Genomic DNA, 144,179 nt, shown 5'->3' with positions numbered 1-144,179 from the left:
AAGAAGCACTTCTGTAAAACTGTAAAACAGTGGTTGCAAGGTGAATTCATGAGATAGAACTTGTATAGACATGTCCCTAGATTCTTCCAACTTTTCTTAGCAATCCTTAAACCCATCCCAACATTTATTTAATGTAATCTGTGCATATTTTTTTATGTTTACCTTAAGGAATATAATGATGCTGGCCTGTGATACAAATCATAGTGTCTTTCCATGTGGACCTTATTGTCGCCTCAACCCAAAACTTTTGAAACATGTGAAATTCTTCCTGAACTGGGTTGTTGTATGTATTCTGGGCTGTATGGCCATGTTCTAGAAGTATTCTCTCTTTTGCGTCTATGGCAGGCATCCTCAGAGGTTGTGAACTTTTTATTGAGACAGATCCCCCGTCACAACAAAAGTCAATAAAAGTTACAATTACACCATGAAAGGACTGGAAATTACACCTTCCTACCTTGTTGATGGGATGCAATTTAGATATACCTTCATCATTAGGAAAATAACACATTTTAAGTATCTAGACATTTTTAGTTTCTCATGTCTAAGTTCTAGAAGTGTTTGCAATGTTAAGGAAGGCATTGCTCACTTACACATTTTGAAGCAATAACTTTGCAGCTGGATATGTCCCTAAATGTACTGCCAGTTGGCATAAGACAAGAGCTTGTGTCTTCTCTTAGTACTGAGCTGTGTAATCTAGCAGGAGCCGGAATTCAACATCTGGAACCTCTTAGCTCATGAAAACACGCCACCTGGCCCTGCCAATATATTAACAATGTAGGCAAGTGAACAGGGATGGGTTCTTTATTTATTATTCTGTTTTTAGACTCTCAAATCACTAGTTTCACCCGTATGGTTTAGAAAGTAAAACTCAGATAAATCTATATATATAAATGAGTGATGGCATTACGGCGACCCACAAAACAACAAAACTACAGGCCCCCCAACCTCAAAATTTGACAACACAACCCATCATCCACGCCACTAGGTTGATACAACAAAAAGAAAAGAAAAATAAAGTCCTAATTAGAGGGAGAGGAATAATTGATTGTTTCCAATTGCTGCCAGTTAGAAGGCTAAGCTCCGTCCACGTTTTATTTAGTGTCAAAAGCATTGCATAAATAAATACATTTTAAAATGATGAAAAAAAAGGAAATTACAAGCACCTAAATAGTTTTAGCCCACTTGCTCTCCAAGCAACCCACTCAGCCCAGGGGACAGGCAGAGTTAGGCCTCACTTAGGCCTCTTCCACACTGCCTATAAAATACAGATTATCTGATTTTAACTGGATTATATGGCAGTGTAGACTCAAGGCCCTTCCACACAGCTATATTACCCATTTATAATCTTATATTATCTGCTTTGAACTGCATTATCTTGAGTCCACACTGCCAGATAATTCACTTCAGTGTGCATTTTATACAGCTGTGTAGATGGGGCCTCATATAATCCATATAAGTTCTAAGCAGATAATATAAGATTATAAATATACAGTAGAGTCTATACCCCGGCAGAATGTTGGATAAGTGAATATGTTGGATAATAAGAAGGGATTCAGGAAAAGCCTATTAAACATCAAATTAGGTGACAATTTTACAAATTAAGCACTAAAACATCATGTGATACAACAAATTTGACAGAAAAGGTAGTTAAATGTGCAGTAATGCTATGTAGTAATATACCACCATACTTCGCCACAGCAACGTGTGGCCGGGCACAGCTAGTAACAATATAAGTTGATATGTCTAGCTATTCAAAGCAGTTGAGACCCCCACTCCACAAACACATCTGTGTCCATCTCTTTATGCTAGGATCCTGCTGGTAGAATGCAGATTTGAACACAAGTCATCTCCTTCTACATCAGAGAGTTTAGAAACATACTATTTGATAGACTTGTGCAAGGATCTGTTTTAGTCATTTTCTTTGGCTTTTCCGGACAGCTGTAACAGTGTGAGAGCTCAGCCACCACATTTTTTTGCCCAAAACGGCCCATGTGGCCGTTGGGCACAGCACTTCCCTTCTATTCGGGATCATGCAGCGCATGCTTCCTTAACCCCATTCCTCAAACCCAGGCTTCCTTGAAAGGTAAAAAGAAAAGGAGCCCAGAAAGGATGCTTCCTAGACTTGTGCATAGATCCATTTTAGCCGTTTTTCTTTGGCTTTTTTTACTTCTCTGCCTGGCCGTAATGGCAAGGGCCCAGCCACCATGTATTTTTCATCTGAAATGGCCCATGTGGCTGCTGGGCACAGCTTCTTCCCTTCTATTTGGGAGTACGCGGTGCATGGAGAGGCTGCTGCATGCTCGCATGGGGTTTCTCTGAGAGCCCTGCTTGTTGGACCAATCGGAGTAGAAGAATGCCATGACACAAGCTGTGTCTATTTAATAGGGCAAGCGCCTCCATTACACTCTGCTGCGTCCTGGCTCTGAGAGGTGGTGCCTTGCCTTGCAACTTGCTCACAGCTCTGCTACTTTAGCTTTGGGATTGGCTTGGCTTCTAAAAATTGAATCTTTTTGATTTTCCTTTATTTCCTTGATTCTTTTTATTTAGCAGGACTGGGAGTTGGAAAGTGCGGGTGGATGGGTGTGCATGTTTGGGGACTTGGGAGAGAAAAGAAAGTATCTCTTTGGTGGGTGGGTGTGCTTTTCTTTAGGGTGGCTCTGAGCCTTGATTCACCTTTTAGCTCCTTCCCTTCTCTCCTCTCCTTATATTTTTTATCCTCCCTCACCTCCTTTTTAAAATATAATTATTATTGATGATAATAATTTTAATTCCAACAAACAGAAAAGCCTCATTCTCAGAAAACTACTACCTACCTACCTGCCTCCCTAAACTTACCACCATTGCATTCAGGCCCGGTCCAATGCAGTACGTAGATTACGCCTTGGCGTCGGGCGCAGGCGAGGGGGGGCGCTGTGTGGAGTCCTTGGCAGCACCCCCTTTTTGCTCCGGTCACAGTGTTTGTCCAAATTGTCCTGGCGCCGGCAATGGAGGCCCTGAGTGCAGCGCATGCACACAACGGCACAGGACTGGCATGCCATCGCCTAAAATGGCCGATGGGGCTTCTTTGTCCTGGCGCCGGCAATGGAGGCCCTGAGTGCAGCGCATGCACAAGACTGGCATGCCATCACCCAAAATGGCCGATGGGACTTCTATGCGCACGCGCACAGGACTCCCATCAGCCATTTTGGCTGTTTTTGTGCGGGCATAGCCTCCAGCCACCCACCACGTGGAACAGCCAGCCAGGAGGTGATAGGGCCCGGCTGACTGATCGTAGCAGAGCAGCTTCTATCTTGCTGTTAAAACCATCTCACTTGTGCCTGCATGCCCAGTCAGTGCCCACCTTCAGGTCAGTCAGCAGCAGCAGCAATGCAATGCATACAGTCATGATAAAAAAATTGTTTTTGAATATTTTTAATTGATGTTTTTTAATTTACAATTAAAAATAAAAGAAAAAACATGGAATTCGTGGTGGGGGAGGGGGGAATTGGGTGAGGGGGAGAGGATCGGTATATTCCATTGGATCTTCGGTTCAATGAGTCTAGTCTCTTTGTGGAGCAAGTTGCTGGATGTAGAGGAGTAGTTGTTTTATTTTATTAGGGGGCAGATTGTGCCCCCCTTTTATGTTGCCTGGGTTGGCTATTTCTTATTTCAGTTATGGAGTTCCTTCAATCTGTGTCTGTCCTTTTCTTATATATTCCTGTTTCTTTGATTGGTTTTCCATTATGCTTCTTCATCAGGAAAGTCAGTCTGTCCATGTTCTTTATTTCCCATATCTTTGATTACCATTTTTTAAATGTTCCCTAACTGGCTGCTCTCCTCATCGCCACCATCCTGATTTACCTTGATTCAGACCGCTCCACATGGAGCTGGAGCTGATAGAGGGAGCTCATCCGTGCTCTCCCCAGGTTGGATTCGAACGGGCAAGTCATCAGTCCTGCTGGCACACTGTGCTATTGGGGGCTCCCACCTTCCCTATGATTAGTAGGTTAAAGAGCTGGGTCTGTTTAGCCTGCAGAAGAGAAGGTTGAGAGGAGACATGATCACCATGTTTAAATATCTAAAACAGGGGTCCCCAAACTAAGGCCCGGGGGCCAGATGCGGCCCTCCAAGGTCATTTACCTGGCCCCCACCCTCATTTATAATATAATATTTTTATATCAGTTTTAATAATATAATATATTGTATATACATATGATATTGATAATAATATTATCATTTTATACAATATAATACTAATAATAATACCATATAATAATATTAATTATATGTTATATATTACATATAATGTTACATATAGTGGTATAGTTCAATATAGTAATATATAATGCTAATATTGTGCTATGCTAATAATATAATATATTGTATGTACATAGAGCTGCTCTGAGTTCCCTTCAGGGTGAGAAGGGTGGGATATAAATGTAGTAAATAAATGTAGTAAATGAATAAATAAATAATTTTGGACTTCGGCTTGCCCAAAGTCTGAAATGACTTGAAGACACACAACAACAATAATCCTAATTAACCTGACTATCTCATTGGCCAGAAGCAGGCCCACACTTTCTATTGAAATCCTGACAGGTTTATGTTGGTTAAATTTATTTTCATTTTTAAATATTGTATTGGTCTTTCATTGTTATTGTTATTGTTTTGCACTACAAATAAGATATGTGCAGTGTGCATAGGAATTTGTTCGTTTTTTTTTTTTCAAATGATAATTCGGCCGCTCAACAGTCTGAAGGATCGTGGACCGGCCCTCTGCTTTAAAAGTTTGGGGACCCCTGATCTAAAAGGAGCAGGCTTGTTTTCTGCTGCCTTGGAGACTAGGACTCAATGGAGCAGTGGGTTCAAATTACAGAAAAGGAGATTCCAACTGAACATTAGGAAGAACTTACTGACTGTAAGAGCTGTTCAGCAGTGGAACTCACTGCCTCATAGTTCAGTAGAAGCTTCTCCTTTTAAGGTTTTTAAATAGAGGCTGGATGGCCATCTTTTGGGGGTGCTTTGATTGTGCTTTTCCTGTATGGCAGGGTTTGGGACTGGATGTCCCATATGATTCTATGATTAGCTGACTGGTTATTTCTGACCTCATCCTGAGTAATCCAGTTTATGTGGGTTGGGTGTCTCCATTAAACTGTTTTGGTCTATGAAAGGATGAACTAACTGGATTTCCTTTGTAATGATTTCATTTGGATGATTTCATTTGAGCAGAGCTACCTAAAGTGGGAGCCCTGATGGCGCAGTGTGTTAATGTGCTGAGCTGCTGAACTTGCGGGCCATAAGGTCCCAGATTCAAATCCCGGGAGCGGAATGAGCGCCCACTGTTAGCTCCAGCTTCTGCCAACCTAGCAGTTTGAAAACACGCAAGTGTGAGTAGATCAATAGGTACCGCTCCAGCGGGAAGGTAACGGCGCTCCATGCAGTCATGCCGGCCACATGACCTTGGAGGTGTTTATGGACAACACCGGCTCTTCGGCTTAGAAATGGAGATGAGCACCAACCCCAAGAGTCGGTTACGTCAAGGGAAAACCTTTACCTTTACCTACCAAAAGTTCTGTGTTCATGCTAGGTGAAAGATTCTATAAATTGTACGGAAGGTAACCTTGCCCAACTTTCATGATGGGCCTGAGGTTATTATGGAACTTTTCTCTATTGGATAGAAGGAATAATAAGCAGATATTGGCAAAATATTTAAGAGACATTTATTTATGGTAATTTCTTTATGACTGATCTACAAACCATCAGCTTTTTTTCCTTGTCAGAAGCGACTTGAGAACATACTGCAAGTTGCTTCTGGTGTCAGAGAATTGGCCATCTACAGAGATGTTGCCCAGGCGATGCCCAGATGTGTTACCATCCTACTGGGAGACTTCTCTCATGTCCCTACAAGCTAGAGCTGACGGACAGGAGCTCACCCTGTCTTGCAGATTCGAACTGGCAACCTTTAGGTCGGCAACCCAACCTTCAGTTCAACAGTTCAGCTGGCACAAGAGTTTAACCCGTTGTGCCACCATACCTCCTATCTTCAGGCCTTGGAAAGTTTCCAGGAAAAATAATGAGTACAGTAGAGTCTCACTTATCCAAGCTAATCCTTGGATAAGCGAATATCTTGGATAATAAGGAGGGATTAAGGAAAAGCCTATTAAACATCGAATTAGGTTATGATTTTACAAATTAAGCACCAAAACATCATGTTATACAACAAATTTGACAGAAAAAGTAGTTCAAAACGTAGTAATGTTATGTTGTAATTACTGTACTTACAAATTTAGCACCAAAATATCATGATATATTGAAAACATTGACTACAAAAATGGCTTGGATAATCCAGAGGCTTGGATAAGCGAGGCTTGGATAAGTGAGACTCTACTGTAATACTAAATGATAACATGAATCTGTCTAGAGGAGAGTGACTGAAATGATCAAGGCTTTGGAGAATAATCCCTATGAGGAGCGGTTTAAAGATCTGGGCATGTTTTGCATGTAGATGAGAAGGTTGAGAGGAGACTTGATGGCCATGTATAATAATGTGAGAGGAAGTCATAGGGAGGATGGACCAAGCTTGTTGCCTTCTGCCTTGGAGACTAGAACTTGGAAGAATGGCTTCAAACAAATAACCCACATTACGTGCTTTGAACTGGGATATATGGCAGTAAGGACTCAGACAATCCAGTTCAAAGCAGGTAATGTGGGTTATCCTGCCTTGATATCCTGAGTTATAGAGCTGTGTGGAAGGGCCCAAATTCTTTCTCCTTCTCTGCCAAATAATGCTGGAAAGTGTCCAGAGGAGGGCCACATCTAAGGCAGGCATCCTCAGAGGTTGTGAGGTGTGTTGGAAACTAGGCAAGTGGGGTTTGTATATCTTTGTTGAGAGGTGTTAGCTGGCCCTGTTTTTGAGTGTTCTTTTTTACTGTCCTTTTTTTACTGTCCTTTTTTTTACTATTTATTTATTTATTTATTTATTTCCCATACTTCTGTCCCGCCCTTCTCACCCGAAGAGGATTCAGGGTGGCCTCACAACTGGCAACAATTCAATGGCCGACATACAAATTCCAATAATATAATGACAATTAAACTCAAACATTAAAACAAAAACTACTAAAAACAACAATTACAACCACATAAGTTCAAAATCATAGTCCAGAATCAGTCCAATGGTCAGTACTTAAAAAGTCCTCAATTATTGCACTGCTAGGAATAATGCTCAATAACCATAACCATGTCTAGCAAGGCTATTCTATGCTAATCAAAGTGATCAACTGCAGTTATTCACACTTGGCCTTCATATTATCCAACATTTTTGCTTATCCAATGCTCTGCTGGCCCGTTCATGTTGTTTGGTGTGTGTGTGTGTGGGGGGGGGGGGGGGCACCAAAATTTCTATTCGCTTACACTTGAAAATTATCTTGGGCCGGCTCTGATTGCATTTTTATTCATTTGAAAACACGTTCTATTTGTATTTCTTTCTGTACTCTTAGCCCTTTTTTTAAATTCCAATTAATAATGATCAAAATCACAAAAGGTTACTGTTATTAATATAATACTCTTCCAAAGGATTGTTTCAGCAAAGAAACAAAGACAAAATTCGACCTGGCTGAGACCAAACCTATCATTTGCAATTTCTCTGCCTTCTAAATCTCAAGTAATAAATAATGTAATCATCATAATCATCTGGCTGCTTCCACCTACTACTAATAATAACAAGAATAACAAAAGTGTTGGGTTTCTGTGGAACCTTTGCGAAGCCAACAGAACCCATCGTCCCTGATTCAGGACATTAATGGTTATTGATGTTAGTAAAGACAGTGTAATAGTGGGTGGGCTGTGTAATGTGGAGGTGTATCTTTGACATTTGGCAGGAAAGAATGGTTGCCCTCCTGCTACTCCTGGAGAAGTTACAGGGTGGGCCAGCAGGGGATACCTTTTAGGGAATATTTTAAGGAGATTTTATTTCTAAAAGCAAAAAAATCCTAAAAATCAGAAATTGGCCCAAACATTCTGAAACTTGGTGGGCCAGCAGTGGTAGATGTGTCCTCCAAGTGTGGCCATTTTCATCCCAATAGCCCTGAAAATGATGGGAGGGGGAGCCTGTGAAGCCCCCCATAATCAGCAGTGGGCCAGATCAAGGCACATTTTTTGTCTGCAGACCAAAAATAGCTCTTCGGGAGGCATGCAAAAAAGGAATCATACCCACCACCACCACCCCCACCACCCCCACCCCCCCAGAATTTGGGTAGCAGAAATGGATCAAGTTCCAGCTGAAATGCACAAGCCTAGTGCTTCCTTAACCCTGTTGCTCAAATCCAGACTTCCTTGAAAGGAAGAAAGGAAAGAGTCCCAGGAAGGGTGCTTTCTTAAACCCATTCCTCAAACCCAGGCCCTATTGAAAGGAAGAAAGGAAAGGATCTTAGGAAGGGAAAGGGGAGCTCGTACGTTCCCCATCACCAATGGGCCAGATCTTCCCGGATCTTTTGGGCACTTAGCCAAAAACAGATTTTCCCATTAGCTGATTTTCAGGAGGCTCCTGAAAACGGATCTGGGTACCCAATGAAATTTGGATACCAAAAATGAATCACCCTACAGCTGAATTGCACAAGCCTACTATTTGATTATACAACTTAAGCAGGGATATCTGCTTCTATTGCTTTACTTTTGTTCAATGCCATGAATGGCAATAGTGCTATGTAAGACAACAGCAGCCATAGCTGTAACTCTGATGAGTCCATCTATGAAATTTCATTCACGTGTTTTATTATTTATTTATTTTACATGCCAATTGTCTCCGAGAGTAGGGTGAAAGTCAACTTTCAATCACAGAGCACTTGCTTCTAGAGAACTTATCACCATTAGAATCACAATAGTTGTTTTGTAGAACTCAGTTTTCCGCCCTCTCTTTAGCTTTGATTCTGCTATCTGTAGGGACTGCCAGAGCTATAATCCAAATTTTATTTATCCCAACCACAATACCATAACACCACAATTAGACAAAATGACAAAAGTTGGAGATTTCTAGGTTTCTGGACAGAATCAGAAATGATCCAAAAATGGCCCAGCCTGTAGCAACAGATAGCTAGTGAAACTGTGGCACACTAATAATGATGCTTTCAAGAGGAATGGGTTTAATGATATACTGAAGCATTACCTTATCGCTTCTCAATTAGGTGTGGCTTCAGCAAATAAATTGATTGTTAAAATTCACTTATCAAACTTGACTATATTTTGTCTACTGCAAGGGTGAACAGATTTGGGAGTTGCAGTTATGGATCTATTTTGTTTTTGTTTTATTTAGTAGAAACTGAGAACGGCCAAGTAAAGCCTAATTCAAAAGATATAAGAGGAGAATTAAAGAATCCTGGGCCCACAAATTTCATTTTCAGTACCAGAACAGAATGGAGTTAATGGTCCTTCCCACTCAAAATCCACTCCAAGCTGTATACACTTCAACAGTACAATTTTGGGTGGGAGGAAAGTAATTTTGTTGCTGCTGTTGCTAAACAATTAGGCCTAAATCCAATTGTTAGTTCCAACTATTTGAAATCCCATGAATCAATGGGAATATGATAAGTGTAATCTCCACTGATTTAGTGGGTGAACTCTAGTTGTGAAAAACAATTGCATTTAGGCCTTAGACATTAAAGATTGTTGCCAATCTATTACAAATAACCTAGCAAACTGTCTGTGGGTCTTGATCCATTTTCTATCAGCTTTTTTATTGTAAAACATTGCCTCAAAGGTGTTTTAGATTTTTTTGTGAGAAAAGAGTGGCAGAACAAAAAGGAATAATGGGTAGTAAAATCTTTACCACTGCTTGGTAGTTATAAACATATACCATACCATGGTACAGGGCCTGAAGAAACGAATTGGGCTGTGTGGACTGACCCCTCAATAGTCCCAGGACTACCAAGGAGTAAGTTCCCACAGGGCCCTTACTTCATTAGATCCAGGTCCTTCAGGAAGACACAGGTCCAATGGAGTATCTAAATAATTTGTGTCAAAGCAGGGTTTTTCTGCTTTGTCACATATTATTCTTCTTTTACCAGAGGCATCTTAAAGGCGCGAGAGCTTGCACATTTTGGGCTCTGTCTGGATGAACCCTTAGTAGACCACAAGCGAAACATGAGTCAACAGGCAGCTTTAAAAAGCCAATACTAGGCTGCACCAAAGGAGCATAGTGTCTAGATCGAGAGAACTTGTAGTTCCCCTCTATTCTGCTTTGATCAGGTCTCACCTGAAGTGCTGTGTCCAGTTCTGGGCACCACAATTCAGGAAGGATATTGACAGGCTGGAGCGTTTCCAGAGAAGGAAGGCCAAAATGATCAAAGGTCTGAAAGCCAAGTCCTTTGAGGAACATCTGAGGGATCTGAGAACGTTTAGCTTGAAAAAAAAAAGGCTGAGATATATTAAAATATTTAAAAGAATGTCACATTGAGAAGGGGACATGCTTGTTTTCTGCTGCTTTGGAGATTAGGACATGAAGCAATGAATTCAAATTGTAGGGAAAAAATCCACTTAAACATTAGGAAGAACATCCTTGAGCTGTTACCAGAATATACTGCCTCAGAGCATGGTGGTGTCTCCTTCTCTGAAGGTTGTTAAGCAGAGGCTGGATGGCCATCTGTCGAGGATACTTTGTGGTGTTCATGCATGTCAGGGGGTTGGACTGGATGGCCTTTGTGGTCTATTCCAACTTTATGATTCTATGAAATATTTACATATATTTATAACTAATATTAGCTATCTTGTCCAGCTATCTCCCTGTGTAGGAATCATAGCTAAAATACCCCAGTTATTTTATACCATCCAACCTATGTTTAAAAATCTTCAACAAAACAGAGTCTATTACACTGTCAGACAGTTTCAGTTCTGAAGACATACTTTCTAATGTTTAGTCTGAATCTCTTTCTTATCATTTAAATCCATTGTTTCAATTATTTGCTCCATCCTAAAAGCAATTGTTATCATGACAGTTCTTCAGATATTGAAAGATGGCTATCATATCACCTCTTAGCCTGCTTTTCTCCCTCTTAGCCTGCTGAGCATACCCAACTCCCTCCATGTAAGACCAGTCCTGAACAGAAGTGAAGGTAATGCTGAAAGAAGAAAGAAAGAAAGAAAGAAAGAAAGAAAGAAAGAAAGAAAGAAAGAAAGAAAGAAAGAAAGAAGGAAATCTAAATAGAGCTCCATGTACTAAAGTTGTCTCTGTGCTTACATGGGTTTGGGGAGCTATACCCCTACTCAACAATGGAATAATAAGGGTACGCTGAAAAATGAAGCAAATGAGGAAAAACAAAGGGTTTTCACTGAATGAAGTTTAACAGGCGACTGTCACAACAGAGTGAATGGAAATCATGAACACATTATGTAACTGTCATCCGCTGAACAGCTCACAAATATCCAGCCCCAGCAGCTCAATTCACAGGAAAAACTATGGATTGTAGACTCAACAGTCCTAGGAAATGGGAGGAGTGAAACAACAGAAGTCTTGTGATATATTTCAAAACTATTGTTCAGTCTATTTCTAGTTACCTGTACGGAAGTGTGTGTCTGCAGATGAATGACATCCAGTGACTTGAAAGAAGAAAGTTTATTAAATCATGCTTCCCCAGAGTAAGACACAGCAAAAACAACAGATCTTACTTTTGAGCAGACAGACTCAAAGGGCTGGCTCTTGAACCAAAGTATCTGTAGATTGACTGTATGACGTAGATGTAACTGTTTCAGTAAAACCTAAACTGTACTGGCAGATTGATTTGAATAAAGAGAGCATGTTGTAAGCTATAGTTCAGAAAAATAAACTAACAAAATTACTTTTGAATATTTCTTGCCTGAAAGAAACATGAGATTCATGTGGTCCCCATAAGTTGACTGGTGACTTGAAGGCACACACAGAACCTTAATCTTAAGTCCTCAGAAAATCACGTGATCTTGGATCTATATGTGTAGGTAACCCGTGGAACTTTTTACTTATCTTGTTCCTGTATATTTTTCAACATTAGTCTGATGATCAGAAGTTTGGACAGCAGATTTCCTGCACTATGCCAGTATCAGTTTTCCTTGATGCATTTCTCTATGTTGGACTACATCTAAAAAGCTGCCTGAATGATAGTGGAACTCAGTGGAACTCGACAGTGGAACTCTCTCCCCCGGGCTGTGGTGGAGGCTCCTTCTTTGGAGGCTTTTAAACAGAGGCTGGATGGCCATCTGTCGGGGGTGCTTTGAATGCGATTTCCTGCTTCTTAGCAGGGGGTTGGACTGGATGGCCCATGAGGTCTCTTCCAACTCTACTATTCTATGATTCTATGATTCTAGTGGTAATAATCATTGCACAAAAAAAAAGTTGGCAGGTATGCTTTGGCGCATGAAACAACAACTTTGAGTGGAAAGGAACAGTTACGTATGTCAACCGGCTATCACACAAAGTGCAACAGAATGGACTGAAGACTCATAAAGATCACAGAAATTCAGAATGTCCATGACTTTCAACGATCAGATGGAGGCCATACAATAAAGGTCTCTAGCTAGAATCTTAGATAATAGAAAGCTGAACATGGATGATTATTCTGTCATCCTCCATGTTTTAGAGTTTTCTAAAGAAAAGGCATGCACAAAGACAGCTAGAAGACACACACACACAGGGGTAGTTATAGCATGGAGTGGACTACATGTGTCTCAAGAATCAAATGCAAGTGCCAAGGTCATTTTGCAAAGCATTCTCAAGACATTACTCAAAGTTTACCTCTGAATTTCAGTATAAATTAAGGGAAAGCCCTTGAATAAAGAAGAAAAGTATTTCTTTAAATTCATGGTTTGCCACCAAAAATGAACAGCAACCTAGGCAATCACGTTGTGTTGGTGGAATTGGTTACACTGCTACTGACAGTTATCCAGCGGAACTTACTCTTCCCTACGAGCAGGCCTCTGTTTGTCGCATATCAGGGGAAATATGGGATTAAGATAAAATAAATAATAACAATACTTCGCCAATGTAATTTTATGCAAAATTTCAGCAGTATGACTCCATTGAGGAAGTGCAGCATGTGACGTTGTGGTTAGGCAAAATAGTTTTCTAGACAAGCTCTAGCAAGACAAAAGTGTTCTCCTAACACTTTCTTGAATTATAGGTTATCATGTGGACTTTGGTGTGGATTCAGATGACTCAATCAGGCAGCTCTGAACCAAGGCAGAAGCTGCAAAAGTGTGGTCTTGTCTCTACCTTTGGATCCCAAAGTGCTTTTTGTGATGCTTGTCCTCTTCAGATTTCCTGGCCAGCCCTTTTCTTGTCTCCACAAAGATTGAATTCTATCCCCAGGACCAAATAATTCATTTCTAACTGGATTACAGTGGGCCCTTGGTATCACTAGGGTTGTTGTCATTATTGTTATTAATATTAATATTATATTTTAACACTATTTTTTCTTCCAAGACTAGTACCCAAAGTTCACAAGTTTAAAAGACTATACAAATTAAAAACCTACAGAATATAAATATTAAAACTGAATTAAATAATTACAATTATTTAAACAAATACAAACTTTGTAAAAACAATTTCTGACCCCAGTCCACCCAGTTTGGTTCCAGGACCCACCTTATATACAATGGCATCGTAAAATTGTATCCCTTTGCTTTCTGGATTTTTTTTTTTTTGGGGGGGGGGGGAGGGGGCTATTTTCAAGATGCGGATAGCTGTATTTGTATATGTAGAATATGGAGAGCTGGTTGTACATGGGACACTTCACATCCAGAACATATGATTCATCACTCAACTATGGCCTTCTTCCAATCTTGGAAAAGGAACTGTGACTAAAGAACCTGAAAAAAATCTCTTTCAACTTTTAGAGAGTTTGAGTATTAACTCTCTAACTCTGGCTCCTTCTACACTGCCATATAATTCAGATTATCAAATCAGATAATCCACATTATCTGTCTTGAACTGGATTATATGAGTCTACACTGCCATATAATCCAGTTCAAAGCTGATAATCTGGATTTTATATGGTAGTGTAGAAGGAGCCTCAGCGATCAGTCCCCCTGTATTTCTTTCCTAGATTATTGTGATCTACAAGTAACTTTACAAAGTCATTAAGTTTCAGAATGTTTGTTGAATTTAAACAGTGTGTTTCTATAGAATCAGCATCCTGAAAAAAAAGGAAACTTGGTTTGATCCGATCCCTAGTGATGTGTATTCTGTCTGACCTCCTATTTTGCTCTGCCTCTTGTACATGCCATCATTCTGGCTTCAGATAATTTTGGGCTATTGGCAAAGGCACCAAGAAAGATGTCCTGACGGGAAATCTCTTAAGATGTACCACACATCAACAGAACAGGAATAAAATAGCCTTCACTAATCTAGACTTAATTCGTTTTCCTTATCAGAAGTCAGTGTAGTGTGGTGATTTGAGCGTTGGACTATGACTCTGGAGAAAGATTTCAAATTCAAGCTTGTTGATGAACCCCCCCTTTCCCGAGACACATTGGACAAGTCACAAACACTTAAGACCTCATCACACGAGGAAATTTCAGCATCCTAGGACGCTTCTGCTCCAGTTGAACCACGAGTTTACATCACCCATCACACAACATAGCCTTACTTCTGATGGGGCTTTGTGGCTCAACAGCGGTGGCAGCGTCCTGTGACGCAGCGCTGCCAACACTAGAACCGCTCCATCTTCCATTCGGAACAACAGGGCTACTGCATGGGGAAGCTGCCGGTGAGGCTGGCACCTATGATGAGAAAGCGTCAGCTGCCGGTGAGGCTGGCACTGGGTGCTGAGATTCCCCGCTGCATCCAATTCACCATGGAGGCAGGCAAATTGATCTGGGGGACCTCATCACTGTGATAAGTTTCTTAGCCTCAGAAAACCCTACATCTTAGAGTCACGATAAGTAAAGCTACATGGGTTTCTTAGATTTTATGGACTACACTTCCCACTATTTCTAGCCCTTGGCTACACTGGCTAGGGCTGATGGCAGTGCCCTGCTAAAGCAACTGAACAGACTTCGGTTGGAGAAGTCTGATCTACCTAATGTCTACTTTTAGGAATTTGGATTAATTCCCAATTTAAATTTTAATCTCATATCTTTATGTTTTGGAAACCTTAAAAACCCAGCACATGCTTGTGCTATTTATTGACACTTCAGGAGGATTTAATTGCATTCTTCTGGATGGACAGAAGGGTAATTCGGAGTGCTGGTTGGTGCTGGTCACTCAGCTGGGTTTGGCCCAATGAACCAGGGATGAACCAGCAGATACACCACAACTCAGCCATTCCCATGATATTTTAGAACACTCCAAGCAACCTAAGCATGTCCAAATGTCTCAGCATATGTGCAATTATTCAGTTCCCTTTTGCAAGTATGATTCAGAGAGTGAGGGAGCTGCAGGACTAGGAAAGAGACAGGAAAATGGGTGCGGATACATGCGTACATCTGCCAAAAAGCAAGGCGAAAACTGGCAGGCAAGCAGGGGAGTGCATGGCATGAGAAAGAATAAAGACAAAGGAAAGAGGCTCAGCAGAAGGCAGACAATTTACATGGCAGGAAGCAGGATTTTGGTGATTGTATTCTGTAATCCTCTGGGTTAGATATTTGGAAACAGTTATAGGATCAAAATGCAGACACAAAAATCTTTTAGTCTCCAGCATTTACAATGCAATTTTTCTGAACAGTGGGGACAGGGTGTAGATTTTTATTTGCTTGTATAATTCGCCTGAAATATTTCAAACACCTGTTTTCTTCTTACCAGGCTCTACTGCCCTCTTCTGGGAAGAAGGAGAATATCTAAAAGAAAGGATTACCTACCTGCTTTCCGTGTGAAGGGTCTTCCATCCAATTAAAAGGCAAATACTTTCTAGGAGGTGAGGTCAGTGCAAGTGTTAACCATGATGGCAATCTCCATAAGTTAAGATACAGAAAGAAAACTGTCTTCTCAATGGCATTAATGTGCAAAAGTCAACTCACCTCTGATACAGACGTCTGACAAACCATTAAGGGGGAGAAGAGTGGTATAGAAATAAAATAAATAAATAAACTAATGCATCTAATTATATGAAATAGAGACTGGTTCACCTCTTAGGCAAGACTGTTATAAGGTCTGGAACACATGAAGAAAAAGATAAAGAGTCTATGATTAAAGAAGAGAATTGTTTCCTATCTTCCTTAATGATTCCTCCATGGACAGCCATGGCATAGTGTTTATGTTAGACAGATCTTTGCGACCAGTACCCATATATTTTAAGGATATCTATACAGCTCAGAGCCTCCCTTCCTATAAGGTAAAGTGCCTTGGACCGCAAGAAGATCCAACCAGTCCATCCTCCAGGAAATAATGCCCGGCTGCTCACTGAAGGGAAGGATATTAGAGGCAAAGTTGAAGTATTTTGGCCACATCATGAGAAGACAGGAAAGCTTGGAAAAGATCATGATGCTGGGGAAAATGGAAGGAAAAAGGAAGAGAGGCCGACCAAGGGCAAGATGGGTGGATGGTATCCTTGAAGTGACTGGCTTGACCTTGAAGGAACTGGGGGCAGTGACGGCTCTGGCATGGACTGGTCCATGAGGTCACGAAGAGTTGGAGACGACTCAACGACTGAGCAGCAGCAAAGGTTTTCTCCTGACATTAAGTCTAGTTGTATCCGACTCAGGTTGGCATTCATCTCCATTGATAAACCAAAGAGCCGGTGTTGTCCGTAGACACCTCCAAGGTCATGTGGCCAACATGACTGCATGGAGCACTGTTACCTTCCTGCTGGAGTGGTACCTATTGATCTACTCACATTTGCATGTTTTCGAACTGCTAGGTCGGCAGAAGCTGGGGCTAACAGCAGGAGCTCATCCTGCTCCCCGGATTTGAACCGCAGATCTTTCGGTCAGCAAGTTCATCAGCTCAGTGGTTTAACCCACTGCGCCACTGGGTGCCCTTCCTATATCAAATTATTATTATTATTAATAATAATAATAATAATAATAATAATAATTTATACCCGCTTTATCTCCCCCAGAGGGCACTCAAAGCAAACCATGCTCTACTCCAATGCATTATGGAAACAAGGGCAAGCTTGTCTGCAGTCACAGCATCTGCTTTCCTTTCGTGATGCTCTGCTAAATCCTAATACCTTCTTCAGTCCCTCCCTCTTTCCTTCTTTGCGTCTGAGAGTGACTAATGAACGAGGTGCATATTGGGTTTTAGTGGATCAAGAAAGAAGAGCAGATGCTGTGGTGGCAGGAACTGCCAATGAGGAGCCCTCCATCGCTGTAATGAGTTTGGTTTAACTTACGCAAGGAAGCTTTTATGGGGTGTAGCTATATAGGATGATGATAAGAAGAATAAAAATACAGGGCATTTCCTGCCAAAATACATATTCTATTCCCCTGAAATGACTTTTTTTTTCTTCTGTGGCCAAATTTCTAGCATTGGAGTAACGTAACACTTTAGTTGGGCATTTGAAAAATTCAGTTTGAGCATTCAAAGAAAAGAGAGAGGTAATGTTATCAAGGGAATTAGAATAAAACAAATAATATAAGACTTGTAGGGATGTTTGGTTTTTCAGTCTTCTTACTGCTGGAAATCGGGACCGAAGGTGAAACAGAATTTTTATGGGAGTGCAATGCCCTGATTCCTACCCCACTTCTGACATAACTACAAGCTTAGCTTTTAGTTGTTTGGATATCTTTTAGACATAGACTCCCTGAGGAATGGCAGTTTTCCAGAGTTAGCAGTGGCACACACATAGGGGATCTATGTGAAGGCAAGAACACACATAATATTGAGACATGCTTGCAAAATAAGTCCATCTCAGGACTTACAGTCTGTGTCATATTATTCAGTGTCCAGGGACAAATGGCCTGATTTGAAATGGGACTGGTACTGTGATGTAATGGTCTTAGTGTTGGACTGTAACTCTGGAGACCAGGGTTTGAATACCTGCTCAGCCAGGAAGTCCCACGGGGTGACTTTGGGTGAGTTGCATGCTCTCAGCCTTAGGAAACACTATGATAGAGTCTGGTCTGTCACATTGATGAGAAAGAAGCTGAATTATTTGCATGAGAACACTTTTAGAACAGTCTATATTTTGTATGGTTTTCATATTTTAATTAGTTATATGTGCCCGTAATACTATTTTGGGGAAGAATTTTAATTGATGGGAAATTATAAATTATTTTTTCAAATTTTATGCCAATCAATTATTTATCAATTTTTTCAGAGTAACAAAAAATCCATGAAAACATAATCAGTAACACATGTCATTTAAAAGCTTCAGTACTGACAATAATGATTTTGTTGAGGTGTGTGCATAATAAACCCCATAATAAATCACATATTTTAAAAAACCTTTCCAAAGATGATATTTAATCCAGGCTTAGATTCTGAGAATAGGTAGGTTATAAGAGAAAGATATACAGAAGAGAGAATTTGAGTGCTTGAAATTATATAGAAAATAGTGACTCCCATAATAAAATTACCATACCGTAAAACACAATGGTTCTTTCATTGAGGTCTAGTACTCCTCTTTGAGTTTATATGACAGGAAAGATCAGATGATGGCTTTTCATAGGGACGTTACTGAGATGGTAGGAAAATTCACTTAATTTCCCCTCACATTATAGACAATATTTTATTGATAAAGTCGCCATCAGTACTGCAAGTAAAATATCCCCTGTCTGAAGGGCTTAGAACCAGAAATGTTTTGGATTTTGTATTTTTTGAATATTTGTATTTGGATATAGTTATGTAATGAGATATCTTGGAGATGGGACAGTTACCAAATGAATACTGTACTCCAAGAGCTTTTAAAAGTGGCTTACTTTTGTATTGATGTCAAGGCTCTTTAATGTTACTCTACTGGAATAATGCCATAATAGACAAGACAATCTGGGCCTTTGCTCACAGGTGATGCCTTTGAGGCTTTTGCAGGGGAAGTGTGCAATTGACCCTCCTAGGTGGCACTCAAGCACTGCACTTATAATTGAACCACTGGTATTTAGGAATCGGCTCACAGTGGTGTTCCTCTTCCTCTCTATACTTGACACAGGCGGCGTCCAGACTACCACACTCAATCCATCCTTTTTATTTGCAGAGATTCACCTCCCCAAAGATCTAAGGAACTCCGGGGAAATAATTCTATTTCCTTTTAATACCCAGCTTAGGAGAAAGTCTAAGGGGAAACAGACACCATAGCTACACCACCCCAAGATCTCTGGATGGAGGGTTGAATATGAGTATTTTAGGCCCTTTCCACACAGCAGAATAAAATCCCACATTATCTGCCTTGAACTGGAACATATGGTAGTGTGGACTCAGATAACCCAGTTCAAAACATATATTGTGGGATTTTCTGCCTTGATATTCTGGGTTATGTGGCTGTGTGGAAGGGCTTCCACTTAGCATAGCAACAAACAAATGTGCAAGTTCTTTGAGAAACAAAGTGCTAGTTTAGGTGCTACAAAAGATCATATAATGAATTTATATCTCTTAGAGGTTTTTTTTTAGTTATGGTAATGCTAAGGTGAGTCTCAGGCCTCTTGCACACAGCTGTATAAAATCCCACATTTTCTGCTTTGAACTGGGCTATATGGCAGTGGGGACTCAGATAATCCATTTCAAAGCAGATACTGAAGACTATCTGCCTTGATATTCTGGGTTATATGGCTGTATGGAAGGACCCCCAGTCTATCACAAAGTTTTCTTGGCAAAGTTTATTCAAAGGGGATTTGCTATTTCCTTTCTCTGAGTTCAGAGTATATGACCTGCCAAAGATCACCCAGTGGCTGAGCAGGAATTCAAGCATTGGTCTCCCAAAGGTCTTTACTGAATGCTCAGACCTCTCCACTCCACTGGTTGTCTGTTTAGAAGAAATGCTAGTACAGTACTTTCTTTTGACAAGGATGTTATTCAATGTGGTTATGAAGATATGCCTTTGGGATTCTTCATAGGTACTAACTGAGCTGTGAGAGATTAAGTGGAAGATGATGATGAAGAGGAAGAGAATGAAATTGTATCAAGCTGCTACCTGGGAGACTGTCAGAGGGCCCTTCCACGCAGCCATATGATCCAGAAAATCATGGCAGAATAACCCACAATATTTGCTTTGAACTGGAATATCTGAGTCCACACTGCCATATATCTCAATTCAAAGCAGACAATGTGGGATTTTATTCAGCTGTGTGGGAGGAGCAAGAATCTAGGACACATGTGTAAAACTCAAGGCCAAATCCCACCAACCATGTTATTTTATGTGGCCTTCCAGATGCTGTACTACAGCTCCTGTATTCCTCCTCATCTTTAGACATCATGACTAGAGACGATGGGAGTTGTGATACAGTAATATCTGGAACAGGGCCGGTCCAACATGGCACGCCAATTACGCCTCCGAGTTGGGCGCACGTCGACGGGGGGCGCTCTCGGGCAAAACATGTGCCTTGGCAGCTCTCTGTGCGCCCCGTACCCTCCATGCCTTTTTCCAGCTGATTTTGACATTTTTGTCCCTGAGTGGGATTCGAACTCGCAGCCTCCTGGTTCTAAGTCTGGTGCTCTTTCTGGGAGCCACCGACTGCCCTGTAACAATAGCAATCCGGAACTTATAGTTATTCGCTCTTTGTAATCATTCATCTTTTCCCTTTATCTTCTAAGAATAAGAATAAAACTTTATTTATTTATTTATTATTACGATATAATACTGATAATAATGCAATTTAATAATTTTAATTATATGTTATATATTAAATGTAATATTACTAATAATATTACAATGTAATGATTTTGTACAATATAGTAATTTAATACTCACCGACTGCCCTGTAACAATAGCAATCCGGAACTTATAGTTATTCGCTCTTTGTAATCATTTATCTTTTCCCTTTATCTTCTAAGAATAAGAATAATAAAACTTTATTTATTTATTTATTATTATGATATAATACTGATAATAATGCAATTTAATAATTGTAATTATATGTTATATATTAAATGTTATATATTAAATTGCTCTTTTGCAATCAGTTCATCTTTTCCCTCTATCGGGGCCATCCTGGCCCCGCGCCTTCCCAAACTTGGGGACATTCCTTCCTTCATCCCTCTCTTTAGAGTCCCCCAGGATTTATGTGCCAAGGAGTCTGGCTTGCTAGGGTACTTTGGGAAACTACATCTCTCATGTCTATAAAATTGCCCTAAAAGCTCAGTGTTTCTGTTTATATGTTCCTACTTGCCCATGTGTTATGTTGCCTCATTATGTTTCTGAGACCCCATCCCCTTCCCTTTGGCGGGAAACGGTGTTTCTGACCCCAAAGAAGTCCTGCATCCCACATAATCATATAGCCTGTGGGGACGAAATCAAGCTGGGAATTTCCTCATCATGTATAATTATGTGAGAGGCAGTCATAGGGAGGAGGGAGCAAGCTTGTTATCTTCTGCCTTGGAGACTAGAATGTGGAAGAATGGCTTCAAACAAATAACCCACATTACCTGCTTTGAACTGGGATGAACTTTGAACTGCTCTGATTTGTGTTGTAATGTATATGATTATTTTTGTACTATTATATTGTGTTATGATATATTGTTTTATTTTGTTATATTGTATGGTGTCTGGGCATGGCCCCATGTAAGCCGCCCCGAGTCCCCATCGGGGAGATGGTGGCGGGTTATAAATAAAGTTTTATTATTATATTATTATTATTATTATTATTATTATTATTATATGGCAGTAAGGACTCAGACAATCCAGTTCAAAGCAGGTAATGTGGGTTATCCTACCTTGATATCCTGGGTTATAGAGCTGTGTGGAAGGGCCCAAATTCTTTCTCCTTCTCTGCCAAATAATGCTGGAAAGTGTCCAGAGGAGGGCCACATCTATGGCAGGCATCCTCAGAGGTTGTGAGGTCTGTTGGAAACTAAGCAAGTGGGGTTTGTATAGCTTTGTTGAGAGGTGTTAGCTGGCCCTGATTGTTTCATGTTTGGAATTCCCCTGTTTTTGAGTGTTCTTTTTTATTGTCCTGATTTTATTTATTTATTTATTTATTTATTTCCCATACTTCTGTCCTGCCCTTCTCACTCGAAGAGGACTCAGGGTGGCCTCACAATTGGCAACAATTCGATGGCCGACATACAAATTCCAATAATATAATGACAATTAAACTCAAACATTAAAACAAAAACTACTAAAAACAACAATTACAACCACATACGTTCAAAATCATAGTCCAGAATCAGTCCAGTGGTCAATACTTAAAAAGTCCTCAATTATTGCACTGCTAGGAATAATGCTCAATAACCATAACCATGTCTAGCAAGGCTATTCTATGCTAATCAATGTTATCAACTGCAGTTATTCACACTTGCCCTTCATATTATCCAACATTTTTGCTTATCCAATGCTCTGCTGGCCCGTTCATGTGGTTTGGTGTGTGTGTGTGTGGGGGGGGGGGGCACCAAAATTTCTATTCGCTTACACTTGAAAATTATCTTGGGCCGGCTCTGATCTGGAAAGTTGCAGTTTGTTCTATTTAGTTAGGATAGTAGATTTATATATAAGGATTGTGGGTATGATGGCTGACTTTAAAATGCCCTTCAATCTTTCCCCAACCTCAGAGCCACAAGTGCTGTTGGGTTGCAATTTCCATTATTCCCAGTGTTCACATGACGGATAATCAAAAGTGATGGGCACTGTCATTCAATAAGATCTGGGGACCCGAATTGGGGCCCCTTCTACACTGCCCCAATATTCCAGGATATGATCCCAGATTATTTTCTTATCCCAGATTATCTGGCAATGGAAACTCATATAATCCAGTTTAAATCAGATAGCCTGGGATCAGATTCTGGAATATAGGGCAGTGTAGAAGGGGTCTCAGTAAAAACTAAAGAGCACCAACCACTATGTGAAAAAAACTATAATTGGCACTCTGTATCTACGAATTCTCCATCCATGAATTCAATAGCCCTTTGAAGGCAATCATAAAGTTGACACGGCCCTTGATAAAAATGAATTTGGCATGCCTGATCTAGGAGATCAAATCGGCAATGCATCTCTCCTTGAGGTTTTTAAAACATTTTTTTAAATGGTATTTACTACATTTTGGGATCTTTGGGCTATTTTAGGTCCATGAGAGTTAAAAAAAATCAAAACAGAAAATTATTTTCCAGTGTTCTTCCTGTTCTTAAAAAAGAATTCTCCTGGGCCCAAAATATCCCTAAACTCTCCAAACATGGTAAAGGTATGCTCCAAAATCTGGAGGCTGAGTTGCATTTCTCAATGCTCAAAACACTTAATATGAATCTTCTTGCTAAAATTGTTGTAACAACCTTATATAACAAGCCCAGTGTTACTTTCCTCATACTGCATTTTGGAATAAAAACTGAGGACAGAAAAAAATAGCTTGTGTGAATTTTATCAAGAAATGAGACCTCCCAATAATATGAATTATATAAAATATATAAATTTTGAGACATGGCTCCAGTGAAAACTATAGTTATTTCTAATTGCCCTAAAAATTAAGATTTCTATAAATTTCCTTGGAAATTCCCCTGACCATGAGCTCACCTCACCCTTTCATTACCTTGACTCAGAGAAAATCACCAATTTCCTTTATCTACGATCTAGCATGCTATGATCTAGGCTAGCCCTGGGAACATTGCCACATCTATAGCACCTATCCGGAGCCACTCTGTGAAACCTTCATTGTATTGCTTTAAACATTGCTTTTTTCCATTGGACAGCACCTCCTTTGTCTAACTGGCATTGGACCACCAGGACCTATCAACCACCCATCAAACTGCACTCCACCCAGACACACCCAGTTTCTGGGAAGGACCCACACTGAAAATAAGACTTCAAATCAATGAATGACAGTTTATTAAATATTTTGCCTTGCTTCTGATTGGCTCAGAGGCAGAAGCAGACACACGTCTTCTAATGAGGCTGCAGATCCTAGCTGGCACCCTCCAAACCCCATGGGAAACCAGTGTGGCATTTTTAATTGTTCTGTACTGCTTCTTCTCTATGTTAAATGTACAATAAATACATCCATGTGTTTACAGTTGGTGTATGTCAGTACTTTGCAGTGCTTTCTCTGCTGACATCATCTTTGTCCATAGCAAATAAACCTCTGGTTTTGCCTTCTACCCCATTTGTGTCTGACTTGGCCTTCTGGATTAGCTAGATATTTTGGGCTTCCCAAAACCTTGATTTTAGCAGAGCTGAAATCACACAACATGAAGTCACTTACTGAGATCATAGCACATGAGATCTGAATGAGGAATTTCCTGATTTGTGACTTCATTGCTTAGACACTGCATCACCTGTTGCAGAATGACATACCCTCCAGCTTTTCACAGATGAAAACTGGATTACATATGGCTTAATAGCAGAGTATGGTCTAGGTAACAAAATATTATTAATGAAGAATATGCAAACTAGAAGAGGATGCAGCAGTCTGCTTTTGCCTGAATTTAGCAGGAAGAGCAAGATTCTGCCCCTCTTCTCCTCTTCCTTCTATCAAGTATAAACTACTTTTGCACTTTGAACTCAGTTTGAAGCAACTGAAGTAAGCTAAGGGGAAATGGGGGGGGGGGAGAGAGAGAAGAAACTCAGAAATTCTAATCTCAGCATAAGACACTAATTCTTAATCCTATACAGCCAAGTATAATTTCAGGATAGCATTGCACATTAAATCCACCCCACCCCACCCCATTTTGTCCTCTTCATGTCTTAGGATGAAAGAAACATTTCTTCCCCATTCTCACCAGGCCATCCTTCACCTCTTTATTCCTCAGACTGTAGATAATTGGGTTTAACATGGGCGTGACAATGCAATACAGTGAGGAAACCAAAGTATCAATTTCCAGGGAGTACCCTGAACTGGGTCTGTTGTAATTGAAGTTGGCAGTTCCATAGAATATGACAACAACAATCAAATGAGAAGTACAGGTGGAGAATGCTTTGGCTCTGCCCCTGGCAGAACTGATCTGAAGGATTGTGCTGATGATGCGGACATAGGAGATCAGAGTGAAGAGGCAGGGGCTGAGTCCTATCAAGGCACTGGCGAGATGGAGCACAGCTTTATTGACCCATGTGTCTGAGCAGGAGAGCTTCAACAGCAAAGGGACATCACAGAAGAAGTGGTTGAGCTCATTGGACTTGCAGATGTTCAAGGACCATGTGAGAAAGGTGTGCACCAGTGAATTTGTCAAGCCACATAACCAGGAGAACACTGCCATTTTCATGCAAACACTTTTGCTCATGATGCTAAAATAATGCAAGGGGCTACAGATGGCCACGTATCGATCATACGCCATGACAGCCAGCAGCACACATTCTGTTCCTGCACAAGTAATGAGGAAGAACAGCTGGACAATGCATCCAACATATGAGATTGTTTTTTTCAATTGGAAGAAATTAACCAGCATAACAGGGACTGTGGTAGAGGTGAAACAAATGTCTACAAATGAGAGATTGCTTAGGAAATAGTACATAGGTGTGTGAAGGGTCAAATCAGTTCTGATCAGAATTAGTATAAAAGTATTTCCCACCAGGGTAATAGTGTAGATAGCTAAAAATATTAAAAAGAATAGAACCTGGAGATCAGGATGGTTTGAAAAGCCCAGGAAAATGAATTCCTGTATGAAAGTTTGGTTTCCCATTTGCCAAAAACAAGGAAATAATGTCTGAAAGAAAGACAGATCATCAATGTGCACAGGATACTCAGGATACACAGTCAAACTGTTAGCAAAAAGTGGTGGTACAATGTGTTCAGGGTGAGTGAATCTTGAATAGCATATTGCTACAGATTTAACTCCACAATTCTTAATTAATTGAGGGTACACTAAAAAGAAGGTTGGGTCCTTAGCAGCCAATCATCCCTGTGACAATAGAGAGAAAGAGAAACTATCATGAATGTGGGTATGACAAAGAACAAAGAACAGGTTAATACAGTAAAGCCATGTTGATAAGTTATCAGTTATAATTTCTAATTGTCAAAAATACTCTTGATCTCTTCTGTAACCCCAGCATTCATATAACTTCTGAAAAGGTTCCAGTTTTGCTATCTTCTCTGATTATTTGTAATTACTTATTGGATTTATATCCTACTTTTCTCTACATAATGGACTTACAATAGGATGGAACCAAAAATACAATTACAGTACAAACAAATTCAAATAATGCAGCACAATTAAATTTAGATTATTGCTTGAATTTAAATAGTTACTGTTATTGAAACACAAAAGAAAAACAGTGATATACATTATAAACAAAGCACGGAACATACAAAACAGCAACATACGTAGTAGACAACACATTCCCTCCATCTCCCCCACCTGTGCACCCACCACTGTGGACTTCCATTCCTGCTCACTATGATATCTATACCTTATAATACCTATCTCTATAGGTTCCCTAAATAGTTCTCCTTGCGGCATCGTTAAAATCTGCTTTTCCTTTCTTTCCAAGATATGCGAAAGCCAGCCGCCATTTGGTTGCAAATTCTTTATTACTTTTACCTCCATTAGAAAATTTAAAGCATCGCTTAACAATTTAAACATAATGGGTTGAAAGCACAACACACATGTGCATAGATACGCACTGCTTGCAGACACATCAGAACCAGAAGTTAATTTTAGAACTATGCTGATCAAATTTTGCCAAAGTTTCAAAATTAATTCCAGTCGGTTCATATATCATGCCTGCAAATACTTTTTTGATCCTCAATGTACAAATGCAGAACCACCAAAAAAACCTGCTTAAATGTAGAAGATTAACGAAATTTAATATCCATGTCTTGTTTATTCTTGTGGTTTCAGCATAATTGTTCTTTCTCCTTGTCTAGCAAAGTTTATTTATTTATTAATTATTTACTACATTTTATCCTGCCCTTCTCACCCCAAAGGAGACTCAGCGGCTTAGAAATAATATTTACATACAATGTATTATATCACTAGCACAGCACAACACTAGCACTACATACCAACATATTGCACCACACCACTATACTGTAATATTACCAGTAATATTACTTGTAATAAATAATATATAATTAATATTATTATATTGTATTATTAGTATTATATTGCATTACATTATATTATTATCAATATTACATGTATATACAATATATTAATTATCATTTATTATTGTAAATTATATTGTATATTACATACAATATTATATACACACACATACACAAACACATTTTTGCTATCTTAATATAACTCATAGTTCAATGCAGTGCTATGATTGCTTTCTTTAGAAAAACCAAAGTTACAGACATCTGTTCTTATTACAAAGGTAGATGATGATTCTGAGTATGTAACCTAGTGATTCAGTCAGTACAGAATTCTGTCTAATATATTGCAACAAGTTGTTAATTATGGTTATGAGAAAAATCTATAAAATTGCCAAAAATCTAAAACATTGCCAAGATTTTCCTTTCCTTTCCTTCTCTTCTTTTTTTCTATGCTGCAGAAATATAGAAAGTAAGCTCTTTGACACAGAGGCATGTTTTTTTTTTACATTATTATTACCACCTGCCTGAGATTTAAAGAAAGGGTATCTCACCCACCCACCTACCCAAATCTTGCCATTTTATTTTATGCTTTGGAGCCATCTTATTAACCCTGTTTATTCTAGAAAGCCACATTGGCACAAAGAGCATTATAATCATCATGTGATTTTGAAATTGTGATGACATTCATCAAATGTATAATGACAATGTTTTGCCATTTTGCAAAGCCTGAATTAGATCCTACCTTATCTTGGAAGCTAAGCAGGGCCAGTCCTTGGAAGATAGACTTCCAGGAGCTGTAGGGTATATTTCTGAGGAAGCTAATGCCAAACTGGCTTGCCTAGGAATACCGAATGAATTACCATAAATTGTAATCAGCTTGAAAACACATAACAACAGCAATGATTACCTTGAAAACACAAAATCCAAAAAAAATTCTGAAATGCACTCGCAGTTTAGAGAATTCCACAGAAAATGCAGCCCTGGTCTGACCAAAAAACATTCACCCACTTATAACCTACTACAGCAGTTTTCTTTTTGCAGCAAAGAACAAGCTGGTTCTGACATTAGGCAAGTTGAGGAAGCTCTTTTGGAGGCACTTTCCATACAAACAAAATACATACGTTACTTACCTCATACTGGCCATTATCCTGACGCAATGGTGACTTGCATCCCAAACAGTTCTTTGGTCCTTAAACCTTTAAAAAAAATTCCTTTCACTCCATATTCTGGACAAAGATCCAAATGAGTACAGAAGCTTTGTGTATGTGTGTGTGTGTGTGTGTGTGTGTGTGTGTGTGTGTGTGTAGCTACCTTAAGCAGGTGGCTTTGTACTAGATCTAGTGGAGGGGTTAGGGGTGGCCCAAACTGGTTGGGGGAGATGGCATAGGTCAGCTAGACAATTATGGAGCCCCGGTGGCATGATGGGTTAAACGCTTCTACTGGCAGGACTGCTGACTTGAAGGTTGGGGTTGCTGACCTAAAGGTTGCCGATTTGAATCTGGGGAGAGCATGGATGAGCTCCCTCTATTAGCTCCAGCGCCATGCAAGGACATGAGAGAAGCCTCCCATAAGGATGGTAAAAACATCAAAACATCCGGACATCCCCTGGGCAACGTCCTTGCAGACGGTCAGTTCTCTCACACCAGAAGCAACTTGTAGTTTCTTCTTGGTTACTGTTACTGTTGGGCTTGGTTACTGTTAAATTTCAAATGTTCAATTTGTAGCCAATATTTGTTGAAGGAGTGGATAAGTAGATAATCACAAGTCAGTACACTTATATAGCACTATTAGTGTACCTCTGTATAATAGGATGACTAAAGACACCATAGGAGGAAATACATGTATTCAGACACCTTGGAGGGAAAAACATGCAAGACTGGAAGGAGAAAAAAAAGTGAAGTGGCTAGGAATAGACATATTCTGAGTACCCTGAATAGATGGGAAATGGCTGTATTACTAATGCATATTAACTGCTAGGTCATGAGAAAAGTGTTTGAGTTTCTTCCAGGCATCACAATATCTTGGTATTCCTGTTGTGGGTAGTAAAATATCTTGCACTGGCTCTAACTTTCATTGGGTACATAAAGAGACCGAATAAAATTTCGGTAAGAAATGTGTCCAGAGGCATGAATTCCAGAGCCAGCAAGGCATTAGCTTTGAATGAGAAAACAGAAAGAAACAGGTTGTTGTCCTATTTCTTCTAGATACCACAGGTGCTTTTGCTTCCTTATAGACAGCAGTTAAAGTAATGAATTTTCAGAGGTGTGGGTGATCCATCATTATACAGCAACTCACAAACATTCATTTTAAAAACCAGACACCTTATGAAAACGACATTACAGCAGTCCTGGAGCATTACTATCTGTCACCCTATTTTTTCTGCTACTTTCAAATGCCCCTGTTTCTCTCTTCTCTTCCCTTGTCTTTGTTTACTTAATTTGGTATACACCGAGATAAAGGTGCAAAGGTGTTTTACACTCAGTTAACTCTGTCCCATTCTTCAGAGGACAGGATGGGTCTCAGTCTAGCTCAGTGGTTCTCAACTTGGGGTCCCCAGAAGTTTTCGGCCTTCAGCTCCCAGAAATCCTAAACAGCTGGTAAACTAGCTGGGACCCCAGGTTGAGAAACACTGTCTAGCTCTTCCCAGCTGATGCAGGCAAAAGCAAGATGATGCCTCCCCCAGTTTGTATGTTCTACTTCTTTTATAATTTCTGCAATCTTGACCAGATTTGGAAGTTATCTGAATATGGGTCCTGGTTTTTACTTGTTAAATATGGGAAGATAGGCATTTAATTCCATGCAATAAGCCATTTATGGACTTTATTTTGTTTTGTTGCAAGACCAAAAATAAATAAATAAATAAACTACCACTATCATCTCTTATTTTTGTCAGCTTATTTTTCTGCCACCCATAAGGCAAAAGAAACTAGTTTTCTTAGCCTTGAAGCAAGATTAATTTTTAACATATATCTTATTTCATAAATAATTTCCATGCACTGCAGTATGCTAAATCTTCGTTGTTCCTCTTTGCCCTTACATTGCACAAAAGTTGATCTTAGCTTTCAGGATTCCTCCTCCCCATTCTACTCTACTGGGTGTCTTTTTCTCATAAAAATGTAATGCCTACTAAATCAAAGATAAGGTATTGCAGCTGAAATCTGAATTTATTACCATTCTTAAAACATAACATCCATTTAGATATCTTCATGAGAAATTACTTTGTTTCTCCCAAATAAAACATGTATACTGCTTTTTCCTGCTTGTGTGTGAGTTAGCCCACATTTTTACACAGAGGCTGCCTCCACACAGCCATTTAATCCAAAGTAGAATGTAGATCTGTAGATTTGAGAGATCTGATTCACTCTGGAGCGCACTGCCTACATAGGCACCTCAGAAATCAGGTGAAAAATTAAAGAGTCCACAAAGCTCCACCAGATCTCTTAATCCATGTTTGATTCAGATTAAGTGCCTCCATCAAATTCCATATTTTTTTGTTTGTTTTTTTCTTACCTCCTAGCAAACAACTTTCCAGTGCTTGCTTCACAACTCTGCAAAACAAGGCAATAAATTTGAGCCTTCCCATAGAAATGCTGGGCTTTCAGGGATAGGTTTCGTTTGCCTTCCTACTGGGCTACGCAGCTGCTTTCTTATGCTGACTACTTTCCCACTGCTGTTTACATGTTCACTCCTTCCTGTGCCTTGTTCATGCATGGGAGGAATTGTGTGGATTTTCTGACTGAACTTGGGATTTCTAGTGAGACTTTTTATCATGCTGTTTCTGGATGGATGAGAGTTGGAGCCTGTATTGGGAGTGGGATGTTTTCTGAACACTCCACTCCAATGTCTTCAAACTGGATTTTACTGCCTGAGAGGCAAAACAGATCCACATGTTCTATGATATCTGAAATAAAAAGCTCTGTAATATTTGTTTTGTATGCTCAAGGATTCTTGTGACTTATCTTTTACAGACACGTGAATGTATGTCCAAAGATCTTTGTGGTGTACTGCATTAAAATTTTTGGATTCGATGATGAAAACTAGTTCATGATATGATGTGGCAGTGAATTGCATGCACAGATGAAAAACATACCACATGTAGCCGAGAAGTAGCAGACTCTGATTGCGATGGCAAAAGTTATTAATGAAGAACAACAAACAAGGTAAAACAATCTTATTTGCTAAGAAGGCTAAGATTTTGTATCACATCTGTTCTGTCCTCTGCTGAGTTGAGTGTAAAGTACTTTTGCACTTTACACCCAGCTGAAGCAATTGAAGTTTAACAAGCATTGGGATTGTTATAATCTCTTTCTATCTCTTTGTCATGCATAAAAGGGTAGTGGCATGTCTTCAGCAGTCTCAGTGTCTATCATCTCCTCTTGGAGCCTCCGGTGGCATAGTGGACTAAAGCCTTGTGACTTGAAGGTTGGGTTGCTGACCTGAAGGCTGCCAGGTTCGAATCCCACCCGGGGAGAGCGCGGATGAGCTCCCTCTATCAGCTCCAGCTCCATGCGGGGACATGAGAGAAGCCTCCCACAAGGATGGTAAAAACATCAAAACATCAGGGCGTCCCCTGGGCAATGTCCTTGCAGACGGCCAATTCTCTCACTCCAGAAGTGACTCAAGTTGCTCCTGACACACACAAAAAAATCTCCTCCTGAGGAGCACCCCCACTTTTGGTTCAATGTTTATATTAAATTTTTACCATTAGCCCTATAGTTATTTTCTTAAGCTCAGAACTTAATTTAGGTGGGAAATGTTTGGCTGTTTTGTACCTTTATTAAACAATTGGTAACTAAAATGCCTTGCCCCTCTGCAGTAAATCACCCAGACTGTTTAAAAGGAAATCTAATTGTACCTTCTACGAGTATTTACCCCATGTCAGACCTTATGCTGTTACGGATTGGAGCCTTATCTTAAGTAACCTTTTATAGGTATTATTCAGTCCATTGCCTATAATTGCAAAGAGATTCAGAATCCCATCCCATTCTGTAACTTCTGATTTTAGGATTTCAGTGGGTAGAGTTGTAAGGGAAGATGCCTTGAGAAAACTTTGGATAGGTAGCTAAAGGCCAGTCAAATTCAGATCTGCTTCAATGGAAGGTGGGCTGGGCAAAGGAAGTACAGGTAGAAGCAAAGAAGACCCAGTTTCTCTCTTTCCATCACAAGGAACATAGAATCATAGAATCATAGGATCATAGAATCATAGAATAGTAGAGTTGGAAGAGACCACATGGGCCATCCAGTCCAACCCCCTGCTAAGAAGCAGGAAATCGCATTCAAAGCACCCCCGACAGATGGCCATCCAGCCTCTGCTTAAAAGCCTCCAAAGAAGGAGCCTCCACCACGGCCCCGGGGAGAGAGTTCCACTGTCGAACAGCTCTCACAGTGAGGAAGTTCTTCCTGATGTTCAAGTGGAATCTTGAACATCATGGCAACTGAGACTGGGGTGAACAAAAATCAAAGCAATTTCTGTGTATGACAATGCTAAAATTAGATATGAAAGGGAGGCAAAGAACTAATCTTTCACTCTGTAGGAAATCCTAGGTAGATGTGGATTCTATAAAATATTTGATGAAGAGGAGCAACATGCTATTATGCAGCACAATCCCTGTGTTTGCTTGCAACAAAGTTCCACACTGTCTTACTCCTGTATAAATGTGCATAAACTAACCTCAGATTAGATGCAATGGCCTATGGAGCTCTTCCAACTCTACAAAGTATTCTTTAAAATCAAATTGGACAAAAGCTGGTACAAATAGTTAAATACATATATAAAACTTCCACTTTGTGGCCCCTGTGCCAATTTTATTCCTGATCACATCCTACTCAAGAGGAGACAGATATGACTGAATACGTGATCTGCAAACTTCTATTTGGTTCTTAGGATTAATCATCTTCATACTTCCTGTTCTGCCTTTCTTTGAGACATATTTGAATGCGTTTCATCATTTTCCAATTTCATTCATTGATATTAATCATTTAATATTACACTTGGGATTGATCTTCTAATAATTTTGTCTTTTGTCTTCTCTAACCTATTGTCCTCTAAATGTGCTGAATGGTCAACAGCGCCCATAATCTCAAGGTCAATGATGGTCATACCACCTTGGGATTATCATAGCATCTGGAAAATGCTATGATAAAGTTGATTGACGTTTCTTTCTTTTCTGGATTCTACAACCCAAGCAGCGGATACATTGCTTTGGTTTCTGGACAGTGACCACCAACAAATGAACTTAATAAAACTGATGTGTTGTGAATTGAGTGAAGGATCTTCTCACCTTCTTTTACAGTATATCTCTTCTAGTCATAAAAAATAAAATTGAGCCAAAATGTCTGCAGAATATCCTGCAGAACTCTAGGCAGAATATCATTCATCTCCTATTGATAGGTTAGAAAACCTTTCACCTCCTTCGGGATAAATAAAGTGGGGTATAAATAAATATGATAGATAAAGGTAAAGATTTTCTCCTGACATGAAGTCTAGTCATGTCCAACTCTGGGGGTTGGTGCTCATCTCAATTTCTAAGTTGAAGAGCTGGTGTTGTCTGTAGACATCTCCAAGGTCATGTAGCTGGCATGACTGCATGGAGCACCGTTACCTTCCCACTGGAGTGGTACCTATTGATCTACTTATATTTGCATGTTTTTGAACTGCTAGGTTGGCAGAAGCTGGGGCTAACAGAAGGAGCTCACCCCACTCCTTGGATTCGAACTGCTGACCTTTTGGTCGGCAAGTTCAGCAGCTCAGGAGTTTAACCTGCTGTCTAACTAAAGAAGTACATTATGCTTCAAGCCAAGTGACAGAGGCCAGCAGAAGAATATTGCCTCTCAAATAAGAATTTTGCCCCTGCCCCATGACATTTTTCTCCAGTCCTCATTAAAATATAGTTTAGATATGCAAAAAGATTGCAAAACCCCAACATCAATATTTCGTTAGTTTGTTAAAAGACTGTATACATACCAACTTAATTCTTTCCAAGCATGTCCAATTTGTATGTCATAGGACTCACCTTCAGTGAATTGACAGTTGTATGTGAAAATTCATTCCCAATACCATACAGGCACTCAGTGCTTAATCAGAGAAACATAAATTTAATAATCTTGGGGTTTTGAAAATAACATATTTGTAGGAATTTCAAGAGGACTATTTTTCTACTAGTTTGCAGACCAATCGCAGCACGTTAGATTTAAAACCATTACAACAGCAAGCACAATGTGCATGTAATTGCTACTTAATTTTACACAAATCTTTTTCATGTGGAAAATTTTCTATCTTAGAACTGATTTTCTTTTTGGAAGCTTCATAATGTATTTTCTAATTGAAATTCACCCATTGGGAGGGATTTTTCATTACTGATGAAAAACCTGTTTTAGTGAACAGTGACCAAACCTTTCTGTCCACCCCAAAATTACTGTCTCCTCTACCTCCCAGTGAAAAGTGTCTTGCTGCACTGCTGATCTATATTCATAGGTGTTCTTCATATGAGTGGTAAGAAGATCCTGCAGGATTTGTGGCAACGTTGTACTATTCTATAAGTGGAGTTTAAGTGGAGGCAAGCCAGCGCATTTTCATCAAACTAGAAATCAAACATAAATCTGTACTCCACCCCTCAAAACTTTGTCCTCAAAGTTTTGAAGAGAGTATTGTGGACTAGGGTCTGGGAGGCAAGAATATGCCTTAGAAACTCACATCAAGCTTTTGTTTTTCCCTCATAGACCCTACAGAGCACTAAAACGGGAGGCTATATCCACTACTGGAGCTGAACAGCTCATTCTGGAAACACCAATAGCCGTTCAAGAAGCCACCAACTTTTGTTTGGCCAGAGCTTGGCAAAACCAAAATGGCAGATTCATTCATCAATAATTAGACGGACAAATGCAATATTTCACATCTGCTCTGATTGACAGTTGATCCACACAGATTCATATACAATTTGTTCTAGCAATAACCATTGAATATACAACCAGTGTCTGCTGACGTTTCAAAGATGGTTTCAGAAAATGTGAAAAATCTCTATTTTACTGGTGATGGATGTTTACACATTATGATATTGCATTTATCAAACATGTGAACTCACAGTAGCATGGAAATACTTAGCAGACTTTGCATAATTTCAGATTTATATTTCATACCTGACAGTCTGTCTCTCCTCAGAATAAGTCCAAACTCTGGAGTTTTATAGACAGGACAATGTAACTTACCAATATTAATATCTAAAAATGCTGTTTGTTGGTTGGTTGGTTTTAAAGGAAAAGATAGGAGCACCTACCTCTCAATGAACATCAACATTTCCCCTTTCACTCTCCTACAGATCAATTTAGGGCACAATATTTAAGTACCTGCCCAAGACCTGGGGGACATGTTGTGTTCAGAAAAGCATCTTAGAGACATCTGCAAAGAATAGCCAATTAAGGTTGCAATCCCATGCTAACTTATTTGGGAGTATGTCTCAAGGAACATGACTTACTTCCAAGAAGACAGAAATAGCTCATGCTTTTTAGAAAAACATCAAAGATTTTTCGAAGATAAAAATGTATTAATCTGAAAAATATATATGATGAAATCATATACTGTATATGTATTCGAAATCAGCTGGATTTTTGCCACTGCTTCACTCAAATGAAACGTACAGCAAATTGCATTTCATTGCCAGTAAATAACAATAAAGCTGTTTCAGGATACAAACTAGATTTTATGTGAAGATTTGTTTTGTGGTACAAGAAATAAATCCTTCAGTAAACTGAAACCAGACTGCTTTCTAGCTAGGTTTCTTCTGAAACTTGTATCTTATTGTCCAACAACATTTCGTAAAAGCTACAGTCGGTGGAAAACAGCAAAGGAAGTGTGTTAATTCTAATTCTCACTAGTAGTAAATCATGACTTGAGACCTGAAAATTCTAGTGTCACAATTTAAACAGTTTGTTTTGAGAATTATCGTTATTATGTGTTGTTGAAGGCTTTCATGGCTTGAATCGCTAGGTTGCTGTGAGTTTCCGGGCTGTATGGCCATGTTCCAGAACCATTATCTCCTGACATTTCGTCCACATCTACGGCAAGCATCCTCAGAGGTTGTGAGGTCTGTTGGAAACTAGGCAGGTGGGGTTTATATATCTGTGGAAAATCCTGGTTAGCACGGTAGACTAATTCAACCAGAGAGGTTGGCCGTAGCAGAGCACTTAATGAACCAGCCTGGACACAGCATATTATTTGAGAACAAAGAAATGCTGGACCACGCTAACAACCACCATGACAGACTATGCAGAGAAGCATGTGGACAATTTCAACAGAAAGGGGGAAACCATGAAAATGAACAAAATCTGGCTACCAGTATTTAAAAAAACTCAAAAATCAGGACAGCAAATAAAGAATGACATTCAGAAAATGGGAATTCCAGACAAGAAACAATCAATGCCAGCTAACCTCTCCCAACAAAGGATCCCCCCAGTCAGGAATCAGCCATGCCTTGAATTTGCAAGGCCATTAAATGCTAATCAAGCTGGCCAACTGCAACATTCATACTCGCCTCAAACAGACAAGAGTTCTTTCTCCCACCCTGGACATTTCATAGATATATAAACCCCACTTCCCTAGTTTCCAACAGACCTCACAACCTCTGAGGATATCTGCCATAGATGTGGGCGAAATGTCAAGAGAGAATGCTTCTGGAATGTGGTCATACAGCCCGGAAAATTCACCGCAATCCTATTATTATTATTATTATTATTATTATTATTATTATTATTATTACTAATACACCACTTTTTCTGATTAATTATCTAGATCCAGCACAGTCTGCCTTCAGACCTGGCCATGGCATGGAGAAGGCTTTGTTCGCCTTGGTGGATGACCTCCGCAGAGAGCTGGATAGGAGGAGTGTGTTCCTGTTGGTTCTCTTGGACATCTCAACAGCTTTTGATACCATTGACCATGGTATCCTTCTGAGGCGGCTCTCTGGGATGGGTATTGGGGACGCTGTGCTGCAGTGGCTCTGCTCCTTCCTGGAGGGCCGCTCTCAGTTGGTGAAGCTGGGAGACATCTGCTCAGACCCCTGGCCTTTGACCTGTGTGGTCCCGCAAGGTTCTATTCTTTCTCCTATGCTGTTCAACATCTAAATGAAACCGCTGGGTGAGGTCATCCGGAGTTTTGGAATTGGATGCCACCTCTACACAGATGACACTCAACTCTACTACTATTTTCCACCTGATTCCAAGGAAGCCCCCCGTGTCCTGAACCGGTGCCTGGCTGTTGTGCAGAACTGGATGAGGGCTAACAGGCTGAACCTTAATCCAGACAAGACAGAGGTCCTCCTGGTCAGTCATGCGGCCAATTGGGGTATTGGTTGGCAACCTGTGCTTGACGGGGTTACACTCCCCCTAAAGGCGCAGGTCTGCGGTTTGGGTGTCCTCTTGGACTCGTTGCTGACACTTGAAACTCAGGTGTTGGTGGTGGCCGGGAGGATATTTGCACAATTAAAGCTTGTGCGCCAACTGTGACCGTACCTCGAGAAGCCTGACTTGGCCACAGTGGTCCATGCCTTAGTCACCTCTAGGTTGGAATTACTGCAACGCACTCTATGTGGGACTGCCCTTGAAGACGGCCTGGAAACTTCAAATGGTTCAACGGGGGGCAGCCAGATTGTTAATGGGAGCATACTATAGGGAACGGACAACCCTCCTATTGAAGCAGCTCCACTGGCTGCCGATAACCTTCCAAGCCCAATTCAAGGTGCTAGTCATCACCTATAAAGCCCTAAATGGTTCGGGTCCGGCTTATCTTTGTGGTCACATCCCTTACTATGAACCTCCAAGAACCTCTCGCTCCCACTGCTGTCTCAAACACACCTTCTTTTTGGCAGCCTCCCGGCTCTGGAATTACCTTCCGAGGGAAATTAGATCAGCCCCAACACTGGCAACATTCCGAAAAGGATTGAAAACATGGATATTTCAGTGTGCGCTCGATTGAACAGGCAAACTGGACGCTAGTCCTCTCCAATGTCCCCACTCATCCTATCTACTGCACACATATATATTTCACCGCCTGACCCCATTGAATACTCCAACAGTGCTTTAATTGTTCGTTATGTTTTAATGGTTTATATGCTTGTTTTACATGCTTGTTTTATGCGTTCTTGTTTTAAATGTATTTATACTGTATTTTATGATGTTTATGTGTTTTTGTTTTGTTATTTATAGTAGATATTTGTAGTAGTATTGGTTAAAAATAGATGAGTAGTATTTCCTTAATATTTATACATATAATTTATTTGTTCATGTTATTATTGTCATGTTATGATTTCTTCCTTTCAATAAAAATTATTAACTACAACTTCAAAAACCATTAAATCTGGTCCTAATTTTTTGGGTACCGTAGAACATGTCTCCTCCTTTCTGTGACAGCTCTCATCCCCCAGAGCCCACCAGAAGCATCTTGCAGTTTCTCAAGTTGCTCCAGACAGGAAAAAAAAATGTCATCCCCTAGTCTGTTGTTCACCAAGCTGAACATGTCCAGCCCCTTCAGCCTTTCCTCATATGTATTGTTGTTCATTATTATCCTTGTTGACCCTTCTCCCGTCTCACTCTAACTTGTCTATATCCTTAAAATGTGATGACGAGAACTGAATGTGATACTCCAGATAAGATTTGACCAATGCAGATTATACAAGGGCTATCTACAAAGTAGGTTACGTTTTGGATTTTAAAAAGGACAAAGTATAGGAGAAATCATTTACCATATGCAGCTGAAAGACACATTCCAATACTACAATCTCACGTAATCCCCAATGAAATCTAGGCATGTCTCATATAGATAAATGAGTTTGAAAAGGTCTGCTCCAGTAAATTTGCCGCCTCTCTCCTCCGTTTCCAACAATGGGGGTGTGGCTGGCAGCACAGTGTTTGGGCTACGCTGCAGGAAGGGAGAAGGGGGAAGAGTTGAGGACACAAGCGGGGAATTTACTGGGGCAGACATTTCAAACTCATTTATCTATATGAGATGTGCCTAGATTTCAGTGGGGATTACATGAGATCGTAGTATTGGAATGTATCTTTCAGCTGCATATGGTAAATGATTTCTCCTATACTTTGTCCTTTTTAAAATCCAAAACGTAACCTACTTTGTGGATAGCCCTTGTATAATCTGCATTGGTCAAATCTTATCTGGAGTATCACATTCAGTTCTCGTCATCACATTTTAAGGATATAGACAAGTTAGAGTGAGACGGGAGAAGGGTCAACAAGGATAATAATGAACAACAAAACATATGAGGAAAGGCTGAAGGGGCTGGACATGTTCAGCTTGGTGAACAACAGACTAGGGGATGACATTTTTTTTTCCTGTCTGGAGCAACTTGAGAAACTGCAAGATGCTTCTGGTGGGCTCTGGGGGATGAGAGCTGTCACAGAAAGGAGGAGACATGTTCTATGGTACCCAAAAAATTAGGACCAGATTTAATGGTTTTTGAAGTTGTAGTTAATAATTTTTATTGAAAGGAAGAAATCATAACATGACAATAATAACATGAACAAATAAATTATATGTATAAATATTAAGGAAATACTACTCATCTATTTTTAACCAATACTACTACAAATATCTACTATAAATAACAAAACAAAAATACATAAACACAAAAATAAAACAAATACAGACAAACACAACTAATAAAAATAAAATTAATCTACAAACCTCTCACTCGCTGATGTTTTTTTAAATTCTAACTAGTTTACTCCCCTTAAATACTAAGTATAATCACACTTGTAACATACTGCTAGTTCATAAATCCCACAATTAATGAATACCCCCATCATTGTTATAACATGTTATTTAATAATCTCAGTCTTGAATTTGGACAAATATTTCCACTCTATTAGCCTAATAATTTATTCATCTTAATTAGTTCACAATTTTTTACCAGCCATTATGACAATCTTTAGACTTCTGTTTTCTATCCTCTTGTGGTCCATATGGTTGATCCTCCTGTCCTTCACTTCCACTTTGATATATATCGTTCTTGTTACAGCGTCTCTTCCTCTCAGTAACGTGGCATCTCACTAAGATGACCACTGCTTCTCTATGCAGATTTTTCTGACTGGGTTCATACCAAACCTGTTGACAGATCTTAACCTCCTGACTGAAGTCTTCATGTAAATCTTCGAGTTTTCATAGGAGAGTAGATTTTGATTGAGCCTTAGAAGCAACTTCTTGACAGTAAGAGCAGTTTGGCAATGGAAATAATTAAAAAGAGAGGTGGTGGGGTCTCTTTCTCAGGATGTCTGAAAAAAGAGACTGGACAAATATCTGCTGGAATGCTTTAGCTGAAGATTCTGCATTGCATGCAGTGGCTCATGAAAACCCTTCCAACTCTATGATTCTATGCTATTATATTATATTATATTATATTATATTATATTATATTATATTATATTATATTATAATCAGAGGAAGGCAAGGGCAAACAAACTTTGAACAAAAGATATCAGAAACAACTTGAAGGCACACAATATATTTTACTATTATATTATCTGTATATATAAAAGGGTAGTGACATTTCAGCCTAGGACAAAACAACAAAACTACACGTCCCAGAAACACTAAACTTGGCAGCACAACCCCTCATCCATGCCTCTACGTTCATACCACAAACAGCTCCAGCTACTCCAGAAAACGGCCAGGCTTTGAGGCTGCAAGGCTATTCACTGCTATCTATATACAGTAGAGTCTCACTTATCCAACATAAACGGGCCGGCAGAATGTTGGATAAGCAAATATGTTGGATAATAAGGAGAGATTAAGGAAAAGCCTATTAAACATCAAATTAGGTTATGATTTTACAAATTAAGCACCAAAACATCATGTTATACAACAAATTTTACAGAAAAAGTAGTTCAATAAACAGTAATGCTATGTAGTAATCACTGTATTTATGAATTTAGCACCAAAATATGATGATATATTGAAAACATTGACTACAAAAATGTGTTGGATAATCCAGAACGTTGGATAAGCGAGTGTTGGATAAGTGAGACTCTACTGTATATAAAAGGGTAGTGACATTTCAGCCTAGGACAAAACAACAAAACTACATGTCCCAGAAACACTAAACTTGGCAGCACAACCCCTCACCCATGCCTCTATGATCATACAACAAACAGCTCCAGCTACTCCAGAAAACGGCCAGGCTTTGAGGCTGCAAGGCTATTCACTGCTATCTATATATATAAAAGGGTAGTGACATTTCAGCCTAGGACAAAACAACAAAACTACACGTCCCAGAAACACTAAACTTGGCAGCACAACCCCTCATCCATGCCTCTACATTCATACAACAAACAGCTCCAGCTACTCCAGAAAATGGCCAGGCTTTGAGGCTGCAAGGCTATTCACTGCTATCTATATATATAAAAGGGTAGTGACATTTCAGCCTAGGACAAAACAACAAAACTACATGTCCCAGAAACACTAAACTTGGCAGCACAACCCCTCACCCATGCCTCTACGTTCATACAACAAACAGCTCCAGCTACTCCAGAAAACGGCCAGGCTTTGAGACTGCAAGGCTATTCACTGCTATTCCACCTGGCCAACAAAGGATTCCCATAAGCCACAGCAACACGTGGCCGGGCACAGCTAGTACTATTATATTGAAGAGGGGAAGCTGGGAAGACATTTCCATATTGTCTTCTGTGCCATCAGCTGGAGGCCCCTCCCCCCAATAACGTGCTATGCTAAATATATAATATGTGTGTATGTGTGTGTGTGTGTGTGTGTGTATATATAGTATATAATATATAATATAATTTACAATAATAAATAAGAATATATTGTACATACATGAAATATTGATAATATTATAATGTAATGCAATATAATACTAATAATAATATAATATAATAATATTAATTATATATTATTTATTACATATAATATTACTGTAATATTACAGTATAGTGGTGTGATGCAACATGCTGGTATATAGTGCTAGTGTTGTGCTGTGCTAGTGATATAATACACTGTTTGTAAATAATATTATTTGTAAGATGCTCTGAGTCCCCTTCGGGGTGAGAAGGGCGGAATATAAATATAATAAATATATAAATATATAAATAACAACAATTGGAATCTTCAATGCACAAAATTTGTACTACAATATTGCAACACTGTCCCAACCTAAACAATCTTTACAAGTTTGGTATTTGGATTAATCAAATAAAGTTTTATCTTCACTGCTACCAATTCGATTTTCAACTTCCCACTCTCATCAAGGAAATATAATCCATTGTCTTCAAATGTCTCTGCAAGTGAAAAAATGTGTAAGCACTTGTGGTTTTTCATAGCTGTTTCCGCTTGCTCTTTAGCATTCTTCATAAATATCCTTTATCTTTCTATATCGTCTCACTGAAGAGTTTCGTATTTTATACCCCTAAAATCCCTATCAGTTACAGAAACAGATCCAATTGACAAGTCCTTTCTGTTAATATTGATCTTTGTTATACTTCTGAGTAATTTCATTCACCCTCAAAAAACACAAATTCAAGATTCCTCAGGCTGTCTGTTATCGGGAAGTTTTTCATATTTGATTTTTAAGGTATTATTTATTTAAATAGACCACCCAATAAGAAGAAAAAAATGTGGAAGTCTTAAAAATTAAAAGAATAAATCAGGTGAAAAAAGTGACACAATGCAATCAAAACACTGCTGTATTGTTTTAAACTAAATTGTTTTTATATCTTTGTAAATTGCATTTTTTAAAACTGAAGGTTTGACTTGTTTAATACTGAGAATAGTTTTAACTCCATTCTAATATTTACTGATGGTATGTTTTGATTGCATTGTTCTTTTAAATTGTAAGCGACTTCAGAATTCAAATTTCGGGAGAAAGGAATGACACAAAGAAACATAATAACAACAACATACATTAACATAATAACAATATTAATGAGATTTTCAAAAAACTAAATTCAAGAAAAGAATAAAGTGATTTGTGTTGTGTTTTCAGTTTCCACAAGAACTACGGGTTCGGAACCAGGCATGTCAAGCTTCCCAGAAAGCCAGATGAGACACAGACAGGTTGAAGGTCAAATCAGAAGTTTCTTCTCAATGGCCAGTGGAGAGAATGTCAGCAGAGAAAGCTCTCCGAAGAACTGACATACTGCAATTGTAAATACAGAGCCAATTTATTACATTTGACCGCTATGAAAGATTCTTGCACTGACTTCTGATTAGCCTAGAATGTGTTCAGCTAGGATCTGGTTTGTGGTTAGTTTTAGATTTTCTTCGACATCATTGCTGATTGATCTTTGTTGTGGCAGGAAACTTAAATAAATGCAATTGGATTATTTGAAGAGTATATTCATTTAATGATCCACCCCCAAGTGGGGTGAGATTGGAAACGAATGCAGAATGGCAATCAATGATGGGCTTAATGTTCTGGCTCTGATGAATACAATGGTGTTAGTCCAAATAAACAATGGGTGTGTTGTCAAAAGCTTTCATGGCTGGAATCACAGGGTTGTTGTGTGTTTTCCAGGCTGTATTTATTTATTTATTTGTTACATCCTTTCTACCCTGCCCTTTTCACCCATCAGGGGACTCAGGGCAGCTTACAATATGAGCATATACATCAAAACAGTTTACATCATGTTTAAAAATCCGTTTAAATTAAAAATTACATTAAAATTAAGAGCTCACGTTAAAAACCTACATAATTATACATATAAATATACATTCAGGCGCGTTTCAAGTCCAAATGTATGGCCATGTTCCAGAAGCCTTCTCTCCTGATGTTTCACCCACATCTATGGCAGGCATCCTCAGAGGTTGTGAGGTATATTTCTCACAACCTCTGAGGATGCCTGCCATAGATGTGGGTGAAACATCAGGAGAGAAGGCTTCTAGAACATGGCCATACAGCCTGGAAAACACACAACGCAAACAATGGGTGCCTTAGAGTGATTGTCACCTCAATGGGAGCCACAAGTAAGGGTTTGGTTTGGAGCATAGGTGAGGAAATATTTCCAGATCATATTAGGAGAAATGAAGGCTTGTTTCCTGGGGTCCAGGGTATGTTGGGCAACATTTCAAGGTAATTCATGAAGGGATATCACAGGGCAAATCCAATACAATGCCACCAAGGACTCAGTGCCACAGTGGATGATGAAGCGGCAGCATATCCTCGTGAAGCTGGAAATGTTAAATATCCTCTGTGTTTCTGTCTGTATGTTGTATGTCTAATGGCATTGAATGTTTGCTATGTATATGTACATTGTGAACCACCCTGAGTCCCCTTCAGGGGAAGAAGGTGTGATGACTCATGGGCCTTGTAGTCCTGTTCCTAGTACTATTGTGGCAGACGAAGAGGAAAACATGGGATTTCCACCGGTTCAGCCAGAATCGGAGCCCCTGCACCTGGAGGATGTTTGCCCTCAAGAAGTCAGCCAAACAAGCCTTGGGCAGAATTCTCCCCCGTTTTCCCGAAAAGACAATTATAATAGAGTAGAGGAGCTAGGGAGGCTAATCGCCGGAGTCTCAGAATCGCAGCCAAACAATTAGCAGATTAGGTCTGCTTCCCTTGGGAAATTCTAAGGAGTCATGCATCTGGACGGAGTTGAGTTTCACTTCTCGTTCTCCAGGGAAAGGGTTCTTCTGGTGGGAAACGAGACCCTATTTAGGTGTTTTGCCGCAAAGGAAACCTTGCGGAGTCAACTCGTCAGCTTGAGGAGTGAGATCGTGTGTGGATTTAGTAATCCCAGTTCCTTGTTTCCCGGACCAAGTTCCAAGTCTGCCTTGTTTCACGTTTGACCGCGGACCTCGCCACGGACCTTGTTCTTGCTTCTTGTTGCCTCGTATCAAGTCTTGTTTTGCCAAGAATCTAGTTTGTTCTCCAGCCTTGTTGTCAAGCTTCAATGGACTAAAAGACCTTGTCATCTCCCCACACTATTGCTTGGCAAAGTGTGTGTTTCGGTTAATGGATTATAACTTTGGACTCTAATATCACATATTGGACATTATTTTCCTGGACTGTATTTGACCTTTCCTGAAAGGTCTACTTCTGAACTATATTCTTCACTTGTTTTTATTGACTTTATATATTCCTTTAATAAAGATATTAGATAGAATCTGGCCTCTGCGCATGGTTATTGGTGTTCTGTAGCCTGGGTCTTGACAGAAGGGTGGAATATAAATACTGTAAATAATAAATCTTATCCACATCAAGTAGTAACAACAATGCTAATTAAATCCCCTTCAGTTCCAGGATGGAACACAATAAAATTGTGAAAAATACAAAGGAAAGTAAATATTTCTGCAAGGAAATAGTTTCAAAATGTCAGATTGGATTTCTTTTCTTGGATTTTAAAAGGTTGTTCTTCGAAGATGAAATAATTCAGCCCTGTGGAATAATGCTGCACATAACTATATATACCGGAGAATAAAATTAAGTTGTTTTATAACTTCATTAGCAAATATTACAAGGTCTATATCAATACTAGTACTCTCTGTGTGTATGTGTGTGTGTAAATATAAATCATCTTCAGAGAAGGCTATCTGTCCTTCAAAAACAACAGCTTGCAATGTTTATATCTTAATGGAAGATGTTGATTAATGAGGCCATAAAATCAGGTATTTGGATATTTACAAGGTTTGACAAGCATCCTACTTGAAAATTAGTCACGGTAATGGGGTATATATCAATTTTTCAGGGGTCTGATTTTTCTCCCCCAGCCCCATAGAAAAACTTTTCTAAAAAGTGAATATTTTTATATGTCAGAGTAAAAAACTAAATCTCCGGAGTTTTGTCTTGATATGTCTGTCTGCCGTGCAATTGCGTTCCTTAATGAATGCTCAGGGCTCCCTTTCTAATTTTGGAATTGAGTAAAATGAATTTGCAATTGTTAGTCATTGGAGATTACAGTTAACACGAAGCCCTCCTACTGTTTATGTCTTATGCAAACAGTGTCTACTTAACAATGCCCATTGCAGCTAATTTGCAACTACAGAACTCAAAAATATTGCCTTGTAAAGTTTTAATAGAGCCCCATGCAACTCAATTATCCATTATTGGCATTTTTTCTCCCGGGACGATTAGTTGGAGGAAACTGGTGAACTCTGAAGTAAGAAAATCTCAGATGGAAAGCAGATTAATTATCTATCAAGAGATTGGGATCGGAGGAATGGACAACTCCCCTGACTCACCTTTGAGCAACCTGTTTTTCTTTGTAAAAAGATATTCCTTTGCCTGGAATTATCTCATTTAAAGTTTTGTTGGAGACTTCTCTCTAACGAGACTAGTTCCTATTCAAAGTTCATTCAGGAAGGAGTGAAGAATGAGTTTTTCCACTCAAGAAAGCACTCTTCAAATTCAGACGGTGCTTTTGGCGCACCTTAATAGGTCTCATGGTATTACTAGGTATTTTTTGGGCAGGCTGTTAATTTATTTTCTTTATCTATTCATACAAATTCTTAAGTTTCCATAAAGTCATCCACTTTCATCTCCAAAAGGAAAATATAGATAATTGAAAATCAGCACGGAATCTCAATACCGTGTATTGTAATAGGCAAAGGTAAAGGTTTTCCCCTGATATCAAGTCTAGTTGTATCCGACTCTGGGGGTTGGTGCTCATCTCCATTTCTAAGCTGAAGAGCCAGCGTTGTCCGTAGACACCTCCAAGGCCTTGTGGCTGGCATGACTGCATGGAGCATCGTTACCTTCCCACCGGAACAGTACCTATTGATCTCCTCACATTTGCATGTTTTTGAACTGCTAGGTTGGCAGAAGCTGGAGCTAACAGTGGGAGCTCACCCCGCTCCCCAGATTCGAACCGCTGACCTTTCAGTCACTAAGTTCAGCAGCTCAGTGGTTTAACCTGCTGCACCACCGGGGTACCACCCAATAAATTTTGCTCAGGTAAAAATACAAAACTGTAGATGTGAGACACCTCTGGAAATTTAAGACTCTGGAAGATTAGAAGACAGCTGAGAAAAGAAGACATTATCTTCATCAGTTAAGGGAATATTTATCATATAATAACATGAAGGATGCAGGTAGGCATGGGCAAACTTTGCCATCCAGGTGTTTTGTACTGGAGGAATTGTGGGAGATTAAGTCCAAACTACCTGGACGGCCGAAGTTTGCCCATGTCTGAGTGCAGATAACCTCTGCTGGGAAAATCCTCGCAAGAATCCTTGCAAACGGCCTTCTACCTGTCTCAGAAGACACCCTCCCAGAATCCCATAACGGCTTCCTCCCCTCCAGAGGAAGAGTGGACATGATCTTCACTGCAGGACAACTCCAAGAAAAATGCAGGGAACAAAATCAACCTTTGTACGTGGCATTCATTGATCTTGCAAAGGCATTTGATACAGTGAATCGCAGTGCTCTCTGGACCATCTTCCAAAAAATCAGATGCCCTGACAAATTTGTGAACATCCTGTGGCTCCTCCGTGATGACATGACGGCAACAAACTTGGACAGCAATGGCTCCCAAAGTGACCCATTTAAAGTGGAATCAGGTGTCAAACAGGGATGTGTCATTGCCTCAACCTTATTTTCCATCTTCATTGCTATGATACTTCATCTTGTTGATGGGAAGCTTCCCATTGGAGTGGAAATAATGTATCAGACAGATTTTATTTATTTATTTACAGCATTTTTATCCCGCCCTTCTCACCCGAGGGGACTCAGGGCGGCTTACAAAGATCGGCAAAATTCAATGCCCAAAATACAGTCATTAAAAGCAAAAACAATACATACAAATTAATCAATAAAACACTATTAAAACACATTATAAAATTTAAAACATCTGTGTGATTGAAACCATTCATCCAGGACCTCGTGCTTAAACCTTGATTCAGACCATGTCGATTTAGGTGATTTTTCATTGAATGCTTGGGCACACAGCCATGTCTTTAAAGCCTTACTAAAGCCCAGAAGAGTTGGGGCTTGTCGGATGTTGCTAGGGAGGGTGTTCCACAGCCAAGGAGCCACTACCAAGAAGGTCCTGTCCCCCTGCTGTGCTTGCGAGGCCAGTAGGACCGAGAGTAGGGCTTCTCCGGATGATCTTAGAGTTCTAGGTGGCTCATAAAAGGAGATACGTTTGGACAAGTAATTTGGGCCAGAACCGTTTAGGGCTTTATAGATCAAAACCAGCACTTTGAATTGGGCTCGGTAGCATATAGGCAGCCAGTGGAGCTGGCTTAGCAGGGGGGTGGTACGCTCCCTGTATGCCACCCCAGTTATTAATCTGGCTGCCTCCCGTTGTACTAGTTGGAGGTTCTGGGCCGTCTTCAAAGGCAACCCCACGTAGAGAGCATTGCAGTAATCCAAATGGGATGTAACCACACCGTGGACCACCATGGCCAAGTCAGACTTCCCAAGGTACGGGCGCAGCAAGCGCACAAGTCTCAATTGTGCAAATGCTCCCCAGGCCACCGCTGAAACCTAGGGTTCCAGGCTCAGTGATGAGTCCAGAAGAACACACAGATTGCGAACCTGCGTCTTCGGGGGGAGTGCGACCCTATCCAACTGTTTGGCCCTACGACTGACCAGGAGGACCTCTGTCTTGTCTGGATTCAATTTCAATTTGATGGCAAGCTATTTAACCTCAGCAGACTGAAAGCTAAAACCAAGGTCACAACATATGTTATAGAACTCCAATATGCTGATGACAACGTAGTCTGTGTGCATTCAGGAGAAGATCCACAAGCCACTCTAAACACCTTTGCAGAAGTATACAAGAAGCTTGGCCTCTTATTGAACATCGAGAAAACCAAAGTGCTCTTCCAGCAATCATCAACCAATCCCTCTGCAATGCCAGAAATATAGCTTAATGGTGTAAGATTAGAAAATGTTGACCATTTCCGCTACCTTGGCAGCCACCTCTCCACAAAAGTCAACATTGACACGGAAATACACTGTCTGAGCTCTGCGAGTGCAGCGTTTTTCCGAATGAAGCAGAGAGTGTTTGAGGATTGGTACATTTGTAGGGAGACCATGGTGCTTGTTTATAAAGCTATTGTAATCCCAACCCTGTTATATTCCTGTGAAACGTGGACAGTCTACAGACGTCACACTCAGCTCCTGGAATGATTCCATCAGGGTTGCCTCTGAAAAATCCTGCAAAGCTCTTGGGAAGACAGGCGGACAAATGTCAGCATGCTGGAAGAAGCAAACACCACCAGCATTGAAGCAATGTTCCTATGCCATCAAATTCGCTGGACTGGCCACGTTGTCCGAATGCCCGATCACCATCTCTCAAAGCAATTATTTATTTATTTCCAGTATTTATATTCTGCCCTTGTCACCCCGAAGAAGACTCAGGGAGGATCACATTGCACATATAAGGCAAACATTCAATGCCATAACATAGAACAGAGACAGACGCAGTCACGGGCTGGCCTCGAACTCATGACCTCTTGGTCAGAGTGATTTGTTGCAGCTGGCTGCTAACCAGCCTGCGCCACTACCCAGGCTGTACTCCCAACTCAAGAACGGAAAACGGAATGTTGGTGGACAGGAAAAGTGATTTAACGATGGGCTTAAAGCTAACCTTAAAAACTGTGGCATAGATACCGAGAACTGGGAAGCCCTGGCCCTTGAATGCTGAAACTGGAGGTCAGCTGTGACCAGCAGTGCTGTGGAATTTGAAGAGGCACAAATGGAGGGAGAAAGGGAGAAATGTGCCAAGAGGAAGGCATGTCAAGTCAACCCTGACCAGAATAACCTTTCACCCTGAAACCGATGCCCTCACTGTGGAAGAACATGCAGATCACGAATAGGGCTCCACAGTCACCTATGTATCCACCACCAAGACTTGGAAGGCTATCATATTCGGACAACAAGGAATCGCATAAAAAAATAGGTTGCAACTTTAATATCTTAAATCTTGTCAAGACGTACAGCAGAATTCAATGCAAGCCTATTCAAAAATAAGTAGTACTAATGGATTCAGTGATTCATTCAATCCAATAAATATTATGCCTAGGATATCAGCCTCAATGTGTACGAGAATGATTACTAACAAAGTATTGCTTTGGCTTGTTTATGTATAGAAGGAATATTTAAGTATGTTTGTTCCGAAGGAAGTGTTGCTTAAGTCTGCAGTCCTAAAGGGGCAATCATGAGTTTTTACACTCATAACACAAATATTTAATTGTATTTTTTAACCATTTTTATGTTTATATGTATATGTATTCACCTTTTAAATTCTATTGTAGCATGCCACTGTTAGACGCCATGAGTCCCTATGGGGAGAAATGTGGGATTAAAATAAATACATAAAACAACGGTAGGCTTTCATGGCCGTAATCACTGGGTTGCTGTGAGTTTTCTGGGCTGCATGGCCATGTTCCAGAAGCATTCTCTCCTGACGTTTTGCCCACATTGATGGCAGACATCCTCAGAGGTGTGAGATCTGTTGGAAACTAGGCAAGTGGGGTTAACATATCTGTGGAAAGTCCAGATTGGGAGAAAGAGGTCTTGTCTCTTTGAAGCAAGTGTGAATGTTTCAATTGATTACCTTGATTAGCATTGAAAAGCCTTGCAGCTTCAAAGCCTGGCTGCTTCCTGTCCAGGGGAATCTTTTGTTGTAAGGTGTTAGCTGGCCCTGATTGTTTCTTGTCTGGAATTCCCCTTTCTTCTGAGTGTTGTTATTTATTTACTGTCCTGATTTTAGAGTTTTTAAATACTGGTAGCCAGATTTTGTTCATTTTCATGGATCCTCCAGTCTGCTGAAATTGTCCACATGCTTGTGGATTTCAATGGCTTTGCTGTGTAGTCTGACAAGGTGACTGTTAGCGTGGTCCAGCATTTCTGTGTTCTCCAATAATATGTTGTGTCCAGGCTGGGTCATCAAGTGCTGACTTCTCAGGTTGAGTTACTCTGAAGTGCCTTTCATGTTCCTTGAATCGTGTTTGGGCATTGCTGCTGCATTTGCTGGTCCCTATGTAGACTTGTCCACAGCTGCATGATATACGGTAGACTCCTGCAGAGGTGAGAGCATCCCTTAGCATTTGTTGGATTTTCTTCATGGGCCTGTACATAGCCTGTAGCGTAGGTTGTTTCTTCATTGGCTTCCCTATGTGGTCAGTGGTTCCCTAGATGATGTATGGTAAGAACACTTTTCCTCTGGGTGGATCTTTGTCCTTACTCTCGTGGCTTGTTCTTGGCCTTGCAGCTCTTCTGATGTCTGTGGTGGAGTCTCCATTGGCCTGTAGAGTCGAGTTTAGGTGGTTCAGTTCACTCCCTCCCGAGGGAGATCAGGCTAGCTCCTACCTTCCAAATCTTCCTCACACAATTAAAGACCTGGTTTTCCGACAAGCCTTCAGTCATGTTTAGACTCTTTTATAATACAGATGAGTACTGTTAAGACTCTTTTTTAACACTTTACAATTATGAGATCAAAACCGCTGTTTTATCTACAGCAATTGCTATGTTTTTACTGGGGGTACTGTGAATTTATGATGTTATATTGACTGTTTATTGCCTATGTTTTGTTTTGCACTTGTATTTTGTGTCACACCTTGAGTGTTTTGTGAAGGTGGTGAGATACAAATAAAGTATTATTATTATTATTATTATTATTATTATTATTATTAAAGGGGGTGGGGGTTGCAGTTTCTTTTTGCACCATTTGCCAGGGCTTTGACTGATTTGATTTTTTTGACTTGCCTCCAACAGACAAAAGACTTCTTTCTTCCACCCTGGACCTTCCACAGATATATAAACCCCACTTGCCTAGTCTCCAACAAACCTCACAACTCCTGAGGATGCCTAAAATAGATGTGGGTGAAACGTCAGGAGAAAATGTTTCTGGAACATGGCCACCCAGCCTGGAAAACTCACAGCAACCCAATAAAACAACTACAGTAGAGTCTTGCTTATCCAATGTAAACGGGCCGGCAGAACGTTGGTTAGCAAATATGTTGGATAATAAAGAGAGATTAAGGAAAAGCCTATTAAACATCAAAATAGGTTATGATTTTACAAATTAAGCACCAAAACATCATGTTATACAACAAATTTGACAGAAAAAGTAGTTCAATATGCAGTAATGCTATGTAGTAATTACTGTATTTACGAATTTAGCACCAAAATATCATGATGTATTGAAAACATTGACTACAAAAATGTGTTGGATAATCCAGAACGTTGGATAAGTGAGACTCTACTGTATAAGGAATGGATGAAAAATCCTGGTAATTCATTTCTTATCGCTTACTTTATATCTGTGCTTATTCTCAATTGATATCAAAAGTTCCCTCATTTGTTTTTCTCCTTCTTGATGGATCTTGTAGTATTTTTCTGCATTACTGCTGTCAAAATATAACAATGAACACATAATGATAACAACAATCCATATTCTCAGGACCAATATCTTTGGTTGTTTTTCCTTTTTTCCCCCCTGGAATTTTCTTTTATAGTACTGTATTCTAGTTTCGTTTCTTTTTGTTTCTAAGCTTTCTCCTTTTAAAACTGTCAATCAAAAGCAAATCAGAATATGGGCTTGTCCAGAAGTGAGCAGAGCACACCTGGAAGGGCTTGATTGCTGGGAATCCCTTCCAATGCTGTGATTCCCTGCGTGGGAGGGGCTGTTGCGGTGCTCGGTACAAACTACAATCCCCATAGAGCAATCCGAAGTTTGCCGAGAGCCATGCGCATGCGTAGTCCTACAGAGGGTGGCGCTTGCTGAATTCGAAAGCTTTTCTTTTATCAATGAACGCTAGTCCGAACCCCGGAGAGTCGACTTAAGAGTTCCCGCGCATGCGCTGTGGCTACATTCGACGCAATGGGGCAGTTCAGTGCCGGTCTGCTGCTACAGGTGGCTGCTTTGTCTTTGTTGCTCTTTTGTTGGGAGGCGAAATCAACAGGTGAGTGAGTGCAGGATAATGTAATGCCGACCTAATACTAGTTTCCAGCGGGAGGTTGCACTTAATTGTTCCAAAAAGGGAGGAACAATGGGCAAAAGGGAGAATTGTTCTAAAAAGGGAGAGACAAGAGGCATACTTGGGCCCTCCAGATGTTTTGGACTCCAACTCCCACCATTCCTAACAGCCTACCGGCTGTTAGGAATGGTGAGAGTTGGAGTCCAAAACACCTGGAGGGCCCAAGTTTGCCCATGCCTGATCTATACTGTAGATTCAATGCAGTTTGGCACCACTTTTAACTGCTATGGAATCCTGAGAGCTGTAGTTTTACAAGGTTTACTTTTCAGGCTGTGGCTAAGTACTGTGGAATCCTGGGAATTGTAGTTTAGTGAAGTAGGAGCACTATTTGGCAGAGAAGGCTGGAGATCCTGTAAAACTACAAGTCTTTGGATCCCATAGTCCTGACTGAGCCATAATAATAATGGAAAATGAACACGCAAAGGTACTATGGGACTTCCGAATCTAGACTGACAAAGTTCTGGAACACAACACACCAGACATCACAGTTGTGGAAAAGAAAAAGGTTTGGATCATTGATGTCGCCATCCCAGGTGTCAGTCGCATTGACGAAAAACAACAGGAAAAACTCAGCCGCTATCAGGACCTCAAGATTGAACTTCAAAGACTCTGGCAGAAACCAGTGCAGGTGGTCCCGGTGGTGATGGGCACATTGGGTGCCGTGCCAAAAGACCTCAGACAGCATTTGGAAACGATAGGCATTGACAAAATTACGATCTGCCAACTGCAAAAGGCCACTCTACTGGGATCTGCGCGCATCATCCGAAAATACATCACACAGTCCTAGACACTTGGGAAGTGTTCGACTTGTGATTTTGTGATACGAAATCCAGCATATCTAGTTTGCTGTGTCATAAAAATAATATAATAAACAACTTTATTTGTATTGCGCCCTATCTCCCCAAGGGGTCTCAGGGTGGATTCCAACATACAATGGCAAACATTCAAAGCCATGGCATTTGATGTCGTGTCAAACTACAATACCGATATATCCTAAGTCTTGGAAAATTTCCGTTTCTCCTAACGGCTGTGTTCAATTCCCCAACTGCTTCCTGATAGCATCTGCTTCAAGGAATAATATATTTGTTCCTCAAACAAGTTGGAGTTCAGTGTGTTGTCAAAGGCTTTCCTGACCAGAATCACTGCGTTGTTGTGAGTTTTCCAGATTCTATGGCCATGTTCCAGAAGCATTCTCTCCTGACGTTTCACCCACATCTATGGCAGGCATCCTCAGGGATAATGTTTGCCGTATATATGTTGTGGTCCACCCTGAGTCCCCTTCTGGGTGAGAAGGGCAGAATATAAATGATTTCAATAAATAAATAAATAATGAGGTCTGTTGGAAGCTAGTCAAGTGGGGTTTATATATCTGTGGACGGTCCAAGGTGGGAGACAGAACTCTTGTCTGTTGGAGGCAAGTGTGAATGTTGCAATTAATCATCTTGATTAGCATTGAAAAGCCTTCCCATTTCAAAGCCTGGCTGATTCCTGCCTGGGGAGAATCCTTTGTTGGGAGGCCATTAAATAAAGAACAGCACTCTGAAAACAGGGGAATTCCAGACATGAAACAATCAGGGCCAGCTAACACCTCCTAACAAAGGATTCCCCATGGGTCTTCCTCGGACCCATTGCATTAGTAAGGGGATCACCGTATATTACTCCAATCAGCTGCAGTTTTGTATCTAAACAGGAGATTGGATCTAGGCCAAACTGTATCACATAATATGCATCTCTTAACTGGCACAGCCTTCTATGGTCTGCATTTGTCAGTGCAGTTGGAAGTAGTACATCTCAATAATTGTTGCAAGATTCCTCAAAATGTCGTTTTGTTTGTATTTCAGATACCAGGTGGAAAAAATACATGGGCCAGATTGAAAGAGCTGTGGAGAACTACAGGCCATGTGTGACGGAAAATTGTCGCTGCTATCAAAAGTAAGGGGGTGGGGCGTTATCTCTGAAATTTCAGTTAATACAGTATTCCCTCACTTATCGCGGGGGTTATGTTCCAGGAAATCCACGAAGTAGGGACGCTATTTTAATTTTAATAGTTGTACATTATTTTATTTACCCCATTGCTGCTCCTTCTCCTCCTCAGGGAAGAAGGAACGCCGCTCTGCTCGGTGAGTGAGTGATGGAAGGTGGGCGGCAGAAGAGCCTGGAAGAGGTGGCCAGACTCCTGCCGCTGCTCCAGAGACCTCCACGTGTCCCGCCCCCTCTTCCAAATCCTCCATGTTTCCTGGCATGGCTGACTGGAGCAGCGGCAGAAGAGGAGTCTGCCCTCCTCTTCCAGGCTCTTCAGCTGCCGCTGCCGCCCGCCCTCCATCGCTCACTCATGGAACAGAGCGGCGTTCCTTCTTCCCTGGCAGAGGCAGACAGAGCCACATGGCAGGGCCAAAGCAAGGGGGCAGCCCTGAGGAGGAGAAGCAGCAGCAATGGAGCAAATAAATAAATAATTTTCCCGCAAAACAGTGGGTCCACGATAAGCGAACCGCGAAGTAGCAGGGGAACACTGTATTTACAGAATGGAAATGGGGTGGAAAACATACTTTGTGTTTGAAAGGTCTCAGATTCAGTGCACAATTGATATAGTTGAATAGACAACATGTAGCAAACATTCTTTGTCTGCTCCCATAGAGATGAGTTAGTAGTCGGGTTAGCTAATATCTGTGATGGGATGTCATGTTAAAACTATGTATCGGGATGAAATATAGGATTCCCAAGCTCTCCTTTCCTCTTCAACTTGCATCTGAGCTGGTATCTCTTTGATACCCATTTTAAGCTGCAGTGTTAAGAGCAGTCACACCAGATGCATTGCATAAAGTAGAACAATACATGCACATGTGTTGTGCCAGTTGGAGTACATGACCTGGGACTAGAATTTAGAAAGGCTTTTTAAAAGGGTATTGTCTCCAAAATCCTCCAACTGGGCTGGCCATTGGCCATCTATGTGGGGAGTATTGGTGTTTTATTCCCCCAAAGTAACTTTTCCATGCTCTCCTCTTGGCCAGGTATACAGATACTACTCAGGTCATGCAATTCATGGCAACCTTGCTGCTGCCATTATGCAGCCATCAGCATGGTAGCTCTGTCCAGAGCTCCCTGTTTCCTCAGTCAGGGATCATTTTCAGGTTGTTGTCGTCGATGTGTGCTTGCAAGTCATTTTCTAACCTATGGCAACTCTATCATGGGGTCTTCTAGGCCACATTTGCTTTGCCATTGTCTCCCTCTAAGGCTGAGAGTGCGTGACTTGCCAAGTGACCCAGTAGATTTCCATGGCTGAGCAGGGATTTGAACCAGAGTCATAATCCAGGGCTCAAACCACTAGATGGTGCTGGCTGATACTATTTACAATAAATTGGGCAAGGGCTACTGGGTTGCCTAGGCTATAAAAAGGAAGGGGTTACCCTGAGTGTCATTTAATACAATAAAATACTTTTGCTGTCTTGGGAACATTCTGTGGGATGCTGGGATTTACAGTTTGGGGAAGGTCATTTAGAATTCCCAGCTTGAAAGATATAGCACCTCATCAAAAATCAGTCCCAGGGTTCCACAATGTTGCCACAACACTTGGAGTGGAATCATTGTATATTGTGAAAGGACTCGGGAGAATGGGAATGATTGGAGAATGAAAGATGTATATCCATAGCTGTTGCCGTTGACACCCTTCAGTAGCCACCTAGTATCTCCTGCCTCGGGGCACATCTACACTGACCATTTAATGCAGTTTGAAGATAACTTGACAGCGTGGTGTTCAGATGACACACTCCATGAATGCACACCAATGCACATTAAAAGCTTTAAACCAGGGTAGGCAAAGATGGGAGATACTCTGAAATAGCACCCTTAATTTGCATCAGTAAATCTATGCATAAACCACAATGTATGGTGAAACCAATTAAGGGACAGGCACTCCAGCAATCTGTACATGCACATTGCAGCAGGTGGAAATGGGGAAAAAACCCTATTTCTCCACAGTCAATTAGTCATGGATACTGCAGATATGAACCAGTTCAAGGCCAGCTTCTGTGGTGCTTATAAACATTATGCAAGTCTCGCACCATTTCCAGGACCTCACCTGTAATCATTCGTACAATGAAATTGCTTCTTCCTCTTCTGGTTTCACACCAACCTAAATAGTAAATGTAGATGTGTCCGCAGTCTGTCTAATACTACACTTGATCTTAGCCAAAATGCCAAGAAGTTATGGTAGGGCTGTCCCTGAATCTATAATGGTATTTCACAATTAGAACTTGGAAAATCCCCTCTTTTGAAATAACAACTATCAGAATTTCCATGCAGACTGGGAGATTCTGTGGGATGTAATCTAAAGCCAAAATTACTTCCTGAATATCTCATTAGACTTTTGTTCTACTATTTTTCCCTAAAGTGTTTAATGGCATCTCTTATTCTTAGAGTGAGGGAACAGGATTTGGATCCCTTTCAAGAGGGAATCTCTGAGGAGTTACTGTCAGAAGCAATCAGCCGACGACTCGGGACTCACTACCAGATCATTGCGAAGAAGTTGTACCGCGAGCATGACTGCATGTTCCCTGCCAGGTGAGAGCAATACAAAATCCACCCCGTTAAGAGGAAAGCCTCCCTGGCCTCCTTAACCTCTGGGTCATTGAGCAGAAAATGTTTGAAAGGGCTCCATTCCACGCCAAGAGGAGGGAAGTGATGAAGCCTTACTGTGCCTGCCGTGTAGCAATTGCACCGACTTTTCTAAGAAATCAATACTGACACTGCACTTTTGGTGTGTGAGCAGGTGTTATGGGTTACAAGCTGAAGGAAACTGGGAATAAATGCCTCGGGAGAACAAGGATAATTGAAAGGGATAACTGGTGGAGTTGGTTAAAACAGGAGTTGTTCGGGTGTCAGAAGGGGCTTGTGGCTGCACTCAGTCTGATTTGTAGTTCTTGTTGAAAAGCAGTGTTCACAAGATCCCTTACCTGTTATTTTCTTGTCTTCTCCCATTCCTGTCTTGTTCACCTATTGCTGCATTTTTCCTGGCACAGATACTGAAACACCTATAACATCAGTGTAGTGCACTGTTAGGAATAAATTATATCAAGGATCAAATACTCAGCTGCACAATTTACTAGCTGACCCAGCCTGCCTCACAGGGCTGTTAGGGGAATGCAGTGAAGGAGAATGCATAGCTCTAAGGGCCCATCCTTAGCCATAAAACCCAGAATATCTAGGCAGAAAATCCCACAATACCTGATTTGAACTGGGATATCTGAGTCCACACTACCATATATTCCAGTTCAATGCAGATAATCTTTTTATTCATATGCCTGGAAGGGGCCCCAGTTGCCCTTGGGTCCTTAGAAGAAGATGGAATTTGTTGATAACATGTTGCAAGCAATGATATTACTGTATTTACTCGAGTCTAATGCACCATCGAATCTAATGCTCACCTCAGTTTTCAAACCCCTGAAACAAAAAAAAAAGAAAAAAAAAGAATTTGCTGCCTAATGTAATGTGCAGCAGTAATAAGTTCACTCTTTGTCATTTGGCCAAAAAAAGTGTGCATTACAGTTGCTGCCTGCTTAGAACTCCTTCTTTAAAAACCAAAGTGTCAGAACACCAAAGCTTCCAGTGAAAGGAAAACTTTGGGGTGCATCTATGTTGTAGAATGAATGCACCTTAATTGCTTTGGTTCAGTGCTATGGAATCATGGGGGCTGTAGTTTACAAGGCCTTCTCTGCTGATGCCTCACCAAAGTACAAATCCCAGGATCCCATAACATTGAGCTTTGACCATTAAATTAGAGGTGACGCCCCTCAAAGAGGAGCTCCAGGTGCAGCTCCTAAAGCAGCTTCCTCTTTGGCTTTGGCTCAGCACTAAGATGACTGTATGACACCAACCTTAATGTGCACCCTAATTTTGGCGAGGTAATTTAGCCAGAAATGGTGAGCATTAGATTTGCATAAATAGGGTATTTAATGATAAAATATTACATACTTTTTGTAGTGAATAACAATATCACAAGTAATGTTACTCCAAATGTCTTACTTTTAGAGGTCATTTGGGGGATTTGTTCTATTTTTGGACTCTATATTTTTATTTTATTTATATCTCACCTTTCTCTCAAGGTGAAATCTAAGGTGGCTTATGTCCTTGGGCAGCAGATCAGTATTATTATTCCCATGTTAGATGACAGAATTGGAGTCCTATGGTATTGGAGATCGATTTGTACCCCAATAAAAGGTGGTGCACATTGGAATCACATTGGAGGACCTAGATGTGCCTAGAGAGAACACTTCTCTGGCTTTTCTAGGTCTTCCAGAACAATGTTCAACTTCGTCCAGAAAAGTTTTTTTAAAAATAATACTTACAGATTTTTGACTTGGATGGGGATCCTGCACCCTTATCCATCTCTTCCACCAGGCCTACCCAGTCAACTTTCAATCATGAGTTTTGATTTACATTCTAATGCTACTACATGTCAATTCTGTATCTGTGTTTGGTGCAAGTTTTTATATTTTTGTGTTTTTATCTATGTAATTTCTTGTATATATTTTATGTTCATATGTTTTTGACTTTGTTGTGCCCCATTGTGAGCCATCAGGAGAGGCGGATAATGATGATAATAATAATAATAATAATAATAATAATAATAATAATAATAATAACTATTATTATTACTATTATTTCCCACAAAGGTTGAGGACTGATTGTACCTTGTGTGTTCCCATCTCCAGGTGCAGTGGGGTTGAACACTTCATCCTGGAGATCATTGATGAACTTCCCGATATGGAGATGGTAATCAATGTGCGAGACTACCCCCAGGTGCCTAAGTTTATGAAGCCGAAGGTGCCCATCTTCTCCTTCAGTAAGGTGAGAGAACAAAGAGTTGTTATCCCCTTAGTCATACTAGATTCTAAACAATGAGGCAGGTTTATCTTGCTTCAGTTAATCTTTTGCAGCATTGAGTAGTTTCATTGCAATTATCTTGCCTCTCTCTTTTCATTTTCTGTAAGACATCAGAATACTACGACATTATGTATCCTGCCTGGACATTTTGGGAAGGGGGCCCAGCTGTTTGGCCCATTTACCCAACTGGCCTGGGACGTTGGGACCTAATGAGACAAGATCTCAAAAGGTATGTTTGATTCAAAATGAAGGTCCTTAAACGTACTGAGCTTTGGGTTGCTGCGAGTTTCCTGTACTGAGCTTTGCTTGCATATAAAATCCATAGAGTCTAAAATGTTCAGTGTTAAGCACATTTTAAATGACGTAATTGTACTTTGTGAAATTGAAGGTGAATATAGACTTCATAGCAACTTCAGAAACATATGCTATGTCTGCATGCATCTGAATTGGCTCAGTCTTTGGGCCAAAGTGGTTGAAATTCATACATAAGTTAGTTCTGGGAAATGGGGAGAAATTTCCTGAGACTGAAATATAGGGTGGTGCAAGGAAGAACTGGGAATCTATTGCTCTTTAATGGACAATGTACCTATAAGATTTGCATATTGGGGATATATTGGGAATATAGGGAATATACTCACATATTAGAAAAGTTCCTTTTTGGATTTTTGTTATAGTGTCACTGTGCACAATTCACATACAAGGTATGAATACCTTTTGGAAATAGCTCTAAGTATTGCAAAGAAAAATATTTGACTTTTCCAAATGTGTTTGGTTTTTCAGCACATGGTGATTAGCTTGATTTTTTGCCTTTAACAAGCTGCTTGTTGAAATGTTTATCCTGCTGCAATGAAAATAAATATGCTGATTCTCAACTGTGAAAGAAACTGACGATTTCCTCTTGATTGTCTCAAGCTGCAGAGATGAAGGAAGCAAATGCACAGCTGTAGTGCATGCATTTCTCTGAATACACAAAAATAGAATTGTAAAACAGCTTGTTAACAGTCTGTGGCACTATTACCATTGGGATGAAGAGCTTGTTTAGCTGGGATGACTTCACCTGCAATGAAAGAATAGTTTCTGAGTAATAGAGTGGGAATAGATTTATTGAAGTAGATAGATTGTTACCTATCTCCTGCCTTTTAGTTATTTATGCCATAGTGTTAGCAAAGCCAATAATGGAATGGGGTTATGTTAAAATGCATTGTGAGTGAAAACACAGAAAAATAACAGATAATACATTGAAAAAATGGAATGCAAAGATACAGAATGGGGATGCCTGGCTCGACAGCAGTACTTATGAAAAAGACCTTGGAGTCTTCGTGGACAACAAGTTAAACATGAGCCAACAAGGTGATGCGGCAGCTAAAAAAGCCAATGGGATTTTGGCCTGCATCAATAGGAGTATAGTGTCTAGATCCAGGGAAGTCATGCTACCCCTCTATTCTGCCTTGGTCAGACCACACCTGGAATACTGTGTCCAATTCTGGGCACCACAGTTGAAGGGAGATGTTGACAAGCTGAAAGGTGTCCAGAGGAGGGCAACTAAAATGATCAAGGGTCTGGAGAACAAACCCTATGAGGAGCGGCTTGAAGAACTGGGCATGTTTAGCCTGCTGAAGAGAAGGCTGAGAAGAGACATGATAGCCATGTATAAATATGTGAGGGGAAGTCATAGGGAGGAGGGAGCAAGCTTGTTTTCTGCTGCCCTGCAGACTAGGACGCAGAACAATGGCTTTAAACTACAGGAAAAGAGATTCCACCTGAACATCAGGAAGAACTTCCTCACTGTGAGAGCTGTTCAGCAGTGGAACTTTCTGCCCCATAGTGTGGTGGAAGCTCCTTCTTTGGAGGCTTTTAAGCAGAGGCTGGATGGCCATCTGTTGGGGATGCTTTGAATACTATTTCCTGCTTCTTGGCAGGGGGTTGGACTAGATGGCCCATGAAGTGTCTTCCAACTCTATGATTCTATGATTCCATGAAAATAATGAAAAAAACTAATGCAGTGATGTGAATCTTGTGGTCCTTCAGTTGTTCAAGTTGCAGCACGCCATTTCCAGTGGTGACAAATGCTGGGAATTGTAGTCCAATAACTTTTGGAGGGCCACAGGTTGCCCATCTGAGCCTAATGTTTTCTTTTGGTATTATGAGATATGCTATGTCAGTGTTTTAATATGTCTTGATGTGCATTTCCTTAGCTCTTCAGAAAAATGGCCCTGGAGGGCAAAGATTTCCAAAGCCTTCTTCCGAGGGTCCAGGTGAGCTGTTCCCACTTCAGAATATTTTGATGCTTTTGTCAGTTAGAACTACAGTACTTGAGGCCTTAACAGGATGAGAGCTCTGTCTTGTGCTTATCCAGAAAGACCAGCTTGTTCTTGAATAATGTTTAGATTTAGTTCAGTATGTGAGAGTTGTCACTTTGCTTAAGCCAGAGGTTCTCAACCTGTAGGTCCCCAGGTATTTTGGCTTACAACTCCCAGAAATCTCAGCTAGTTTATCAGCTGTTAGGATTTCCAGGAGTTGAAGGCCCAAATATCTGGGGACACACAGGTTGAAAACCACTGGCTTAAGGCAACATTTAATATGCCAGAAAGATTACTCCTCAATCAAAGGCCTTCTCGACATACCTATGTCATTGTAGTGGCCAAAGATGGAGTGTAGTCTAGGCTAATACTTTCTATCCCTCATCATCTATATACTGTCTTTTTTAGTTTGGGATTAAGAGAGCCTACACAAATTAAAATAAATGCAGCTAAAATCTTCATAACATATAAAAAGTTTAAAATATAGTTATTTTGTCAGTAAGATGGAAATCAGAACATAGCCTTTAAAATGAAAATGACCAGTAGGCAAACAAGCACATAGTTCAGATTTCAAAGAGTTGCCGATACAATAACACTATGTACCACTATTTTTGTTCCTGGATTCGAATGTCATTTCCGGTACTGTTCCTTATCCGGAACAGAGACCACCAGGGGCGCAAGAGAGAGAAGGATTGTCCCATTTATGGGGGTGGGGGTGGGTTGAAGGAGGAAAACCGTTTCCTTGTGTTTTTCTGTTATTCCCCCCACCCCTGTCCCTGTCGTGGAAACAACCCTCCTTTATGATATGGGAAAGGGAGGGGGCATAGCCAGGGGAAAGGGGGAACATGTTTTTCCACCTTCAGCACCACCCCGATGAATGGGACAGTCCTTCTCTCTCTAGTGCCCTTGGTAGCCTCTGCCCAGATAATGGAACAATACCTCATTTCCTAATTGGTTCTATCATAAAAACATGGGAAAAGTTTATTTAGTTGTGAAAACCTTGCTTTTGTGGGACACCCTGCAGGACATTTTGCTATACTTTTTCAATGGATATCTCATAGAGTCTCAAACAATTTAACGTAGTTTGTGGCAGCCACAAAAACAAATTTTCTGGAGTATAACAACTACTTTCAAAGTAAGTTCCACACAATTAAACAGGGAATAACTGGGAACAGGTATTGTTTTTCAAAATGTTTCTAATTGTTACATAGTTTAATTTATTTGCCTACAGAAGGACAATAGGGAGGACACTCTTTGGGAATTGAATCCCAGAGGTTTGGAGTAACCATTCTCCTGTGTCTGCACTGCATGTGCCTTTACAGAGAAAATAGCCTCTCCAGAAGTTCTCAAAATGCAGGCGGGGGGTTATCAGGGAGAGCGGCATCAAACAGTTTCTTTATATTTCTTCACATCAGGAAAATCTATGGAAAAACTCTGGTGTGTGTGATGAAGAAAGGCAGTGATGCCTCCTTGTCCTAAAAGAATCCCGCCACGTTCACCTTTCTACCATTTTCCTTCCTTATACGTTTGGTCTTTCATTGTTATTCTCGGTATCTTACTAGCTTAGTTGCTTGTTTGGGTATGTAAGTCAATCAACAATAGGAAATTTTCTTAGCAGATATTTCTGTACTTTCTCTCCTAGGACAAGTGCCGAGCGGGATCCCCTTATCCTTCTTTCGAGAGAAAACCCAGAACTAGTTGATGCAGAATACACTAAAAACCAAGCCTGGAAGTCTGAAAAAGTAATTACTGTTAAGCCAACTCCTTCCTTTTTTCTTTTTCTTTTTAAAAAGAGGATATTGCTATCTATATATATGAATGGGTAATGAAATTTCGGCCTAGGACAAAACAACAAAACAACACATCCCAGAAACACTAAACTTGGCAACACAACCCCTCATCCATGCCTCTACGTTCATACAACAAAAAGAAAAGAAAAATTAAGTCCTAATTAGAGGGAGAGGAATAATTATTTTTATCCAATTGCTGCCAGTTAGAAGACTAAGCTCCGCCCACTTGGTCTCCTAGCAACCCACTCAGCCCAGGGGACAGGCAGAGTTAGGCCTCACTTAGGCCTCTTCCACACTGCCTATAAGATACAGATTATCTGATTTTAACTGGATTATATGGCAATGTAGACTCAAGGCCCTTCCACACAGCTATATAACCCATTTATAACCTTATTTTATCTGTTTTGAACTGGATTATCTTGACTATTTCCCATACCACCATACTTCACCACAGCAACGCGTGACCGGGCACAGCTAGTATTTTATATTGCTATTCATTAAAAGTCTGGTATCAGCAATATGAAAGTTCTTACTTGAGAAACAGAAAAGTAATGTTAAGCTAGAGTAGAACTTGGAAAAAGTGCCTTTTTATACTTCATCTACCAGAAGCCCCCTACCTTAATGGCTGGTGTATATGTGTGTGTGTATATGATGTGCATCTGGCACAAAATTTAGATTTTCAAGCTCTCACCTGGAGTAACTCCTCCACATGCTCTGATTCTAAAGTTGTAATCACTAGTAGATAATAGTATTCGCATATAATATTTTGAAAAAGGTTGGGTAGCTCTGTCTTGTTTAGTATCTCCTAGCCTTCCTGTGAAACTGATGTCATGGAACACTATTACCAAAAGAAATTCAGCTATGTAGCATAGCATGTATGCTCTCCTATATGTCCATGTATAAGTCAAGAGAAGGTTTGGGGGGCAAAATTAGGGATTTTGATGTGGCCTGTGGGTAAGTTGAATGTTATTCTGTGGAAAGTAGAAGGCATTAATGGCATCTCGGGGGCTAGCTTTGTGGCCCCATTTCTTAAGGTTAGCTCTGCATCTTGTGGTGCCAGAGCACAGTCTGTTCAGCACCTTCCAAGTTACCCAGTCTTCTGCGTGCCCAGGAGAGAGCCTCTCATTCAGTATCAACTGTGGCTTGAGGTTCTGGTTTTAGCCTGCCACTTTTGGACTCTCACTTGCTGAGGTGTTCCTGCAAGTGTTTCTGTAGATCTCAGGAAACAGTTTCTTGATTTAAGGCATTGGCATGCTGGCTGATATCTGAACATGGGATGGGCCGGAGATGTCACTGCCTTGGTCCTTTCATTGTTGGCTGCTACTTTCCAATGGATGTCAGGTAGTGCAATACTGGCTAAACAACAGTATATTTTCTCCAGTGGTGTGGGGCCCAGACTTCCTGTGATAATGTGGCATGTCTCATTAAGAGCCACATCCACTGTTTTAACATGGTGAGATGTGTTCCATACTGGGCATGCGTATTCAGCAGCAGAGTAGCAAAGCGCAAGGGCAGATGTCTTCACTATGTCTGATTGTGATCCCCAGGTTGTGCTAGTCAGATTTTATATGATATTATTTCTAGCGCCCACTTTTTGCTTGATAGTCAAGCAGTGCTTCTTGTAAGTCTGCATCTGCGTCTGTCTGTCTGTCTCTGTCCGATTTGTTTATGGGCATTGAATGTTTGCCCTGTATGTGTATAATGTGATCCGCCCTGAGTCCCCTTTGGGGTGAGAAGGGCGGAATATAAATACTGTAAATAAATAAATAAGTCTTATAAGCCTGGTCCAGGGTAACGCCCAAGTATTTTGGTGTGCTGCAATGCTCCAGTGGGATTCTTTCCCAGGTAATCCTCAGAGCTCGAGATGCTTGTCTGTTCTTAAGGTGAACTAAGGTCTTGCCTTTCACCGTTTTACACAGAAAAGGGGATGATCCCTTTTTGTATAAGAGTTAAAATATAGTACTCATATTGATCCATGCATGAGTCAAACTGGGTTCCCTTAAGTTGAACACTGAAATACCAATGCATCATGTCATTGCCAACTTATCCTAAAGCGAACCTATCACAGAGCTTTCTTGGCAAAGATTGTTCAGAAGGGGTTTGCCTTTGCCTTCCTTTGAACATGTGATTTTTCCAAGGTCACCCAGTGAATTTATTTGGCTGAGCAGAGAATCAAACCTTCAACTGTAGAAATATCAAATTGCTTGATTCTTTTTGTTGGTTTCATTTCTTACAGGTTGATTGTTTACCTAGTTTATTCTTCATCGAGAGTATGCTCCCCTTTGAATAATCTGCCATTCTGATAATTGGGATGTCCCAAACAATTATAGGAGTGTCCTGCCATTTCAGTTGTCGTGATTCTGTCCTATGGAATTGTGGGGTGCGTAATTCTCTAACCCACTTCTGCCAAATACAACACAAAGACAATCTGGCATAAAATTCTAAATGCCTCTTAATACGTCATGAAACTACAAAATCCAGGATTCTCTAGAAGGAAGCCTTCGTAATGTCTTATGTTCTAACGTGGCAGTTCTTTTCTCTGTGGTTAAGAGTTGGGCGGCCAGTCTGTTATGTCTGCCACATACGTGGGGAAATGTAGCATGTTGAGGAAGTGAAAATGATCTGGGTCGTCTGTCTTTGGATTGTCACACGGGATGCCATGGTGTAGGAGGCATAATTACCAATTGTCAAATTCACATTTTAGTTGCTGTAAAGCGTGAGAAGATGAAAAGTTTCTAAATGACCACTCTTATTCTAAGAAATGTTCTGCATTCTAAGAAAATGGTGGGCAGCTGTAGCTTGTTTGTGAAGAAAGGGCATTGGATGTGTCCTCTGTACATTGAATGAAGTATGAAGCTTCATGTAGACGTCATCACTGTAAAGTGGGTTCCTTTTTGCATTCATATACTAAACCACTTATATGTAGATCTTGTTTACTGTGAAATTAGTCCAAGTGAGATCAGTGGGACTTGATGCCAAGGTCTGGAAGTACCATGTTAGAAAGTAAAGGACCAATATATATGTTTTGTTACAGAGCAGATCCCACCTTTGGGCCCTTCCACACAGCCATATAACCCATAAAATCACAATATCTGCTTTGAACTGGGATATCTGAGTCCACACTGCCATATATCCCAGTTCAAAGCAGAAAATGTGGAATTTTATTCAGCTGTAGGGAAGGGGCCTTTGTGTCCTACAGAAAGCAAGTGAAGATTGTGGTCTGTCGGAAGATGATTTCAAACTACAATATGATGTCTCTCTTTTTTTAGGACACCCTTGGGGAACCTCCTGCTAAGGAAATTTCACTAACAGACCATTGTAAATACAAGTAAGTAGTCAATTTTGCTTAGAAATGATTGGAAATTGAATTTCATAACACTTCAGTTCTCATGTGAGCTAGCTAACTTTCTTTTGGTTAGTAATACATCGGTTTGAACACTCCACATAGAATCTACTGTGACTCTTTCATGTCTCTATTGCACTGAAATGGATATTGAAAAGTTTATAGCACACCGCTAAACTATTGTAATTCCTTGTTTGCCAGTACTGCTTGCTTAATCCCTCTTATCCTCAAGCTCTTGCTATTAACTCAGAGGAGAAGGAACTTGAATCATCCATGAACCTGATGTGAAAGAGAGCTTGAGTCCAACTTACTGTGTAATAACCTTTTTTCCCTTATATATCCTGAGATCCAATCTCTGTTCAATGTTATTAATCACCTTGTGACTTTTGCTTGGTCTTTGTAGTAGAAATCTAAAATAGTGTGTGTGTGTGGGGGGGGGGGGTTGCTCATAGGACTGGGTCATAGAATCATCAAGTTGGAAGAGATCCATGGATCATTTCTTCCATAGTTAGGTTCTTGTATTATTTGCCCAGTTCTCTATAACATTTGGACTAGTATCTCCAGCATTTGATGAAATTCTGCCCTCCAGAATACTTTCTCCCGCTGATAGCTTTGTTTAAAGCCTTCCTGATCAGAAAAAATATAAAAAATCTTCCTGGCCACTGCTGTGAGGTGCAGCACATCAGGTTCCAGAAGTCCATCTTCATGTGATGACTCATGGGCCATGTAGTCCCGTTCCTAGCGCTGTTGTGACAGATGAAGAGGAAAACTTGGGTTTTCCACCGTTTCAGCCAGAATTGGAACTTTCCCAGCCTGAATTGGAGCCTTTGCACCTGCAGGAGGTTTGTCTTCCAGAAATCTGCCAAACAAGCCCTGAGTCAAAATCTCCCCCATTTTCTCGCCGTAATTATTATCAACAACAAAAAGGAGTTCAACAGGCTAATCGCAGAAGCCTGAGAATCGCAGCCAGGCATTCAGCTGATTAAGACTGCTTTCATGAGAAACTTTAGGGAGTCATGCATCTGGACACAGAGATTGACTTTCGGTTCTGGTTCCCCAGAGAAGTGTTCTTTGGTGGGAAAACGAGACCCTATTTAGGTTCTTTGCCCTGTAGGAATCTTGCGGAGTCAATTCGTCAGCTACTGGAGTAGGTTGTGTGTGGACAGCGCTACTCCCGTTTCCAAGCCTTCGTTCCCGTTTCCAGCCTTGTTTTGCTTCACGGACCTTGCCTTGCTTCCTAGGACTCAGCCTTGCTTTCCAGGACCTTGCCTTGCTTCCCGGACCTTGCCAAGTGTTTACCACGGATCTTGTCCCTGTTCCTCGTTCCTTGTTGCCTTGTATCAAGCCTTGTGTTCCAAGAATCAAGTTTACTTCCTAGCCTTACATCAAGTTCCTTGGACTAAGAACCTTGTCATCTCCCCTCACTTTGCTTGGCAAAGTGAGTGTTTCGGTTACTGGATTACAACTTTGGACCTTAATATTTTATATTGGACATTGTTTTCCTGGACTATAATTGACCTTTCCTGAAAGGTCTTCTTCTGAACTATATTCTACACTTATTTTTATTGCCTTTACTTATTTCCTTAATAAAGATATTAGATAGATTCTGGCCTCTGTGTATGGTTATTGGTGCTCTGCAGCCTGGGTCGTGACACTTCATGACATTGCAGACCATGATCCAAGAAGCTAAATTCTTCTCTCCCTTCTTAGCTATTTCCCTCAATTGGGAGGAATGTTGAAATGATAACTTGTACATCAAATTCCTTCATGCTTCCTATCCAGAGCCTCATAATCCTTTGTGATATCATGCCATTGATTCCCAGACACACAAACAAACAAAGGTCCTCACATTTAGGTTCCCCTGACATTAAGTCTAGTCGTGTCTGACTCTGGGAGCTGGTGCTCATCTCCATTTCTAAGCCGAAGAGCCAGAGTTGTCCATAGACACCTCCAAGGTCATGTGGCTGGCATGACTACATGGAGTGCCATTACCTTCCCGCTGGAGCGGTACCTATTGATCTATTCATATTTGCATGTTTTCAAACTGCTAGGTTGGCAGGAGCTGGAGCCAACAGCAGGAGCTCACCCCATTCCCCGAAATCGAACAGCTGACCTTTTGATCATCAAGTTCAGCAGCTCAGCGGTTTAACCTGCTGTGCCATCAGGGGCTCCCGGTCCTCACATAAGCCTTAAAAAAGTCAAGAAGTCTAGAGTGACCCCCAAAACACAGCTCACCATCTGCTCTCTCCTCAGAGACGCTCTCTGTCTCAGGTGTCTATAGCTGTGTTGGTGGTGTGTAACTTCCATTTTCACACCTCCCTTTATCTACTACAGTATGTGGCACCCTGAACTATTTCCCCGCTCCACCTCTTAGAAAAGCCTGTCTGGCTTATTTCTCTGTGTGTTACTATAATTCATCTGAGGAATCCCAAAGAATCCCTATATCCCCTGTGCGTCACTCAGTGATAATAAGTAGCTGATATGATTATGCTCCCTCGGATACCTAAGGCACTCTGTCGTCTCATGTTCCCTAGAGTCTCTCTGAGCAAGATTTTGTTGCTATATATAGACGATGCTGGTATATTTAATGACTTCCCCAGGGTCTCTTGAGAAGAGGAAAAAGACACCTGGAATAGAAATTAGCCATTTTTTAAAAAACTAGGCAGGTCTTTCTCAGCTCCTGCCTCATTTGTGTTTTTCCTGTGCACCTTGCAATTTTGCCTCCACCAACAGGAGAAACCTACGCTATAGATGCAAGCTCCTAGGTGCCAGTGGGGTTTTATCTGTAATAATCTTAGGTTGATATACATGTATTTTTACACTGTGTTCACTTATTTATATTGATTCCCTAGGTGTGGGAATTCTTATTTCTTTGCTTAAAACCAAAAAGAAATACAAACACTGCCATAGATGCAACAAATTTAATTTTATTTAATTGAGGTGGGTTTTTTCTTATTTCTTGTAAGTGTTGTCTTATGTTAATTGATACTGCTTTTGTTACAATTCTTGATGTATTTTTTGTGTTTTTGTGGCACTATTATGTGCTGTTCTGTAAGCTGCCCAAGTTCCTTTCGGGAGATGGAGGTGGGATATAAATCAAGTTTTTATGTATTTATTTACCATATTTCTGTCCCGCCTCTCTCACCCCAAGGGGGTTTCAGAGCAGCCTATTATTATTATTATTATTATTATTATTATTATTATTATTATTATTAAATGATGATGCTAAATTTTTAATTTTTGATGCTGGGTGATTTTTTTCATAGGGTCCACTACCACAAAGGAGACATAAGATCCTTCTTCAATCTTTTATAGTTAAAGTATCCTGCATAGCTTTTAAAAGCATACAAATACCGTATATACTCAAGTATAAGCTGAGTTTTTCCAGACCTTTTTTAGGGTTGAAAAAGCCCCCCTTGGCTTATACTCAAGTGGGGGTCCTGGCTGGCTTATATTCAGGTCGGCTTATACCCAAATATATAGGTAATCAGAGTTGGACAGTCTTATCTATATCTGAAATTACAGTTTTAACCTACTGATACCTCAATTAATGTAATTTTATTAATATCTTTTTATTTTTGAAATTTACCAGTAGCAGATAAAACATGCATAATAAATGTTAAAACATTTTAAAACCAAATATTAGTAGTTGCTGTCACAGGTCCTAAAACAGACATTAAACTATAATAAAAGATTTAAAACTTTATAATGACTCTGTCTCCCTTTGGGGAGATAGGGCAGTCCACAAATAAAGAAGAAGAAGATGATGATGATAAATACATCATACATCATGCTGCTGTTGCATATTTTTGAAGGTTTTTGTTGTTAAATTGGTAGTTCCAATATTTCCAAGAGGACAATATTTAAAAGACACAAATATTGTAAAGATTCTATAAATATACATATTTATACTGTGTTTTAGGAAATTTTAAATTTTTTACAATTCTTACAATTTTATTAGCTGGATTTCATGTGTGTTGTTGTTTTTGTACTTCTGTCACTGTGGATATACTTATGTATTGTTGTTTATATGCGGCACTTTGAGTGCTTCTGTGAGCTGCCCCGAATCCCTTCGAGGAGATGGTGGCAGGATATAAATAAAGATTTATTATTATAATATATTAAAATGTATTTCTATAAAATATACATATTAAAACTTATTTCTATAAAATGCTTATTACAATACACAGAACAGAGCTTAAAACATAGGATACGAGTTTAAAATTCATGATTAAAACATGCTGGACATCCCTTCCTGCACTGGACAGGATGATGGTGTTCTTAGTATGGCCCAGCTTTTCATAGTTCAGTTGTCATAGACCTTTGGTTCTCCAGGTATTTTGAGCTTAGGTTCCCAATATTCCTGACTGTTGGCCAAGCTAGCTGGGGTTTCTGGAAGCTGAAATATCAAGGATAAAAGGTTGGGAACCATTGTCACATACCAATCACTAAATTCAGAACCTCTGAAAGAGTGGGCCTGGGGCCCATTAATATAATCCCCAGAATACTGGTGTATCTAAATGGCTTTTTGATCCTTTTTGGAGTGTTTCCGATTGCTTTGGCAGCAGATCCTGTTGAAACCCTGGTTGATTTCTGGAATGAAGAATTTGACAGGGCATTGGACAAGGTCACTCTTGATTGCCTGTGCTGTGGAGTTCACAGAAACATTTTTGGGTATAGATCTAAAATGTAGACAACTTTATGACTCCTGTTGCTAAATGGATTGTACTCTTTTAATTTGACAGGCCAGTTCCCTAATGTTTCAGAGAACTAAGTGTTCATTTTGAGAAGCTACTTCTCAAGAGTCCTTACACCAAAAAAGAAGAACTAAAGTACATTAAAGTCTTGCTTATTCAACCTTTGCTCATCCAACATTCTGTACTATCCAATGCAGTCTGCCTTTTAGTAGTCAATGTTTTTCTGGTCAATGTTTTCAATACATTGCGATGTTTTGGTGCTAAATTTGTAAATGCAGTAATTACTACATAACGTTGCCGTGTATTGGACTGCTTTTTCTGTCGATTTGTTGTAAAACATGATGTTTTGGTGCTTAATTTGTAAAATCATAACGTAATTTGATGTTTAATAAGCTTTTCCTTAATCCCTCCCTATTATCCAACATTTTTGCTTATCCAAGGTTCTGCTGGCCCATTTATGTTGGATAAGCGAGAGACTACTGTACAATGAAACATTGTGAAGAAGAAAAGCAATAGCTTGGTCTTTTTCCATTTTAACAGTTGGGAACTTTCATGGATTTAAAACTGTACTGAAGAAACACTCTAATAAATAGCAGAAATAGTTTGAAATATTTCCAACATATGGTAAAGATAGAATTCTTTAAAAGCTTTGTGTTGGGTAATCCTTTAGTGAATATTTGTGAAATGTTTATTCTTGACAGCTTTGCAACACTAGTGGAGAAACTCAGGGGAGGTTGAGGGCCATGAAATCGGAGCTAGTGAGGTCCTGGGACCACACTCTGCACAGTCTGGCATAAAAGAAGAAAAAAATAGACATCCAGTTTTATTGATCCATTTTGTTGGGTGCTAAATGAGATGTGCTGATTATCAAATGCAACACAATATTCTAAAATAGCATCTTGATTATTGTTATTCAGATACCTTTTCAACTTCCGAGGTGTAGCAGCCAGTTTCCGCTTCAAGCATCTCTTCCTGTGTGGCTCACTGGTCTTTCATGTTGGGGAAGACTGGCAGGAATTCTTCTACTCCCAACTAAAACCTTGGGTTCACTACATCCCGGTCAAATCAGATCTCTCTGATGTGAGGTGAGAGATGGAAGCCATAGTCTCTTACTAACCACTGTGTGCACATCTGTGTTAATTTATATGCTGCTATGTAACTCAAATTTTCTGGTGTTAAGGTAAATATGCAGTATTCTTATATAGCAATAGGTCTTGGGTATAATGTGGGTGGGAACCATTTTTTTAAGTATTCGGCATCGCAGGCCATGGGTTGTACACTGGTGCCCTAAACATTGGCTTTCCAAATACAGTAAGAAACCTGTGTACGCAGGACCTTTACCTGCAGTTTCACGTACCTGCACCTGAAGGAAAAATTATTCCTCTAGGAATTTCCTAGATCCTCCAGATAAATTACAAATTATCTCAGAAGTTACCATAGTGTCATGCTGGAGGACCTATCAGATTAATAGAGGATACCTATGTAGGGATCTCTAGGTCCTCCACAGCAAACCTATGGTGCTGGAACCAGAAGTCAGATAATTTAAGTGCATTTTGTAATATTCATGGTTTCAGGTACTTTCTAGGTCAAATTCAACAATGGATACTGAAAATATTCCTTTCCATTATTGTACTGATAGTTTATTTGTCCAATTCATCTCCTAATGGACCACCTTATAGTGAGAGTATCTCTGTCCATTAGGAGATGAATCGGGCAAATCAACTATCAGTACAATAATGGAAAGGAGTATTTTCAGTTTCCATTGTTGGGCTGCTGATACTATTGAAATCATGGATCTTCAGAATGTGATCCAATAAAAAGAATGGGGTATTACTAAATCCTTCAAATAGTTTTAGAGCTACGGAGTAAGAAACTTGTGCCATTTTGTTTTGATCCTAATTGTCCACCTGTCCTGCAGCACCAAGAACCTGACTAGCCATCCTCTGATCCACATGTTGATGCAGCATGTGGTAACTTGCTAATGTCATTTCAGGGAGTTATTGGAGTTTGTGAAAGAAAATGATGATGTGGCTGAAGAAATTTCAGAACGGTAAGTTTTGTGTTTTTCATCATTGGTAGGAACATAGCTTAGTAGTTAAAAGATTTAGGACATAGACCCTTAATAATTCCATGAGAATAATCTAGGTTGCTACTGTTCAGATTCTTTAAAGATGGAAAAATGCTAATTCATAAATTGTTGTTGTGGACCGTCAAGTTATTTCCAACTTATGGCAATCTCGCACAGTTTTCCAGGGCAAAGAGTGTGTGACTTTATCCAAGGAAATCCAAGGCTTTCCATGGCCAAGCAGAGTATCAAATCTTGGTCTCCAGAGTCTTGGTCCAGTGCTCAAACTATTACATCACACTGACTCTCTGATATGTATCAACAAAGCAACATTTTGTATATAAACTATAATATTTCTGGCTTTCTATTTCATACATGCCAGTGTGCATTTGCAGGCAGGGAATATTACATGGCACAAGAGGCAAAACAGTTAATTTCCTATTACTCCAGACTCTTCAGTACTATGCACAGTCTTCCAGATTTTTCCACAGTTTAGTTTCCAGTAAAAATTCTCCTCCAAATCAAATTAGTTGCTTATTAATAGCCCCATGTTTATCATAAAGGTAAAGGTTGCCCCTGACATTAAGTCTAGTCGTGTCCGACTCTGGGAGTTGATGCTCATCTCCATTTCTAAGTCGAAGAGCCGGCGTTGTCCGTAGACACCTCCAAGGTCATGTGGCCAGCATGACTGCATGGAGCGCCATTACCTTCCTGCAGAAGCGGTACCTATTGATCTACTCACATTTGCATGTTTTCGAACTGCTAGTTTGGCAGAAGCTGAGGCTAATAGTGGGAGCTCACTTCGCTTCCCAGATTCGATCCGCCGATCTTTCGATCAGCAAGTTCAGTAGCTCAGCAGTTTAATCCGCTGTGCCACTGAGGGCTCCATAACCCAACATATATTGCCAGTTCTGAGTTCTCAGTAAAATTATTAACTTTCAAGTTCCCACATAGCTTGGGGCCTTGATACTTTAGGGAGCACCTCATCTTACATGAAAGCAGCAAGCTTTTAAGATCTGAAGGGGGATATTTTCTGCATCACTGTTGAGACCAGTGCTCCACAAAGAGAAGTGGGAGAGGGCCTCCTGAACCATCCTTGGAGGCCTGGTTGGCAGTGAAGCTTTAAAGAGAGAGTAACTTCTGAATTTGACAAAAATGTTTGTGCTCTGTCACTGGTTGTTTTGATAAAATAGAACAGACTGCCATCTTAGGCAAGTGTTGCAAAGTTTGCTTTGCATACTAGGAAAGTGAGGGTTATGAAAATATTTCTGCGTATAATAAAAGTCTTCTACATCACAATAAATTGAACTCGAAGGTCTTGATTGTTAGAACTGCTGTTGTGAGACTTAAAGTCATTTTGTACATACGGTAACCTTATCATGGAACCTATCATGGTTTTTTTATTGGAAAAGTTTTTTTCAGAGGATGTTTGGCATTGCCTTCCAATGAGGTTAAGAAAAAGTGGTTTGCTCAAGGTGGCCCAGTACGTTTCCATATATGGACAGGGATTTAAATCCAGTCTCCTGTAGCCATAGTGCAACTGTCAAACCATGCAGAGACATGAGAGAAGTCTCCCACATGATGGTAAAACATCCAGGCGTCCCTTGGGCAACATCCTTGCAGATGGCCAATTATCTCACACCAGAAACAACTTGCAGTTTCTTGAGTCGCTCCTGACACACAAAAAAATGTAAATATCAGCAAACTCTTTATAAGTCATTTGATGTTAAGCATCACCATTGCGGGGACATTTGCTCTGCTCTTTTTGTGGTAACCATTTATGAAATGAGTTGCGGACCTGGCCTTAACTTTATGTCTGTTTAAACTGGGATAAAAAAGGTTTGCATTTTGGTGTCAAAGACAGACAAATTCATTGTGGCTGGATTTGGGGGTTGAAGCTTGTGATATGAAGTGATCTGGACAAATGTATAAAAGCTGTTGGTAGCTCCTGTGAGCTCATGCCACCATATTTTTATTAGTCTTTAACACTGACTTGTTTCTTTTGTTGTAACCGAGTTCTGCTGATATTTATGACTATGAACATACATTTGCTGTATTTCAGTTTACTTTCAGTGTTTTTCCGCAAATAATCCTAAGACATTGTGGGGCTGAGTTCTCTGGATTGATGAAGCTGCTTTTCACTTGTACTGCACTATTTGAGTTAGGAAAACTAGTTTTGACATTTTGCATTTCTTTGTCTTGCCTCTAGGGGTCGCCAGTTTATCATGGACCACTTGCGAATGGAGGACATCTCTTGCTACTGGAAGAAACTTTTGACTGATTACTCCAAAGCTCTGACTTACAAAGTTAAACGGAAGAAGCACTACAATGAGATTTCTCCTAAACGCTTGAAAACAGAATTGTAAAGAACAAATTTCCATTTTCCAGTTCAAGTCTAGAACTAGAGGACATGGTGAAATACAAAGAACACTGATATTTTTCATGGTAGAATCAGCATTTCATGTTGCCAAACTACAACATAGAAGTGGGGGGAATTTTATAATTATTTGTATTGTCTTAATCTGTTTTCTCGGCTCCAAAATCTCTTTTTAAAGAATCATGACAGGGTTTTTTTTAATAAGGTTCAAAAGAATTCAAGTCAGTGGGGATTTAAGTTCCACTTAATTCTAATTTTACTTTGCTTCTGATGTCCTTTTGAAAGGGGAACTTGTATGCTTGTTTTCAGCTGACTCATCATTTACTACCAAATTAATTCCATTGAGTGGGCTATATTACTGAAAGGGTGAGTGAATCATTTCCATCATTGTTTGGATGTGACATTTAATCCCGTTTTTCTTAGGACGCAAGTTCATTACAAATACTCAGTGTACCACATCAGAAAGACTTGAGAAGTAATTTGACATTTATCCTTTGCAATAGTTTTTTGGACTATGGAGAGATTGTGAAACAAACAGATTGTACAAAACATTGCATAAAATAAGAAAAGTACAGAGTTTGGGAAGTAACGTTTCAAACTACAGTAGCCAGCCCCCACCCAGTGTGGCCAAGAAAATAACTTTAGACTGCTCCGGAAATAGGTCTTTCTAAGAGAAAGAGAAGTTTTGGCTAGGTTGAATCAAGAGCCCTATTTGGTCTAGGTAAAAAGTTTTAAAAACTTTTTGGGTAATTCTGGAAAACTTTCCGGAATACCATGAAGGTAACTGTCAAGGACAGAACGCCACAAGATTCAAAGTAACAGAGTTTATTAGTTTACAGAACTCAAAAATGCCCGTAAAACACAAGGGCCAGGCAGTTTTTGCCTTTAGGAGCAAAAAGGGGCAAAAGTAAATGTTCAAAAGATAAACCGGATTAAACCGGAGTTTAATCCGGGTAAAAACAAACTGCTTGCTTCAGCCTGGGTATAAACGAAACGAAAGCCAAGGAACAAAAGATACAAAGAATGCAACTAATTGGCAGCAGATTCCTCTCTGCTGCCAACACTGTGCTTAGAGTAACTTGCGTCGCTCCCCCACACACACAGCAGACAGGATCTCCAACACGAGTAAATCAGCCAAGGATTGTAGCAGTTGAGTAGACCAGTTCCGTTCCGTAGATCAAAGCCAGAAGCAGACGTTTGTAGTTTTTCCAAGTCCAAGAAGGGGGGAAGACAAGCCGTGGTCAGTTCAGTCCGAGTTCTCAAAGCAGGAGATGGCGTCCGTCAAGAAGACGACGGAAGGTCAAGCTAATAAGAGTAAGCACAGGTTTGCACAAACAAATGCCCACACAATCCCTCCCGCCGTCTGACCCTGGATTCCAATCAACTTACGTCACAGCACAGGAAAGCACACAAGTCTTCAGGGAAGCGTCCCACACACACACGGATCCCAAGCGTTTGCCCAGATTACCTTGCCCAACGCAATTTGCAATTGCTCTCAAGCCCCATTTTATGCCAGTTACAAATCTTCATCACTGTCAGCTGTCCTCCTTAACCCGGGCGTTTCCTCATCACTTTCCTCGTCAGAGCTGGAACACCTCTGACTACGCCCAACAGCATCTCCAGCTGTGGATCCCGTCCCATCCCTCCAGCTAAACCATGGGTCTAATCCTGAAGGTCCCCATTCATCTTCTGTCCCATCATGGCCAGTGGCACCCACTTCCTCCCTTACCCGAGTCCAATCCATCTCATCCTCCTCTGAGCTAACCAGCCCCTCCTCCATTCTCTCCGTAAACCCTTCGAAAGACTCCTCGTCAGATGGTGCTGCAAATATGTCTCGCAGTCTTTTTCTCTCTCGCTCCTCGAGAGTATCTGACTCTCGAGGAGTCTTACGCCCACGTCTGTCAGTAACAGAGCCATGAGGCTCAATCATAACAGTAACTGTGCTTCTGCATGGTATTCAAACTTGAGTTCAGACCATAGGGAATAGAATAGAATAATTTTATTGTCATTATTTATTGTACAACAAAATGAAACGTTTTCCCTAGCACATATCACAAAAACAACACCCCCATCCCTCCACATTCCAAGCATCACCACACAGCCTCCCAGTCCACACTGATGCGAAATTACTGAGTTCAGTATAGCCACAGCTTTATGATAAAAGCTATCCTTCAATCTGCTTGTCCTTGTGTTTGTCACCTGTACCCTCTGCCAGATGGTAATACTTTAAAGAATATATTGGGTGAGATGGATCCCCAAGAATGCTCTGAGCTTTCTTAAGTCTGCAGGACTTAAAAGGTTTTTCCAGAGAGGGGAGAGGGCAAACAATGATTCTCTGTGCAGTAGTGGTGACTCATTGGAGTGCCTTCCTATCTGCCACTGTACAGTTACCAAACCATGAGCAGATACAGTAGGTTAGGACACTCTACAGCACAGCGGTGGAAAGTCACCAGCATGGATCTCAGTGCCCTTTTTCCCCCTCACATGCACTGCTTTATCAATTTATAATTTATTCAAATCATTCCTTTGGGAGGGATTATAGGGCAGTAGTAGGACACTTTATTTACATACATAGAGTGACAGCTTCAATACGAGATATTGCCAGTTGAATTTGGCAAAGGCACTTCTGTGCCAGAGACCCTGCCAGTCATCTAAAATAGATGAACAGATTGACGTGGTTTAATACAGATTCCAGTGGCATAGTTTGCTGATTAAGATATAACATATACCTCTTGTGGTATGCTTTAATTTGGTCCCCCAAAGTGTTATACAAGACAGTGTTATGGATAGATTTTTTTTTTGCCTGCTTTTTTTCTTAGCAGTTGATGTGGTGTTTTAATCTTTCATGACCAAAATAAATATTTTGTTTCAGTATTCTTAGAAAAGGGTCTGCTTTGGAATGTGGGGTATAGATTGAAGATTGTGACCAGCAATGTGAGGAGATTATATGGCCAGAGTTGTTTCCTTGTTTATTCCCACACCGACTCAAAGAGACAGGTGAAACTGAAAGACCAACACCAAATTACTTGCAGTGCAGACCTATTTGGGGATAAGCTACTTTGTGCTACCTACCTACACACACAGATAGATACCTACATAAAAACTCCCAATGATCGCCCAAGTCAAAGAAGAAGCACAATTAAAGCCCTGGCAGACTGTGCAAAAAGAATCTGCGAACCCTACCTCCTCCAAAGTGAACTAAACCACCTAAATTGGGCTCTACAGGCCAATGGATACTTCACCACAGAAGAGCTGCAAGGCCAAGAACAAGAAACAAGATTCAAGACAAAGATCCACCCAGAGGAAAAGTGTTCTTACCATACATCAAGAAAACCAATGACTGCATGGGAAAGCTAATAAAGAAACACAACCCACAAACTATCTACAGACCCACTAAGTAAATCCAACAAATGCTATGTTCAGGACAAGAGAGATCCTCTTGCCTCTGCAGGAGTCTACCGGATACCATGCTGCTGTGGACAAGTCTACATAGGGACCACCAAATGCAGCAATGCCCGAACATGAATCAAGGAACATGAAAGGCACTGCAGACTAACTCAACCAGAGAAGTCAGCCATAGCAGAGCACCTGATGAACCAACTTGGACTCAGCATATTATTTGAGAACACAGAAATGCTGGACTACTCGACAGCCACCATGTCAGAATACACAGAGAAGCCATTGAAATCCACAAGCATGTGGACAGTTTCAAAAGAAAGGAGGAAACCATGAAAATGAACAAAATCTGGCTACCAGTATTAAAGCACTCTAAAATCAGGACAGTAAATAAAGAACAACACTCAGAAGACAGGGGAATTCCAGATATGAAACAATCGGGGCAAGCTAACACCTCCCAACAAAGGATTCCCCCACGCAGGGAGCAGCTAGGTCTTGAAGCTGAAAGACCATTCAGTGCTAATCAAGGTGATTAATTGCAACATTCACACCTGCCTCCAACAGAGAAGAGTTCTTTCTCCCACCCTGGACCTTCCACAAATACATAACACCCCCCCCCCCCCATCTAATTTCCAGGATACCTCACAACCTCTGAGAATGCCTGCCATAGATGTGGGCAAAAAGTCAGGAGAGAATGCTTCTGGAACATGGCCATACAGCCTGGAAAACTCGCAATTCCAGCCATGAAAACCATCAACAACACAAGCTACGTTGAGTTCAGTGGGACTTTTTGCCAAGGAAATGTGTTCAGGATTCCAGTTTCAATAAGCCTGAGGTCAAGTGAAAAAATGGATGGATGGATGGAAGGAAGGAAGGAGTTTCCTGCCATATGTCTTCAGGTGTTTTTTTGTTTGTTTGTTTGTTTTTTGTTTTGGCTATTTTTACAACAGGAAATGACCCAGATATCAGTTATAGTTTTACATTCTGTTTTAAGAAAGGCTTTTCTGAACTTAAAATGACCCAGCCCCAAAACTAGTGGAATTTCTCTCAAACATTTGTTTTTTGAGCCAAAAGGGCCAAGAAAGACACAGCCTACACTTTGCCCACCCCTGCTTTAAGCTCTGAAGAAGTAATGCTCTGGAAGATGAAGAGTATCTGCTTTCTAAATCTAAAGTGTTCCTCTTAACTTGCTATTAGTAGCAAAGAGATAAGAAAGGCAATGGTAGCTGCTACTTTTCACACACACACACACACACACACTTCTTCTCCCAGTCCCCTGTTTGTAAAGGATGACCATGGTCTTGTAACATTGCTTCATATGCAAATGGGTGAGGTAGGGTAGGAGTCAGATTTTTTGAGTGTGGAAAGCAAGTAGCATTTCCACAATAAATACCATTAAGTCGTTCCATGTCAATAGGTTTCTGACTAGAAATTGAATCATTTAAGTGGCTTCAAGAAGGTCTCAGCATCTAGAACATTATCTTCTGTTTCATTTGTCTTTCCTTCAGCTCTGAATGCATTGGGAGCAGTGACACTGTGTAACTTATGCTGCACTACCTGATTAATACTTTTGAACAGAGTCAGATTATTTCAGAGGGACGGCAGATTGATGCATCTCTACTAAAGAATGGCTTTATATATCTAGAGCAGAAGTAAAAACTTCAGCATGGTCTAGTGGTGTGAGTATTGGGCTGAGATTCTGGAGATCCTAATCACTAGAGTTGTCGTTCTAATACTCAAACCACTACATATCTGCTTTTTTACAATGGAATATATTCAATTAACAATACTCTTTAAACTAGTTTCTTTCCTGATAGCATAGATGAACTTCCTCAAACTCTTTTAACTATGAAGAAACAAAGAGATCTTTCTTTCCGGTCAGGCTATTCTTATGCTGTGTTGAAACTGAACTTTTCTGGGGCTAAAAACAATGTGAGCGCAAATAATTTTTTGATTGTGAGGAATTAGTCTTCTGACACCCTGTTGGCGTATTTCAAAAAGAAAACAGACCAGTACATGTCTACGGAAGAACAGGTTTATTTAAGATACTGCTTGCGGCTGGACAGAGCACCATACTATTAATACTGCAGTGGACTTTTGCATCATATAGAGTATTAGTGATTGATTATGATAAAAGGAAGCTCTTGCATGTGCCTGTGATCCATAGTCACCCATAGAACAGTAACATGCCACTCAGGTTTGCAGAACAAAAATACAGGTACTTTATTGATTCCAAGAGATCAAAAAACAGCATTTACAATGGTCCCTCTGATCACTTACAGAAGGCCACTGTAATAAACAGTCCTTTCTCAGCCCACAAATCTGCTTCAGAGAAGAATACTGTCCTCGTTCTTCACCCTCTTTTCTCAGCAGCAAACAGGCCTCAAAATAACAAGGCCTCTTTGAGTACACTGCTCATTTCACCAGCAGTACTCAGTCAGCACTGAAAACAGCAGCAGAACAGAAACAGTATCAAATCAATCCCCAGATCTTTGCATGCTCAGCCAATCAGCTACATGTACAGTAGAGTCACTTATCCAACATAAACGGGCCGGCAGAACGTTGGATAAGCAAATATGTTGGATAATAAGGAAGGATTAAGGAAAAGCCTATTAAACATCAAGTTAGGTTATGATTTTACAAATTAAGCACCAAAACATCATGTTACACAACAAATTTGACAGAAAAAGTAGTTCAATATAAAATAATGCTATGTAGTAATTACTGTATTTATGAATTTAGCACCAAAAGATCACAATTTATTAAAAACATTGACTACAAAAATGCGTTGGGTAATCCAGAATGTTGGATAAGAGAGTGTTGGATAAGTGAGACTCTACTGTACTTCATTTTCCAGTTAACACACACATCACAGTGCCTTTGCAAACCATGACATAGAGGAGGTATCAGGAATGGAGTGGGACTGCATTTCCCATAATTCTCCCTCCACTGTACTGGCCTGAGCTGATGGGAGTTATAGCACAACAGGAACTAGAGATTTCCTCACCCTTGGTATAAATAACACTATGTAACAAAAACTGGAACTAGAGATTTCATCATCCTTGGTATAGATAACACTGTAACAAAAACTGGGAAAAATTATGTTCCTAGTTTTAAAGTGTTATTTCCTATTTAATTGTGTACTTTGAAAATACAGTAAAGTCTCACTTATCCAGCCTTCACTCATCTAACTTTCTGTATTATCCAGCGCAGTCTGCCTCGTGTCCGGATCCACAGCTGTTTCTCTAGGCAGGCAAGGATCACAGATTTTTAAAAACCTTCACAGGACTGAACTTTTTACGGATTTAAATTCTGAATGTTTTTACTGTAAGTTCATTTTATGCAATTCTATCTTTATTTCTAGTCAATTCTTTAGTAGTCAATGTTTTCAATACATTGTGATGTTTTAATGCTAAATTCTTAAATACAGTAGTTACTACATAATGTTACCATGTATTGAACTTTTTTTCTGTTGATTTGTTGTAAAACATGATGTTTTGGTGCTTAATTGGTAAAATCATTACGTAATTTTACGTTTAATACGCTTTTCCTTCATCCCTCCTTATTATACAACATTTTCACTTATCCAAGGTTCTGCCAGCCCGTTTATGTTGGATAAGCGAGACTCTACTGTAGTTATACTCCAAAAACTTCATTTTTGTGGCTGCCACAAACTAAGTTGAATTGCTTGAGACTCTGAGATATCCATTGAAAAGCTAGCAAAATGTGTTGCAGGATGTTCTGCCAAAACAAAATTTTTGCAGTTTAATAAATTTTTCTTTTTTTTATGATTGAACCAATTAGGAAATAACATAACAAAAGTCGTGTTACATAGTGCAATAGAATGGGTTCTACAAAATATTTATGCAATCTTTCCTAAACAATAATTACTTCCTTCAATTGGCTCCTTGAGTAGTGAGTCAAAAGAGAACAGAGGTCTCAAAATCTGACACATTTCCGGACATTGAGTAAGTGACTCGATCTGCGTTACAGAATCCAACAAGGAAATGAAACAGTGTGGCTTTTAAGGAGGGGAGTAGGAAAAAGGATTATTGTTACAAGAACAAAACAAGATTTTTAAAGCAGAAGACTAAATTTATCTTTGGTGAAGGGGATTAATCTGGTGCATTCCAAAATGCTGTTGTCTTGAAGTTAGGATCTTTGGGATTAAAAGAGAATGAAAACATGCTTTGTTAGCTGAATTAATTCTTACAGTCAAAAGTTTGTTCCACTACAATAAAAAAAAAGAACCTGAAAAGTAGGCAGATGTTCTTCTTATGGTGTAATAAACTGGGTGCCTTTTGTTTTCTTGATGTTTCTCTCCCTAGCTTGGCAATTGATGAGAATGAGAATTTAAACAACAGATAGAAACTATTTTCTAGATTGAAACTACTAGTTATGAGGAAAAGGTGTCTCCATTGGGGTGTTAGTGCCCATCCTTGTTTCCACAAATAGCCACATTTTTCAAAATCCAATGATCACAGGGATAGAAAGCGAGGTCAAACCTTCTGAACAGGAGCACAGACAGCAAAACAAACAACACAATGTTAACTCTTCCCTATGCTATCCAAAGTTTAAAAATATATGTATTTGGCTGTAGTTACACTTTAATTAAAAATGCACCTTTTCCAACTTACAAACAAATTCAACTTAAGAACAAACCTACAGAACCTATCTTGTTCGTAACTTGGGGAGTGCTTGTAGTTATGTATTGGGAATGTAAATCCACAAAAACTTATCATTTATATAGTAAAATTCATTCCCTGTCCTCCAAAGTTGGGCACAGGAGTTTGTCTAACAATATGTACAAAATTAAATATACTTGGAATCATAGAGTTGGAAGAGACCTCGTGAGCCATCCAGTCCAACCACCTGCCAAAATGCAGGGAAATTACATTCAAAGCATCCTCGACATATGACCATCCAGCTTCTGTTTAAAAGCCTACAAAGAAGGAGCCTCCACCACACTCCGGAGCAGAGAGTTCCACTGCTGAAGAGCTCTCACAGTTAGAAAATTCTTCCTAATGTTCAGGTGGAATCTCCTTCCCTGTAGTGTGAAGCCATTGTACTTGAAGTACTAAAAATAATCTTCATATAATTCAGAACAGTTTTGTTTCAATTAAAAAACCCCAGATGGTTCTCTGTGTTCCTGGATGTTATTTCTTTATCAGAAAATTTGGTACCAGATGTAGAAACAAGATGGAAAAAGTAAGGATGTTGCTACACCACACCAAAGGAAGAGCTGCTAAACACGATTCAGAAAACTTTTTATTCAAAACTAAACAATGTTGACATGTGAAATGAATCTTTGCATAATTAAACAAAAACATTCGGAATCCCCCAGAGACCACTTCAGAGCTGCTTCCAAAAATGCATTCAAGGATGACGTTTTCTTTCATCACTTTTCACTTTTCATGTGATTTCCATTTTGATAGCCATATACATAGATCTATGCACTTTTTTCCAGATCTATTGGTGTACTGCGTGAAACGGCTTATCTGAACCTATCATGAGGTTTTTTTGGCCAGATTTGTTCAGAAGGAGTTTGACCTTGTTCTATTTATTTTATTTGATTTACAGCATTTATATTCTGCCCTTCTCACCCTGAAAGGGACTCAGGGTGGATCACAGAACATATATATGCAGCAAACATTCAATGCTGTTTATATACAGCCAAGCCAGACAATTGTACATAGATAGAGGTATATAGGCTTTCCCCATCTTTGGCATCTTGGAGGCTTGTGCTCGGTTCCAGCTCTCCATCACCTTGCAGAAGAGCTTTGTTAGAAAACTTTCTCCTTTGCTCAAATCGCCGGCATTTTTCTGGCATTCCCTTATGGGGGCTGTAACGGATCTGGCCTACCTTATAAGGTTGGCAAGCGGCCCACTTCGCAGGATTGGTGTGCTGCCATTTTAGTAGGCAGGGCTGACGAGTGGCCATTTTGTAGGCCTGGCTTGCAACAGCTCAGCAGAGCAAGTGGGAGGAGGAGTCAAGCACCCATTACCATAGGTGTGAACTGATTGGTTGAATGCAAAAGAGAAGTTGCTTACCGTGTTTCCCCGAAAATAAGACAGTGTCTTATAATAATTTTTGCTCCCAAAGATGCTCTAGGTCTTATTTTCAGGGGATGTCTTATTTTTCCATGAAGAAGAATTCACATTTATTGCTGAACAAAAAAAATGAACATTTATTATATACAGTACAGGAGTTGTAATCATAAACCAGCATAACCAGACAAACTGTGAATCCTATCAAGAATTTCTTGTTACTACCAATATTCCATGTACAACACTTTATGGTACGTACATTTACCGATCCTGCATGCTCAGGTGTTCTGTTTGGCGGGCATGCTTCCAAACAAAAACTTTGCTAGGTCTTACTTTCGGGGGAGGCCTTATATTTAGTAATTCAGCAAAGCCTCTACTAGGTCTTATTTTCTGGGGATGTCTTATTTTAGGGGAAACGGGGTAGCAACTAGAGATGGGCGGAGCCAAAGTGACAGTTGAGTGAGGGAACATTCTTTTTCAGTTAAGGCTTGGTATCCAGTCTCTGAGCAGTTAGAGTTTGAAAGTCAGTGAGCCTATAGGAGTTAGTTTTTGGAGTTCAGTCAGTTGGGAACTATGTCTTGAGAGGAAAGCCTCTTTGAGGAAATATAGATAAAGCCTTTAAGAAAGAAAGGGCTAAGACCTATATTTGGGAGCTCTAGGGTCTAAAGCATTACTGTTTAAATCCCAGGAGGTGGATTTAAAAGTAAATTGTCCTGTTTGTGTTTCCTTGGTGAAGGAACATATGTACACAGAAACCAAGATATAAGAACATCCTTTGAAGTGAAAGCATAAGCCTTTAATGAAACCACTAAGCATCTGTACTGTTCAATGTTAATAAAACCATCACACATATCTACTGATCAAACTACCAATAAAAAACCATTTCTTATTTCTTCTTACACAAAGTGTCAAGTTGTTCTCTCTCTCTCAACATCCCAATATAGAAAAAGCTCCTGAATAAAGCATTGGTGGCAGCATTTGATTGAAGTAGCGGGTTCGAATCCTATACATAGTTGGTGGCAGCAGAAATAGAAACCCCTGCAACTCTGACAGTTTGAGAAAGTCCTTCCTATAGTATATTGTTGAACCCCGCCCCCCTCCTCCATAGGGGCCTTTAAAATATCTTCCCGCATTTTAAGCAATACCTATTTATCTACTTACATTTGGCTTTCGAACCACTTTTGAAGCTGGGCTAAGGCCTCGAGCTCACCCTGACCCGGGCTTTGAACTGTCAACCTCTTGATAGACAAGATTTACTGCAGGAGCTGATTTAACCTGCTGTGCTAAAGCCCGGCCCTAGTAATAACATATTAATCACACTGATGAAATTTAAACCTGCAGATATGGAGGGCCAACTATAATCTTTGATATTACTGTTTATCTTCAGAACTCAGATTTGGACAACTTGTTTTGATACATGAATGAGTCAAACCTTGCATGAATACAGAGCTCCCATTTTATACTGTTCCCTTGTAGGATACCTCTTTTGTGCATGGGGTTTTTTTGAAAGCTAATAGGGTAGAGCATGGAGAAATTAATTTTTCAAAATGGTTACTCCCTGAATCCTACTTGCCATGTGGTTAAAGGACTCTGGAAACCCTGGAATTATGTCCAGTATATGAGCAGATGACAAACCAATAGAGCAGTTTCATGCCCCTACAGACAAAATTGGCATGCAAATATTGAAAACGATCTGGGCACACTGAATTTGCATTTTTCTCCCAAAGACATGGGAGAATTAACCATTGGATCATTATGCAAATCTTCCTTTTAAGGAAATTATTCCCAAGATTTTGTATCAAAGATGTTTACCAATAACAATGCCAGATATCTATGCTGGGTTCAGAAAAGAAAAAAAGCATTAGAGTTGCAGGCATACATTGGCTAATACAGAATACTAAAGAAATTTAGAAGAAAATAATCCAGTGCTTTATAGTTTATAGCAAAGCCTTTGATTATTTAGAATTGCTCAAAAAGAAACTGGTGTACCACAACATTTAATTGTCCTGACAAGAGGCTGCTGTCAAATTTCAAGATGAAGAAAAAGAGTTATTTCCAATTGTCAAGACTTCATTTTATCACTATTTGTTTTATGTTTTATGCATACACAAATCATATGTAAAGCAGGATATGCATACAAAATCATATTAGTAGCAAAAAATATGAAAGTCTTGGAACAACGCTTCATGATAGTGAGGGAAGACAATAGAAAATCCACTGTTCTTGTTGAATATTATGAAAAGAAAAATGATCACAAATGATTTACACATCTGAAAAGGTGATGAATTATAGAATAATTACAAATTTTCCACATCTTGGCTGAATCTGAAATTGGAGACTGTATTATAGAAATTAGAAGCAGCAGCAACTATAGAGGAGCTAGACAAGATCGCAAAGTGTAAAGACGTTTAAATATGAACCCAGAATCACCCATAATGTAATATTTTCTGTTTCAATGTATGGTTGTGAAGCTAACCGTGAAGAAAGTGATCAAGAATAAAACAAGCTAGTTTGCAATGTACTGGAGTGGGGTTAAAGATACCATAATAAAGGTAAAGGTTTTCCCCTAACATTAAGTTCAGTCGTGTCCGACTCTGGGGTGCTCACATCTCCATTTCTAAACCAAAGAGCCGACATTGTAGACACCTCCAAGGTCATGTGGCTGGCATGACTGAATGGAATGCCATTACCTTCCAATTGGAGCGGTATCTATTGATCAATCACATTTGCATGTTTTTGAACTGCTAGGTTGGCAAAAGTTGGGGCTAACAGTGGGAGCTCACCTCACTCCTCAGATTCAAACTGCCGACCTTTCGGTTAGCAAATTCAGCAGCTCAGCGGCTTAACCCACTGAGCCAACAAGGATAGAATGCCCAAAAGACCCATGAATGGGTCCTGGAGCATATCAAGCTTGAGCACTCACTAAAATTCAAAACAATGCCATATTTTGAACACATCATACCAGTCAGAAAAGATAATGCTCAGGAAAGTGGAAGAGAAGAAGACCAAATTGTAGGGTTGATACAATCTAAGAATCCATAGCTCTGAGTTTGCAAAATCTGAGCAGGACTGTGGATATCAAGGGCTCTTGGAGACCTCTCACATATAGGGTGGCATAAACTGCAGCTGACATTGTTATACAAAACCCAAACCCATGAAATGCCGGAGCTGTGGGATTGTGGCTCAGATAGATGACCTCTCAATATCTCGCTCAGTCCCAGAGGTAGGAAACGCCTCCCACTGGGAAGCCCTGCTTAACTTCCCTTCTTCCCACCACACAAGTTACCAGGAATGTTCTTCTCGGCCAAGCCATGGGTTCAATAATAAGGTCAAAATGTAGATAATCAAACACAGGGCATATTGATCATACAGCCCTATTGTTCTAGCATTATCCCCGGACTCCTCCCCCTCCCAAGAAGCAGCAATCATTTTCCCTCCTGTAAAGGGTTGGGGGTGGACTCCAATTCATAGACAAAATCAAGATTTCTTCCAATGAAAACTATTTAGTCTCCAGCTTTACATCAATCGTAGACTATGAAACATGATAACAATGAATGTACAGTAGAGTCTCATTTATCCAACCTTCGCTTATCCAACATTCTGTATTATCCAACGCAATTTGCCTCCCACCTGAATTCACAGCTGTTTCTCTAGGCAGCAACGTACAGTGGGCCAATACGTCCAACAACAACACAAGTACAGCCACATTCCCAAACAAGTGGCAGACTTGTTGTAAAACATGTTTTGGTGCTTAATTTGTAAAATCATAACATAATTTGACATTTAATAGGCTTTTTTGTTAATCCCTCCTTATTATCCAACATTTTCGCTTATCCAACGTTCTGCCAGCCCGTTTATGTTGGATAAGTGAGACTCTACTGTACTTTGAACCAATAAGACAGTGGGTTGTAATTTGAACTAATCAGAGCTATGTCTATTATGGTCAATAAAATGCCAATATCTGTAAGCAGAGGACATGCCAGATCTGGGAATTTCCCTAGGAAACCTTTGATCAACAAAGCAATAAACACTTGATTCTGCACTCTGCTCTGCGTGTCCTGGTTGGAAACCATTGGAGCTGGCATGTCAGGAATGAACTTGGGATTCCAGACAACAACGTGATAACAAATAACAACATATCAGTTGAACCAACAGTGGTGTTGTTTGGTTTCAGATTGCTTTTGACTCATGGCATCTCTAACATGACCCTATCATGGGATTTTCTGTGCCTGGGCATCTTTGACTTGCCCAAGATCATCATGATTGAGTGAGAGATTGAACTCTGATGTCCAGAGACATATTTCAACACTCAAACCACTCTGCCATCTCTAACTAGGAGTTAAGGGTCTTGCTCCAAAGATACACCACCTTTATTCTATGCCTTTTTCAGTGGTACCAGCTTAAACATGTTCACAAGTATATTGCACACTTTCATCCAAACAAAATGTTTTGCAGAATGTCTGTCTTTCCAAAACATAATAAGTATCCCTAACTATGGTATATTCAAAGAATCTTTATTTAATCTCTGTATTTGTGCAGAATGCATTATTCAATGACGGTTATTTTTGAATTTCGATGAGTAACACCACACTGAGGCGGCCAAGGCACCCTTCCAAGAACAGCTGTGCGCTTAAAACACAGGTGCTTAAAGCGGAGCTCCGGCTGACATGAGTGCTTCTAAAATTAATTGGGGCTTTATTCATGTTATGTTCTGGCAAAGGAGATGTGTGATAGACAGCCGCAGTGACATCCACAGCTCTAATCATCTCCAAAAGTAACTTTGCTCCTCATCTACTGTGCTAAATTTGCAGCTGCTTCTACACTGGCATCTTATAGCTCTAATTCTGATTTGATGCTTAGTGATTTTGAAATTCGAGGAAAGGGAGTCGGCACCATGTTCTTTGAATGTTCTGCCTTATTAAGGAGAAGGCAGGCGGAATGAGATAGCGAGCCATGAGCCTTTTATCTGACTTGATACACTTGAAACATTTGTAGATAAGGCAATTCTCACTGCATAGAGAATTGCCGCTTTTTTTTTTAAAGGCCTACTTACAGGTCATGTGTTCTTTTTTTCAATGAGAAAAAGACAGCATTATACCAATTTTTACAGACTACTGTTGATGAAGAAATATTGTGAAGTATAGCTTCTTAGAGTTGCAAGGACATTTTTAAAAAGTCACCCATATTATATACTTAACAAGGGACTTTTTGAGATCCTGCTTTGTCACATAACAAGTTATTATGTAATTTGTTGGTCTGTTTCTAGGCTAAGGTACAAATGGCAGTTACCCATGTTCCTTTGAAGCAGCCTCAGAAACATCTTGAAGGGACAATGTGCAAATTCTCTTGTCAGATTTTCCCTATATACTGGAATAAGCAGTGCTGTAGAGTTGTGGCCCATTTATGCTTCTACTATATTAATACTGCAAGCCCGTATTCACTTACTCAGAACTATGACCCATGGAAAATTGCGGGCTTATTTCTGAGTAGACTCATACAGCTATCCTCTCTGTTACTGCCAATGGCACTTTTGGCTACAGATGAAAATTTGCACTTTTGTTTTTCCTCTGTTTCCTCTGTTTTCCACAGCTGGAAGTTGGAAGAATACCCCTTCATATAGGAGAACCACAAGACTTAGATTCTTTCCAATTGGTAAGGGCTAAAGCAAATCAAGTCTGAGCTGTCCCTAAAAGCCAAGATCACTAAAGTACATCAGGTAAATTACACTAGGTAACAACATTTGAAACATTTTCTGTTCATGGTTTGAAAGTGTTATTTCCTGTTTAATTGTGTGGTAAGTAGTTGTTATACTCCAGACACTTTGTTTTTGTGGCTGCCACAAACTATGTTGAATTGGTTGAGACTCTATGAGATATTCATGGAAAAACTATAGCAAAATGTGCTGCAGGATGTCCCACTAAAACAAGGTTTTTGCAGTTAAATAAACTTTTCCCCTGTTTTTATGATAGAACCAATTAGGAAATGACATTTATAATTCAGGAACAAAAGTCGTGTTCCCTAGCATTATGAGATGTGTCACTAGGAGACAATATTCAGGATGAGTATAGGGAAGCAACAGCCCCGAGTCTGCAAGGCCTCAATGAGGTCTTGCGGTACATCCACACTGTCGAATTAATGCCGTTTGACATCACTTTGACTGCTACAGATCAATGCTATGGAATCTTTGGATTTATAGTTTGGTAAAACACCAGACTCTTTGTCAGATAAGGCTAAAGATCTTAGATGATTCTATAGCATTGAGCTAAAGAGTTAAAGTGGTGTCAAACTGCATTAATTATATAATGTAGATCAGGCCTGGGCAAACTTCGGTCCTCCACGTGTTTTGGACTTCAGCTCCCACAATTCCTAACAGCCTACTAGCTGTTGAAAGGTTTCATGGCCAGAAAGACTGAGTTGCTGTGAGTTTTCCAGGCTGTATGGCCATGTTCCACAAGCATTCTCTCCTGACATTTTGCCCATATCTATGGCAGGTGTCCTCAGAGGTTGTGAGGTATATTGAAAACTGAGCAAGGGAGGTTTATATATCTGTGGAAGGTCCAGAGTGGGAGAAAGAACTCTTGTCTTTTGGAGGCAAGTGTGAATGTTGCAAATGGCCACCTTGATTAGGATTGAATAGGCTTGCAGCTCCAAAGCCCGGCTGTTTCCTGCCTGGGAGAATCCTTTGTTGGGAGGTGTTAGCTTGTCCTGATTGTTTCATTACTGGAATTCCTGTTTTCAGAGTGTTGTTCTTTATTTATTGTCCTGATTTTAGAGATTTTTTAAATACTGGTAGCCAGATTTTGTTCATTTTCATGGTGTCCTCCTTTCTGTTGAAATTGTCCACATGCTTGTGGATTTCAATGGCTTCTCTATATAGTCTGACATGGTGGTTGACAGATTAGTCCAGCATTTTTCTGTTCTCAAATATTATGCTGTGTCCAGGTTGGTTCATCAGGTGCTCTGCTAAGGCTGACTTCTCTGGTTGAATCAGTCTGCAGTGCCTTTCATGTTCTTTGGTTTGTGTTTGTGCAATGCTGCTGTGTTTGGTAGTCCCTATGTAGATTTGTCCACAGCTGCATGGTATACGGTAGACTCCTGCAGAGGTGAGAGGATCCCTCTTGTCCTTTGCGGAACGTAGCATTTGTTGGATCTTCTTAGTGGGTTTGAAGATAGTTTGTGGGTTGTGTTTCTTCATCAGCTTGCCTATGCGACCAATGGTTCCCTTGATGTATGGCAAGAATACTTTTCCTCTGGGTGAATCTTTGTCTTGACTCTCATGGCTTTTTTTGGCCTTGTAGCTTTTCTGATGTCTGTGGTGGAGTCTCTATTTGCCAGTAGAACCCAGTTTAGGTGGTTCAGTTCACCTTGGAGGAGGTGGGATTTGCAAATGCTATGTGGGGCTCAGAAGATGACTCGGAAACTACAGTTAGTGCAAAGATCGGCAGCTAGATTACTAACTGGGGCAAGCTTTGGAGAGCATATCATGCCGCTCCTAAAGCAGCTCCATTGGCTCCCAACAAGTTTCTGGATCCAATTCAAAGTGCAAGTGATTACCTATAAAGCCCTATACACTTTGGGTCCAACCTATCTTAGATACCGCATCACCTTTTATGAACTGGCGTGGGCATTGAGATCTGCTGGAGAGGCCTGTCTCAAATACGGTTAGTGGGGATGAGAGAGAGGGCCTTCTCGGTGGTGGCGACCCGGCTCTGGAATGCCCTCCGTAGAGAGATCTGGCTAGCCCCTACACTTCAAGCCTTCCATTCCAGATTAAAAACATGGCTCTTTAAGCCAGCCTTTGATGTTACATAGGTTTTTAAGGATTAGTTTGAGGACATACTTTATACTGGAATGTATTTTAATTATGTTTTATGTCTGTTTCAATTCAAATAACTTTATTTCATGTTGTATTTTATGTCCAAGGCACTGCACAAGAACCGTTAGTAAGCTGCCTTGAGTCCCCTTGGGGGTAGAGAAAGTCGGGATATAAATATGGTAAATAAAATAAACAAATTACCGTGGGCATCATGTCGGAACTGGGCTATGTCAGTTGAAGCAACTTGTTTTTATCCACAGCAATGACTGCATTTAATAAATTTTAATGTTTCATATTGTAATTAGGTATGTGTGTGGTTGTAATTCTGTGGTTTTTATCATTTCAGGCTTATGGTATTATCTATATGCAGCACTTCACTCACTGTATTTTGTTGGCCGCCCCGAGTCCCTTCTGTTACATTGTAGATGATAAATGGAAGCTCTTACGTGTGCCCGCGAGCCCAGAGTAAACCTGCAGAATGATGCACGACTCAGCATTGCAGAACAAATAACACTGGAACTTTTACTAAATCCATGAGATCAAAAGAACAATGGTATTTACAGTAGTCCCTCTGCTTACAGAAACCAGCAGTCATATGAAGCAAACCACAGAAAAGGGGGAGGGACTCTGAGAGAGAAGAAGCTCTTCTGCAGGAAGGCGCAAGGCAGGCAGACGCTGCGAGGCGTCCTCTTAGCCGCCAGGGCGGCGCTCCCCACTTTGGGCCACTTCCGGCGCCGGGGAGGAGCGCACCGGCCCTTTTTCCTCTGTTCCGGCGGCTGGTCGGCCATGGCGGAAGCAGGGCTGAGGGCTCTCGCCGGGGGGAAGGCCGCTGCCTCCTCCTCTGCTCCCTCGCCGGCCTCGGAGCCCAGGGCTGAAGACTCGGGCTGGGGACGCCTCCGGGAGCTCTTCCGCCGCGAGTGGGTGAAGAAGGGGAAGGGGATATTTGCACTCTGCAATTAATACAGTTTGACACTTCCGTGGCTTAATGCAGTTATGGAATCCTGGAAGTTAAGGATGGAAGGAAGGAAGGCCAGATCTGAATCAGTTGAATGAAGGATTAGGCATCATCCAGATTTAACATTTATCAGGCAGTGGCCAACTTGGGCCCTCCAGGTATATTGGACTTCAACTCCCACAATTCCTAACAGCCTGCCGACTGCTAGGAATTGTGGGAGTTAAAGTTCAAAACAACTGGAGGGCCCAAGTTGGCTCATGCCTGGGAGGGAAGGATGTGGCTAGAGTTGGAAGAGACCTCGTGGGCCATCCAGTCCAACCCCCTGCCAAGAAGCAGGAAGACCACATTCAAAGCACTCCCAACAGATGGCCATCAAGCCTCCAAAGAAGGAGCCTCCACCACACTCCGCGGAAGAGAGTTCCATTGCTGAACAGCTCTCACAGTTAGAAAGTTCTTCCTAATGTTCAGGTGGAATCTTGTTTCCACAGCCGGGCTGTGGCGCAGGCTGGAGAGCAAGCCAGCTGCAACCAACTGCAATGAATCACTCTGACCAGGAGGTCATGAGTTCGAGGCCCGCTCGGAGCCTATGTTTGTCTTGTCTTTGTTCTATGTTAAAAGGCATTGAATGTTTGCCTATATGTGTAATGTGATCCGCCCTGAGTCCCCTTCGGGGTGAGAAGGGCGGAATATAAATGCTGTAAATAAATAAATAAATAAATTGTAGTTTGAAGCCATTACTCCGCGTCCTAGTCTCCAAGGCAGTAGAAAACAAGTCCTCCCTATGACTTCCCCTCACATATTTACACAAGACCCTCATCATGTCTCCCCTGAGCCTTCTCTTCTGCAGCCTAAACATGCCCAGCGCTTGAAGTCACTCCTCATAGGGCTTGTTCTCCAGACCCTTGATCATTTGAGTTGCCCTCCTCTGGACACATTCCAGCTTGTCAACATCTCCCTTAAATTGCAGTGCCCAGAATTGGACACAGTATTCCAGGTGTGGTCCGACCAAGACAGAATAGAGGGGTAGCATGATTTCCCTGGAGCTAGACCAGTGGTTCTCAACCTGGGATCCCCAGATGTTTTTGGCCTTCAACTCCCAGAAATCTTAACAACTGGTAAACTGGCTGGGTTTCTGGGAGTTGTAGGCCAAAACATTAGAGGATCCCAAGTTGAGAACCACTTATCTAGACACTATACTACTATTTATGCAGGCCAGAATCCCATTGGCTTTTTAAGCTACTGCATGACGTTGTTGTCCACAAGGACTGCAAGATCTTTTTCACACATACTGCTGATGAGCCAGGCGTCCCCCCATTCTTGTTGTAAGTGGCACCATGTGAAAGCACAGTTTAAAACTTATTTTATATTTTTTGTATTTTTTATTGTTATGTTTTTAAACGGCATTGGATTTTGCTGGAGCTGTAAGCCACCTTGAGTCCCCTACAGGGTGAGAAAGGCAAGGTATAAATGAAGTAAATAAATAAATAAATAAACCCACCACTTCCAGTTGCTTTTTCACAGACCTCAGGAAAGCTGGACAAGAAAACACCGTCAATTTGTTAGTATAAAGTTGGCCCATTATCTAGTATTGTATATGAATGCAGCCGCTGAATGCTGAATGAATTTTAATAATTGATTGCATTATGTAACATGTTTTGTGTTCCTGGGTTGTTAATGTCATTTCTTAATTTAATTGGTTCTGTCATGAAAGCATGGAAAATGTTTATTAAACTGCGGAAGCTTTGTTTTTGCGGGACATCCTGCAGCACATTTTGTTATAGTTTTTCCACGAATATCTCATAAATTCTCAACCCATTCAACATAGTTTGTGGCAGCCACAAAAACGAAGTTTCTGGAGTATAACAACTACTTTAAAAGTAAGTACCACACAATTAAACAGGAAATAACACTTTCAAATCAGGAACAGATTTTTTTTCCAATTTTTGTTACATAGTGTTATTGATCAATTTATTATTATTTTCAGCAATGTAAGTATCCTTATACAATCTTGAAAGTCAGTAATTTTCTGATACATGACTTATATCACCAATATATGTATTATAACTAATGGTAACTTGCTCTTCTCTCAAAAACAATAATCATAAAATAAAAATAAAAAGTTGCAATTAACTTCCCATCTTGAGTGGATTTTCCACCTATGGTGAAATTATTATTGTCTTCTCACTTATCTTGAATGATATACTCTCCTTAAGCAACATTGACCAGAATGGTCATCTGGTCACTAAAAACACTTTTTTACTGGGTTTTGCAGGTTTAACAGTTGAGAACTTAACTTTCATAATCATCCGCTGAAGAAAATGTCACATCATTTAATGGTAGGAACTCCTGTATGCTGGACAGTTTGGATTTTCATGAGATATTTTCTTTTGCAGTGAATATAATCGATACCCAGAAGAAACTCTAAATATAATTAAAGCAACAATTTCAGGTGGCATTGTTGGCTTGATTTATGGAGGGATACCTGGTTTTATTTATGCCAAGAAGCGGTATATTGAGCAGAGTGAAGGAGAAGTTTACCATAATCGTCTGGATGCTGTGGTATGTATCAATATCTCACGGTAGAGCACGCGTTCACAATGTTCTCTAGAAATCCCCTCCCCCCCCCCCATTCTTTTTTTAAAGTGTCAGTTTTCAGTTTGGATTTTATGAAGCATTTTCTTTTGCAGTGAACTAAATCAATACATCCCCAAAACAACTATTCTTTTTTGGGGGGTGTGGGGGTCTTAATTCAGTTTATTGCAAAAGAATTATTAATAGGTCAATCATCACAGATCTCACGTTGTTTGAGCTCATTTTTTTTTTACTGGAAGTTGTTTGCATACTTGATGTTTGTGTTTTGACTGTGTTGTGACCTGCCTTGAGCCATGAGGAGAGGCAGGTAAGAAATAAAATTATTATTGATACTATTACTCAGCTCTGAGTCAAGAACTGAACAATCAGTTAACAATAAAAACAAATTGTGTGTGTGTATGTAGGAACTGTTTTTTCTGTCATGGTAACACTTAAGCTGACAGAATTGTTCTAATCCATTTAGTAAAGGCTCAGGTAGAGTATGAATATTGTTACTGCTTTTGAAATATGCACATTTTATGAAAGCTTAGGTTAAGGACATGTTCAAGACAGCTATTTTCTGTTTCTAGGTGAAATATTTAGTGGGAAGGTGAGGATAATATTTTGTTTTATGTGTAATTTTAATTGAATGAGCATTTTTATTGTATCTTGATTGTATTTTAAAATATATCCATAACACAAATATTCAATTGTATTTAGATTGTTTTTAAATTTATTGGGTTGTGTCATGTTATTGTAAGCTGCCTTGAATTCCCATTGAGGAGTGAGGCGGGGTAGAAATAAAGTTAATAAATAAATTAAAATATGTAGGATAGCAGTGGTAATTGCAGACTACCTGGAGATCTGAACCCCAGCGCCCATTGTTCCCATTATTAGCTATGTTGCCTAGGACTTCTGGGAGCACACTTGGAGGCCTGCATGATTCCCACCCCCAATACAAGACATCTTACTAATATACCTGATTTTTTAATTAATGTTTGGTATGGGGCATATAGAATAGCACTGTGAACTTCATAAAAATTGTGTTGTAGCCCAACAAATTTTACTCCCTATTTTTCTCCACAGCAATCTGCACATCGTGCAGGAACCAGGGGCTTCATCCGTTATGGCTGGCGTTGGAGCTGGAGAGTTGCGGCCTTTGTTGCAATATTCAAGTACGTGTGGCTGTTATTAACTATGAAACAGAAACACGGTGTGAATTCTACAGATGTATTAAGGATTGAAAATAATTTTAGAATAATTACTCATATAAGCAGCTACTTGCCAGATGATTAGAAGGGGACTGTCTTTGAGTTCTTTTCTTCTGCCGTCTGTCACATCTCTAGTGGAAGAAAGGCATGGCTTCTGTCCTCCAAAACAGCATGTTCCCTAACATTTTTAATCCTTTAAAAAAGGGAACTGAATTTTGAGAACTGGCTTTTTTGTCTTAGAAATTTTGTAGTCCTTCTGTAACATAGTAGACCAGAAAACGGGGATATTCAAAGGATACGAAGCATAATAATTTATGAACACAAAGTCCAAAATGTCAAACAAATATAGCTTGCTATTTACTTAAAATCTTCAGGTTTAATAAGGAATCATTAATAGTTATCACTGCAGTATATTTTCTTCAATGGGTTGCATTCAATGCCTATAGGTAAACTAATAGGATGCAATCCTTTCCATCTTGATATAGGAATAAGCACCACTGAACACAGCAGGAATTGACTACTGGAGAAATATGTTTAGGATTGTGATATTATTTTGCATCTTTGGACTAAAAAGATCCAGAAGAAGGCTTTTCTGTGTTTCAGTCTCACTGTCAATATTTATAAATACTGCCCTTGCGAGTGAGTATTTTCTTTTCATATCAGGAGCAACTTGAAAAACTGCAAGTTGCTTCTGGTGTGAGAGAATTGGCTGTCTGCAAGGACGTTGCCCAGGGGACACCTGGATGTTTGGTGTTTTACCATCCTGTGGGAGGCTTCTCTCATCCTATGGGAGCTTCCTGGATTCGAATTGGCAACCTTCAGGTCAGCAACCCAACCTTCAGGTCAGCAGTCCTGCTGGCACAGAGACTGCTCTCCTCAGTCTCTGGCAGACACATTTAGAAATTCCAGAGAGTTGAAAGCAGTATGAGAGGCAGACAGAATTCCTCTATTTCAAAGTCAAATTGGGACTTCATGTGAAATAAGGAACTTCTCAGAACAACATCAGCAGTTATTAAAGTATATTTTTTAGTTCTGATACATGAAAACAATCAGGACTTAACACGACATCCTTTGGTTTCTCAGAAATAAAACGAATCCCCAAATTTAGTAGTGTCCTTGCTGATACTTGTCTTTCTCCCTCTCCCACAGCACAGTGAGCACTGGACTCACCGCGTACCGTGATAAAATTAGCCTCAGCCACTTTGCCATTGCAGGAGGTAAGGCTCTACTTCTTTTGAGTTTCCTCTCATTCTCTTTTTTAGTGCTGAAGAGATTTTGATTGAGGAGAATTCGATTCAGAAAGCCAGAGGCTTGCTTCATTGTCATTAGTTAATCAGAATGATGTTTTATTGTGATCAGATGATGTTTTATTGTGCGATATTTGTTCATTGTTTTATTGCTGTTTGTGTCAGGCAAGGCCCCATGTAAGCCGCTCCGAGTCCCTCCGGGGAGATGGGGCAGGGTATAAAAATAAAGTTGTTTATTATTATTATTATTATTATTATTATTATTATTATTATTATTATTATTATTATTATTATCAGAAGATATAAGGCAGTAAATCATTTAGTAACATATATCATTGTTTAAAAGAAATGTTTGGAATACTTGTTACTGCCCTGTTCATTTCAGAAAATTGCCAATCTGTGTGCTTATGATCACAGTATTAACACTGAGCAGTTTTTACTGGTTCTTGGGTGAAATATTGTTAAAGGATTTTGAAATTAGATGATTAGTAAATTATTAAAGCTGTAATATTTCAATTTAATTGACCATGAAGCTCCACTTAGTCATGAATTTACCTCTAAAGAGAAATACATAGATTGACCAGCCTTTTATAGAGTCACAGAGCACTGGAAACTTAGCTAAAGAGATATGCTTTCTGCTGTGACTTAACTGGCAGATTTTGCTTGTTAATGACTTCTATCTTGAGGACAACCAATTATATGCTTGGTGTGAAACATAAGTGGATTTTGATTTGTATTTTTGTGGCTGAAGGAATGAAAAGCTATATTTAAAAATACTTCAAAATTGTTAATATTCCCAATTTTCCGTCTAGACTGGCTGGGGTAAAGTTGCTTCAGTTTTTTGGCACAGAATTGGCCAAGTTCACAAAAGGTCCTCTAGAAAATGCTTAATAGTGGATAATGCAAATGAAACTGTCTATCATATTATTTTAATTCATTTGGGCTTCTAGTTTCAGATGTATCAAAATTAACAGATGTGCTTTGTACTTTGTTCATGGTTGGAAGTGGGGCTTTTGGTTGGTTATTCTTTTGACTTGTTTTTCAAAAGTTACCATTGCAATTTTCAAAAGGATAATCCAAATATCTGATATCTCGGGTAAGAATTTTGGAAAGTAATCTTTCTTTGGTAAGAGACTGGGAAGAACAGGATATTTTTCCTTTGTCAGAATCTCTAAACCAGATCCATTCCTGTACCCTATTAAAGCCTCTTACAGTTTATGATTAGCCAGCATCCATAGCTTGCTTTTGCCTCAAAATCACGAATGAAAGAACAGCTATTTGTCTGTATTGTACTTGATCTTATTTGTAAGCGGCCTTTTATGTTCTGATATTGGTTTTGTTTGATTTCTAGCTTGTACAGGAGGCTTGTTCAGACTGAACTTGGGTTTGAGGGGTTTGCTTGGCGGAAGCATTTTGGGCGCATTGTTGGGGTGAGTTACCCATATGTCCACACGTGCAAAGATGTTCCAGGAAGCAGAATAATCATCTTTTACTAGATGTGATTGTTTTAAGAGCTTAGCCTATGCTAATGTTTGAAACTCAGCAGGATTTTACAGAATACTGTATATTCTTCTCAACTTTAGCCACAATCCTCTTTGTTTGTTTTTGATTGATGATAATTATTTCTCCCTTTCACCTTCTTAGTTTTTCTTCTTTTCACCTTGGTATTTACTTCTTGAATAGATTTACCTTTCTTTGAATAGGGAGACTTGACAGTTTTCTTAAGAAAGAAATACAGTGCTAATTGTTAAGATGCACCAATTACAAAACTTGGAGAAATTATTTTTAAACTCAGAAACCTTTATGACATAGACTAAGCACTATGGAAAATTTGAATAACTTATGATCAGGTCCAATCTGAAATTATAGCATGTTAATTCAGGAGGATAAAATAGGAGAAATTAAAATAAATGAATGACTTATATGGAATGGATAAAAAGCTGTGAAGCCAATATAACTATTGTAGAAAAAATAAGAAAATGTATGCATGGCTAAAGATAAAGATACAGAGAAAATATGAAAGTAAACCAGGATGGTCCCTGCAGTTTCCGGCAGAACCTTGGATAAGCAAATATCTTGGATAATAAGAAGGGATTAAGGAAAAGCCTATTAAACATCAAATTAGGTTATGATTTTACAAATTAAGCACCAAAACATCCTGTTATACAACAAATTTGACAGAAAAAGTAGTTCAATACGCAGTAAAGTTATGTTGTAATTACTGTATTTACAAATTTAGCACCAAAATATCATGATATATTGAAAACATTGACTACAAAAATGCATTTGATAATCTAGAACCTTGGATAAGCGAGTCTTGGATAAGTGAGACTCTACTGTAATATTGAATGTGTCAGCATGGAGTTCAGGGTGCGTGCCGGGTGGGTTTCTTCAAACTCAATCAATCATCTTCTCCAGCACCCTGATGAATTGATTGCAATCGTCTGCCTCACCAATTCCTGTTCAATGTCAGACTCAAACACATCAGTAGTCTGAAGTCCAAAAATTTATTTCAATATCTATAATACATATTTACAAAGCACAGCAAAAGCCATCGATCTGAGCTGGCATTCTCTTCAGCCTCTTCGCTCCGGCAAGCACAGCTCAACACACACAGCGATAAGAAAGCACATTCCTCAGTCTGCAGGAAGTTCTGACCTCCAAAGCCAGAAATCATGCCTGATAGGTCATAGCAGTCACAACAGGCTGTCAGTCAAAACTAGCCTGCTGTTAACTGTTTTATTGCTGAAACACACACTCTTGCAAAACAGCAGAAACACTTGATTTACATTTCATACACATACAACCATAATCCAACAGAATTATGGTACTGGAAGAGTGAATATTTGGTTTAGAGCGGTGGTTCCCAAACTTTGGTTTTCCAGGTGTTTTGGATTTCAATTCTCAGATGACCTTGCAGCTTGTCTAAAGGCCAAGAATTAAGGGAGCTGAGATCCAAAACATCTGGAGGACCAGAATTTGGAAACCACTGGTTTGGAGTATGGAAGTGAGCTCTATTTTGCAACTGTTTTTTTTTTTAAAGAAAAATGGATTGGGAGAGAGGAAGACGATGCAAGGAATAGTGAGGTGTTATGTGACTATCATAATGGTTGACACTTTTAACTGTTCCTGTGACATCTTCCAACAGTGTCCCTGCAGGAGGATTACTGATGGCAGCACAAAATCTTGCTGGCGAATCCTTACATGAGAAAAGAAAACGGAAACAAAGGGAGCTATATGAACAGAAACTAGCAGAATGGTAAGGAACTGGTACAGTTACATTTTGTTGCCTCTGGCATTTAATTATTACTAGCTTGGGAACCCAGCAATGCCTGGGTTATTTGATGAAGGCATTATTTGTCTTTGTTTGTTAGGTATTCTCAGTTTGGAGTGGGTGAACTACAATTCCCAGAATCATGGGTCAATCCTCCCCAAACCCTGCCAGTATTCAAAGTTGGCTGCAGTTCTTTCTGCATGGGGGTGAACTACTACAACTCCCAGATTCCAGGGGCAATTGTCAGTATCCACAGCAGGCTATGTTGAGTCTGTTTGCCAAGTTTGGTCCAGATCCGTCGTTGGCTGGGTTCAGTGCTCTTTGGATGCAGGTGAACTACAGCTCCCAAAATCAAGGCCCATTCTCACAAACCCCTGCAGTATGTTCAATTGGTCATGAGGCTTCTCTGTGCAAAGTTTGGTCCCGGTCCATTGTCGGTGGGGGTCACTGTTTCTCTGGATGCAGGTGAACTATAACTCCCTTTCCCCCAAACGTGTCCAATATGCTCTTTTGGTTATGAGGGCTCTGTGTGCCAAGTTTGGTCCTGGTCCATCATCGGAGGGGTTTGAAGTGCTCATTCATGGCTATAAATCTCAGTACCTACTACTCCCAAATGTCCAGGCCAATTCCACTCCAAACCCACCAGTATTCAAATCTGGGCATATCAGGTATGCATGGCAAGTTTGACCCAGAGCCATCATTGTTTGGGTTCATAGCATTCTAGGTGTAGGTGAACTACAACTCCTCTACATTCCCCAGTAGGAGTCACAGTGCTCTGACTTGATGCAGGGTGAACTACAACTTCCACCATGTGGAGTCAATCCCCCACACTCCTCCAGGAAGTGTAGTTGTGCTGTGTTTGTTCTGCAGACAGATTTGAAAGGAAAGGGCAGTAGGCGGCGTCATGCAAATTTCACACCAATGGGATGCCTGCCTGTAGTGGAGAACAATGCAAAATCTAGGATGAAATGGTCCCCAAATGAATGCATTCCTTGGGTGGTGGGCCGTAGTGTTTGGCAAGTACATTGGCAGGGTTTGGGCTACATGTTCATGGAGCTCGCTGTAACCGCAATGTCAGTGGAAAAGAGTGACTTGCTGGCACCTCAGCACTGGGAACTGTAGCCTGTTTGTGGAGGCCGGAGGCTTTCTGTGTGAACAGACATCCGTGCCACATACACACATGCGGGTTTTCACTTTTATTATGGATATAGTTTTCACTTTTATTATGGATATAGATATAGATATAGATGGATTTATTTAACACAAAAGAAAAGTATATCTTGGTCTCTCCCTAGTTGTTACTCAATTATCTAATGAAACTGTGCTATGCTCTGAATTATTTTGTTTTGAACTAGCATATCTTTGTAATGGCCCATGATATTTGCAAAACTTTTATCCAGCACTACTTTTTGAATGTGTTTACTAGTAGTTCCTTGACCTAAACATTTCAAATACATCAGTCTTTGAATGTCTGGGAGACTGAAATGTTTATCTGCTTGTTTTTAAAATACAGTAGAGTCTGACTTATCCAACACTCGCTTATCCAACGTTCTGGATTATCCAACACATTTTTGTAGTCAATGTTGTCAATATATCATGATCTTTTGGTGCTAAATTCGTAAATACAGTAATTACTACATAGCATTACTGCGTATTGAACTACTTTTTCTGTCAAATTTGTTGTTAAACATGATGTTTTGGTGCTTAATTTGTAAAATCCTAACCTAATTTGATGTGTAATAGGCTTTTCCTTAATGCCTCCTTATTATCCAACATATTTGCTTATCCAACGTTCTGCCGGCCCGTTTATGTTGGATACGTGAGAGTCTACTGTACTGTTATTTTCAGTGTCCAGTTTGTCCATTCAGATTGCAGATTAGTATTATGGGCAGTAGAGTATATGCAGGTGAGTATGTTATTGCCAAAATACATTGTGGGCATAACCTACTTATTGCAAGCCTTGATTTCTACATGGCTACAGTTCTCAAGGGCTACATGCTGATAAGAAAAATAGACTGTTTGAACAAAGAGTGAGCTTCATTTTGAGTATTCTATGAAGGAATGGATTCATAGAATCATAGAATCATAGAATCATAGAATAGTAGAGTTGGAAGAGACCTCAAGGGCCATCTAGTCCAACCCCCCGCTAAGAAGCAGGAAATCGCATTCAAAGCGATTCTTTCTGAGACTGATTGTAAATCACCAGTTATATGTTACAGGGTTGTTTTCACCCTCTGCTAAGCCATATAATGAGCTTGAAATATAGAGTTTACATTATTCTTGTGTTCTAAAAAATTTCAATCCTTTTTATTTCCTTAGGGAGACCAGCCTTAAAATCACTGAGAATATTTCAGGAGATACGAATATTGCCTTTCAAGAAGGAAGTGGGGAGTTGAATGCTGGAAAGATGCAAGAATTACAAATTTTCCATCCCAAATCCTGAATCATGAATAGACCACAAATTGACTTAATTTTGAACATTGAATTCCATCAAATTATATCAAAGAAATATGCGCACTAAGATATTTATTAGAACAGGAAAACGCAGCAGAAAGAGCGGGTGTGTTTGGCCAGCTAAACTAGCAAACTTGGACACTCGTCTTCTGAGATAAATGCCTGAATTTTTGCTGGACAGGAGAGAAGCTTTTGTGGACATGCAAAATGAAGTAAAGGACACAGAAAAGTACAAGATGTTCTTCAACAGGATGAGCTGTGAGAATGGTAGAAGATATCAGAACTCATTCTGTGGACCAGTGAACAGTATTCTGAATGAATAAAAGAGTGTCAGAATAATTATGTGGTATTTCAGACCAAAGTCAGTAAAGTAATGTAACTTATAAGTATCTATTGCTGTGTCTGACTAAACACTGTCCAGAGAAATCCAAGCTTTATGGAACCCTCATTTAGCATAGGTGAGTGGTCAACCTATGCAAATGTGTGTGTTGTCCTTTTTTTCTGAATGTGTATTGCATATAGATGATTTTTTTAAAATTAAAATTTTAAAAACGTGGTTTTTGGTCTAGAGAAGTACAGTAGTACATTTCAGATACTGGAGAAAGTCTAGGCATAAATACTATTGGGAGTCATGTGAAAGTTTTATGTTCATAAGTTATTGGATAGTTAAGTCAAGATGCGTTCAAGATATTAACCATGGCATTAGATGGTTAAATCTCTTCATTTTCCACAGTTCAGTGTCACCACTTGAAAGTGTTCAGATAAACTATCTGATACCAAGATGTATGTAGGACTACCCATTTGTGTAAATGGTTGCTATTATATAACAAAAAGGTCATTAATGGCATTTACACCCCACATAGAGAGTTTCCAGGTGGTCCCCCATCCATGTATTTACCACCCAACCTTGTTTACGTCAAACAAGGGATTGTGTTTTCAAAGGCTTTCATGGCCGGAATCACTGGGTTTCTGTGAGTTTTTCAGGCAGTATGGCCATGTTCCAGTAGCATTCACAGACCTCTGGACAAACCTCTGAGGATGCTTGCTTCCTCATGATAGTTTTTATTAATTGGCCCATAGAACATTCTGTTTATTGAGCTTCTAAGCTTCTCAGGTGCCCCAATTCACTTTTTATGCACATCGAAATGGTAATAGAAGTCAGTGGTTAATACAATTAAGGAAGAAAATGGGAAGTGTCCGACGTGTGATTCAATACAACAGCCAGCAGAGTGTCTGCTGTGGACTCATCTTGTGTTTCAAATAATAATAATAATAATAATAATAATAATAATAATAATAATAATAATAATAATAATAATAACAACAATCATTGATGTTGCCATCCCAGGTGACAGTCACATTGATGAAAAACAACAAGAAAAACTCAGCTGCTGTCAGGACCTCAAGATTGAACTTCAAAGACTCTGGCAGAAACCAGTGCAGGTGGTCCCGGTGGTGATGGGCACACTGGGTGCCGTGCCAAAAGATCTCAGCCAGCATTTGGAAACTAGACATTGACAAAATTACGATCTGTCAACTGCAAAAGGCCACCCTACAGGGATCTGCGCGCATCATCCGAAAATACATCACACAGTCCTAGACACTTGGGAAGTGTTCGACTTGTGATTTTGTGATACGAAATCTAGCATATCTATCTTGTTTGCTGTGTCATACAACAACAACAATAATAATAATAATTATTATTATTATTTATATACCGCTCTATCTCCCCGGAGGGACTCAGGGTGGTTTCCAAAAGTGCAAAACATACAATAACACAACAAATGATACATCAATTAAAACACAGCAATTTCAGTTAAAATGAGAGTCACAATCAGAGCCATTTCTCAGGAACAACCAACTCTTCAGGCATGTCAAACAGCAAAAATGTGTTTTGCTGAGTATGTAGACACTGAGGCACTGATGCAAATCAGTTTTTGTGTTTTTTTCTTCATTCCTCGTAGTCGTGGCTGTAGTGAACATCCAGAGCACTCTCCATCACACTATTACTGCCATCTCCTACCATTTCAATCCACATCTCTATGAGAGAGAACTTTATTCTCATACTGAGGGCACATGCAGAGATGAATCTGTGCTCCCAGCACACCTGCCCACAAAAAGCATATGACAGAATGCTGCTCTCTTTGGTGCAATTTGTGAGTTTCACAGCCATCTTCACCACAGTGATAACGCTTATCTAAACTGCAAGATCAGCCAGTTTGCCAGACTAGTCACATGACACTTTCAGACACTAGCAATTACTACTACTCCCACCCTCACCGTCTTCAATGAAAATATAAAATCATGGGACCTTTTGAAGATCTCTTACATGTTTCTGATAGCACCTAGCAGGTAGAACATGGAAAAGTGGTCTTCCTCTGGACAGTCTTTGCAACAAGGAAGTCAAAGGTCTGATAGATAATAGTGACTGTGTTGTGTCCTTTGGAGTACAGTCTTTGTCGGTTTTGTGAAACCAAGGAGGAATGATCTCATGTTTATGTGATTGCTTAGACACTCTCTGAATCTTCACAATCAAACAAGTGAACTAGAGGAAGAACAGAGTTAAGTTCAGGCTCTGTAATCATAGAATCATAGCGTTGGAAGAGACCTTGAAATGGCAGACAAAGGTTTGAGGCAATGAGACAAAGAGTTCCTGGAAGCTGTAGAAAAAATGACGTCTTTATTCTCAATGGCCAGTGAGAATACAGCAATAAAGAAAAGGAAGACCTTCTCCTGTCATCAGGAAAGCGAAGGTAATTTAGACAAAGAACACAGATCCTTATATACTATTTTGGCTTGCCTCTATCCTACGTCACAGGTATTATCAATCACCAATTAATGTCTAAAAAGTGTTACTGGGCACTTAACTAAAAAGCTTATCTTGGCATTTTCCTAAAATATAAACTACTTTCAAGACCTCTACTCCTCCATTAAGGCGTTATCTTTGGAATCTTCACCTTATCCATTAAGGATTCTCATTAATTAAGGAGAATCCCCTTATCTCAGCTGTCAAAGACCTATTAGCATTGGAATTCTCGTCTCACCCATTAGAGGTGCTCATTAATTAAGGAGAATTCCAGTTATCTCAGCTGTTAGTGACCTATTAGCCTGGAATTCTCACCTCATGCATTAGGGTTCTCATTAATTAAGGAGAATCCCAGTTGTCAGAGACTTAATGGCACTCCCCTCATGGCGCCAGGTCTTATCTTGACATCCCAAAAAGCCTTAATTTGTCTTTTGTCCATTAGCATGGAGCTTTATCTGTTCTTGTTGACACTTTAACAGATGTCTCAGTGAACTTTGGTCTTGCTATGGTTAGGCAGTTATTTTGCTGAGCAGAGTATTTCTAAGGCGATCTATATCTATTTCTTTAACATGATTACATTCAATATATATTTTCTAATACAAGTATTATATTTTCCCAATACACCTTCATCAACCTCACAGGCCATCCAATCCAACCCCTTGCCAAGAAGAAGGAAAATCACATTCAAAGCACCTCCGACACATGGCCATCCAGCCTCTGCTAAAAAGCCTCCAAAGAAGGAGCCTCCACCACATTCTGGGGCAGAGAGTTCTACTGCTGAACAGCTCTCAAAGGTATTCCTAATGTTCAAGTGGAATCTCCTTTCCTGTACTTTGAAGCCATTGTTCCACATCCTAGTCTCCAAGACAGCAGAAAACAAGCTTGCTCCCTCCTCCCAATGACTTCCTCTCACATATTTATACAAGGCCCTCATCATGTCTCCTCTCAGCCTTCTCTTCTGCAGGCTAAACATGCCCAGCTCTTGAAGCCGCTCCTCATAGAGCATGTTCTCAAGGACCTTGATCATTTGAGTCACCCTTCTCTGGACACATTCCAGCTTGTCAACATCTCCCTTCAATTGTGGTGTCCAGAACTGGACACGTTATTAAAGGTGCGGTCTGACCAAGGCAGAATAGAGGGATAGCACGACTTCCCTGGATCTAGACACTATGCTCCTATTTAATGCAGGCCAAAATCCCATTGGCTTATTTTGCCACTGCATCACAATTGGATCAATTGAATATGAAATGACAAAATATATCACAGTGATTTTTTTTAAAAAATGTTTTATTTATTTTATGTCAGATGATGAGAATGGATTATCTATAAACTTTAATCAGCATGGTCATTTCATAATACCTTTAAAACTCTTGATGGCTTACAAATGCAAGTAAATGGCATATAAGGCAGTAAAACACCAGAACCTAAGTACTGATAGTGATGTCCAACAGAAACAGGGAGTCTTGTAAAAGGTATCCTCTAATCACCTTATTGGTGCAGCTGAGAAATTGCTAGGAGCAAAGATACGGTAAATGGCTTAGCTTTAGTCCAAATAAGCATAGACCTATTGAAGCAATTGTGGTTACGTAAATTATGATTTACAAGTGAGTAATTTATTCAATTTGTCCACTCAACTGCATGTTTTAACTGATATGTTATTCCAGTAATGTACCAAAATTCCTATTCTAAATCCTGCCATTCCATCTTTAGTATGCTAGACCAAAATAACATTGATAAAATATAATGATTTTGAATTTTAAACCCATGCTAATGTATCAACATGACTATTGGACAGGGAAATGAAATTGCTTCAGTAATCCTGATCCTAAACAAGTTTATTTTGAAATGAGAAAATGCCGATATTCAGAGTATGCACAGTCTTGCATGGAATTATACCATAGCACCAACATGACAAAGGAATTTGCTTCTACCCAACTCCCTTGAGAGCAAGCATCACTTTGCTATAGAAAAATATGCAATTTAAAAATAAAAGTAATATAGCTTTTGGGAGGTCGGCTTGATCTTCCAAGCCCAGTCTTAGATCAGTGCTGGAGTCTAAAACCATCATAGTACTAAACATGAGTCCAGAATGTGAAGCAATTTCTGTAAAACGTGCATGGGGGGCCGTCCACTGATGGAGCTTCCATTGGCAACACTGGGAGAGAGTGATCTCTCCCAAAGCAGCACTCCCCACATATCTGAAAAAATGGGGGGAAATGGAAAAACCCAACGGGGAGGGGAAAGAAGCTTTAATCTATGTACTTGCCATAGTAATGCCACTGGAGTCAGACTTATGAAAAGAACCACAGACTCTTGGCAGTATTCAGAATGTCCCTTCCTATTTCATCAACTCATTTGTACTGCCTTTCCATTAGTTTTTTTTTCTTAGTAGCCTAAGGTAAAGGTTTCCCCTTGACATTAAGTTAGTCGAGTCTGACTCTGGGGGTGGTGCTCATCTCTATTTCTAAGCCGAAGAGCTGGTGTTGTCCATAGACGCCTCCTAGGTCATGTGGCTGGCAGGACTGCATGGAGCGCCATTATTTTCCCACTGAGGTGGTACCTATTGATCTACTCACATTTGCATGTTTTTGAATTTCTAGGTTGGCAGAAGCTGGGGCTTACAACGGGAGCTTACTCCCATCCACAGATTAGAAACACCAACCTTTTGGTCAGCAAGTTCTGCAGCTCAGTGGTTTAACCTGCTGCTCCACCTCGGCCCTTGGGCCTCTTAGTAGCCTACTCTTCACAAAGTTCTTAAGACTATCATTACATATAAAGTTCTTAAGATTATCAGTTTTCCATTTTATTATCTCTCACATAAATATCTGCTTAATCCAGAGAACACAGTACAACACAATGTTAATAATACTCACTAAAATCCTGACACAAAGACATGCATGTAACCCTGTCATTAAAAATTATAAATACTGTTGCAATTTCTTGGAGTAGGATCAAATGTATGTACAAAATATTAATGTGTGCTACTGTTTCTTTTGAAGGGTCATCGTACAGCTGCTGTAGCAACAAGATTATACAGTTATAAGGTTGATATCTTGTCTTGGTGCTCGGCATAGTATGAGGACTGAGAGGAATTAAAAGTGAAAAGCTGCATTTAAATTGAGTTTCCATAACAAAGCAACTCTTTCCCTACATAGCAGGCAATACATTATTTGGACATGCTTTATCCAATATGAGAACTCATGTTTCAGATGCTGCCCACTGTGTGGAATAATTAATGAAGTCTGAGACCACCTCTTTATTATACTAAATGTATCCCTTACTGCAGTTTTGATTGCAATGTGAATCAAGGTGAGTTCAGTAAAGGCCATTGATGGCTGGAAGTGATCTCTGCAGACAGCAGAATCAAAAGTGCAGTGCTGCATTGTCAGCTTCATTATTTCTTTACATTGGTCCCAGAGTTTTTTTTCATGGCTCACAAACACCATTACATTCTTGGTAGGAGTATTCTTTCTCAACCCTCTTTATCCAGCTGAAAATGAAATTCTGTCAGCAAACAAGTCTGCGGAGCAAAGGCTGAGACTTGGAAAAGAGATCTGTCAATATAAAAGAAAAATAATAACAATTAACAAAATGAGGAATGACTATCCCCACATCATGACTGTGATGAGTCATGGGCCATGTAGTCCCATTCCTGGCACTGTAGTGCCAGATGAAGAGGAAAACTTGGGTTTTTCACCGTCTCAGTCAGATTTGGAACTTTCCCAGCCAGATTTGGGAACCTTGCACCTGCAAGAGATTTGTCTTCCAGAAGTCTGTCAAACAAGCCCTGAGCCTAAATCTCCTGTGTTTTCTCGCCACGAGTTTTGTAAACAACAGAGGGGAGTTCAAGCAGCGTCTCGCAGGAGTGCTAGGATAGCTGCTAAGTATTCAGCTGATTAAGCCTGCTTTCCATGGGAAACTTTAAGGAGTCATGCATCTGGACTCAGAGATTAGCTTTCGTTTCTGGTTCCCCAGAGAACTGCTCTTTGGTGGGAAAACTAGACCCTATTTAGGTGTTTTGCCCACAAAGGGTTCTTGCGGAGTCAATTCGTCAGCAACCGGAGTAGCGTGTGTGGACAGCTACTCCGCTTCCAAGCCTCCGTTCCTGTCGCCAAGCCTTCGTTCCCAGCTTTGTTTACTCCACGAATCCTGCCTTGCTTTCTAAGACTCAGCCTCGTCTTGTTTCCCGGATTTTGCCAAGAAATTACCACGGATCTTGTTCTTGTTCCTTGTTTCCTTGTTGCCTTGAATCAAGCCTCGTTTTTCCAAGAATCAAGTTACTTCCTAGCCTCGCTCAAGTTTCATGGACTAAAAGACCTTGTCATCTCCCCTCACTTTGCCTGGCAAAGTGAGTGTTTCGGTTATTGGATTATAACTTTGGACCTTAATATTTCATATTGGACATTGTTTCTTTGGACTAATTTTGACCTTTCCTGAAAGGTCTAATTCTGGACTATTTTCTACACTTGTTTTTATTAACTTTATATACTCCTTCAATAAAGATATTAGATAGATTCTGGCCTCTGTGTATGGTTATTGGTGCTCTGCAGCCTGGGTCTTGACAGTTTGACTCCGCCACCCTAAGCACCAATTAACCTAGGCCAGTATGTCTACCGGAACCGTGCCGGGTGGCCAGCCACTCAGCTACACCATCGACAAGGACGAAGTGGGCCGCATCCGTGACAAGCTCAATGCGCAGGATGGGGAAATAAGGGGTTTGAAGGAGCGCGGAATCCGTCTCCCGGCCATGGCGTTGCCAACCAAGTTTTCTGGAGAAGCTTCTAAGGTTCATGTTTTCCGTCGCCAATGCCAGGCTTATCTAGAGGCCCGTGCTGCCGAGTTTCCCCAAGAAGACATCAAGGTGGCGTGGATTTACAGTCTCTTGGACGGGCCAGCGGCCAACTGGGCGACGGCACTGTTCGACCAAGTTTCCCCGCATCTAAGGTCAGCGCAACATTTCTTGGACCACCTTAAGGCGACCTGGGGAATCGAGGACAATTTGGAGGCAGCCGGCCACAAACTCCGGCGCCTCTCCCAAGGGGACAGACCCTTGTCTCAGTACATAGCCGAGTTCCGAGTGCTGGCCCACAGCACCGGATGGAATGATATAGCCCTCAGAGGACAATTTCGGGAGGGTCTCAACATTGAGATGCTGGAAGAAATCTCCAAGGTGGATCCTCCCCACTCTCTTGAAGCACTCATTGATCAATGTTTACGAGCTGAAGTCATGCTGGCCAACAGAAAACAATGGGTCCGAGGCCAGAGCGGTAGAGCTGGGGTGAAACCTCCCGCTCCCACCAGCGTCCAGCCGCGTCCAGCATGGAGACCCCCACCACCAGCCCCATACCCCAGAGGGAGCGAGGAGGTGCCGATGCAGTTGGGCAATGTGCGTCCCAGATTAGATGCCGCCGAGAAGGCCCGCCGCCAACGCCTAAATCTCTGTTGGTACTGCGGAAACGGGGGCCACTTCGCCAGAGAGTGCCCAGCCAAAGGGAAGCCCGCCGCCCGTCTGGCGGCGGCGTCCTCCACGGAGACGAAGACGTCTGAGGCGGCTGGCGCACAGCCGGCGGGGGAAGCCAGCGACCGGGCGTAGAGAGGCTCGCCAACCCGGTCAAAAAACCCACTCAAGAGCCGCCAACTGGGGTCCTGTTTCTTCTAGTGGTCACCTTGTGGTCAGCAAAAAAAGGACCCGTCATGGTCCATGCCATGATAGACTCAGGAGCCACAAACAATTTCATTGATAGAGAGTATGCCGACTCTCTGGGATTACAATATCATGACTTCAAGAATGCCCGTGTGGTGCAAGCCATCGATGGCCGCCCCCTCAAGACGGGCCCCGTAAGCCAGTGGTCGGAACCCACCAGAATGTGGATAAGGGAACACATGGAAGAGATTTCCTTCTTTGTTACCGAGGTTCCCCATTTCCCTGTGATTTTGGGTATTCCATGGCTGACACTTCACGACCCAAGCATCTCCTGGTCCAACAGGGAACTGCAGTTTGCTTCAAAATATTGCCAAAACCATTGCCTTGTAGCCAAGGTCTGCCATGCCACAGACACTGAACCCATTATCACCTTGCCCAAGAAGTACTCAGAATATTGGGATGTATTCAATGAAAAAGAGGCCGAGAGATTACCCCCACATAGACCTTATGACTGTGCCATTGACTTGGTGGAGGGGGCCCCGATCCCGCGAGGACATCTCTACTCCCTGACTGAACCGGAGCAAGAAGCTCTCAGGGAGTTCATAGAGTCAAACCTTCGCAAGGGATTCATCAGACCCTCTCAATCCCCAGCCGCTTCCCCAGTGATGTTTGTGAAAAAGAAGTCAGGGGATTTACGCTTGGTGGTGGACTATAGAGCATTGAACAATATCACTAAGCGGAACAGCTATCCCCTGCCCTTAATCTCGGACCTACTAGACCGACTTCGAGGAGCCAAGGTCTACACCAAGCTGGATCTTCGGGGGGCGTATAATCTAGTTCGCATCAGAGAAGGGGACGAGTGGAAGACCGCCTTCCAGACTAAATTCGGATTATTCGAGTCCCGAGTTATGAATTATGGTTTATGTGGAGCTCCCGCAACGTTCCAGCATTTTGTCAATGACATCTTTCAGGATTATCTAGATCGGTTCTTGATCATCTACCTGGACGATTTTTTGGTGTTTTCTAGATCACAATCAGAACATGAGAACCACGTCAGAATGGTGTTACAACGATTGCGGGATCATGGACTTTATGCCAAGCTGGAAAAATGTGCTTTTGATCTACAAGAGGTAGATTTCCTGGGGTACCGCGTCTCGCCACTAGGGCTCTCCATGGACCCGGCAAAGGTTTCAGCAGTATTGGAATGGCGGGCGCCCACCAACAAGAAAGAGGTGCAACGATTCTTGGGGTTCGCGAACTACTACCGCAAGTTCATTCCAGACTTTGCCCGCTGGTCTGACCCAATCACCAGCTGCATCCGTGGGAAACAGCCCTTCCGCTGGACAGATCAAGCAGAGAAAGGGTTCCAGCAACTAAAGAAATTATTCACGTCCCAGCCAATCCTTCAGCATCCAGATCCTGAAACCCTTTTTGTCGTGCAGGCGGACGCCTCCGATGTGGCAATTGGGGCTGTACTCCTACAACCGGTGGGAGATCATCTTCATCCTTGTGCCTTTTATTCCCGTCAATTGACCGCACCAGAGAGAAACTACACCATTTGGGAAAAGGAACTATTGGCCATAAAGGCAGCCTTTGAAACTTGGAGACATTGGTTAGAAGGGGCCAAATTTCCCATTGAAGTCCATACTGATCATCGGAATCTAGAGCATCTAAGAACTGCCCGCAAGCTAAATCAGAGACAACAACGCTGGGCTTTATTCTTTGAACGTTTTAACTTCCAAATTCATTATGTAACCCCAGCCCAGACCAAGCAAGCAGATGCTCTGTCACGGAAACCGGAATACGCTGCAGGGCGCAAGGAGACCTTTGAGTCCCAGCTGCTACAACCCGGGAACTTTGCCACGCTCACAGTGGGAAACACCAAATCCACTCCCATTGAATCAACTCCCTCTACTCCAGGGCCCCTTTGTGCTCAAGAAATCAGGGCTAGTCAGCAAGTAGATGCCTGGGCGCAGGACCAACTTCGCCAAGGACTACATTTTCCCTTTTCGCTTAAGGATGGGCTACTTTGCTATAGAAATCATGTTTACATCCCCCCAGGACCGGGCAGGGAAAAGGCACTTCGTTTGTGTCATGACTGCAAGCCAGCAGGGCATTTCGGGCTATTTAAAACTATGCATTTGATCCTAAGAGATTTCTGGTGGCCCAAGATCCGCAAGGATGTGGAAAAATATGTCAACACCTGCCCAGTATGCCAGCGCTCCAAGACAAGAAGGGAAAAGCCCTCAGGGCTTCTACATCCCCTCCCTACTCCATCCCACCCATGGGAAATAATCTCTGCGGATTTTATCACTGATCTACCACCTTCCTGTGGATTCACCACGATCCTAGTGGTGGTGGACCTTTTCACCAAGTTAGCCCATTTTATTCCCTGTGATGGCCTTCCCACGGCCAAAGAGACTGCAGATCTATTCCTCCAACATATTTTCAGATTGCATGGATTGCCCAAGAGTTTGGTCACAGACCGTGGGTCCCAATTCACCTCTCGTTTCTGGAAAGCACTACAAAAACTATTGGGCATAGACTCTCGTTTATCTTCGGCTCATCATCCCCAAACAGATGGGCAAACTGAGCGCACCAATGCCACTTTGGAACAATACCTTCGCTGTTATGTGAACTACCAGCAGGACAATTGGGCTTCCCTGTTATCGCTGTCAGAGTTTGCCTACAACAATGGGGTCCAGGCTTCTACTAAAGAAACCCCGTTCTTTGCAAACTACGGCTTCCATCCACGTTTCTTTCCTCCTGTCATTGAAACCTCAGAAGTTCCCGCAGCAGAGGACTGGCTGCAGGAACTCGCAGCGGTGCAACAACTCTTGTTCCAGCAACTAGACCAAGCCAAGGAGGACTATAAACGTCACGCGGACAAACATCGCCAGCCGGGCCCCGAAATCAAGGTAGGAGACCGGGTTCTTCTGTCCACTCGCTTTTTGCCCTCCCATCGCCCTTGCCGGAAGTTAGATGCCCGTTTCATTGGTCCCTATCCAGTGGTGGCGCAACTTAACCCCGTGACTTTCAAACTCCAACTTCCACGCTCTATGCGCATTCATCCAGTGTTCCATCGCTCCCTGCTCCTTCCGGCGGATGGTGTGCGCCCTGATACAGACCGGCCGGCCCCCCCCTCCTGTTTGGGTGGATGGGGAGGAGGAGTTTGAGGTTCAGGACATTTTGGATTCTCGCTTTCACCGCCGCCGCCTACAATATCTCATTGACTGGGTGGGTTTTGGCCCCGAGGAACGCTCTTGGGAAGACGCTTCCACAGTCCATGCTCCTGATCTAACCCGCCGCTTCCATCAGACCTATCCCGCCAAGCCGCGGCCTCGCGCCTCGGGGAGAGAGTCCCAGTTTGAGAGGGGGCTTGAGGAGGGGGATAGTGTGATGAGTCATGGGCCATGTAGTCCCATTCCTGGCACTGTAGTGCCAGATGAAGAGGAAAACTTGGGTTTTTCACCGTCTCAGTCAGATTTGGAACTTTCCCAGCCAGATTTGGGAACCTTGCACCTGCAAGAGATTTGTCTTCCAGAAGTCTGTCAAACAAGCCCTGAGCCTAAATCTCCTGTGTTTTCTCGCCACGAGTTTTGTAAACAACAGAGGGGAGTTCAAGCAGCGTCTCGCAGGAGTGCTAGGATAGCTGCTAAGTATTCAGCTGATTAAGCCTGCTTTCCATGGGAAACTTTAAGGAGTCATGCATCTGGACTCAGAGATTAGCTTTCGTTTCTGGTTCCCCAGAGAACTGCTCTTTGGTGGGAAAACTAGACCCTATTTAGGTGTTTTGCCCACAAAGGGTTCTTGCGGAGTCAATTCGTCAGCAACCGGAGTAGCGTGTGTGGACAGCTACTCCGCTTCCAAGCCTCCGTTCCTGTCGCCAAGCCTTCGTTCCCAGCTTTGTTTACTCCACGAATCCTGCCTTGCTTTCTAAGACTCAGCCTCGTCTTGTTTCCCGGATTTTGCCAAGAAATTACCACGGATCTTGTTCTTGTTCCTTGTTTCCTTGTTGCCTTGAATCAAGCCTCGTTTTTCCAAGAATCAAGTTACTTCCTAGCCTCGCTCAAGTTTCATGGACTAAAAGACCTTGTCATCTCCCCTCACTTTGCCTGGCAAAGTGAGTGTTTCGGTTATTGGATTATAACTTTGGACCTTAATATTTCATATTGGACATTGTTTCTTTGGACTAATTTTGACCTTTCCTGAAAGGTCTAATTCTGGACTATTTTCTACACTTGTTTTTATTAACTTTATATACTCCTTCAATAAAGATATTAGATAGATTCTGGCCTCTGTGTATGGTTATTGGTGCTCTGCAGCCTGGGTCTTGACAATGACTCACTTGGGATTTTCCAAAAACATATGACCATCACTGGAGCAAGGATGCTGGATTAAATGGATTTTGTGTTTGATGCAACATGGCAGATCTTAAAAATCTTTATAAGCTGGTGCAGTTTGCTCTTCATCCTAACTGCTGTTCTCTAATTGTTTCTTGGATGTGAATAAGTACTTTATTTTAAGGGGAGTGGTTGCTTCTCTTGTATTATTCATTATGCACTCAGAGACACAGCGGGTCTCTTCCCAGCAGGCCAGTTGTTCTAAATACCTTGCTAGGTGCTCATTAGCAAAGGAAAACTGCTCAGGAAGAAGAACTTGGACTGCTGCTTATCACTTGTTGATCAGAATTGTCCAAGTCAGCAAATATATTCTGCAAGGAATATTCCAGCCAGATCATTGTTTCCCAAACAGAACTACATGCACAGCTTCTGGAGAACTCATTTTTTTCATAATGAGGATATGGAAGAATGCTTCCTTCACTTCTATTTTGACTTAAGTTAATTACATTGGAACACTTCTAGTTTAGAAAATGATTTTTTCCCTCCCAGTTTCCCCATCTTACAATTTGGATAGATAGAACAAGCCATTATAGTCTTTTTGGGTAAACATACACAAGTATTTGTTTTCGTGGTGGTATAACTTCAAGTCATTTCTGATTTATAACACAATTTGACAAATCTTTCATTATTGCTCAGAAGAGTTTAAAATTGTCTTCATCTCAGGTTGAGTATGATTTGCCTAAGGTCATCCAGTGGGTTTCCTTGGCCAAGTGTGGATTCAAATCCTGCATCCTGGAGGACTAATCCACTATATCATATTGAGTTTCTCTCTGTGTGTATATCTTAAATACAACTGCCAATCTCAATGGGATCCACATACATGATAATTTACCATCCAGCAATTAATTCTAATGGATCTGCTCTAATTAGGCTTAGCAACTGGAGTGAGGCAAATGTCTAAACACCTTGAAAACTCTAGATTTCATACGATCTTTAAAGCTAAGTAGGAACAATTCTGGTTAGTACAGTATTTGAATGGGAGACTGCGAACAACCTCCAGATACAGTGGGATATATTTCAAAGGAAGGAACTGGCAAACAATGTATGACCATTATTTGCATTAAAAAAAACCATGAAATCCATGGAGTTGTCATAAGTCCATGACTTCCAGTGTACATATGCATGCATGCACACAAACATACAGAGACACACAGAGGAAGAGCCAGTATTGGTAGAGACCAGACCTACCATCCAAGGTTTGTAGGATCAGAATGATGCCTCCTTGACTGTCTCATTTAGTTGTTGCTGCTGTGGTGCCAAGTCAAATGTTTCCACTGGTTGGAAAGAACTGATAGGGTGAGAGGACCTCGAATTCTTGCAGGCTAGTGTAAGAAGAAACCTCAGTCAGTTCATCAAATCAGGATATACCTTCTGCAATGAAGACTGCAATCCTGTATCATCTTATACTTAATTAAAGACTTAACTAAATCGCTTATTCTAGCCCAACCTCTCAAAACCTGTCGGAAACATCACTGAATCATGCCCTGATTGTGGACAGAATGGATCTCCTTCCCCCCAAGCACTTGATGCTTAGAAAAGTTGGTGGTGGAAGTGGAGTTATCACGTGGCAATAGTGTCAAAATCATGACTAAGAGTGATAGTGAGTGTGAAACAGTTATTGTCACCCACAACCCTTCCTGTAAGCAGTCAGCCCCTCTTTGAATGGACATTTCCATGTTAGAGTGAGGGGATCAATGGTGAATGCATTCAACTTTCTTGTAACTGGATGCACTACAAGGACCTTCCAAGCAGCCAGATATCACCCGGAAGACCTTCAGAGTCCTATAAATGTTGTCACTAACTGCTCTCAGGTTGACCTATGACAGTGGTTCTCAACCTGTGGGTTCCCAGATGTTTTGGCCTTCAATTCCCAGAAATCCTAATAGCTGGTAAATTGGCTAGGATTTCTGGGAGTTATAGGCCAAAACACCTGGGTACCCACAGTTGAGAACCACTGACTTATGGCATGAATGAGAAACCTCCAAGTCATCACCTGCCTTGCTCAGATATTGCAGACTCAGATCTATTGTTTTCTTGGACGATTCCATCCATCTGCAATATGGGCTTCCTCTTTTCCTAATTTATTTTACATTATCAAGCATTATTGTCTTTTCTAGTATGCAATGTCCTCTCATGATATGGCAAAGTACAACTTACTCAGTTTAGCCATCTTGACGTCTAGGGAGAGTTTGGATTTGATTTGCTCTAGAACTCATACATATATATTAGCCAACACTACTGTACTGCATCTATGTAGTCATCCCTCAACCTTTGCAGTTTTGACTATTGTGGATTTGATTATTCACAAATTTGATTTTAAAAGTTCTCTCTGGGAATATCTAGTTACTTCAGTGTGATTCAGTGTATGGTCAACTCCCTCTAAACATACTGAAGAACCTAGAGATTTCTAGCGAGAACAACATCCAATGAGATTCTATGGTCAACCTCAGATGGAAATTGGACGACTTAGAAAATTCTAAAGAGGTGACGTAAGCAAGAAGAACATCTTTCCCTGGTTTGGTTTTACGGTAGCAGTTGTAAGTATTATTTATTCTCTCTCCCCCCCCCCCCCTCTCTGTCCCCAAATTATGAACAAAATAGGTTCTGTAGGCTTGTTCTTAATTTGAATTTGTTTGTCAGAAGAGGCACATTTTAAAGTGTAAAAGCTTTTAAACAGAGGCTGGATAGCCATCTGTCAGGGGTACTTTGATTGTGTTTTGCTGCAAGGCAGGGGGTAGGACTAAATGGACCATGTGGTGTTTTCCAGTTTTCTGATTTTATGTATGTATATGTGTGTATATATATATATATACACACACACACACACAGACACGTGCGCGCGTGCACGCACACACACACACATATGATAGGGAATGATTACCACCCGTGTGGTGCTTGTTTTGCTGTCTGTGCCCTTGTTCAGAAGATTTCACTGTACTTTGTGTCATTGTGATAACTGGATTTTGAAAAAAAAAAAGGCTTGTTCTGGAAACAAGGTGAGAATGCTTCAGTAAAGATACCTTTTCACCATAATAACTCTTTCAAAAGAGAATTTCCCTTCCGAGGGGTAGATTTCTCTCAGTTCTTGTTGTTTCCCCCCTGTTCTTAACAATGAGTCATTTGTAAATTAGATGTTTGCAACTTGGGGGCTGACTCTATCCATCCGTCTGTCTGTCTGTCTGTCTGTCTAAGATGGACACTTTGATGTCACCCTCTCTGATTGTTCCCTTGTGTATTTCACACCACTACAAACCCCCCCCCCCCCCCCATGATGTTGTTAGTGTAATGGTCATGGAACTTGTGGGATTGTGGGAGATGTAGTTCCACAAAAGTGACTTTTCTAAGGTCTGGTTTAGTTCTCAAGTTTGGAACATTCCTAAGTTCTGTATCATCTATATAGAAACAGCCTAGAATATGGGGAATCATAACATACAGCAAAATAAAACAGCTTGACCATTTTCTATGGAAACGCCTTCCAAAGGTGCTAATGGCATCTGAAAATGTGATTATAATGTGTTACATCTAGGAATAAGTAGACTTTTCCTGCTCTACAGAAAAGATTTAGGGGCACCAATAAAATGGAGATGCTGTGTATCTGGGAGATGCAACCTACACATAGTAGCAGCAGCTGGATCTTTCAATAACCATCCACCACACATCTTATTCTCACAACCTGTGAAACAGATTAAGGTGAGAGATTGTGACTTTAAGGAGGCAGAGTATGTGTGAAAGAAACAGTAACTAGCCCAAAGTCAGCTGATGGGGTTGATGAAATGGAAATCTGAAATTAGAGTTTCCCCAAATTAAACTCTGAACACTACACCACAATAGTTCTTTACAGTGCATGGGTTGGTTACAAAAGCAACTATACTTACTGAGCCGCCGAAAGATTACTACTAGCACAGCTACAAGAAAAACGAGAATCACGGAGGAAGCAATAATGATCCCATGTGGTGGAGCAGTCAATAAACACTCCTTTGATATAGCTAAAATGAAAGAGTTGAAAACACAACTGAATCATTCAGGCCCAAAAGCAAAGATCTTAAAAAGCTCCTTAATATCCTGAGTCTATATCTGAAAATTAGCACAACAAAAATCAGTGTGGCATTTTGACATGTCTTTCGGAATCAAAATACTCATACAAGGTAGGCTTCCTTTGAAGCCTGGAACTTGGTTCCTTGTGGAAGATGCAGCCAATCTGCTCTGCAATAAGTAAGGCTCGCCTCTAGTACATCCTTACCCCTGAGCCATTTCTACACAAATGGTCATGGCATTATCATTGCAGTTTTTGCATAAAGCTTTTAATATTTTACCATCTTCCCAATGTGCAATTGGGCTAAAACTGTAATAAAAGAATAAATAGACGCAAAAATGGATAGCACATACCAAGATGTTGTATATCTACACAATGTAGTTCCAGACAACAGCTCAGTTTTGTTTCATTGGTTCAATTAAGTAGGTACAATCCATGGTATATTTTGCTATCATTTTGGTACTACCTCATGTAAGACTCCATGTCTTATTAATACTATCAAATCAATTCTAATTTTATAGGAATTAGGCATTTCTAATAAGAAGTAATTTGAAAGATCTGTTGTTAGTCAGCAGTAACTTAAGTCCCACTAATGTCAGTGGTTAGGATTTTGGAGGACCTGTCTGTTTTGAATACAAGGGGTCTTTTCCAGAAGTCTCTGAATTTTGGGCATCTCTCTGTAGCAAAACCACTGCTCACATTAATCAGAAGGACTCGCTGTGTAGTATTTTCAGGGACTTGAGAGGTTACCATGAGGAAGATGGAAGCAAACCATTTCCCTTTTTGAAAATGCATTAAAATTGTGTCCACAGAGAAGTGAAGGACCTACACCATGTGAAGTTGGCAGAAATCTGGATTCCAGCATACACAACTGAGCATTGGACAACAATATTTTCAGTCACGTTGAGCTGCATGTAGCCAGTAACATTAAGAAGTTCAGTCTGGTTGTCAGTTGTTGAAGAAACAGTCCATTTCTCTGTCTTATTATTGATAGATCCAAGCATCTTAAAATCTTTGTTTAGTCCTCCATGAGAAGAACACCTGAGTGTCAACTGAGTTAGGTCACAGCCATTAGGTATCTCTGCATATATATTAGGCTTACTAAAATCAGCTGGTAAGAGAAAAAGAGAGAGAAAATGTAAGACCAACACAATGTAATCACCCAACATTAATGACACTGAGAACTAAAAGTGTTTCTCCTCCACTGAATGTAATCTCTTTTCTGCAGGAATAACAACATGATCTTTAGCAACTAGGAGCCCCCAGTGGTGTAGTGGATTATAGCCTTGTGACTTGAAGGTTGGGTTGCTGATCTGAAGGCTGACAGGTTCGAATCCAACCCAGAGAGAGCGCAGACGAGCTCCCTCTATCAGCTCCACACGGGGACATGAGAGAAGCCTCCCACAAGGATGGTAAAAACATCAAACATCCGGGCGTTCCCTGGGCAATGTCCTTGCAGACAGCCAATTTTCTCACACCATAAGTGACTTTCAGTTTCTCAAGTTGCTCCTGACACGAAAAAAACCCCAACTAAAATAGTCCTATTAAATAAACTGATTTCAATAAGCACTGAATTAGCATTCAGCATTTTATTCACTGGGTCTGCTCTAGTTGGGGCGAAGCAACTGTATTTAGGCCAATGTCTGTGAATTATTAGCATGAATTAGCTGATTCTGAAGTGAAGTAAGAACACTCTGAATTCACAAAATAGTATCAAAACCAGCACAAACTTTCTTTAGATCAGTGGCTCCCAACCTTTTTTTTTTTTTTTAAACCAGGGACCACATTGACCAGGGACCACTCTCCAACATTAGTACAAACCATATTTAATCATCTAGAGCTGTGGACCTTATTTTATGTCTCGTGGCCCACCAGTGTCCTGTGGCCCACAGGTTGGAAACCACTGCTTTAGATAAATAATTCCTTAAGGCCCTTTTGTAGAAGGGAAATGTTTTCAAGATTAATTGGCAGCATAATATTTTATCAAAAGTGATTTGAGAATCAAATAAAAGTTAACATTTTTTGTAGTCATGTTGAAAAGTTGAAAGGTCTTTGCAATCGTTACTAAGCCTTCTCCAGTCTAGCACCCTTTAGATGTGCTGATCTCTGACTGATGAGAATGGTAGAAGTTGGAATCCAAAACATTTGGAAAGCATTTGGTTGGGAGAGGCTTGCACTGGGGTTTATGAAAACTCTGTACAGCAGATGACTACCATTGTCCCCATGTGATCAGTTGCAGGCATTTGGTTTGCTATAGAAGAGATATTTAACTTGGAGGGCATTGCATTTTTCTTTTATCAAAGCTTCACAAACCAACAGCCCAACCTTCATCCAGGGAGGGAACAATATTTTATTTTGGTTCATCTTTGGTTACATGTATTGTAATTTTAAAAAATTGCTCACAACATTTTTCTTTGATTTTAAACATGCCTCTTAATTCAAGGGAAAAACATGATAGTAATGGAGATCAGATGATAAAGAAATCACAGAACATAACATGTAGAATTGTCAAATAAAGAGACAGCTATGACTAAAGAGAAAGGGGGGATATTAATTCATTTCATTTAAAAATGGAAGCAAATGAATTAGTTGCTGATATTACATGGCTCAAAAGCTCAGGGATTTTTCAATGATCTATTTTGTAAATTAATTTATGAAAGTTATTTAAACATAAGGGACATTTGCAAATATGAACAATTGGAACAAACTATGTTTAAAATAAATTAATAGGATTTCACAACTTAAGTGTTGCTGTTATCATTTAGGCACTTACCCACCACAGAGAAGTTGACGGATTCTTCATCTGTTCCTTCATTCGTTATAATGATGCACTTATATGTGCCCTTATCTGATGCTTGCACTGAGAAAATCGAAAGTGTAAGATTCTGCTCATTCATCTTTGTTCTGTTCTGATAACGTTGGTCTTTTCTATTGGGTTCGTCTTTGCCATCTCTGTGAGCTATCACAACCAGATCTTTTTTCCCATTTCCTACTGGTTTTTGCCAGTAGATTGTGTAAGTCTTCAGTTCATTGACTGTATATTTTTTGTGGCAATTGCAAGGAAGTTTGGCTTCATCTCCTACTTTGGCTGTCACAGTAATCTCCAAGCCTGAGAAGGAAGGAGTGGAAGGAAAGCATAAAGAAAACAAGTATCTGATGACTGAAACACGTACTCTGGAAATTGCTTCTCACATGTGTCCCCTGAAATAATACTTTTGGGAAGCAGGGAGGGAGGCAAAGAAAACCCAAATGTATAGCTTATATTGACCATTACTGACCATCAAGTGGAACAAAACTAGTGGAAGGAACATCCAATCGATGAGGTGTAGAAAGGAGACAAAGTCTTGGGATGTAGAAAGAAAGATTTCATTCTTGAAAACAAGCCATTCCTTTTGGCCTGAAAATATTTTTACTGCCTTTCTTTAGGGGAATTCTAAAAAGCTTGTTCCTGACATTTGAAAGAGTCAGACCTATGATGAATTCTACAGCCATTTCTTACTGATAGTGGCACACTGAATCATAGAATCATACAGATAGAAAGACCCTAAGGAACATCCAGTCCAACCTGCTATGATGAAGCAACACTGATAGTTGGTCTCCACAGCCAAGCAAGGATTCTGGTCTCCAAAGTCATAGTCCAATGCTCTGACCACTAAACCACACTGGCTCAGTCAAATTATTTAATCAAATGTTTAAGTGGGAAATTTTCATTCACTGTTTTCACTCACCTTATGCCCATAGTGTATTCTTATGAATCTAAACTGTCTTTCCCTAACTGCAGGCATGCTTGCCAGGGGTGGTGTAAAAGCTAAAGTCCTGGAGGACAGAGGGCCAGAGAAAGTTCCTCTTTACTGTACTGCTTACAGTCTATGATCTGCCCATGCAGAGGGAGAGGAGGTGCCTTGGCTGTTGGGTCTTGCAGGAATGCTGGCAGGACCCATTCCAGTGAAACAATAGGAATTTTGCTTCTGTGCTTTGTTCTTTCCCTCTCTTTACTTTCTCTGTTGGCTTTACATTCCTTAAAAAAAAACCCAACAACAACCCATTTACTATATAGAAGATATCGGTTGGGAACAACCTCCTCCAAAATCACAGTATTCAACCATTGATTTATTAACTAATTAACAAATCCTTCCATAAGTTACTGTGTATAACAGTACCACTATTATAATGAGAGCAAATAATAAATGCAGTCATATTATACAGAACAGATTCTGGAGTTAGTCCTCACTTTTTCCCATGCAGGTAAGATGGAGGTGAAAGACAATCCTTTTGAAAGAAAAAATAAAAAGATCCGCTTACCCACTCAGACTTCAGATTCTCACAAGGACATTAGAAGAAACAAACTTTTAATATTTGTGTGGAGAAATTTTAGATACATCTACTGAAAACCTCTGCTCGCCACAATTATTAAACTATATGACCTGCTGGTCCTCTTTTTCATGTGGTCATCCATTCCAATTTCTAGGGACCGTTTTTGGCATGTGCGATTGAAGATTTGCCTTCCAGGAGCCCATTCATTTTGTGGAGTTGTAACAGGTACTGAGATGTAACCCTGATGACATAACCAATACACACTCGGCATTGTGAGGCCTCTAAGACAGTAGTTCTCAACCTGGGGTCCCCAGATGTTTTTGGCCTACAATTCCTAGAAATCCCAGCCAGTTTACCAGCTGTTAGGATTTCTGAGAGTTGAAGGCCAAAAATATCTGGGGACTCCAGGTTGAGAAACCCTGCTTTAAGAAATCCTCCAGCTGACTTAACTAATTCAGTAACTGACCAAGGACCGTTTCACACTATGCAGTTAAACACTAAGATTCAACATTAGTTGCCTCATGGAATACAGGGATCTAGTGTTTGCTGAGAACTAATGAAAATCCCAGGTTCCACTTGATTGAAACATGGCAGTTAAAGTGGAATCATGGTGCCATAACTGGATAGTGTGAAAAAACCTCTAATGTCCTGCCTGGAATCCACAAACATTTTTACAAAAACACCTCCCACCTTCCTGGGTAGAATTATTCTACAAAATTCTTATGAGGGTGGTTTCACCCAACTGCAACCAATAAAGGAAACCAGCAAAAGAAGATGGTCGGTGTCATTATGTCATAGAGATAACACTTTTTGTCTTGCCAAAGGTCCTTTGTGATTCAGTCTAATCACTCCTGTATCCATAAAAAGAGAACCAACACCTCTTGGGCAAGACACCTATAGTTGTGTACTCAAATATGGGAAAATTTGCTAAAATAAATGACACCTACATCTATGTGCAACTTGAACATGGGGAATCATGCGGTCAATGTAAATTAATTTAAGCTATTGTAGTTTATGCTGAAGGTATGCTCCAAGCAAAAATGAAAACTGGATTTGGTGCATGTGTGGGAGGCATCTGCCTCTCCAACATTATTCTGATGCAGTCCTGGATATCAACTATGAAACACAGACAATAATCGCCCTGTGCGAGAAACGTACATTCTGGTAGTTAGGAGGATAGAGATTCTTGGTTTCTTTTCCTCATCTCAGTCAGCTTGTGCAGACCATCAGTAGAGAAAGTACTGCATATACTATTGTATAAGTTGATCTCATGTGTAAGTTGATGACATGTTCTAATGCCAAATTAAGGATTTTGATATGACCAGTAGATAAGTTGAGGGTAAAACCTTGGGTCTCAGCACAGCTCTCAGCAAGGCACTAGTCCACAGAGAGATGAAAGTGCTACTGTCACTTTCAGTGTCTATCCTCTCAAAACTTAGTCTGTGCCCAAGGTCTGGATAATGATGAGAAAGCCTGAAACAACCACCCCACTCCTCTACTTTCTCTTTCATAGCCAGGGAGTCCCCCAAAGAGCTGCTGCCATCATTTTTTTCAAGCAGGCATTACAAAAGACCAGAAGTGGTGCTGGGTGGACAGGGGTTGATTTCCATTTAAATTGACTGAGTTTAGAGGGGGTGCCAATTTTTGGTCAATTTCTTTCAACATATACATGAGTATATATGAGTATGAGCCTCCAGTGGTGCAGCAGATTAAACCGCTGAGCTGCTGAACTTGCTGACCAAAAGGTTGGTGGTTTAAACCCAGGGAGGAGGATGAGCTCCTGCTGTTAGCCTCAGATTCTGCCAACTTAGCAGTTCAAAAACATGCAAATGTGAGTAGATTAATAGGTACAGCTCCGTCAGGAAGGCAACAGCACTCCATGCAGTCATGCTGTCCACATGACCTTGGAGGTGTCAATGGACAATGGTGGCTCTATGGCTTAGAAATGGAGATGAACACCAACCTCCAGAGGAAAACCTTTATCTTTTTATAGATGAATGTATATGGTAGGTCTATTAATTATACTTCAAGATAAAGTTTTAAAAGCTTCATTATTAAATTTCAGAAAATACATTTACCACTCAACAGGCATTACAAAAAGTGGAAGAGAAGGATGCTCCCTCTGGTTGTCTCCAGCCAATCATGAACATGATCTCTGGACTGGACTAATAGTCATTGACAGACCAAAGCTCCACCTATTTGGCAGAGTTCCTTTGAAAGTTAAAATTAGTTCATCATGACAAAGATGAGTAGATTTGAAAATTCTATGCAATCAATTTAAAAATGTAAAATGTATATTGAATTTTGTGATGATATTCCTCAAAAGGGTGGGCAATCCAGGTTGAGTGTAAAGCATTAAAACTGTAATCAATTAATCAGCAGAATTAAAGATGGACCCACTCATTGGAGAATATCATTCTGTTCCCCCCTCCTGCTCTAGCCAGTGCACCCCCAATTACTTTAACATGCCATGTCTTTTCTCTCATTTCTCCATAGCACAACATGGAATCGTCAGTTGTGTCTTAGCATCATCTATATTATAATGTTAGAAAATGAAAGGAAAGTGAGTAGCTGACAACATTCCATGTCTTGAAGTATTCTCGGGGGAAGCAATAATATGCCATTACTCATCACGGCTGATGTGTTTCAGTCAGGGAATCCCCTGAGAGCAGCGGGCATGTGATATTTAAAAGCACAAAAGAAGAAAGCGGAAGTCCAGCCTACGCTGAAAGTTGCTTGGTTTTGAATGAACATTCGGTTCCAGATTCAACATTCTTAGTAAAAACATTTATTATACAGAGATATAAGGCCCTGTTCAGCAAGGGTGGGAGGAGGCGGAGCTCTTTTTTAGTGTATTTCATGCCATTCTAAGAAAGTTTTTCCATAATGGCATTCTGCTGCGTGAGCATCAAGCTATATTCAAGTTTATATCCAATGCCACCAAGTTATGTTGGCACCTGAGGCACAAAATCATACAGACAGTTCACCCCATCCTGTAATTAAAACAAGCAAAAAATAACAAAATGACAGCTTTCTCACATTTGGGGAGAAATCACTGGTAACACCCACAACTGTTTTTAACACTTATAGTCCTAAACTAAACTCTGGGTATCTCCTAATGATGTGCATTTGTATGAAATCGCTATCTGTTTTATTTCTGTTTCATTCATTCCACTCTGTTTTTGTTTGCCACTTCTGAAAATGCGACCCTATCCAAATGGGATTTTTGCCTCGCATCCAAAAAAACTGAAAATTTTCGGACCATTGGCAACAATAGGAAGGCTTCCAAGGCTCGCCCTCCCTTCAGTATTAGGACTAGAGGGGTGAAAATCGCAATACATGGAGGGCATATCAACCCCTTTTAGCCCACCAACTTTTAAAAAGTTTTCTAAACAGAGAAGGTAGAAGCCCAACAATTTCTTTTCTTTGAAATATATATTTTTTATATATAAAAAACCCAATACTACCCAGGGGGAGGAAAAGGGGTTTTAAAACAAAGAATTAAGAATAAAAGATTTAAAAATTTAAAAATATTACAGTACAGCAAATAGAAGCCACAGAGATCCCCTTCTTTCCTTCACCCCCAGCTAAACCCACTCCAGCCCTTCAAAAATCCCAGCACCCTTTCCTTAAAAGAAAGAATAAAAATAGAAGCAAAGCAGCCAAGCTTGGGGGGTGGGTAAATAAAATACTAACAAATCTCTTTCCCCTGGCAACAAGGCAAGGAATGAAGGCAAGGCAAGAGGCAAGGCAACAAGGCAGCAAGCAAGCACACTAGCACAGGGAGACTGAGTGAGCTGAGCGAGCAGGAGCAAGCCAGCCAGCCAGCCAGCACCAGCACCAGCTAGGGACGCGCCTGCAATGGGCGCTTTGGGGGCGGTTGCCCCATTAAATATCCTGGTGACATCACAGTTGCCTTGGCCTCTGATTGGCCAAAAGCCCCAAACATCACCTCCTCCTCCTCTGATGCATGCGGAAGAACTCCCTGGGCCGCGTGATGAAAGCCACGCGGCCCAAAAACCAAACAAAGAAACAGAAACCATGCAACTTTCCCTTTCATTTCACTTTTTGTTTCATCCGAAAATGGGCTCTTTCATTTTGTGCCATCCAAATGGATGGTACAAAATGAATACCCAAATGAAACAAATGGAACAGATACCACACACACCACTAGTATCTCCATGCAGAAAAGGGAACATTTCTGTCCTTAAATCATTGCCAGTCAGTGTCAACAATACTGAGTTTAAATGGACCAATTGTTCAATTTGGTATAAAACAATTTGTTTAATACAGTAGAGTCTCACTTATCCAACATAAACGGGCCAGCAGAATATTGGATAAGCGAATATGTTGGATAATAAGGAGGGATTAAGGAAAAGCCTATTAAACATCAAATTAGGTTATGATTTTACAAATTAAGCACCAAAACATCATGTTATACAACAAATTTGACAGAAAAAGTAGTTCAATACGCAGTAATGCTATGTAGTAATTACTGTATTAACAAATTTAGCACCAAAATATCACGATGTATTGAAAACATTGATTACAAAAATGCGTTGGATAATCCAGAACATTGGATAAGCGAGTGTTGGATAAGTGAGACTCTACTGTATTCCCGATTTTATAGAAAAAATAGCATTTTAAAGCATTTTAGTGCAGTTCCCATTAATTATGATGAACCTTGATGGCCCATATAGCCCATTCATAAAGTATATCACAGCAGTAAAACATGAGGGCGTTAGTAATAAACTACAACTCCTATCTCATCAGATATTCTTTTTGGTAAGTACAACAATTGAACCATGCATAAGAGAGACCATAAAGGGAAATTCTAAAAGCATATTCACATTTGTATCACAAATCAAAATAGTTTTCAGATGGATAAAGAAATGGTACTCAGAGAACAGAGTTTGAGATTGCTCTAATTTAGAACTATTTTAGCAGTTCCCAGCCTTAAATACTTTGGATATAAAAGTATAGCAGTATTTATTCCTTCATTAGTAGGCAGTGAAGGCTGGCAATTAGACAAAATTCCTCCCTTTTGTCAGTAGCTGCCAGGCTTGGGGGAAAAAAGAGTTATTCATTTAACCATTGGTAGCCATTGAAGGCTTCATCTTTCCATGGGCTCTACCTAAAGGTATAGTTGGCCCCTATTCTGTGAATAAGTCCATGTGCCATGCCATTGCTCTGAAGAACATATTTTATGTTGATGGATTTGCTGCCCCTACAAATGACTAGAAAATATAATGGGCCATGTTTTTCCCTGTCTGTGTAGAATTCCATATCTCATCAAACCTGAATGGCCCAAATAAGGTTTACAAGGGCCTATTTCATCACATACGTAAATTCTTCCCAAACACAGGGGGTTTTCTCCCACGTATCTCTCTGCTATCTGTAGCTTTTATCTAAGGGCAAGTAGTAGTCATACAGCCTCAATACAAATTAAGATAATTATGGTCTCTCTAACCCAGTTATATTACACTGATTCTACTTGAACAGTCATGACAGCGGCTGATAACTTCCTGGGATTTGTAGTTTTTTACGGTACTAGAGCTCTCTGGCAGAGAACTCAAAAATATCTCATAAACGTACAAGTTACATTTTCTTCTTGTTACTTTGAAAACTGTGTTTATGTGAATGTTTTGGGAGTGAAAATTTCTATTTTTTATGAGTTGCTCAAAGAGGATCTGACACCCATCAAAAGTTAAATGCAACTTTAAAAGAAGAACAGAAATGGCCATGCAGAGATTATTTATAAGAAATTCAATGGTTTCATGTACATTTGGAAAAAGAACAAGGAATGTGATGTCAACTAGCTGGGGATTCCACTGAGGTCGCTGACCTGGTTTTGGGAAATCCACTGTCTTGTTCGTGAGGCCTCAGATATTGCTATTTACTCCTCTCATTCCTCCCCACAGTCCAGGCTAGGAGTAGGTGGCAGGAATCAGAAACCAATTGTGTCTGTAGAAACACAAGTTCCCCAGCCCTGAGTGAAACCAAAGCTGCTGTCTGCTAATGTGGTTAGTTGTTTCCCATGTTTATTGGGATATTTTCAGAAATCTCTCAAGTAGGATATGAAAGCAATAGAGCTTCATGCAGTTTGCCCTTCAGCAAATTGTTTTCAAAGGGCATTGCCTCTAAACATTAAAGGACAGTGCATTTAACCATCGCAGTTAACTTCTATGAATTTGCACAATCTGCATTTAAAGCAACCTATCAACATACCTTATGGCAGAAAAATGACTAGGAGCACCTCTGTGTTGTTTGGATTAATTTTAATTCCAGCATAAATTAATACATTCTTTTGTCAGTTGACAACCACCAGTTTATGCTTTCTTTTCCCAATCTGTATTCTCTTTACTGCCTATCCAGTTGTAACAAAAGTTTGGTGGATGGACAGAGAAAAAACTGGAATAAAGAAGAGGTTGTGGCTGTAGAGGAATAGGTTATTACCCATAAAGCCCTATAAGGTTTGGATCCTGCCTATTTACATGACCGCAACTATGTTTTATTTTATTCTAGAAAAAGTATTTAACTTTATTTTTGTTAGTTTTTTGTTTGTATGTTTAAATGTAAATTTGTATTAATATTTTAAAATAAAAATCAATTATATAAAAAAGAAAAATTGCACTTGGACACTTGAAAAATTGGACATTTAAGACACGAGTGAAAACTGTTGTTGTTGTTGTTGTTGTTGTTGTTATTATTATTATTATTATTATTATTATTATTATTATTATTATTATATTCAAGGGCTTTTTCCATTCTGCAAAATGCTAAAATTAAATATGGATTTCCCATATTTGGAGGCTTTTTCAAAATTCAAAAATCCACTGTAACAAAAGTAATGAACAAAAAGCAGTGTGTTGCAAAGTGATATAGAAACCATAATTTTTTTGAGAAAACTGGGGGAATCCCAAGGGGTCAGAGATCATGTTTTGGGACAATCCCTACATTGGAAGCGAAATAGCAGCTGCAATCTAACATTCTTCTGGCTATTACTTTATAATAGCAATGTGTAATTGTGAGGACAGAGAGGTCTGCATAGTGAGCCTGAGGATCAGAATTAGGAAGTTACAATTTTACAAAAGTTACAAACATTTAGGATATCAGTCTTCATGTGCATGCGCCTGTAAAATATGTAAATCTCTTAAAAGCATAGTTCGAGAAAGTTTGTTTTTGAACTAAAGTGTTCCCTCACTTATCCCGGGGGTCAGGTTCCAGGATCACCCACAATAAGTGAAAATCCGTGAAGTAGGGACACTTTATTTTAATATTTATATATTATTTTAGTAGTTATACACTATTTTAAGTCTTTATCAACCAATCGTGTATTCATAAATCGCTTCCTGTTGCTGCTTGGGCTCCTTTTTTCTCCCTTCAGCTTCTCCTTCCTCCCTTCCTTAGGCTGTAAATTTTAATTTTTTATGATTTATATAATATTCTTTTAGAGTTTATTGAAAAACCACAAAACAGTGAATCCGCGAAAAGTGAACTGCGAAGTAGTGAGGGAACACTGTATAACCCTTTAAGTCCCAAGCTACATGGTGAGGGGGTTCGGGGAATTGAAGCCCACCTTCTTCAAGCTTTTGGTTAGCCACAGAAAGAACGCTCGTCACTTCAGACCTCACTGATTTTGTTCTCTGCTGTTATAAGCTTGAAGCAGAGTCACACCGCAGTCATTATACTAGTAGAACCAAAGTACAAAATAGCGTGTATGGTCGTAGCTGTGAAAACCCCATGACTCCCGGTGATATAATGTCAGCACAGGACTAAGTTATGAATGAGAAAAGCTGTCATCATCACAAACAATCATTTCTAGAATGTAGTTCAAGTCACATCCCATGTCTAGTGTGTTGTAAAGACTATGAGATTGGCTAGAAGGAAGAGTGAGAAATATTTTGTGGTATGTGGTCACTGTAAAGAGTTTGCTTTCAGTATGCAAGAGTTTCAAGTAATAATTACCAGTTGGTATTTTCGTTTTGTTTTAGTTTTTTTTTCTTTTGCATTAATTTGGAATACACAAAAGCTTATACCAAATAAAACCAGTTAAACTTAAGATCTCACAAGACTTTACGTTCTCTTTGCTGCTAGAGACCAATTTGGCTATTTCCTGGAAATTTTATGCATTGCTTCATCATAAAAGGAACAGCACAACTAGGTTTCTATGCAAAGAACCCAGAAACCTCCTCCACTGTTTTCCTAGGGTGTTGACTTATTGCATTATCAAAAAAGCAGAACTGCACCACCCAAAAATGAACAATAGAGAGTACAGATTTACATAAAGTCTGCACATTCCAGATGAAAGTGTAGATTTTGTTTCTACTTAATGGCTGCAATTTAAATAAAAATGTGATTTATCCCTCCCCAAACACACACACACAATGACTTCTTGACTGACGTGCTTGTTCAGTCTGTTGTCCAGGTAGACAGATAAAATTCAGGCCCCCTCCTAACTTCTCCCTTCCTTATCTTTAAACTGGAGTCAAATCAGCTCTTCAAATATATAATGCCTTCAAAGAAATAATTAGTCTCTGACTACCTTTGAAATAGAAGACAGTAATGCACATAGGATCTCTACTTATTCTCTAAGATGTGTCAGCACTTCCAATTTGCTCTGCTACACCAGCAAAAATACTCCAGAGAACTCTGTTTCAAAGTTGTATAAGATACAGCATGGGATCACCCCAAAACCACCTTGTTTTCCAGATGGTCAGTCAAGCAGTCAGTGCATCGGAACCAATGCCTGTCTTCCTCGGAGATGGGGCTGCTCTTTTGTTGGTCAAAAGCAGAGTCTCATTGGCAATGTTGCTTCTGGTGAGTTCACAGTAGCGAGCCCAGCCATATAATCACTAGAAGCCATATTGTCAGCAAGACTCTGCCTGGGGACTGCTTCTGGCTGGTGACATAGCTGTGGATCTTTTTGATTGTGGACACTTGATCGTCCACAAGTCAAAAGCAGGAGGATCACCTGTAGTTTCCTGGAACCTCAGCAGTAATGTGTAGTTCTTCTTGTAACAGATCAAAGACTGGAAGCAGCACTTCTGCTGCAAAACTGGCTGTATGACATGTGGGCTGTTTGCAGTGGGTTTAAGGAGAAGGCCATGAAAGTCTTCGACAACAAATTTTATTTCGTCTATGTTGACATGGCCTAAGTTATAGTCTGAGTGTCAATATGAGCAAAAGTAAAACTCTAAGTCTTACAGGGCCAGATTTCCAGCAGTTCAGGTCAGCGCCAATTATGACCAACCCAGATGGCAACAGTTTGCTAGTGAGGTATTGCTCAGGTGCTTGATAAACATGTCTTCCTTACCTGTACTTTTCTGATATGAGATGTGATTATGTCCTTGGAGAGCTCAAAGCCTCCAGTGTTCTATTTTATCCATTTCATATAGAAAGTCAGAAGTCGGTAAGATTTGGCCATACCACTCCGCAACCCTTTGTTGGGGTATGTTGAGTGGAGTTAATGGAATTGTAGGCCAAAACATTTCGACAGTCTGCTCCTGTTGTAACGTTTCAAACCACCACTAACTTTAGCAGACAGTCCAATGAGATATGCTAAAAGCGACTGCCCGGGAGGATGAATATGAATCAAACATGACTGGAATGAAATGAGCACAGGCATGAACTATGTGAAATATATGAAGTCCAATAATTTAACCAAAACACCCTCCTTCCCTCCCCCTCTCTCTGGCATTTAGAAGATTTTTATTGCACGGACTGTCCATATGAAGCAAAACAAAACAAGTATAAAAAGAATAGATTTCCAAGGGAATGGGAGACCTTTGGAGTTTTTGACATTCCAAATAGAATGCTATAGCAGGAATATATATGATATCCCCTTTTTCATTTGTGAGAGCGCCAGTGGACGTTGTGTGTGCACAGTTTGATTAATTATTAATTACATATTCACATATGTACCCATCTTTTCAATTGCATTTCATTATTTCTTTTCCTCCTACTCATATTGCTTCTTTCTTCTCTGAGTGTACTCTTACTGCTTTTTTATGCATACAAGTGCTTTTTTCCTTACCACATTATCTGGTTTTTTTTGTTAGAGAAGTTTCTGTAAGTCTACCACCTAATGACTAGAGTTGGAAAAACAGATTCAAATTTTAATTAATGAAAGTTAAGCCCATTAGAACCCAGATCCATTTTAATTTCAATATGAAATTTCAGGTGTCTAGATTTCATCTTTACAGGGAGCACATGACTTCTCTGCTGTAAAAGCTCCATTGACTGTTGGTCAGTTTCCAGGCACAGTTCAAAATGCTGGTTTTGACTTAGGGCACTTCTAGACAGGGCAGAAACCTGGGAGGAGGTGGGTTAAAATAACCCGCTTTTTACCAGGTTTCTGTCCCCACCCCCAACCCAAATCCCGGGCTTTCCCTTAAGGGGTGGCTAGATGCCATTCCAGGTAAAACAAAGGTTGAACAGGGATGGCATCCTGCCAGCTACCCATTTCCATCCTTAAAACATACCAGAGAGGACTGCCAGCAGGGCAGGCCCTCCATAGAGTACTCCTGCCACTTGAAAATGATGTGTCAGGAGGTGGGAAGAGGGAAGAGCGTCCCCCACAGCTCCAGATACTGCTGGCAGCCCCCTAGGCAGGTTTTTGGGGGAAATGGGTGGCTGAGGAAGGGGTGGGTGCCCTCCGGGTGGGTGCCCTCCCACTCTATTGGGCTTCAGGACCTGAAGAACTGGAATGGCTATGGGGATTGACCCCCAGGGCTGCAGAAGCATTCATGGGAGTCAATCCCCACAGACTCAGCACCTGGAAAAATCCAGCCCTAGCTTAAGGTCCAGATCTTTCCAGGTGTTTAATTAATCCAGAACAAACTGGGAAAACCCAGTTTTCTCTGGATTAATTTGCTGTTCCCTAAGTCGTTATTTGGACTCCTCAGGTAAAAGCAAGACAAGTCCCGTGTTTTGGGCCTGTCTGAAAGGGCAATTAGAACATCTTATGCATCTTGAGAACAGGTTACCTGTGAGACTATATCTCCCTAAATTAATCTTTTCCACCACTTTCTCAGGACTATTTGGTGGAACAGGGGAGAGGGCCTTCTCAATGACTGCTCCTAGACCTCAGATCTCTCCCTAGAGAAGCCAGGATGATTACATTCTTGCTTCTTCTAATGAGAGAAGGTAAAAAAAATATGTTCCTCCAAGCCTTGAGAATTGGGTTGGTAATTCTGTGTGGTGCTGTTTTGAGGATTTTAAAATAATTTGTAGTTTAAACATGGTTAAATAGTTTTGATGTTCAATGTTTCAATTTGGAAACTGTTTAATTGTATTCGTCTGAACTTAAATTGTTTTTAATATGTTAGCCTCTTTGAGTCCCATTATTGGAAGAAAGGCAGAGTATACTTAGAAATAATAATAATAATAATAATAATAATAATAATAATAATAATAATAATAATGTTATGGACAGACAAATAATTCATTATTATTGATTATCAGTGTAATTAATACACATTTAGAAAAACTAATTATATATATTCATACATAATTTCATACTTGGCCTTAGCATTTAACATTTGATACCTAACAGTATTCATTCTTTACATGTTCATTGCTTAAATGTTTTACTCTTTCCTCTTATATACAGAAATATGCTTCATGGATTTATTTGGTTAACCTTGAAAACTTCCTCTGACGTGTTTAGTGTGTGGTCTATTCTGCTTTTACATTACAATGTTTTCAACAAAGAGGGAAACAGAACTTTTTGAAAACAGACATTTCAGTGTCTCTTTAGAATAACAATATAAAAATCACAACACTGTACAATAACCACTGGTTGAACTGCATATTTGCTATATCACATTAAGTTGTATGGTATTGACAGCATTAGAGGAAGGGCTACTTTTGCTAAATGGTCATGACAAAAACTGTGTATCCTCTTGGAATTAGAAGGACATGACGAAAGTACTTGTAATAACATATACAAGTACAGACTTGTTTCTGTTTGAGAAACAAAGAGAAAGTCTAATATGTGAAGGAAAGGCCTCATTAAGAAACTTATTTGTTTCTTCATTACCTAATAATCTTTTCTGGAGTTATCTCTTTGTTAAGATGATGATGATGATGATGATGATGATGATGATAAGAATAATAAGAATAATAACAATAATAATGATTTATTACGCCATTTTTGATCAGGTGTAGGTAGTAAAGTAAAACAAAAATTCTCATAATCTGGTAAAATGATCCAAATGGCCATATAACAACCAGGGACATAAATAACATCTTAAATTGTGACTTTATATTCCATAATTTTACATGTACATAACTTTAAAGTAGATGATAAAGTCACTGAAAACATTCATGTTTTCCCATACCTTGGTTCAGTCATTAATCAGAACGGAGACTGCACCCAAGGTATTAGATGAAGACAAGATCCTGAGGTGTACAGATATATCACTGAATACTGAAGTTCAGATGGCCCACACCATCATATTCCCATTTCTATGTATGGTTGTGAAAGCTAGATAGTGAAAGAAGTTGCTAGGAAGAAAATCAACCCATTTGAGATCTGGTTATAGAGAAGAGTTCCATAGATGTCATGGACAGCTAAAAAGACAAATAAATGATCCTAGAACAAATCTGGTAAAACTCTCCTTAGAATCCAAGATGACTAAACCAAGGCTGTTGAACATTTGTCATTTGCTAGATATAAACACACACATACAGTATATAGCACCTGCGATTCAAAGATATATCCCGTTTTTTGAGATTTATATATGGCCAAAGTGTGTCTTAGATTTGCAGAAATACAGTATAATAACCAGATTATTTTATCCACATGGTCATATACATTCTCATAGAATCATAGAATAGTAGAGTTGGAAGAGACCTCATGGGCCATCCAGTCCAACCCCCTGCCAAGAAGCAGGAAATTCCACCATGTCAGCAAGGTGGGATTTCCCTTTGTAGAACTCATACTGTTTTTTCCCTCAGCTAGATGACCTTCTAATATACAGTACTCAATAATTTTATCTCCAGTGATCCTTTTTAACAATTTAGCTGGAACAAATGTTAAGTTTACTGGTGTGAAATTTCTTGAATCGTTTTTCAAAAAAAGAGATTATTATGACATGTGCTACTTTTTGAGTCCTCTGGTACCAAGGTTGGTCTTAGTGATAAGCTATATGTTAGAAGATCATCTATTTTAGCCATTGAAACTAATTGGTAATAGGTCATTTCTGAACACCAGTATAAAACATCAAACAACTTGGGATCTGATTAACGAAGATAACACTTTCTTCCTTCCATTTGGCTTTTGAAAAGTCTTTCCATACTACACTCCTGAAGTTAACTCCATATCCATTCAGAGCAAGCCATTTTCATAGCAGTACCCATGAGTAGGAATGCTCTTTTATCAAATAGGCTTTTGACAATACTTTGTTTTAAGTACATGCCTTTCCAATATAGTTTGGTCTACCATATGCTTATAGATAACTAAAAAAACTGAATGACAGTATTTACAATCCCTATGTTTACATAGAGATGGTCCATTCTCTATGGTCCATTCTATGCAAAATGGACCATAACAAGAATTTGGGAGGAGCCAGGTGGGGAAAACAGCCTCTGAATTCAAGGACAGGTTAAAAAACTGACACAGGTATTGGTTGGATCAAGAGAAAAATAATAATTCAGGCTTACAGAGAAGAATAAAAAAAAACAATCAGAACAATGGTTTTATAGTTCCCCTTATCTCTATCAGCTTGCCTCATCACATGACCTTTCTGGTCAATGTGAGGCTACAGCTTTGTTTGTTCTCATCATTTCCAGTTTTCAAAATATGGGCACATGGGGCATTACCTAATAACAATATTAACAAAGGCATGTAGCTAGGGATAACCAGAGCTGTCTCCTGACAGTCCATCCTTTTAGCGTGTGTGGCTTTATAAAACTCCATTTTAGATCTTTGTTTCTCAGATGTTTGCCAGTCTGTCCTGAACTTTCCATGGAGGTGTTCAGAATGTCAGTCCAAGTCAAAATATCAAGCTGGTCAAAACTGGTTCACAAAGATGTATCCTAGAGCACCCCATTCCCATATAAAGTATTGTTTGGGATGTACACATAGTAGCTGATATAACAATTCCAAAACATTACTAGTGTCCTCGTTTGTTCATATGACAAGCCTAGTGATTCTGTAATCAAGCATATTAACTGGGATATTATTATAGATTGGAGCAAAATGCTTTATATTAAAGTATAACTATAGATATTGCATCTAGCGTATAGGCATTGTTTATATTATATGTTTCGTGATTTTTGTGCTTTAGAAGTATCTTGTTTATATAGATTTGTAAATCAACAGAAATTAATATAAAATAAATGTTTTTAAAATACATGCCATTCACACCATTTCACCCCCATATTTCAAACAGAAGACTGTTAGTAAATGGTTAAGTTAATCCTACTCATTAGTTCAAGGTTAGTCATGTTCTCTACCCAATTAATAGAAAATATGATTCAAACAGTAACACCTAGACTATGCAATCCAGTAATGTTTGGACGACCCAAAACATTCAATGCAATAGTATTTGCAGTACTTGCCACTTTTCAAAAAGTGTCAGCTCTTATTGGAAGTAAGCAAAGAAATGGCAAGGAGTGTGCTTTTATTATATTGAACACATATTGAGTTATTGTACTTACCTGAACTATCAGACTGGAGTACACAAAGGAAAAGCCAGAGAAACATCTTTAAACTGGATCTGGAAAACATTTCTTCATTCTTCAATGTGTGCACTATTTCCTTATGCTAACTGGGTAGAAGCAGTAAAAGAACAATAAGTTACAGGAAGCGACAGTAAAAATGATTGATCTAAATAACAATGCAGCCTGACATGTTTCACAACCCTCACCATCTTTATTTATTAATCTTGTAAATGAACATGTTGTGCTTCAATATAAGGCTCACTTGCACTGAAGCACAGGTATGTGAAGCTTCCCGTTGCCATCTGAACATTAAGGAACACTATAACACTAAGGGAATATGTAGTGGAAGAAAGCACAAAACAAAAAATACATAATCAGGCTTGGAAGAAGAATTAAAAAACAGCAGGAGGAGATGGGAGTTCAAGGATGAATTACAGCATTTGCAAATGGATTTTGGTGACAATAACCAAAAATTCCCAAATGGATTTAGGTGCTTTAAAAATGAGCATGAGAGAACAGTGTGATGCTGCATCTGGCAAAAATGTATGTCATAAGAATAGCTTTGAGTACAAGAGAAGAAACAGACTGTCTTGAGGAGAAGAGCTATTTTCAGTTGCCATTTCACCATATCAGATTATCAACCAAGTAGGAAAGGTAAAAGTGGCAGAATAAGGGATTTAAAATTAAGAGCATATGGGGAAAGTTAAAAGACTTAAGGGGAAATAAAGAAACAGGACTTGTCAGTAGCTTCTTCAAGAACAGAAAGGAAGAACAGTACCATATTTAATGAATCCAATTAGAATAAAATATCAGATTTGAGCTAAAGTTTGGGGTGAGGATAAGGACCTCGACGGATCAAGCTCATAAATGGAACAAATTAATATAAGACACTTTAGAATCTGCTGAAGACTTCCAAATACCCCTGCTTCATACCAAGAGGCTAGAACAAGCAATTTGTGTGTGTCCTTCCACATTTAAAATCCTTCAGTGCAATGCTAGCAAACAGAGGAGAGGACAAGCAATCATCTATTTGGACTGAACAGAGTGGCCCCGCCAGATGTTTTTTCTTGCCATGCCAACTTTCCTGATCTACCAGCCTTGTTATCTCATGGCATAACCAAGTTCCTCTCTGGACAAAAGGAGAACAAAAGTGTCCACAGAAAAGAAAAAAAATATTAAAAGGACTGAACCCCTCTTACTTTTCCATGGCATGAGAAACAAACTATCCATTCAACGTGTTGCAGAAGCCAGCAAACTAAGAGAAGGAAGTAAGAAAGATCATTTATAGTCAACTTACGATAAGCAGAAACCTGAGATGAATGACTTGGTTTCCAAAGCGATGTCTCATCCTTCAGTGAGCACTAATCCTCATGGGCCAATGATCACAAAGCTCCACCACTTGATCATTCTTAACCTGTGATTGTACAGAAAGATAATTACGGAGCTTTAAGATGAGCCAAACGTCACCGCCCTCACAACTTCCCTTTTCCATCCTTCAAAAAAGTCACACTTTCACCCTCTTCCCAGCTACAAGGCACTTTCCGTTTCACTTACAAAACAGCAGAGAGGCAGGCTGAGTTGAGGATACAGAGGCAATATCCTTAGGGAACTTTATTGAAATGGTTTTTAAAAAAGAAACAGTGACTATAATGTTGGACTGGCTTACTACATGTAGTCATACCACACTCCAATATTCTCATGTTAGGTATTTAAATTCACAATTGTTGCTGTTTTCCGTTCTTCTTTCCTTCAATGTTGTACAAGTTTACATCACATATAAGTAAGAGCTTCCCTTTCTATATGCTGGCAAAAATCTCATTTGCCAAAAAAGAATAACCTGTCACAAACCAAGCCATTCTATTTAATTATAAAGTCTTTTTTAAAAAGGTAACTTAATTGTAATAATAATAATAATAATAATAATAATAATAATAATAATAATAATAATATACTATATTTATATTCCGCTCTATCTCACCGAGGGGACGCAGAGCAGATTACAGGTACATATATGGAAAACATTAAATGCCGTTATACAATTGACAAAGACAGACAGTACATAAACAGAGGCAAGGCTTCTTTTCATCTCCAGTATCCGGCTGTGCTCGACTCGACCATTGAGAGGTGCTTTTGATTCATTTTTCACGCTGAGGAACCTGTTGTCCATGGACAACTTTCCTGGTCGGATTTTTGCCAGCATATTTTTCAGGGTGCCCTTTCTCTCCTGCCAAAGTGGTACCTATTTGTCTATTTAGTTTTTTCAAACTGCTAGGTGAGCAGAAGCTGGGCTGACAGCAGGAGCTCACTCCAACCCAGGCTTGAACTGCCAAACTTCCAGTCAGCAGGATCTTCTATAGCTGGTGGTTTAGCACGCTGTGCTAGACCAGACCAGCAACAACTAATTAGTTGTTGCTGCTTTTCATCTATTTCAACCGGTGTGAATTATACATCCGTTACAATAGTGAGAGGAATAATTTCATATGCCAAACAGATTTCTTATAGGGATTAACAAGCAGAACTTTATAAATAAATGAATAAAAGACTCCGGCTTCTGCTTTTCTCAGGGCCCTTAAAGGCCTCTTTTACACTGCTATATAAAATCCAGATTATCTGCTTCGAACTGGATTATATGGCAGTGTGGACTCATATAATCCAGTTCAAAGGAGATAATCTGGATATCAATGTAGAAGAGGCCTGAGTGATATCATCTGATCGGTAATATCATCTGATCAAAGGGATACTCTTGTTTCATCCAATACTGACAAACCTGTTTCTTTCGTTATCTTTTGGGGCTGGTAAAGAGCGATTAGATATTACCTGAACATCATTAAGTATGAACTGGATTTGTTTAGCTTTTTCCATTCTTTAAGAACTGTTAAGCACATCCCATGTCTGACCATCTCAGCTGTATTGTTTTCTGTGTGCAGCCCACCTTTAAGTGATGAGGTGTTTTAGGGTA

General features: G+C 40.2%; 4 protein-coding genes across 5 annotated transcripts; 2 read left to right on the top strand and 2 right to left on the bottom strand.

The window, feature by feature from the left end:
* Positions 1-24,058: 24,058 nt before the first annotated feature.
* LOC107982708 (olfactory receptor 5V1-like) lies at positions 24,059-25,837 on the bottom strand. The gene has a single exon (XM_062974956.1). The coding sequence runs from the start codon at positions 25,625-25,627 to the stop codon at positions 24,689-24,691; it is 939 nt and encodes a 312-aa protein (XP_062831026.1). The 5' UTR covers positions 25,628-25,837; the 3' UTR covers positions 24,059-24,688.
* Positions 25,838-52,676: 26,839 nt separating this feature from the next.
* Positions 52,677-76,927, top strand: poglut1 (protein O-glucosyltransferase 1). The gene is made up of 11 exons (XM_003219091.4): positions 52,677-52,852; positions 54,769-54,859; positions 57,341-57,484; positions 59,635-59,770; positions 59,914-60,035; positions 62,002-62,061; positions 63,749-63,848; positions 67,166-67,224; positions 72,854-73,021; positions 73,930-73,986; positions 76,211-76,927. The coding sequence occupies exons 1-11, from the start codon at positions 52,771-52,773 to the stop codon at positions 76,365-76,367; spliced, it is 1,176 nt and encodes a 391-aa protein (XP_003219139.1). The 5' UTR covers positions 52,677-52,770; the 3' UTR covers positions 76,368-76,927.
* A 17,464-nt stretch (positions 76,928-94,391) lies between these two features.
* Positions 94,392-105,906, top strand: timmdc1 (translocase of inner mitochondrial membrane domain containing 1). Its single transcript, XM_003219095.4, has 7 exons — positions 94,392-94,555; positions 96,987-97,152; positions 98,251-98,339; positions 99,525-99,592; positions 100,974-101,052; positions 102,771-102,881; positions 105,216-105,906. Exons 1-7 carry the CDS (start codon positions 94,425-94,427, stop codon positions 105,337-105,339), a joined length of 768 nt encoding a protein of 255 aa, XP_003219143.2. The 5' UTR covers positions 94,392-94,424; the 3' UTR covers positions 105,340-105,906.
* Positions 105,907-110,943: 5,037 nt separating this feature from the next.
* On the bottom strand, positions 110,944-142,747 carry vtcn1 (V-set domain containing T cell activation inhibitor 1). 2 transcript variants are annotated; one of them, XM_008107695.3, is made up of 7 exons: positions 142,518-142,747; positions 141,218-141,327; positions 125,010-125,345; positions 123,066-123,347; positions 122,079-122,189; positions 119,392-119,525; positions 110,944-111,710 (listed from the first exon to the last, which is right to left on the bottom strand). In XM_008107695.3, the coding sequence occupies exons 2-6, from the start codon at positions 141,285-141,287 to the stop codon at positions 119,410-119,412; spliced, it is 915 nt and encodes a 304-aa protein (XP_008105902.2). In that variant the 5' UTR covers positions 141,288-141,327; positions 142,518-142,747; the 3' UTR covers positions 110,944-111,710; positions 119,392-119,409. The 2 variants fall into 2 exon arrangements, with proteins under 2 accessions (XP_008105902.2, XP_062831024.1); XM_062974954.1 differs by lacking the exons at positions 110,944-111,710; positions 119,392-119,525 and having other exon boundaries at positions 121,891-122,189.
* Positions 142,748-144,179: the final 1,432 nt, after the last annotated feature.

Source organism: Anolis carolinensis, chromosome 3 (assembly GCF_035594765.1).
Source record: "Anolis carolinensis isolate JA03-04 chromosome 3, rAnoCar3.1.pri, whole genome shotgun sequence".
In the NCBI taxonomy this organism is placed as follows: Eukaryota; Metazoa; Chordata; class Lepidosauria; order Squamata; family Dactyloidae; genus Anolis; species Anolis carolinensis.
Note: the sequence above shows the minus strand (reverse complement) of the source record. Positions and strands in the feature narration are given on the sequence as shown.

Coding starts and splice junctions, on each gene's coding strand:
- LOC107982708 (XM_062974956.1), bottom strand. CDS start 25,627: ATGGGAAACCAAACTTTCATACAGGAATTCATTTTCCTGGGCTTTTCA.
- poglut1 (XM_003219091.4), top strand. CDS start 52,771: ATGGGGCAGTTCAGTGCCGGTCTGCTGCTACAGGTGGCTGCTTTGTCT. Junction 57,485..59,634: donor GACTGCATGTTCCCTGCCAG/GTGAGAGCAATA, acceptor TCCCATCTCCAG/GTGCAGTGGGGTTGAACACT. Junction 60,036..62,001: donor ATGAGACAAGATCTCAAAAG/GTATGTTTGATT, acceptor GCATTTCCTTAG/CTCTTCAGAAAAATGGCCCT.
- timmdc1 (XM_003219095.4), top strand. CDS start 94,425: ATGGCGGAAGCAGGGCTGAGGGCTCTCGCCGGGGGGAAGGCCGCTGCC. Junction 97,153..98,250: donor ATAATCGTCTGGATGCTGTG/GTATGTATCAAT, acceptor TTTTCTCCACAG/CAATCTGCACATCGTGCAGG. Junction 99,593..100,973: donor CCACTTTGCCATTGCAGGAG/GTAAGGCTCTAC, acceptor TTTGATTTCTAG/CTTGTACAGGAGGCTTGTTC.
- vtcn1 (XM_062974954.1), bottom strand. CDS start 141,287: ATGTTTTCCAGATCCAGTTTAAAGATGTTTCTCTGGCTTTTCCTTTGT. Junction 123,348..125,009: donor CGTCAACTTCTCTGTGGTGG/GTAAGTGCCTAA, acceptor TTCTCTTACCAG/CTGATTTTAGTAAGCCTAAT. Junction 122,190..123,065: donor TTCTGCCAACTTCACATGGT/GTAGGTCCTTCA, acceptor CTTTCATTTTAG/CTATATCAAAGGAGTGTTTA.